Source organism: Rhea pennata, chromosome 3 (genome assembly GCF_028389875.1).
Source record: "Rhea pennata isolate bPtePen1 chromosome 3, bPtePen1.pri, whole genome shotgun sequence".
Taxonomy (NCBI): Eukaryota; Metazoa; Chordata; class Aves; order Rheiformes; family Rheidae; genus Rhea; species Rhea pennata.
The window spans coordinates 119,448,606-119,579,667 of NC_084665.1; the positions used below are offsets into that span (position 1 = coordinate 119,448,606).

At 44.0% G+C, this 131,062-nt stretch overlaps 2 protein-coding genes and 1 non-coding gene across 3 annotated transcripts; 1 reads left to right on the top strand and 2 right to left on the bottom strand.

Annotated features, from left to right (window-relative positions):
- Positions 1-53,085: 53,085 nt before the first annotated feature.
- Positions 53,086-107,027, bottom strand: HS1BP3 (HCLS1 binding protein 3). The gene is made up of 7 exons (XM_062573178.1): positions 106,902-107,027; positions 99,238-99,403; positions 89,602-89,809; positions 87,022-87,235; positions 64,239-64,390; positions 63,607-63,742; positions 53,086-54,858 (listed from the first exon to the last, which is right to left on the bottom strand). Exons 1-7 carry the CDS (start codon positions 106,952-106,954, stop codon positions 54,627-54,629), a joined length of 1,161 nt encoding a protein of 386 aa, XP_062429162.1. The 5' UTR covers positions 106,955-107,027; the 3' UTR covers positions 53,086-54,626.
- A 97-nt stretch (positions 107,028-107,124) lies between these two features.
- TRNAS-AGA (transfer RNA serine (anticodon AGA)) lies at positions 107,125-107,206 on the bottom strand. The gene has a single exon. It is a non-coding gene; the product is annotated as a tRNA-Ser (tRNA).
- Positions 107,207-124,266: 17,060 nt separating this feature from the next.
- On the top strand, positions 124,267-127,854 carry GDF7 (growth differentiation factor 7). Its single transcript, XM_062571182.1, has 2 exons — positions 124,267-124,600; positions 126,918-127,854. Exons 1-2 carry the CDS (start codon positions 124,267-124,269, stop codon positions 127,838-127,840), a joined length of 1,257 nt encoding a protein of 418 aa, XP_062427166.1. The 3' UTR covers positions 127,841-127,854.
- Positions 127,855-131,062: the final 3,208 nt, after the last annotated feature.

The following is a 131,062-nucleotide window of genomic DNA, read 5'->3' on the forward strand; positions in this document are numbered from 1 at the left end:
TGTATGGCCTTCTCACAGCTACCCAGGAGAGAAATGAAGGCAGGCATGGATTGAGTGCATGATTTTTTGGATGTTTGGCTCAGGATTTGAGAAACTTCTTGACTGATCTTGCCAAAGCTGTTGAATTTCTCTGTGTCAGTTTAAGTGGGACAAAAATTCCTGTCTCAAACTGTGCACCATCTACCCAGGCTGCAAGGTAGATCCTTAAAGGTGCCAGGTGTGTAACTGGGGAAACAGAGAGCACCCAAATCTCTTTGAGGACCTGGGCCAAAGCTCTTTTCAGACTGAGTGATTTCTTACTATATATGGATATATAGAACTTCATGGACCATGATCTTGGCTGAGACCTAAGCACTAATAATAGTTATGCAAATTAGGAACCATTTTCCCATAGAAATGTATGAAAAAAATCATCCTATCCATACAGAAACAGCTTCTGTGGATTGCTCCCATGTTCTCCTGGTAGCAAAGGGTTAACAAAACCTTGTATGTTCCAGGCATGCTAATACTAACATCTAACACTTGCTTTTGAATTAAAAAAATATATGAACTGATGAAAATGCTTGGAAATGGTAAAGTACAATGAAATGACCCACTTGGGAAATCTGCATGTTTGAACTCTTAAAAATCATATGACAAAATCTTCCTTGAATCATCAACTATTTCTATCATTTACCTGATGTTTACAGTCTTCCCCAGCTAACTGTAGTCAGCTGGATTTCTGCAGCATGTGCAAACTCGTTCCTAAAGATTAATCTAATAATGCATCGTTTTTGTCAGTGCTTTTATCCCATCCAGGAGAAACAATTTCACATTCAGTTCCAGCAAGGGCCTGTTGTTTCGGAAGAATTTATCCAGACTGTTTGCGCATCACCAGTTTAAAGGCCCCTCAGCAAACATGCCATTTTGTCTGCAATCTGTACTGTGTTTACCCAACCTATTTCTAGTGCTCTCCCAAGAGGAAGCACTAACCATTATCATCAGATGACATGAGTTAACTTTTCTTCTTAATGTATTCCCACAAAAGGTATCACACGCACACACATATCAGCTGATGTTAAGCAGGGAAATGTCTCTGACCCCCCACCGCAAGCCACATCCAGCTGTTATCGTACTTTACTGCAATTGCTACCTTAAGGTCAAAAGTTGAAGAAAGCGTCTTCTTATTATTGTATTTATAATGTTCTTATTGGCAATGAGCTGAGCTGACTGGATCATTGAACTAATCCTTGTATTCACCAAGTGGAAACTCTAAAATGTTGACAAAGTACTGCTATTTAATCTCAAGGAATGCTTTTTGTTCTAAACCAAAAGCATCTAAGATATCACAAATTATACCAAGAGGTTTCTGTTTTATTACAGTATTCTGATATTTGGAAGATGAAAGGTCTAAAATGGAGCCAGCTGAGAATTTTTCAACCCTTGCTTTTTAACTGCTACATATCAGTTTTTCCAAATGGAAGGTTTTCATAGAAATATTTTAGTTTTGACAGAGTTGTAATCAGATAGGTTTGTAACTCCATAACAGACTTAGTCAGTCAGTCGGTCAGAATAACTGCAATGTTCATTCAGAAAATGGGAAACTGGGTTGAAGTCTGTTCTGCTTTTTCAGAGCAAAGATTACTCTGGAAATGTCAGGTCTCAGGCAATGGTTTCACTAATTATCACAGGCCATTTTGATACATCTTTCTCTTTTTGAAATCTGAAAAAATTCACCAGCCTGGAAACGGTCCCTTTCTCCGCATGTTTGCACTCCATTTGGACAGTAGGCAAGCCAATTCACCTGCTTTTCCCTCTTCCTCTGGGATGTTGCTCAAGAGCAAGTTCTCACTACCCAGAGAGGTGTCTCAGCAGACCTGGCCCTGATTTCACAAGGCCCTGTGAAACCTCCCCTTCTCCTCCCTGGTGTGCAGGTAGTGCTGAAGAAGACTGCTGGAGAGAAGGGCCTCTTCAGTGAGGATGACAAGTGAGTACAACCACTATCCTTGTTCTCAGGTTCATGAGGGACAAGCTCCTGGAGCACTGCCTTAACAACACTAGTGGCAAATGATGTCCTTGTTTTTTGGGATCCTCAACAAGAGTGAGGAGGGCAGCTTGGAGCGGTCATGGCATGAAGCTCCCTGTGCACCCAACTGAGTCTTCAAGCATGATGTCAGAAAATGCAAGCTCAGGGATAAGAAGGAAGTTCTGACCACATCCAGGCTCAGCCTCTGGCTTTTGTGAACCCAACTGCTGAAATTCAAGTTTGGGAGTTTTAGGGTCTTTGGAGGCTTCTATTTCTTTCTTATACTCAGTGTCGTGCAAAGCTGAGTATCACTGCTTTGAGACGGCCATAAAACTGCCACTAGGGACCTGGTTGTCCTTGGAAACAGATTGTAATCTCAGCATGCTTCCCAAGTAACAATAAATATTTGGAGATAGAACTGAAGAATTTGTGTGACATAAAACAAAGCTGCTAACCCTGGACTTTCAAGTTGTCAAGGAAGGTTCCATTTCATTAAAGGCTAAAAAAAAAGCTTTTTTGATGAAACAACAATAACAAAACAGCCAGAAACATTTGAAACCTCCCCAACAGAATCTCTGTAATTAAGTCTTTTCGGACACTTAAAGATGTGCAAAGTAGAGCATCCCTGGTATGACAGTAGTGATGTTTTTATTTGGCAAAATACCACTTCAAGCATATCTTAATTCATAAGTGATTATTTTGCTTACCAGCACGCTCAGGCTCTATAGAACAACCTCCAGCAAATGGAGAAAGGAGTGCCCTTCCTCTGAGCAGATTAGCGGCTATTAGTTTAGACAGAAACACAGTGAATTGGTTGAACACATTGTTTTCAGTCGATGGCAGGTTTCTGAAACCTAAACGGTCCTTTAGCAGGGAAGCGCAGCAAGGTTGTCTGTGTTTGCACTCCAGATTTAAAGATACAAACATATAACCAGGCTTGTGGTTATGTAACAGGCGGAGGTCAGAGAAAACTCAAAGCTGAATTGCTTCTGTCAGATCATTTTTGTGCTGAAGTAAGTTCAAATAAATTCCGTAATGCATTTATCTGTAGCTTTCAAAAGACTGACATGCCTCATAGCAAGGCTGCATAGTGCTACTAGTAGCTGGTATAAAGTGGCCAGCATGAGTCAGGACACATCTATCTTATCAAAGCACCAATATCTGAAATGATTATCTTTCTGAGAAAGATTCACATGAAGCAAGAGTGTTGTAATGCTGGTAATATAATTTGACATTTATAACACAGGGCCTGCTGGTATTTCCAGATTATGTCTGAATAAGCCAAAATACGACCATATTTTTATCCTATTCTTAAATTCCCCTCAATCAGCCGTGGTATGGAGGAGCTTTTCCCTTTGCAGATGGCTGACTGACCCTTTCCACCTCACGACGACACTGTGCCCGCTCCTACTGCACCCTCAAAAAGGATGCAGAGCTCTCACTGTGCAGCTCGGGGGGAGATCCAGGCTTCTCATTTAAAAAGTGCAAGGACTCAAGGTGTCAGACCTGCACCCTAATATGGGTGTGCTGTTTTGGTAGGTGCAAATGGGCAGGTGTTCAACTTAGAGGTGTTTGAGCTTTGGCCAGCAACCATCTTGAGACCTTCCTCTCCCCCAAACATGGACACATGCAAGGGGTGCACCAAGGGAATTTGTTAAATCATTGTTCTGCACTACAGATTTTATTAATTGGAACGGCTACTTCCCTGCAGCAAGTTATAACATTCCTTCTCTATCTTTCCTCCTGTTTTTCTCTTTGAACTTGCTTCTCCTTCATCTTCCATCTCCTCACTTGCCTCAAGATCAGCAATATGACCTGGCCCCCTGTGTTGCAGTCCTTTGCAATTTCAGTTTTGTCAGTGTAACCCCATGAAAATCCTTGCAGTGGGATCAAAAGGTGTCAATTATAGCGTGGTTGTATAGTAGGCAGAGAGAAAAAAAAATACTGACTTATGGCTTAAGGAAGATTCTCATCAGGAGGTGGGCAGACCCCACAACCTTTACCTTTTTTTTAAAGGAAGCAATGATAAAGCAGTGGGAGCAAACTAGGGAAAAAGTCTTGCAGGACTTGCACAGCATTTGTCACAGTATGAAGCAATGAGTTGACAGTGATGTTCAGCTTGCTCATTTTAAATTGCTCATCATCTATTTATCAGAATTAATATATACTATCTGTAATCAGGAATAAGCTGTTCCACAATTACATGGCAGGAAAGACTATTCCTCATGGGAACCAAAGGCTGCCTCTACTTGCAGTACAGACCAGCCCTCAGTAAAAATATTTGGGAGTTAGGGTAGAACAGAGGGTGTAATGTCCCCAAGGTCTGCACTTCTGTTGTGACACATATTGCGCCAAACAAAGAGGGAAATAGTCATCTGTTCTGATGATTGACTTAGGTACATAACTCTGATGTCTGTATTTGGTTGCAGTTTCCACTGAGATAAAGAAACCATCTCAGAGTGGTTCCAAAAATTATTTGTCCAATAATTTTTCAAATGTAGATGTAGAAATGTTTTTCTAATGTAGACAAAAAGGCCAGGAAGAACATCCTTCCGAAGGTGAAGTGTCAAACCGATAACCCAAGAAAAAGGCCCTATCACGAGGCTCTTGTGGCTTTTTTTACTGACATATGGCTGCCTTGAAGTCAAGCACATTTTAGTTCATAGTACTATTAACACATAGCATTTATGTTTAAACTATACCACTTGTAATGTTTCCATCATCCCTTGCAGTTAAGTCTTCATCCCACCTTTTCGTGAGCTACCCATAAATACAAAATGATTTATCAAGTACCACCATGTTATAAACTTGGTCACATGGAACTGTTGAAGAGAGACATCCATAAAGTTTAATTATACCATTGATTCTTGCTAAAATATTAACTTGAAGTTGACTGTAGACTACTCCAATCACTTGAAATCAAATGAAGGTATAAAATGTCCTGTACTTTAAAGTGCAGCATGTACTTTTCAAGTGGTAATCTAGGGGGAAAAAATCTTTCATTGCCTGCTATAAAGATAACCTCTGCTATTAGGATTCATTGTGAAGAGTTATAAAAATCATAGCCAGAAAGGATCTATTAATTCACCCCCTGTTTCTCTGCCAGTGCAAGTCTGTTCCAAAAAGCATCTTACTGAGTGTTACTGGTATAGCCAGGCTTTCACAAGGACCAGCTAATGGAGATTCCATTACTCTCTTTGGAAGAACTTCCCCAAGATAATAGACATTGGCTTTGGAAAAAGCAGTTCTGACATTTATTCTACAGCCTCTTTTCCCAGTTTCATCTCATTGCTTCCAGCTATACCTGCTTGAATCAGCTTGAATTTTGGCTCTATCACTGCTGTTGCACAATCTCCAACAGACAACCCTTTTACTATTATCTAACTAGTTCAGACTCTTGGATCAGTTTTTCAAAGCAGACTCAGTGATTCAACCACAGCTGTCATGGAGAATAACAGGAACAGGTCAGAAGATTCAGCCATATAACTCATGTTTATTTTCATGGCAGTCATGTGGTTATCACCCTAAGTTGACTTTGAAAATCTCAACCATTTGGTTCTTCCTGTCCTTCCGTAGAGGACACAACCTCCACTGCCTCAGACTTCATTTTCTTGATGTTTTCTGCATCCCCTCTGGTGTCTAAATATTGCTCCGGCATCACTATCAATTTAATGACAAGGCCAAATTATATAAGGTGATTCTTACTATGTGTGGTGTGCATGGGTACTTGTATGCAGAGACACATGCATATGCCTAAACATTTACCAATACTAACAAGAGTTTTGTCTTATTTGTACATATAAGCGTGATAAACGTTTTAGGATTGAGATTTAGGGAGGGAATCTCTTCATTTCCACAAAACATCTGATTGTTTCTTCTCTTCAGAGAGTAGTAGACATTCAGTAGACTGTAGAGAAATGTCAGAATGTGTAAGCCAACAACTGTAAAATGGCCTTTCTGCCTGTTTGGCTTATTAAAAATCTCTACAAAGCCAGACTGTCTTTTGCTCCTGGGAGCAGACCAGTTTTGCTTCTTGTGCCATTGCTTAATGCCAGGCTTTGAAGTCCCTAAAGAGTAATCTATAGGCTGACTTGGAGAACCATGGTTATCCTAATAGCAAAAAAAGCAAGCTGATCGTAGGAGTCCAGGGAGATGATGATCTGTCCCCAGATGCCAACTCTAGTCTCGTCAGGTCCAGGAAGATGAGCTGTGTCCTTCCACGTGGGTCACCCTCTCACTTTGGAGGATACCAGAACAGTCACAAAGTGCTAATAGGCCTCACATCTCTAACCAATGGCTCTTGAGTTCACTTCCCTGAATAAGAACAGCAATACTCAAAGCTACAGACATCTCTGACTGTTATTCTTCTACCAACTCTGACTGATCCTAAATCTGATGAAATAGGCAGTTTTTAGCTTTGAGAGGGTGAATCAGAATGAGTGAAATAAGCTCCAGAGCCTGAACTCAAAGCTGAGTTTGTTCATCTGAATACAAAATTAGTCTCTGGGGTAGCCATTAAGCGAGCTTATAAACTGTCACTACTGATTCCTCTTTCTTAGCACCATCTGATTTTGGTCACATCTATTCACCAAGGAGCCTGCCGTGTCACACATATATGGACAGTCAGCCAGCTGTGTCTCAGAGATAATAAACACCTCTTCTCTTTGATGTGGCAGCTTGATCAACAGAGGTAAACACTGCTGCAAGCAAAGACAAAAAAATGGGAATCGGGTGCTCCTGAAGATGTATTGGGCGTGACATGTATACGAAGCCCAGTTATATTAATCTTGCAATAGACTGTAACAACATATGCCTGCTTTGGGGAGATTTCAATGCCACAGGAAAACGTCACACAAACAGTTCTGATCCATTTAGGCACATATTCCTGAGTTTCAGCTCAGGGCCTGGGAATTGGATCTGAAATGGTTTACAGCAAACCAGGAAAGATGCTCAGCTGTATGAGTAAGTCCTAAGCAGCTTCGGCTTTAATGACTTATTAATTAGTCATGAAAAAAAATTGGCAGATGACAGGCTCCCACCTCTAGAACAGAAAGGTTGCTACTTTAATTAAACTTTTTAATTGGCACTGCCATCTCCTCCCACCCAAAGCAGAAACTGAATAAACATAGGATGTCACTGCATCCTTTCTCTTAACAGACACAGAGCCATTCCAGAAAATCAATGACAATGATTAAGAGAGCTCTCATTCCTTCTCTTACCTACATTTTACTTTCCACACGGAGTGTATTGACTAAATGTCTCCTTCCAGAAGGTTATATATACAAACTTGCTGCAGGCAGCAATAGCAAAGCTTCTCATTAGAGGCACGTGCTTGCCTCGTTGCACGCATCTTCCTTTGCAGTTTGTATTACAAGCCCTGCGGTCCATGTACTGTACAAGCCCAGCAAGAGATATTTCTATCCTTGGTGATCTTCAAGTGTTCAAGGAGGGAAAAAAAAAAGTGGCTGAAAAAGAAGATGATATGAATTTTTCCAGTAAAAGACATGAAAGGAAAACACAAGTCTTTACTGCTAGGTAGCCCTGTTTCCCAAAATTACCTTTCTCCTGCTGTCCCTGTAGGATTGTTTCTGTCCGAGGAGGCACCATGTGGTCCAGCAGGCCACCACGGAGTGGATCCTCGTCCCAATCCCTCTCCATGGAGGGAGGACCGTGGCATGAGTAGCAAGCACACAGCTATCTTCTGTCCCCACAATCCACACACTGGCCCCAGTTTTGTCCACGCAGCCCACGGGGAAGTGCAGGGCCACTGGGGGGCGAATGGCAGAGCAGAGGGTGGGGACCCGGATGATGGGAGGGAGTGAGGGAGAATACAGCTCTTGGCTGGGAATGGAAACTCTGCAGCCAGGTCCCTCTTCACAATCCTGGGAGTAAGCAGAGATCTTCCTTCTCTGAGAGGTCAGGCCAGCCACCTTCTGCCATCCCACGGCTGAACAGATCTGGGTTGGGAAGTGTTCATTGTGGAATCTGACGGGCTGCCATAAGAAACAGGCTAAAACCTCCACTCCTAAATGTGTAAAATTCTTAAATATTGACAAAGTTTGGTTGACCCAGCCTTCCCCAGCTATTCCAGCTGCTCTGCACGATGCCTGTGATGCTCAGATCTGGGCTGGCGTCACAGCATGATACAAAGAAGATGGAGCATAGTGGTTAGCCTGGCTCCCAATACACAACTACTAAAAAGCAATCTTCCTGAAGTTTTTTTTTTCTTTTAACTTTAAATCACTAGCTGACCCAAATTAGGAGCTTTTATTGTTGGCAACAGTGCTCTGTGAGTTACTGCATTATCACTCCCAGATTTTTTTGTATGAATTTCAAAAAAACATTTTATTTATTCAACAGTTTTATAGTTCCTTTCTCCCATAATGGCCTAAGGAGATGTCACAAGAATTATCAGTGGAATATGCTCTGAGGAGTGATGGAACATGTGTATATCCTGTTTTCTTAATTTTTTTGAATCCATATCAGGTTAAGTTACTTAAACCTTCATCATCTCTCCTAATTGCTTCAATGAACACAAATCACTGTAGTTGAAACTACTTACTTGCAAGGCTCAGAAACTTGTTCAATTTACAACTTCACAAATTACTGTGTGTCAGCTAAGCCATGGTGATTGCCTGATAGTCTAGGTGCACCCTTTCCACTAGTCACAAGAAAGAAGTAATGTATCTGATTTTAAACCCTAGCGAAAGAGGTTAACACTGCATTGTATATGCAGGTGCCTGCAGATGGGTGCATGTGGTCCACTGGCATCACCTGATGGATGATGATTCATTGAGCTTCTGTACCTCAGCTGTGTGTCTGAGCCCTGAGGGCAAATATATATGTGTATAGCACAGAATCACAGAACTGCTGAGGTGGGAATGGACCTCTGGAGATTGTCTAGTCCAACTCCCTATTCAAACCAATCTGGCTGGGTTTAGAGTATCTCCATCAATGGAGACAGCACAGCCTTTCTGGGCAAGCTGTGCCAGTGTCCGACCACTCTTAAAATAAAAAAGTTTTTTCTTATGTTTGAATGGAATTTCCTGCGCTTCAGTTTATGCCCATCACCTCCTGCCCTTTCACGGGGCACCACTGAGATGTCTCTGGCTCCATCTTCTTTACACTCTCCTGTCAGATATTTATACACATCGATAAGATCCCCTGACCTTTCTCTTCTCCAGGCTGAACACTCCCAGCTCTTGCAACCTCTCCTCCTATGTCAGATATGCCAATCTCTTAATCAACTTAGAAGTCGAAAGGCAGTATACTAATGCGGGGGTATAGTGTGGTATATATATATGTGGATGTACATATATACGTGCACATATAAACCACAGGTAAATGCACAGGTACTTAGCCTTGATGGCCTGGGTAAAATTTAATGTGCTGGCAAAACAACACTTAGTCTCCTGCAAGCTACACAGCCACTGCAACTCTTTGCTCCCATGAGGATGCCTCTACCTCTCATAAGGGGCTAAATGAGGGAGTACAATTCCTTCTGCAGTGTAGACACACTGCTAATGCAGCAAAAAAAAAAATGTACTCAACTTATATGCAAGCTGTCACCTCCAGAACTACCAAAGTATTTAGAAGCCTGCATACTTTTGAAACCAATCATATCTAAAAGATCTTTTGTAGATCTGGCACCTGCTTGTATGGCTCCCAGCATTGTAGCCTGAATGTCCATGAATGCATTTTTCCTCACAGTGCCCTTACAAGATGTAAAAAAGCCAGGGTATAAGAAAAAAGGGTTTAATTTATTTATCTCTGTCTAAGACAGAGCAGGGATGTCAGTATGGTTCACTTGTCCCAGACCCAAAACACCAATTCACTCTCCCTCTCTATCCAAGCGTCACCTATAACCAATTTTAAAGAAAGAGAAATTGGCACATACATCTAGCTTTAAATTGCAAATATTAAAAAGAAGTCTAAGGTATTGGATCTAAATAACCTTGGATTTCTATACAAACTTTGCAGCTGATGCATAAAAATCAGGAGGCATTTGCAAACTCAGGAGACATCTCATAACTACTGACATTTCTACAGGAGGACTTGAACAGTGCTGCTGATTTTGACTCTTGGGTCTTTAGGTCATGACTAAATAATGGATAAAAACTAAACTATGCAATGTTATGACTATTGCATATGGGGCTGCATGACTTGGCTAAAAGGCAAGTTCAAAGAATCACTGAAACAGAACAGCTGCTTTATTGCCGTCATTCCTGCTTCTGTGCAACAGTCGGGGCTTTTCAACCGCTCCCCAAATCCCTCTCTGAGAGACATGTCCCACTGTGAGAGTTCAGGAGACACTGCAAGGCACTATCGTTTGGTTTTGCTACCTTTTGACATACAAAGACGCTTCTCTGATTTCTCTCAAGTGGATACGTGTTTCCTACGGGCTGCAGGCTGTGTGTGCTGTATAGATACTGTATATCATGGGAAGATGAAGGACATGCCCTACGCCTCTGAGCTACGTTACAGAGGCGATATGCCTGTGCCTGTGCCCATAGAGGCTGGTCGAGCTGGAGTCTGATTGTGCTGGACACCACATAAACCCCAGCGTGATCACGCACTGCCTGGAGGAGAGCTGAACTATGCTAATCCTGGAGCACAGGATTCTCTTTTAAATCATCATAGATGTACAAGTGCTTTGGCTAATAATATCAGTATAAAATGCCTTTATCACTCTTTTCTTGTATTATCTGGATATCAAGCACCTTTATAGGCTAAAGCTGTATTTTCACTTGGAAACTATACTACTTTAGTGATAAATTTATCCAAATTTCTCATATGGTTAGTCCATGCATCATGGGATGTCCCATCCCAAAATATTTACAGTCAGTCACAGTGCTTTTCTGCTTCTTTTGTTTGCAAGCTGACTGTTTTACAACAGAGTCTTCTGCAGAGCAAATGTAGGGTTCCTGACAATAGGTTTCCTTTTCTTAATTTGTTTCCACCCAACTGCCTAGAAGTAGCTCAGACATCTTCTAGAATCTGTAGATGGAGGTTGAAAAGCACTGGTTCAATACACAAGACACTACTAATAGATAAGACAAGCAAGCAGTGGAGAAAACATATGGAAGTAAAGTGGATGCTGCCATAGCCAGCAATTATCACACTTTCTTATCTTCCAAACAATCTTCAGGTTGCAGTTTATTACATACTCCAAAGAAATTTTTTTCTTTTTTTTTCTTTTTTTTTTCTTTTTGCATTTACATTCTTTTTTCACGTGTTTTCATTTCTAATGGAGTGCGTGAGGCCAAGTCTCTCAGGAAGCAATATGCCCAAGCAGCTACCCAGGGCTGAGCACTGCATTTGGCATTTGTGTATATTGTAAAGCCCTGGCTCATTTAATGTATGCAAGGACTGTGGTCAATGAAAGAGCTGGATGGATGATGAGAACAGTTAGACTCAGTATTGCTTCCTGTGGTCATTACTGGCAGGCTTTCCCATGAACTGTCTAGAAAGAGAGGAAGCTGCATTGAGGTGGCCCTTGTGGGTCAGTGAGGCCAATCTCTGTGGTCATGGGCCACCATGTCATATGTATTCCCATGCATTCAGGCATCAGCTCCTTGACCAAGTTATGTTTCTGCCTCCAGTACTCCTCCCAGAAGGTTGTGGCTGAAGCACATTCCTCCAGTGCTTAGAAAATTCCTTTTAACTTCCAGTTTAAAGTAATTTGTGGCTGGTTAATACACATTTGCGCTGGTGCCAACATTTGTGTTTAGCTTACATAGCTCTTCCCTTTCTCTAGTGTTTATCTCCTCGATGTATTTACAGATGGTGCAAGTGAATTGCTACTCAGCCTCTGTTTTGCTAGACTAAATCAGCCACATTCACTTCATTTCCTCTCCTTGGACATGTTTGCTGCTCCTTCCAGTATCTCAGTGGCCTTCTTTGTGCTCCAGCCTGTTCCAGTTTGAATTAATCTATCTGGGCTAGGGGACACCAGTTTTGCAGAAGAAGCGTGAATATGCCTAATCTCTTTTGGAAGTTTCTCGCCTAACGCGAACTGAGATGTATCCATCTGCTTCGTCATGCAAACACGTTGCATAGGTGCTCGTCGTGATTTTGTGGTTGATTAACACTTTACAGCAAAACAATGTAATTTCTTCAGCCACTTCTACAGTAGATCAGTAAGATGAGCCAGAGCCTGACGGCATGGCATGGCTCACATCCACACAGCTAAACGCTCATAATCTCTAAACCAGAATGATCTCATCCAAACAGTCTGTTGGAAACAGTCCCTGGCCGGCGCTAATCCCCAAACCGTGCCTGGGCATTGTCTAGCAAAGCGCGAGTCGACCTCGGTCAGGCAGTGCCAGGAAGCACATAAACATTTATCAGTGTGGACAGTCACAGGGCAGTTCATAAACCTGCTTTAGTTCTGTTTTATTAATTAGTGTAGAGAAGCCTTAGTGCATGAAGGGCACTTTGAACTTTTGCTGTATGTCCACTGGTCTCGTTCTCAAACTTATCTTATTTTTCCTTTATGATATTCCAAACCTTTATATCCTTGATTCCTCCCAACTGTGTGTTCTCTGCAAATATCATTAGTACTTGCTTTTTTTTGTGTGTTCCGTAAGAACACTAACTAGAACCGGCTCCAAGGAATTTCACCAATTATGTCTCTCCACTCCTATCATTTTCCTTTCAGCAGAACCTATTGTGTTTGTTCTTGGCTATTTCCTGACAGAACTTGCATTTCAAATACTAGTCCCCACTCCTCCCAACATAAACAATAATTTCCCATGTGGCTCTTTTATCAAAAGTCTTGCTGAAGTCCAGACAGATTAGATCTAAAGCATTTCCCATGTCTAAAAAAGCCCATGGACTATTTTGTTTGCTTTTTTTTTAAATTTTCTTATCACAAGAAACTATCAAGCTAGTCTGACTCAAGTGACCTGGTAAAGCCCTGTTTTATTTTTATCCTACTTTTTCCTTTAGCCTCATGTCTTCAGTCCTTCCTTTAGAGCCAGTTTACATATCATCCAAGCTACACCGAATGCATCCAGCCTTTTTCTCTGGGGCTCAGCACTCTTGAGCAAGAATTCAGTCCCTAAACAGCTCACATCATTACTTGCAGAATAGGAATGACATATCCCAGCCTCAGGAGGTCCAAAATCGTCCCTGCTTTTCCAGCACCCTCAAGAAAAAGGGTGGCTTTAGGATGTCTATGGCAGGACAGAAACAAAACCCAGAGCAGGAGCTGGGTCCAGCCCGTTGATCCTGAGGATGTTCATTACCTCTTTGGAAACCCTCCATCTTTTAATGAGAGCAAATTGATTCTCCGGATAACATCCCCTTGTTCGGGATGCTCAGGAAGAAAATAACGGCTGCATATGGTGTTTCCCTGTGTGTGTGCCGGAGGTGGAGGCGAGCTTCCACCTGTGACCGTAAAGGCTCCTACTTGATTTAGTTCAAATGCTCTGTGCTTCAGATTTCACCTCCTTCGCTGGCAAATCGGTCCCTCCGCCTCTACCATTCAACAGCCTCCTTTGCACGCGCGTGTATACTTATTTCATGTCTTTATTTCAAGCAGCCCCTGCCTCTCTTTCGGCTCAGCCTGTTGGCCCCGGGCGCGCACAGCAGCAGCGCAGAAGCCACAGCAGCTGCGGGCGAGCCTCTTCCCCGCGGCCGCCGCCGGGCTTCGCTCCAACAGGCTGTTGGTCTTAATCTGGGACAAAGGAGCCTTTTCCGTGCTGAGCCGGAGGGTAGCTATGGCAACGCCGCACAAAGACGTCTCAACGGCGGGCTGGGGCCGGACCGGCCCCTCTCTGCTGGGCAGACGCCGGTCGCTGGTGCTTGGACGGCTCTTGGCTTTCACAAAGGCCACGCTGTTACCTACTGCTGGGCCCCGTCCAGGGGCTGGAAGCGAAAGCGCCCGCTGACAAACGGAGCGTTTCAGCAGAGCTCCGCGAACGGCCCTGGCGGGCGGTGGAAGCAGCGGCAGAGAGGGGGAGGTGGAAATGGAAGAGCTGAGCTCGCAGCGGAAGGAAAGCGCGCTGCGGCAGACTCACTCTGAGTTATGGCTTGGCTGTCTGGGAAGGCTGCACTCTACAGCTTTCCTTTTTTTTTTTTTTTTTTTTAATCTCAAATGAGCTGCTTTTTGGCCACGCACACCAATTGCCTCGCGTCTGTTCGCTCGTGTGAAAGCCGCGTTTCCCCACTTTGCGCAATGGACACGGGGCCAGGTCTGCGCCGCTCCCACGTGCCGGAAGCTCAGTCCCTGCGGCTCCACATGTGACCGTCACTGCCCGTGGAGCTTATCTGAGGCACGTTTGGGCAGAGGAACTTGGCCGGGGTGGGGGGGGATTTGCACTCGGGGCTCCTGGGCTGTGCCCCCAATGCTGCAATGAGAAAGGATGTGGGGAGCACCAGCATCAGCACAAGGAGCTGGACTGCAGTGTCAAGGCCTGAAGGTCAGCCCCTGTATTAACTGGAGGTGACATTTTCTCTTTTCTCCTCAGTCTAACCTCACACAGCATTCTTTCAGGACACTTCTGGTAAAATTAGACATTGCTTTTGACCTCCGAGCAGTGGTTAATACCAAGAGTTCACCAGAGCCTTCTCTGCTTTTGGCATAGCCCTGGCTGAAGCAATCCCAAAGCACATACTGGTCATAAAGACTGAAAGCAAGGGGTGGTGGAGATACTTGCTTTCCTGGCCATGGTGCATCAGATATGGAAGCCTAAGCCAGCAAGTGTCTCTTTCTTTGCCCTCCATGCTGCTGACAACATTCCTTCCCCCAAAACCCTACTGTGCCCAAGGTCTACGAACCTGTTAGCACTCGTGAGCACAGGCTTGGATGTCTGGTGTGGGTCCCATGACGCGCAGGGCCCTTGGCCCATCCAGCATCTGCCTTGGGCTCAGCGACAACTCTGGGAGCTGCCTCCTGCCCTGAAGCATTTCAGTGCAGTGACAGGGCCAGGACAGGCTGCCTCTTTGACCAGCCTCATCGCCTTAACAAGCTCATTACCGGCAGCACGAGGTGTTGGCTGATGGCATTAGGGGTGGTGGTATTGCCTCAGACACACACAGGCACTTTTCTCAACAATTATTTTCCTTAAAAGCACAGTGGATGCTGCCTTGCAGGCGACTGCAAGGCAAAGGCCATCTGTCTGGTGTCACCAGCCCTGTCACCTCCTGGTGACAAGTGCCCTGAGGGGGGCAAGCCAGCTGGCGCGCCGCAGTCACCATCCGAAAGGCTCACCTCAGCTGAGTGGTCACCCAGCTATGCCAAAACAACGCCGCAGAGAAGGAGTAATAGGAGGGCCAGTCCCCACTGTCACCAGTTTAGCTCAGCATTGCAAGTGCAGGAAGGTGATATACTGCTTGTTCCAGACTTTTAGGGAATCCTGCATGAACGCCAGAAGCACAGACAAAGCCTGAATGCGATGCTAGCAAACACTGCTGTATTGTATATCTGCTGCTGCAGAAGGCTGCTGTAGCAGCAAGCTGTTCACAAGGCAATGGCCGTTCATCATTCAAAAATACGTTCATACATCAGATCGGATAGTTTGTATTTCATCTGTACGGCTCTGCGTTTCCATATGTAACCTCCTGCTACTGAGCCCAAGAGACGATAGTCCGTCTGAAGTAGGAAATCAAATTAACTCTCATTTAAAGTGGAAAGTCAGCTGCTGCAAAAAGCATAAAACTATCTCACAGGATGTTTCTTGCTACTTGGCTAACAGCAGCGATTTTTTAACTGTCAGGAGAAGTCCGCCGGGGGGAGACCAGCGCAGCCGCTTGTTGCACGGATCTGTGCATGTGCTGTCTGAGCTCCCTTCCCACTTCTCGCAGGTCACAGTCCCACCGTGGCCCCCATCAGTTTAATTGCTGGCTCTCAGGGTCCTGCTTCTACCTTACCCCGGTAACTCACCACCATCGTCTCCCTCACTCCAGCCATCACGGCAGCCCCCTGCCGAGCCATTTCACAGTGTTAACACCATGGCTGTGCACTGCTCCTGCTGGATCAGTGCACTGAAAGGCCTGGTGATCTCCAGAGCTAGCGTCAGGGCAGGGAGAGGGGAAGGCATGTCGTGAAGGAAGGGACATCAATGCGACTCGCTCAGGCCGCCGTGAAACGGCAGTCTCGTTCGCAGGAGTATTAGGGGAGCAGAGGATAGGCAGTGAGATTACTTCTCCTGGCTCCTGAATTTGCTGTCTTGCCTCAGGCATGTTCCTTCCTGCCATGCGGCTGAAGGCGTTTTTCCAGGGCAGCAGTGACACAGCTCTGATGTGTTTTTTCTCACTCCCAGTGGGACCAGGAGCCACCTTTCTCTCCAGACCTGGGTGCAGTTCAATTGCTGCAGCTGTCTAGGAGTGAAGGAGAGACAGTGTGTGTGTGTGTGTGTGTGTGTGTGTGTGTGTGTTGGAGGGGTGGTCAGGGTCACCTTTGCTCGAGCAGTTTCTGAAATCTTCGGCCAGCAGCTCCAGCCAAATTTGGCACAGACAGAGGCACCGGATCTAAGCCGCTGGTTTCCAAGTTGCATGAAAGCAGAGCAGCAGAAGAGAGGGAGAGCAATCCCCTAAAAAAAGAGATCATTTGCATTTCAGCTTGACTGGCTGTCAGAGGGCAAGATTCAGCTGGAGACTCCTGACACACTCAGCGTAGGTGTGTATGTGCATATTTGGTGCCCAGGCTCCTACCTCCATCTGTGGAGACCCAGTCAGTGAAGTCAGCGGCACCTAAAGTGAGTCTGCAGAGCTGCCACCAGGGGCAGGATATATTGCCTCAACACATGCATCTGGTGCCAACTCAATTCCCTGGACCATCACACCAGGCACCAGACATCCACAAGTGCCATGTCCTCTCTGTGAGTCCCTGAGGTTGTCCCAGGTGCCCTGTAGGACCCCAGGGGTGGAGGTAACAGGCTTTCACTCAGGCTGATTTTACTCGTACATGCTGCTCTTGGACCGGCTGGATATACTTCCCAGCCCTTCCTGGCCACCAGGACCACTTCTGATCGTTCGCTGCACTGGGAGGGTGCCTTGGTGGGGAGCAGAGGGACAGTGCACACTCACTTTTCAAGCTTTGCACACCCATCACACACTCAATCACTGGGGAAGCACAGATAAACCCATCACACTGTTCCCCAGTTCAGGCATGTTTTGAGTGCTTTTTAAATTTTTTCTGTTGACCAGCAATGAGGAAGGCTGCTCTTATCTAAAGGTCAGTCAGGAAGCAGCATACAAATATCGCCGTCTCTGTCCTGTCATCAGACACATTACACAGATGTTGAAATAAGGCTGATTGGGGGTAGAAGGGGGTGGTTGAGTTTTTTGAAGGAATTATGCTTTCTGCTTGAGCAAGATGTGTTAGTTGTATTAAATGCTGAAGTTGTTGTGTCCATTTCCTCTGCTGGTTAGATGAAAGGGGGAAAAGGAGGTCTGGAACTTGTAGCCTTGAAGAAGTTAATGGTCATGATCTCTACTTTGAAGCAAGATAATAAAAGACATCTTTTTATGCTCTTCATTGCAGGAGCCTTTAGTCTTCATCCAGGATTTTTCTGCCTGCTGGGAACAGCCTGATGAAAAAATTTTAAAACTTTCAGAAATCCTGTCTGAGACTTTGTCTTTGTTCTTTACCTCTGAGGTTTATAAAGCATTTCTATAGCCTTACTCATTAGACAGGACAATAAACATCAAGAACCTCCAAGCCACACAGGGACCAAGTTACAAACCCAAAGCTAAACTGATTTGTCATAAATCACAGATCCTGCACCAGAATCATTTAAGAACAAGAGAGTTTAAGAAAACAGTTGAGAACTTCTCTCAAGTGCTGCCTAAATCCTCCAGATGTCAGAAATCAGTAGAAAAGACAAGAGCGAGCACTTTCAGTAAAACATCCTGGTGATAGGATGCTCAGCACTACTGCAAGATACTGCAACACTTGACATGAAACTCTGGGAGAGATCTAGGGATCTTACAAGTCTGTAGGAAAGTTAAGTGCCTAAACCCCAAGTTCCACTTGAATTCCTATATTTTTTATTCGGGTGTTACCTTATTTTTTCTGCACAGTTGGAGCCTGAATGCAAATCCTCTTAGAGCTCTTTGAGATGTATTGCTGTACTGTCCTGCTCTATTTTTAATGCAGCCAAGATATAGCTTTTCCAAACAGCTGCTGAAAATCAGTGCTACTGTTTCACAGCAAAGGGTCTTTACAACAATAGGTCAGTAAGGAAGAAAAAAATCAAAGCTTTGGGGACAAAGACATTTTTTTACTGGAAGTGCTGTTTTTATATGACCAAACTCAGTAAAAAAGTGAATTTGTGAATATTTTGGAGAATATATCACTACCACATCACATGCTTCAAAGAGCTGTGATATTTCATCTTTAGGGTGATTAAACTGATCATGGGTAGCAATGAATTATTTGAAGATCTGAGGTGTTATAAGAATTTTAGCACAAGAGAATTACTATTCTGAACTTTTATAGAAGTTCATATGTTTGGTTTTGTTTGTTTGTTTGTTTGTTTTGCTATGATTGATAGCCAAAACCAACTCATGAATAAGAATAGCAAGGCATCCTTTAGGTAACCTGTTATTAAACCTAACTGACAATATTCAAACTTGCCATGTGAGAATAAGTATTCATTTTAAAATTCACTGAAAACTTGAAATAACTGAAACTCTCCTGTACATTCTTACTAGTAATAAATGACATTTTTGGTTAGTTCAGGAATGCTTTGTTCGATTGAAAAATCATCAGCTAAATTAACCTGACTCCAATATGAGAAAGCATGTAAAACTCTTCTTGATTTATAACATCTGTCTACTTCCTTTAACTTCAATGAGGCTGAAAGACATGCCCAGGCTTTGTTCTATATTCGAATACTTCTCGTACTGGAATGTCTGTTTGTAAGCAATCATTCATTTTGGCTACCCTCGCTTAGGCACGGGAAGGAAAAGCAAAGAAGAAAAGCATATTCATGCTGTCACAGTTTAGGCATCTCCACTAGAAGGCTATTTCCTGATGTTACCTATGCCATTAACTGAGAGAGATGGGGCTGCTGGTGAGGGTTCAGGAAGGCCTCCAGCATGTAGAGCCCTGGGATCACCGTGTAGTTCCGAGGAGAAACCAACTTGAATGATTACGCTAAATCTACCTTCTCGCACCAACTATCGTCCCCTTCTCCAAACCTCCTAAAGGATTCTTTTCAAACTTTGAGCTTTTTCCCATTGCTGGTATCAAACAAGCTTAGGAGCTGCTGGTGACTTTGTTTCCCTCATGTTTATCTGGCTTGTCCGTTCCTTTAGGGAGTCTCTCCAACAATGCATGACCCTGGAAAAATGTCTGCCTGGACCTCTCCCGTCCTGCCCCCCTTTCGCGTGCACTCACAGACTTGTCGCTTCATGACTTGTCAATACTGAGGGGCTCTAAGCCTTCACAGGCTATTTTGAGATATATCTGCAGGCTTCCTTATTTTCCTGCTTCTTTCTCTACAAATCTTATCACCAGTTTAGGTAAAAGTCTGTCCTTCTCAGCTTTAAAAGCAGATAAACAATGGCCTAATAACTCTGCTATTCCATTATTTTTAGTTTATACTTTCTCCAGCATCATTCCTGCAAGGAAAAAGCACTTCTCTATTAGCTGCATTAACCGCAAGCCTTCAGATCTTTTTTATTAATCTTGCTATCCTGGGATGCTTGGTCTTACTTTTGTCATTTCTCCTTTTTCTGTATTTTGTAACTTCATTCAAGTTTTACTTTCCTTTCATCTTTCTTCAAAGCTTTCAAGTGAAAAGAGGTCTCCCGCATTCATGGTCACCCCTGAAAGGGAAATGACATGGCATGAGAACCTGAAGTGAAGGAGAGCATCAGCGTATGGTGCTTCAGCTTCTCTTCCCACTTGTGGCAGAGCCTCCTCAATGGCCAGGAGCAAATCACTCAACAAATCCACCTTGTTTTACCTGCCTTTGAAATGGGAAAAATATTTGTCAATCTTTTTTTGCTGCTCATTTCAAACATAACACCTTGCACAGCCTTAGGTGAAGAGCACTGATAGCTCTCAGACAAAAACATAGCTGGGCCTAGGAAAAACTGTATGAAGAGAATAAATAGTGAGCTGGATGATGAGAAAGATAACATGATTTGTCAGGACAAGGCCTATTAATAGAGCTCACAGGCATAAATGTGGCAGATGCATTGCTAGTGTTCACGGCAGAATAACGAGGAGAGAAGAGCAAAAGTAAAGTAAATTGAAACTTCTGGCATCTGTTCTTTTTGCCTTTAAATATTTACATCCTTCATTTATGACATTAACGTGGGATTTCTTTAACTGGAAAAAAAGTTTCAGTAACAAAAACTGTTTACAATTCAACAGGTATCTGCATCTACTTCTAGCCCCATACAAGCATTGCTTTCTTTCCAACAGTATCTGGGGTTTTTTCACTGAGCTTGGGATCAGGTTCCCAGGGATAAAATACACACACTGGCTATGAAGCCACATCTGTGACAGGAATTAAGTGCCGCAAGCCTTCCCACAGCAATAAGGCAGGACAGAAAGGGGGAAGATAAAGGATTCTATATCCAAGAGAAATCACATTTATCTCTAAGTGACAAGCAAGTGAGAGAACAATGCTCTTTATTTTATCGAACAGCAATCCTTTCTCATCGCCTTTGCAGAATACTTTCAGTGACCAACTGGGCTGTGTCCTGGAAAACGGCATTAGCAGATTAATTAGTAATGGATTTTTAACAATAGTGCAGGAGATATGCATAGGAGAGAAAGATCAGACAGTTGGACTGAATTATTATACTCGCAGAGGTTTTTAGATTGACTACTTTATGCTTTTGATTAAATTATTATAATTTATGTGCTTTTCAAGTAGCAATCTTCTCTGAGAGATTATTTTCTCTTGACCCATCTCCATATAGAATTATTTCCATGGCAACAGTTTGAGTGGTTTAAGAAAGAAACAAAATTATGAACTTCCATTACATACTAGGTTAAAAAATTAATCTGATTTTAAAGCATAAATACAGCAGATTTTGGATTCATTACAAATAAATAATATCATTTGAAAGAGTCACATCTGTATAACAAGGACATTCAAACTTGATCTTTCATTATTTCTTTGTAGCAAAACTGTTCTTTTCAAAAAGGGGTTATAAGCAGACTATTAACATCAGACATCATAAATCTGTCTTTAACTTAAAAGTATCTTTCAAAGTAATGGGACATAAAAGTTGCATTACTTCTCCTGACTCAGCAGACTGATAAATCAATATATATTAACTATTATTTGGTAGTCTCCTGTAATTTCCTCAGCATTGAAATGTTTAGAGAAGTTAAATGATTTAAATGTAAGGCACAAGTTAGAGGAAGCAGAGAAGCCATCAGGGGCAGATGACATTTCACCCTTGGGCATGTGAGGGACCAGCTGAAGCACTCTTTGAAACATTAGCAATTATCTTTGAGTGCACAACAAAGATGGAAGGGGAGATCCCAGCAGACTAGAAAAGAGCAAACACAGAAGGAAAGGCAGAGAGATGTGGACTGAGAGACTTACAGAGCCGTCAGCCCCACTTTGGTACCTGGAAAGAGTCTGGAGTGAATTATTAACAACTTTATAAGCACCATAAGGATAAAATGAGAATGTATGAAAAGTGGATATTCAAAAACAAGTCATGTAAGTTCAGTCTAATTCCTTTCTTTGACAGGATAACTGGTCTAATGAATATGGAAGGAAGTAGTTGATGTGTTATATCTTGAATAAAGAAAAGTTTTTGACATTGCCATTTGTTGTTCTTATATGCAGACTAAGAGAATGTGAAAAAAGATTAAATCATGACGAGGTAGATGCTGAATTGCTTGACAAATAACATCCAAAGACAAGCTGTCAATCATTTACTTTCTAGCTGGAGATTTTCTTTACAAGAGTTCACAGAGATTTTAGTCAATAGTTCCACTAACACTTCAGACAATGGAATAGAAGATACAGTTTAATTTGCTGATGAGGCCCCTGGGTGGGAAGTTTGCAAGCCGGCTTGAGGATGGACAGGAGTCACCACCATTCTCTAAGTCCAGGGTAAAACACAGTCGATTAAGCAAAATTCAGTAAAACTTAGGAAGGGGGAATCAATTATACAAATACAGAATAGATAAGCAAAAACAGAGGGAAAAGTCATATTATATTAAATTATGGATTAAATGTTATATAAAAGGGAAACTATATTCAGGTTGTAGCAATATGAATATCATAGGCTGTGATTTTGCTCCTCTCTTTGATGATGAGGCTTGAGCTTGTGTGCTAGATCCAGTTTAAGAAAGACCAGCTACAGCCCAGAAAGGGTAATCATGATGAGGGTTTAAGAAATCTCAGAATTAGTAGAAAAGTTACTCCAGAAAAGAAAGGCCTGAGGAGAGATGAAAAGGTATCAATCTCTCTGAAAGTGATAGGGAGGATGGCAATTAGTTTTTATGTCCATCTGGTAGCACTTAGCTAGTGCTTAGCAAAATACATTTGGTTTAGGTTCCTGCAAACAGTATTTGGATTAGATAGGAGGAAAATCTTTCTAACCATAAAGTACTGAAGCAGTGGAACAAGCTGCCCAGATAGCTCCTGAACCTCTTTCACTGGAGCTTTTAAGAGCAGGTTAGGCAAGCCTTCATCAGAGATGGTCTAGATTTGCTTGTTCCTGTCCAGAGACTGGCTGAGAGGAGGCAAATTCCTGATTCCTGCATTGGATGGCACATGGGTGGAAGATCACCTATACGTTACACCTATATGGGAAGATATTGGATGATGAGGTCTCCTCCTGTCTGAAAATTTTCTTCATATTCAGTGGGGGCTTTCTTCTCAGTCAGTGAGGTATCAGGAGAAGAGATCTGGATGCAGGAAGTTGCCAGGGGCATGTTTTAACCACACAGGTAGCAGCTTGCCCTGGTAAAGTCCTCCTGATGCAAACACTCTGGTTGCACTGGTGAAAAGCATCTGGGCTTCCTGTAGCTCTTCAGAGCTCAGCTCCTACATATGTAGGACATCAGGCACAAGCAAGACTGATATCCCCAGAAAGTACAAAAGCATGCAGCTCATTTTAAGGGCTACCATTACGTACCTGCTTTGCATTGGATATTTACTTATGTACTTTGCTTAACAGGGTCCAGAGCAAGGACAGTAGTGTCAGCAGCAGAGCCAAATTTGCCTGATGGTTTCCTGAGACACTATCAGGCTTTACTTGGAGTTTCATTCATCAATCTAAGCACTAATCTGATCCCTTCAATAAATTGCAGATTCATCCGTCATGAATTCTGAATCATGATGTAATTACTTATTATTATGCATTTTTATAAGTGCACCATGGCTCAGCAAAGTGACTGCTGCTGTGCACAGGCTTTCCTGCTGTAAGGTAATCAAGACTTATGCAAAAGGATCTGCTGAGAACATGCATGCTGTGTAACCCCTGCAGTTACACGACTGAAAACAGAACTTCCTGTGGAGTCCATTTAATCCACCCAGATGAAATTCTTTTCGGATGATTTCCATTTCTCAAATCATCATGGATAAAGGAAGAAGCAACTTACCAGGTTGCAGAGAATATAACTCTTCTGTGCAATTTTTAGAAACAGCCGTTGCCCTGTTCACAATGGACCTTTTCTTCTTCTAAGATGTTTCTTCCTTTTTTGTAAATTTGCAGACCTGTCTGGAAACTCCTTTTTAATTCTAATCCTTTAATCTCAGCATGATAAAGTTTCTCTTAAAAGATAGTGTCAGAAGTACCCTTAAAAGTTGCTTGGAATGCACAAAGCCTTTCAGAAGAAACTCAAACTCATGTTTATGTGCTCTTTTCACTAATTTAAATCATGTTGTCCATTGTAAGGAGGTCAGAGCCAGACTGGTTGCAAGTTAACCAGGGAAGCTTGTTCCAAGCAATGTGAAACTTTCCTGTTTGTGGTAACAGCAAGCTGAAGGTTAAATACTCTCAGAAGACAAAAAGCTGGCTGTGTGGGTGAAAGGTGGACAAGATTGCTTGTGTTTATATGACGTTTTTCACTCTTAAAGATCCAGAAATACTGTTAATAGTATTTCTGTATGTAGTATACAGTACATAGTATTTACATCTCCAGCAATATATCATTCTAGCTTGATAGTATTCCCATCAAAGTTTGGTCCTGGTTGAGTTCAATGAAAGCTTAATGGTTTTGAAAATACTAAAGCAGTTTCCTGGAGGGAGATGGGTGCTGGCCTGAGCCAGCCTCGTGGGAGAGATGTCTCCTGGTGCTGCCTGCTCTGCTGTGCTGCCACTTCCCGCAGGGAAAAGGACACCAAACCATACAGCACTGCATCCCAAACCTGGGCTGCTCAGAAACATAACTTGCTACCACATGGTTTTCCCAGTTAGGCATTTTCCTGGTTAAACATTTAAAAAATAAAAGGATTTCTGAGTAGGGGTAGATGAGTATCACTGGAATGCACTAGTTTTGGGTGGTTTCTAGGTATTGTTCAAAGATCACAGCTGGATGTGGTTCCTGGTGCCTGGACACCAGCCACTTCCCAGCTGGTGTTGGGAGAAGCTGGAGAACACGCGCTTGCTCCCTGGCCCACTACTTTAGGTTACTCAGCTCATGAAAAGCTCTTTAATCAGAAGTTTCCTTCTGTTCATTTACCTTTAACAGTCAATAGCTCTGGGTCCTTCTGTGCACCGGGCTCCTGCTGAGTCTCTGAGCTTGCTTACAGCATTGCAGCAAATGCCACAGAAAGCATTTCTCTGCTGGCACAGTCCTTGCTCTCTGCTCTCTTCTGCTCTTGGGAAGGAGCACTATCACAGAGCCGAGCCTTTCAGCAAACTGAAAAAAAAAAAAAAAAAAAAAAAAAAGCCTATCTTCCTCGTCTTCTAATTTTCATTAAATAAAAAGGGCCTGCTTCAGCCTAAGCTAATCTTTTGAATCTCAAGAATGACCTTATCTTCATTCAATTTGCTTTTACAGCTCAAAGCAAACTCCTGGATCCAGGCTGAATCGCCCACTCTTCTTTCAATGGGCAGGAAGGAAAGTCCAGGTTGTATCATCATCTCCTTAGCCAGGAGTGTGGCCTTGGCAGCCCAGTGGCCAGCAGGAAGGTTTAAAGACACACGTGGCCCTGCAGACTGTCTGCTCCACTGCCCAGCGTGGGACCCTGGGGAGGCTGGTGCCCAGCGCAGGCAGTTGTGTCCTGTTGGGATAAGAGAAGAACTCGTGGTTCCTTCGACTCCAGTCAGCGCCGCCTTGTTTTTGTGTGTAACAATCTCATAAATAAGATTAGACTCTTGTGTTTCAGTTTCAGAGGGAAGATTACTTTTTCTGCTGCAACGACTGAAGATTGAAGATGGAATTAGACCACAATCAATCTGCTGATTTGGAAGTGCCTTTACACATCTTCCCTTTGTTTATAACACGTAGTTAGGCACATTAATAACAAAATAGAAATCAAACTGCCTTCATACAAGCCAGGCCATCAGTACAATAAGAACAAAGTATTTCATTAAAAAGAGCTCAGTGGGATGAAAACACTTATTCTAAAACCAGCTTATAAGCAAAGGGCAACAAATTGTTACCCATGCCAAAGGCAAACCAGAAATGAGCAGCGTTTGCAAAGATACCAGTTCAATCGCTAATTGAAAGGTTTCTCGTTCTGCCAAGCTCAAGGCAGGAGCGGTGCTGCCATGGTGGGACCCTGTCCAGCGCCCACAATGCGGGCCACCCAGCAACCCGCCAGCACCGCCACGTCATGCCCCGCGCCCTGCGTGAGCAAGGGGCACAGCAAGGCGCTGTCTTGGCATGACAAGTGTCAGCCCCCCTTGCCGTGCATCTTCCTCCAATGTTTTCCCGAGCCCAGAAAGTAAAATATCTGTGTTCGCTGGCAGTTTAGCAGGGCGAAAGGCAACTCTGCCAGCTGGATTTAGCACTGTGCATCCCTTTTTGGGCAAGAGTGGGTTTCTCCACACTGGGTTGAGGGAGGGTACTTTTAATTTAGTGGTTTTTTTCACAAATAGTCATGGACAATTCAGCCCTTCCAGATTTCTCGTAAATGCGAAGCTGAGTTTCACATACTCTTCTGGGGTAATAAGAGTGACGCTGAGGAAAATACCAGGGATCGATGTGTCTTTGTATCTGAGTCTGACCTCACTTGTGTTGGCTCCAGGAAAGTCGGTCTGGATTTAAATAGGAATCATTCAAAGCTAGAGTTTAAATAAAGCATTTAAGACTGCTTTGTCCAAGAATAGTAAATGTCAAGAACTGTAGGTCCATTACAGCAGTCTGACTCAGCTGATTGATAGATTTTCTCTGTAGGATTTACGTGACCTCATGTCCCAAGATTTTGCACTAGTGGCCAATATTTGTGTGTCCTCTGGGACCACGAAAAGCAACACTGCATCAAATGTGCATGTATGAACATAGTGGCTGGTTCTTCACAGGCTCCGACAGTGAGATTTTGATCACTGATTTTGCTTCTGTGTTATACGAAACTGCCTGATTTCAAAAATGGAAGCATATCCCCTCACAGTCATTATGTAGGCAAGGCTGTACACCCCTGGGACATGTTTCATTTTCACCCTAGATAACTGAGGCGGTATTTTAAATTGTCTCAGCAAGATAGGCTTTCCTGCTATCGGCCACTCCTGTTCTTATCCTCTCAAAGCTCATTAAGGAAAGTAAAATGTGTAAGGTGACAGAGAAAAGGCTTTTACCCCCTTAGTCCTGCTGAGCAAGACATTTTCTCATCTGGTCCTCTTCAAATTCAAGGAGACAGGAATGCCTCTGTCATTCGCAGTCTGAGACCCAAGTCCTGCTTCCTGGCCTCACTGCCTCTGTAGGAGTGAGGGGGAGGTTTTTCACCTGAAATAGCCTCATATCATAGCAGGTTAAAGCACTCTTGAATACAAGAGTTATGGGTTACGATCTGGGTGATGGGAGTAAGGGAAGTCTGGAAAATAGATTTTTACTCTTCAGGGTGAAAACTCTGACCCCAGGACAGTCACGCAGAAGGTAAAGAGCAGCTTTGCTAGTACGCTTCTCAATGAAGATGGTGGCCGCTAACACAACCAAAGACTCTTCATTTGTATTGCCATGCCCAGATAGCAACTATTGATACCTTGGAGGCAGGAATATTTAGTCGTCTTCTTTGGATTATTCTTTGAATTCAGGCTCAAAACTCAGTGCAGACTGCCCTTTAGCTGCATTGATGGCTTTTTTTATGCCACTTCTCCAAGTGAAGCCCCCAAATTGGAAATTATATTCCCAGGCTTTAAAACATCTATTGATATTCTTTCCTCTAGTGTAAATTATCTGTGAAACTATGTTGTTTAGCTTGTGTAGAATAATGGTGGCTGTTTGCTTACATCTCAGCAGAAGACAAGTCTGCAACTGCAAGGATAATAGTGGTTTGTTCATTGGGTGTTGGCACTTCTAAAAATGGTTGGCAGAGTTTGTTCAGAAACTGGGAAGGGATCTAATGACCCAAAACTAATCCAATTTGCATGGATATTTTACCTTAAATGCCACCTTGAACAAAATTTAAATGCTGTTGAAAAGCTTGAGAAGGTAAATAAGATGAGATTGAGTTAATGGAGACAAACAGAAAATGACACAGTTCTCAAGAAGGCTGAATAATCTTCTATAAGTTCCCATCTCTCTCCAAGGCTTATGTACTGCCCGGTTGTTGAGGAGGAATTAGTGAGGGGAATGAGTGAGACTTCTCTGACTTCCCTACATCTGTCCCTGCTGATAAATCCAGCCTACATATTTTCCTTTTTATGGGAAGGAGGGACAGGAATTAAGGGGTTTGGTATCATCAGATTCACACAGGATCAGCCCTCATTGCTGTGGTTCTTTTTTTTTTTTTTTTTTTTTTTGGGGGGGGGGGTGGGGGGGAAAGACTGGGATATCCCCAGTAGCTGGCTAAATTACATCTTCTCCATCACTGCATGGGCTATTTTCATCCCATTTTCCAGGTACTGTGCAGAGTCCCTGGCCTCAGGATCAGGGGAAGCTGAAAGAGAGCAAGAGAGCGAGGAGCAGGGAGTAGAATTAAAATGCTATGAGGCAAACAAAGAAAATTGCAAAAGAAGAGGAAGAATCAAGTTGTTACAGGTGTCATTCTGGGTCCTTGCAGCTCCAACAGTGGTGGCAGAGCATCCCCAGTGTCAGGAGGGGTTGGGATGACCCTCAGTTCATAAAATCTCATCTTTGAGGGATAATAAAAATTAATCCAGGAATATTTGCAGCTCCTATGGTTACTTCTACAGTAGCAAATTAAGCAGAATCAGGCTACTTTCCAGGTCACTGGAGTCCAACCACTCCAACTGCTGAACTGCTAGCATGACCCCCAGCAGAGCTCTGCTGGGTGTTAATTAGCACTCTTCTAAGCAATTCCCAGGCACAGTTCAGAAGTTAACACTGCCTTGGGCCATGTCATTAGACAGTGGCTAACCTGCTTCAGAAGCTGAAGGTTAAACAGACTTTCCACACTAGCAGGCCTCAGGGCCAGAGCACTGATCTGGGCACATGAATTTTACTAGAATAGACATACTCTAAATTGCAAATGTTTATCTACTGAATTTCTTCCTCCAGGGATGGCAGAGGGAAAGAGCAGGCAAATAACCCAGTATCCATGTGAATACATTGAGCTCTGCTGGTGTTTTAGAGGAGCTGTGCCCTCTCCATTGTTCTTCTGAGCTGATGGTCAACAGAAGTCCTTGCTGATGCTCTGAGCAACAGCAACATTGGTGGATTTCTATTTATAAGCTGTTATTCTCCTCAGGCTTTTGCCTCTTTTCCAAACCTACTTCTACTTCTTAGCTGCCAGAACAACTGGAATGAGGTCTGCCTTCTTTTAAGTACAGTAGACAGATGGAACACAAGAGCTTCCTTATTTCTGTGGCTCCCTTCTGTTGATCTTTCCTATAAGATGCAATATCTGAAGGTCATGCTGGGGAGGGATCCCTTCTGCACTGCAGGGACATGACAGCAGGTCTTGGTAAGCCGTAGCTGTATTCAGGCCTGAGTTAGAGAGGGCTCAAAGGGAAGAGAGAAACTCGCATTGCTGTTACGATTCTCCTTCTTCAACCTGTGAAGACTCCATATCTGCAGGAGTATCAAGTCAGCTCATGTCCTACACCCCGAAGACAGAACCTACTTCCAATAGAGCTTCTTCTCAAAAGGGTTGGAGGGAGGGGCAGGTGCAGAGGAGGGCGTAACTGCGAAAGGACAGTGGAGATCTCCAGATGACATAATCTCACTGATCACAGTTCTTCCCTCAGACAGTTCTTCCTTTCCTCTCTTGACTCTACACCTATGTCTGAAGGAGTCATATCAGCAAGCAGGATTTGTACTCCCTATTTTGGATGTTCTGTCTATGGCATTATAAAAGCAATCCAAGATCAAGCTGCCTATAAATCCCAGCTGCCCATGTAGACCCCCTGGGAAACACTTCATGGCCATTTTGTCTGCCCAACATTGATTGCATCACATTGCCGCAAGAACAGAGGGCTGCTGCTTGTGTTGAGAACAGCATAGCCACTCCATCTCAATTGCAGGTGGGGATGTACATGGACCAGTGCTACCAGGTGGTGTGAATTCAGACATTCCCAATTTAGAAAGCACCAAATGTCACCTCAGGCTCACAGCTGAGTCTGGAGCAGTCTCCATGTAATGTAGGCATAGTATTAGGAGCATGAGAGTGTTTAGGCGTGTGTCCAAGCTACAGTGTAGACACTGCTGCTGAAAAATAGCTAGCATTTAAACTGTTTGTCTCAGTATTTCAAGAAAAGTTCACTTTTGTGCTTCTTCCTTTCCCAAACGTAGATAGCTTGAGGGTGCAAACAGCAGTGCATTGGTCTCCCTGCAGCTCACCAGCTCTAGTCTGCCTAACATCCTCAACTATTTAGCTTCAGGCATTGGCATGTGTGCAAGATACATCAATCACTACTGTGGTGCAGAAAACAAAGGAGATCTCAGCACAGCATGAGCCAAAGATGCCTGAAAAACAGTTGCTCTCTGTTCAAACATGCAGGCTGCATCCATGCAAGGAGTTAAGCCAGCCAAATATCAAATCTTGAGAAAGAAAAAGGATCTGCATTAATCTGTATCTGTTAGTGAAAGAACCTGCTTTTTTACAAGCTGAAATTCAATGTTAATCAAATTGCTCACCTTCCTACAGAGGAAATAAGCACATTGATAAACAGGGGATTTGAGTATAAGTTGGCAGGCAAAAAGTGGCAGCTCAACTCAAGAGGCTTGTGATAACAGGCAGCCTCTTCATTTGAAATGAACGTTAGAGTAATGTAAGCAGTGGGGACCCACCATCTCCAAAATCAAGTGGAAACCTCAATCCAGACTCTGAACCCCTTTTCACTGCTAAGCGAGCAGGCAAGGTACTGTAATAACTGCTGTTCTAATGACTCACTGCTCACAGAGGGAGGCCGCTGGGTAAGAGAGACCCCAGGCCACAGTGACATGGTCTTCAAAGGCAAGGAGTGTCTTCACACAGCTAATAGGGGCTAGGTTTTGTGGCAATTCATCACCCTTCCTCTAGCTCAGAAGCTGGGCTGATAAGAGCTTAGTGACCTCCACTGATCTCACAGTGAACACCTTCAACAGAAGCCATCGTACTTTAATGTGACTTTCCTCCTATTGGGGCCATTGGTTCATTATTTCCCTGGGACAAGGCTCCACGTGGGATGGCCTAAGTCTTGACACGCTGGCATTTTCAAGAATCTCTGAACTTCCAGGAATCTCTGAATTTCCAGTAAATCACCCATTTCTGCCTTTCTTCTGTAGTGTCCTTCCTACAAGCATAAAGCAAGCATTTCTTGTTTCAGCTGCAAAGCCTGGTGTCACCTCTTCCTAGGTAGCACGTAGTGATACTTGAAGCAACTGGACAGTTGTAATGTCATATGCTATCCCAACACTCCTTAACCTCTGTCCACATGACAGATACTTTGGACAATTGTCCTTCTTGTAAATAAACCATAAATCAGATTTAATTGTTCCCAGACATAACCAAAGCTTCTCTCACTCACACTTCCACCTTGAAGCTGTCACTGACCGCAGCAACTTCTCATCACTCACTGACTCAGCAGCTGCTGGGGAATTTCTGAGCTGCTTGTTTGGATGCTGTCACATTCCTCGCAGGATCCCATTGCAATTAAGGCTCCTGATGCAGTGCCAGAAGATCTGGATTTGGTCCTTTGCTCCACAGTGAAGGTCTTTCTTTGTGCAGAAGAGATTTACATGTCTGACTGTTTGGTCCCTGCCCTGAGGATGGGTCCTGGCTGGGTGGCAGATGGGGACCTGCTCAGAGCTGTCTCCTCCTCTGTGCCCTGGAGGAGGCTGCATGGACACTGAGGCTAGGACAGCCTCACCTGCACCCATAGCAGGGCTCACAGGAGGGTAGGGAGGCAGCAGATGTGGCCGCTGGGCCCTGAGCCCACATTTTTTTCCCATTTTTAAGATACAAAGGGCAGAATTGGCAGCATCCTCAGGCTCTAGGCCCTAAGCAGGAGCAGGTGGCTGAGTGTGATGCATGATGCTCAGCACCCATGGGGCCTCCTGGAGACTTACTGTACAAGTGTGAAAGTGGCTCGTTCCCACTTCTGCAGCCACCCTCTGTTTGTTATGGACCTGTAAGAGAAGAAAATGTCCTTGAGCATCTGACCCCTCCTATACTGTGTGAAAAAATCCCTGTTCTTGTTAAGTTCTGGTGAAATCAGAACTTCTGGATCACTTCTGAAGAAACTGAGTCGGGCAGAGCTTTTCTGGAGACTGCTTTGCACTCCCAGGACAACCCTCAGCCTGGCCTTGCTGCAGAGATGAGACTTTTATATTTGCAAATACTTGTGAGATAAAAGGTGCCTCAGAAACCGGGAAGAGGATTATTTTGGCTTCAGTTTTCTGTGTTTCGACTCCATCCATGGATTCACAAGCAGCATCTGGTGTGTCTCTGCTCAGGCATTCTCACAGGCTACAAGATGATGTGAGTGCAAAGACAAGGAAAAAAGATACTGAAGTCCCTTTGGGATACCTCTATGGGTATATTTCCTTAACAATTCTCTTCTAATGTGACACTGAGTTTGCAGCAGTTTTGATGGCTGGTCTCTTCACCAGTGTCCAAACTCTGTAATGAAGTATGTTAGCCATTCCCCACTGGACAGAGGAAATGCCTTGATACTCATCCACACAGTAAATAAAGTAAGACCAAACAAAAAGATAATTGAAGAAAGATATCCAATGAAGATGTAAATTAGCCTCCTTGTACAAAGACATTTACAGATCCTGGGATTTTGTGTACTTATTACTTCTATTAAATGTGACACATTCAAAGTTTTTCTGCCAAAAATGCGCTTTCCTTTGCTTTCTCTCTGACCTTGCTGAGCCAGTTCATAAACAAAGGGGCAGATTAAAGGAGAGAGAAAATACAATTTATTAAACACTTGGGAATGTTGGAAAAACTGCCACATATAAAATCTTCCTGAAACATATAGTATTTTAAAATGTTTTATTTTACTGGAGATTTTGAACTGACTGATTGCCACTAACAGTCAAAAGTTTAGCCTTTCTCTCCAACAACTCTCCCCTTGCTTGCAAGGAGCTCTAGCCATTCTTGTCATACCAATCCTTGTTGTTTCCTCCTCTTTTCTCTTTGCATCATAGCTTCCAGGACACACTGCGTGATCCGGATGAAAAGAAGCACTAATTATGCATTTACTATGGGTTACAGAGCAGTACTAAATAACTAAGGGATATCTTAAGGCAGGATGGGGAAGTCATTTTGAACTAAGAAGCCCCTGGCATGTCAGTGTGCAGTTGGTGCAGCTCTGTCCTCTGCAGGCCAGACATATAGTCAGTTAGCAGGCAAGTGGGCTTTACAGGGAGTCCCAGTAGTGGATGGAGACCATGGGTTAGCACAGTACTTCACCAGGTGCTGATTTCTCATCGACCTCATGCAGAAGTACTTTTCTTCTTCTAACCATAAGAGCCATCTGTGACTCTGGTCTTGTTTCCCAAAACTGGTGTTTGCTATTCTAGAGCCCCATTACTAGCAAAGCTACATGGCCATGAGGCCCTCATGAGTGCTCACCACAGTAAGGCTCAAGCCCATATGCCAAGTGATGTGACCATGGCAGGACATGTAGCATGGCTGGATCTGGCCTTTGGAGACAGTATCCTACCTTAGCCAGGAGCAATGTACGGGTGCAGAGAGCACCTCCAGGAACTGGAGGCATATTTTGCCAGGAAGAGGGTCAGACACATTTGTTCTCATGCTCAGAGAGTGTTGAGATGACTGTTTGCATCATCATTTCAAGCCTTCAGGAGATATGAGGCAATCTGGCTTAGCTTTTTCACTGCAAGCTAGATGACATCAAATTTAACCTCTGCCATGAGAGGCTCAGATCACACTTGGGCACTTGCTGCTGCTGAGGTGCTTTGTGATAACTTGCCAATCTGCAACACATGATCATGTATCAAAGTCTCTTAGCTAGCATAAATCAGGGACAACTCCATTAAAGTCAGTTCTACCAGCGCAAAGCACCAGAATCAACCCCTCTGCACACTTATTAGCTAGCCTAGGCCTGTTAATCATCAGTTACTCAAACCATAGAAAAAAACCACCCCTGCCTGGTTGACACATTAAAATAACTGTTTCAAGTTAAGATTTATGGGAAATGGGCCATGTAATGGGAAACAAATCCCATTTTGAGTGACCTTGCCAGTCATCTCTTGTCATATTTTTCATTTACATTCTTTGGGAGGTCATGGGTAGCTTCTGGAATTTTCTTATTTAGGAAATATCTTTCCTTTGGACTGAGTCAACGTAAAGAGCTTGTGCAGTGTAACGAGAAAAAAGACAGTTATGAGAACTGCTGCACTCACATCACTCATGGTGAATTCCAGTAAACATACCAGTAAAGCTGTCGGGATGCTAGCAAGCTTTATAATAAATGCAAAAATATATTCATACGGTCTAGATTGATATCAGCTTCTCAGACAGCAGCCAGGGTCCTGAGTAGTTTAAGAAGCCCCCCATTATCAGGAATATGCTGCCCTTGTCCATATTAATAGACTATAATCAGGTCATTTGCCATTCTCATCCCCTGTTGTTTCCTTTCTTCCCCATGAAATTCTCAGTCCTGAGAACTGCCCTTATTAATGCCCTGGGTTTCAACATTCAAGGTTTTCTTACTGACACTTTGCCCAGGAAAAGGGGCAGAAAAGAGACCCTCACATGGGAAATACTCTGATTGCATTGCAAAGATACAGACGTTGTCCTCTTAACTGAACGCTTTCTAAGCAATGGTGGTGCAGTCTGTTTTCGAAAGATTCACCCTAAAGAAAGTCTGCCCTGGAAAGAAGAGACTGGTCTGCTTTCCGCTAGGAAATATGGACCAACTGAAATTGCTCTACTGCACAGCTTGCTTTTAAGTCAAAAAAGTCCTAGATGATCTCCTTTCATATTGAACTGCAGAGTGAAAGGAGGACTTGCAGCAGCTCTGCTTTGCACGATGCCTGACTGAGCTCTGCCTGAAGAGCTCAGCGAAGGGCTGGTCCTAGCCGTGCGTCAGCTGCAAGCAAAACTGCTGGCTGTTAGGCAAGTTTGGGGCTCCGAAGCAGGACTGGGGCACTTCAGCGCTAACCCCTTTGCCCCTTTAGCAGGAACTGATCCCTGGTTTTTTAAAAGGCCAGTTATGGATGCAGATACCTGAGGTGGGAGGAAAGCACCTCCAGGCTCACTCATATTGTCAGGTCATGCTGGCTGAGACCTGCCAGGATAACTGCCCTGTGCATGTTCCAGACTAGCAGACAAATATCCTTGTGTTGTAGCCTGCAGTGAAAAGAGATCAGGCAGCACTGCTAGAGGCCAAGAGGGAACCCGTGGGTGGTTTGTGCAGCTCACTAGTGGTCCTTTGTTATACCATGTCTGAGCCTTACAACACCTTGTCAAGCTTTCCACTATGGAAACTGAGATTTCACCTTCTCAGGTGGGCATCTTATAGGCTGTATTGTTAAAATGACAATACCCAAGGAAGAGGAATCAGGCCTGTTGAAATACAGAGGTGCAGAATAGTATGTCTGCAAAAGGATGTGACGTTTTCTTTTCTATAATACACACAAATCATTCTTTAGCTAATGACTCTCACTTACGTAGTTCGGAAATCCTTCATGGGACCAGTTGGCACTATAAGCCAGTCGTTACCTTGGCCTTTAGCAGGATGTTTGTTAGAATCCACACACCTTTTCCCACTAGATTACAGTGGTTATGAAGTTAGTGAAATGGGGATTTTAAAACCTGGTACAGCTATGCTAACTGACGTTCTCCATATGAATGTAAATCTGTCACTTGCTTTACAGTCCCCTGCAAGGTCACAAACCACAGATATACAACAGGAGGAATTTGCGACCATCAGCAAAAGAAGGAGAGGAAGCCAGATCTGTGTGTGCTAGCACATTAGTCATTGTTGTTCACGGGGTTATTTTTAACTTCCTTTCTTTCTGTAGAGCAGTTCTTTCATATAACATTTCTAAAAAGGAAAGAGGGCCTTGACATTACAGTCTTGTCATGCTGTGAGAGAACTGAGTGTCTACAAGGAAGAAAAACACCCAGCCCATTGCAAAGAGGGCCTTCAGGCCAAGCAAGCCAGATTTCAAGAGACCAGCAGTATAATCCTCTGCCTTACCTCCCCATTGCCAGCTAATGCACAAAGGAGGCACAGCAACATGGGCCTTAGTGGTTGATCTACCACCTAGGATCCCATTTCAAAACTTCAGTGTTTGAATTTAGAGTCATTTAAGACTGACAGACTAAAGCAATAGTGCTTCAGAAGTCACTCTACCCTGCAGGGGATGAATCAAACCTGCTGAAAAAAGCTCTGAGCATCTCCTGGACTGATCAGCCTGTAACGATACAAAATCTGGCCAGCCCAGGTAGGGATATGAATGTACTCAGACCTGCAAGGATGGTGTTGCCAATGCAGAGAGGCCTTTTCTCACACAAGAGTCAATGACATCCTGTATTTTTTCTGTAGTTTTGTTCTACTGTAAGTGTTCACTGAGGTGGCACAGCCAAATTCAAGGATCAGGCTTGGAAAAGGCTTTTGCCAAATGATCAGAAGTCCTGGAGCTATGAATAAGGAGGCTCTTTATCATTAGCAAAGGGTATCATGACTCCAAGTGTCTTCCTGTAGGTGGAAGAAATGGCAACATGGGGGCAAAAGTACTTTTGCTATAGACACTAGTAATAACACGTAATCTCATGAGAAAAGACTATTTAGTTCCAAACTCTTTCCATCCAGACCTGTGCTCTGAAGCTCACATGTGAGGGTTTTCCCTGCTCCTGTGCTCTAGTGACTTGAGGAGAGGAGGACTTGTGGCCAGCTACCACAGCTCAGAGCAAACTCCCAGGCCATCCTGATAGAAATTCAGCCCCATATTTCTCTGTATATCAAAGTAATGAAGTTGTTACACTTCCAGTGTGCTTACAGACCAACAGACTGTCCTCAGTATGCCCTCACTGAGGAGCCTGCCATTACCAAAACCTGGTTATGCACCAGTAAGGAGCAGAGGCTTGCCAAGAATGAGACACGTGTTTTCAGGAACAAATAATTCCTAGTGACTTTGAGGACAGGGTTGAACTAGTGTGCAGCTCCATGCAAAACGCTATCCAACTCCAACAAGGAGATGGAGAGGTGGGTTACGAAGAAGCAGCCAGAAAAGGTTTTGAAGGGGAAAGCACTTCTGCAATGGTTTCCCCACTGCAGCCTGCTGATTAGGAAGTGTCACCCTTCATGCCAACACCTCGGCTTAGAGAGGTCACAGGTGGACCCCGGTGCATGACAGTGGTAGCATTTGCTGCCACTTGAAGCTGCTGATGGACTCTGCCTCTTCAGTGCTCCCCAACCCTGCTCAGTAATGTGTAGCTGCTAAAAAAGCCTTGAAGCTGTGATTTTTGTTAGCTTCAGGAAAACCATATTAATCTCAACCTGATCCGTTTCTTTTAAACCCTGGTAGAGGAGTTACTCAGATTAGGGACAAAATATACAGAATGTAGCAAATCTTCCTGAAAGGCTTCAGTATCAACAGAAATTTCAGCTTATTGAAGCAATTTTCTGACTCTTTTAATCTAACCTCTAAACCTAGCACTTTTATCCTGAAGGGCAGGGAAACATTTGAAAAGCTATTACATTCTCTACTGTTAGCTCTTTCTATGGGAAAATGGAAGTTGGCTATAGGAGAAAATGAACAATAGTAATATCCAGTAAGTCATTCCATGCCATTTTAATTGCATAACACTAAAAATCACAGAAGTATTGTGTCATGCGGAATACTTGGGGCTGGCTTTCCCCTAGTCTCTGTGAAGCAGAAATATCTCAACAGTGCAACACTGGGGAAAACGTGGGAACAGAGATACAGATCTGTCCCTTTGTTCTTAAATTCACTACCAAATACGTTAATTAAATTGAATATCAATCCCTCCTCTATGACTTAGCAAAGGTGATGCCAAATAATTGCTGGAGACACATAAGCCACATTGTAATCCAATTGTAATGGTTGCAAAAAGAAACATTGTAATTTTGATATTAAGATAACAATCCTGGACTTCAGGATAGCAAATTTTGGCCTCTTCAAAGACCACTTGGAAGAATCCCATGGTTTATATGATGCCAGATTAGAGATCATTTAGGCAAACCTGACACCCACAAATCCATGGGCCTTAATGGGATGCACCCATGAACGCTGAAGGAGCTGGTAGATGTCATTCCTAGACCACTCCATCAACTTTGAAAGATCTTTGCAATCAGGAGAGGTGTCTGAGGACTGGAAGAAAGCTAAGTCTTCAGTCTTCTAAAAGGACAAGAAGAAGAACCCAGGGAACTAAAGGACCAGTGGACTTGTGGATGTCAGGTTTGCACAAATGAACTCTAACTCAATCCTCCTCCATCAGAGGAAAGTCTCCTTTTTTCCAGATTTTCTCCCTGTTCTCCAGAGTCCAGGATTCCTGAGGGCTGGTTTTAGCAGTAAAGACTGAAGCAAAGGAGTCATTCAGTATCTCTGCCTTCTCTGTATTGTTTATCACCACGGTCCCTGCCCCATTCACCAGCAGGTTCACGTTTCCCTAGTCTTCCTTTGTTACTGATGTATTTGAAGAAGCCCTTCTTCTTGTCCCTGACATCTCTTGCCAGTTTTAACTCCAAATGGGCCTTAGCCTCCCTCGTCACATCCTTGCATACTCTGACAATGTTCTTAGATTCCTCCCCAGTGGCCTGTCCCTGCTTCCACCTTCTCTACACTACCCGCTGGTGTTTGAGTTTTGCTGGGAGTTCCTTGTTCATCCATGTAGGTCTCCTTACCCTTTGCTCAAATTCTTTATCATTGGGATGCATCATTCTCGAACTTGGAGGAGGTGATGCTTGAATATTAACCATCTCTCTTGGACCCCTCTTCCTTCTAGGGCTCTACCTAATGAGATGCTTCCAAGAAGCTCCCTGAAAAGTTAAAGGCTGCTCTCCTGAAGTCCAGGGTTGTGCCGGGACTTATTGACCTGCTCCCTCCTCTCAGGATCCTGAACTTCACCATCTCATGGTCACTGCAGCCAATCTTCACATCTCAAACCAGGCCTTCCTTGTTCATTAGTACAAGGTCCACACCTTTCCTCATTGGCTTATCCATCACCTGTGTCAGAAAGTGATCATCAGTGCTCTCCAGGAACCTCCTTGATTGTTTGTGCCTCCCTCCAGCAGATATCAGGGTAACATCCCTCATAAGAACCAGGGCCTCTGATCTTGAGGCTACTTCCAGCTGTAGAAGGCCTCATCTACTTCCTCTTCCTGATGAGATGGCCTGTGGCAAACGCAACAGTGTCACTCATGTTAATCTGCCCTTTTATCCTTACCCATAAACTCTCAACACACTCATCATCCATCCCTAGGCAAACTTTGCCCTGACGAATGCCAAAAAAGAAAACAAGAGAGAATCTTTTTGATATGACCCACAAAAAAGACTTATGAAATATTGGATTTTCCAAAACCACTTGAAGCACCTAACTTCACAATTTGACTCTTGAAAATCTCATCAGCAGTTACTTCACCTTGATGTACCAAACATCTGCAAACCCCTCAGGCACTGATGTTTAAGTCCCCTATGTCCATCCACAGTTCACAGCCACTGTGAGCTGATGTCTACCTCTCGGAATTTCAGCATAGTTACTAAAAAACAAACCAACTGTGAGTAGGCTAATTTTCATTATATAGAGGTGGACATCTACCCTAAGGTCTGCAAACTGGCACAACAAAATATTGCAGCTCTCCAGATGCAAACTTCTGTTTCTGGGCACACCCTTGGAAGGATGTGGCAAACCCCGTGCTTTATGTGCAAGGTCAGCAGTCAGGCAGCTCCCAGGGGAAATGCACACAGCTGTGGTTTCCTTAGGGGATATGAACCCCTATCTCCTTCCTAGTTGGTAGATGTTCTATGTGTCTGGCTGACAGAGACTCTAGAGAGGGAATCAGTAAGTTTGTCTTGCAAAAGGTGTTTTAATTCCCTTTCCCTGGGACAGAGGAAAAGAAAGCGTGAATGCTGAGGTACTCACTGGGGAAAGGGGAGACACATTCTCAATCCCCACTTAAAGGAATAGCTAGTATAAAATACATATTTTTCATTCATTTTAGGGATGAATAAAATGAGATATATGTCCTCAGGTCAATATTATCAAGTCATACTCATTTGCATGCACTCAGTATCCTAATGAATATTTACTTTTTCTGTGCATACAGGAAAATAATATTACTAGGAGAGGCTTACTTTTGTGAAGAACATCAAACTCCAGAATATTTGTTAACACTGTGAATTAGATTAAAAACAGTGCAGTCATTAGAAACAAGTAAATAAATAACAAACAAGTGATTGCTGCAGCAGATGAGCTAACCCCCAAACCAGTATTCATCCCTCCTTAGTCCTAAAGGCCTAAAAGGCAGAGGCACCCAGACAGCGACAGAAGTGCTTGGGGCTGAAAGGATGTTTCAGTTTTTCCATAGCAAACCTGAGTACTGCTGTTTTCTAGCTGTCTCTCTTCCCTGATGGCACTATGTTGGTGTTAGCAGCAACAAGTACTTTCAAACATCAAAATACTATCTTCCTCATCCAGGCTCATGCGAGCCTTCCTGGTGGCATCAGCAAAGGAAACCCAGATGCACTTACTGGGGAGTTTTAACTTGGATTGAGTGTACGCTTCCAGAGAGGCTCTCACTATTCTCCCCACTCACTGCTTCAATTTCAAGGAGCAGTTCTGGAGCAAAAGCTAGAGACTTTTGGATGAAACAGAACTGTGTGTTGCAGGCCTGCAGTGTTCTCCAGCAGAGCTAGGCTGCAGCTAGCTTAACATGACCCCCCAGACACAAGCGATGCCTACGGTGGGGCCTCCACACCAAGTCCTTTACTCTCCAGCCCTGCTCCTATTGCACTACACTGTTTGCTGATAGGCATGTAGCCTCCATAGGGCAGTTAAAACTGCAGTGGGACTTTTCAGAAAGGCAGCAAGTCCTATCGTGGTACATGCCAGCCTAGGTGTAGTCGAGAGGGTCACTTAAGCCCAGGTGGATAGAGTTAAGTAAGTTAACCCTACTGGTAGGGTTAAGATGCACCAGGCTATGTAGCTAACAGCACAGTTTGAGCTTTCCCCAGCCCAAGAGACCAGGTACCCTCTAACAGCTGGACTGGTTAGGAGCAATGCTTGAACACTGGAGCGATGTCAAGCTATACGGTAATGCAGGCGCGTTTCCTTCCTCCCTGCTCTCATCGCTCCTTGCCTCCTTTTTCTCCCACCTATCTCCCCTAAATATTGACTCTTCTTTGCCACAGAGCATAGATTTGCAGGAGAACTTTATTTCCAAATGTATCTCTCTTCTCTTTTGTGGCAGAAGGAGATAATGTAGCTCCAGGGCTGGCTGCGTGACTTACTGTGACGCCCATGGAGGCCCAAGAGAGAGCTGGCAAATGAAGCGAGGCTCTTCGTTAGCTGCTGTCAGAACAAACTCCACTAATTGATTTCCAAATTCCTGTCACTGTTTGCAAAGGCAGGGCTGCAGAGCCTGCTGCCAAGAGCATGTTGCATTTATTTGAGCTGGTTGCTTAAGGCAGTGTTTCAGGATGAGATTGGGTTGGGTTTTTCTGCAAGCACATAAAAGTTGAATAATTGGCCAAGGGCTCCCTCTGCATCCACTGCTTGGCATAACTTCTGCTGTCCCTGCTTGGGGAACAAAACTAGAAAAGCCTGGATTTGGATGCATGCTTGTAATTGGGTTTAGTACCTCAGTCCAGCACTGCTGATAAGATTGTCTCTGGTTACCTTTGGAGGCAACAGATGAAGCACCCAAAAGAGGTTAGGGCACACTGCTACACTCTCTGGCTTTCCTGCATTTCTCTGCTGGACTGAGAGGTTTTATTTTATAAAGAAGAGTATGTCAACATCAAGTTATATTTGTTTTGAAATCATGAAGAGTTATTTGCACCTTCTGCTCCTTTTGACAAACTGAGCTTAAATCCTGCTTGTGGAAAGCCCGGAGTATCTGAAATAGAGCAGGTGAAAGGAAAGTAAGATCTTAATTCTACACATACGAGGTTTTATGTAGCTGTAAGGCCCTCAGAGTTCATAAATGAGATGTTGTTGCATCACTGCAGCTCTTATCTGTAGTTGTAGGAGATGACACCAAACGTACCATCTGCAAAGTCAACAAAAAAGAGCAACCCTTTGGAGGAATGAAAAAGATAAGACTCTTGCCAGCCTGGAGCTTACACAGGGAAGTTAGGAGGATGTTTATTTTTCGGATGCAAATGCTGTACTGCGAATGAGAAAGCTTGTCTGATAAAATCCCCTTTGCAGGTACAATTCCCGTTTAACATTCCTGAAATATTTATCATCCAGGCTTTCCAAAACACACTGCTAATCCAACAGATTGCAAGAGAGAAAAAGACTTTTACTTCTCAAGTGTCCCCCCCCCCCATCCCTGGTGTGGGTTTTAAAACATTTTTTACTTCAGAACTTGGACTGAATACGGACTCTTTGCAAGCACACAGGGAAAACCTTCTGTAAAGATTCTCCCATCACTTTCATGCAAGTGTGAAAAACTGCAGAGTGACAACTTTCCAACATACAACTCAAAAGCGCCTCCCCTTTTAGCTGCCACCTTATCCCCTCTCCATTTCCAGACGTGCAAACACTCTCCCCTTGCCTACACAGCATTTGAAGCAGCATGCCACACACTTCACTAGTATTTCTAGCTCCCCCAACCATGTCATTCTGACACGGAAGTGTGAGTGTGGTTAACAAAACACAATGCAACAAGCCCAGCTTCAGCTTCATTCCTGGCATATCACCTTCATGACGGGAAAATAATCTACCTACGTCACTCCTCAGCCTTGGTCTGCAATCTGAGGCTGTAAATATTTAATGGCTTCAGAGCCAGAGAATGTGCTTTTTTTCAGCTGATAGGAGGTCAGCTGATAGGCTGATAGGAGACTTTTGTTTTTCTGCTTATGGATGCAGCTCTTCACATGAGCTGTCAGTCCAGAGGAGATGACACTCAGCTCCCCTCCTTGCAGTGAAATGGAGTTAGCATTAAATATCCCTCTGAGGAAGCAGTCCCTCAACACAGCTAATGCTGGATCAGCTGGGCTAATCTCTCCCATTCCTGCACTTTCAGAAAATAATCGGTCCTATACTAGTGCCACAGATATGGCATATTTCTGCATTCATTCAGTACCAAAAATGGGTATTGATCTTGCCAAGACATCTGCCAGGTGTGCCTTGCCCACTGCTCTGGGATGCTGTGCATGGCCCTGATCTGCACCACCTTCTGCTTGCGCTGGAGAGCCAAGCGAGTCCTCAAAACCCTGCCCTGCAGCAGCGCTGCAGCCAGGAATGAAAGCAGAACCACAAGAGAGCTTCTGATCCCATGGCAGCTCTGCCTGGGCACAGGGAGCACAGCGTAGCACGGGCCCTGGGACAGGCAGGCTTGCAGAGGGGGGAATTCAGGTATTTTGGAAAACAACAACAACAACAACAAAAAACTTTCACAATTGTTCTCAAGTCACATTTCTGGCTTTTGGTTAGAAATTAAATTTTAATTTTACTGTTTTAGAAAGCAAAGCGAAACCCTGAATGAAAACCTACTTCCATTGTTTCTGGTCAATACTTTGTTCTACGCTTTTGATTAGAAGTTTTTCTCTATTTGAAGTTTTGCCTTTCAGTGGCTCTTTGAAATCAAGATGTTTTCTAATATCTTAGAATTTCCCTAAGAATTGGCCCCACACTTCCAGCAACGGCTCTTGTAGGACTGACCCATATGAATTGATTCCTAAAAGACTCATTGTAAAAATATCCTTCTACCCTGAGGGGAGCAAACAGGAGATAGGGACAGAGCTCTGCTTACGCACAGGAGATGGTTCATTACAGCCCTGCGTCCCAAGAGGCGCCAAGTCCCTAGGACAAACTAATGCCACTCCAATTTCCCTGCGGCTAACTGATAGAGAGGAACCTCCTTGCGTTCCCAGTGCCCACACATTTTTTAGCTGGCTAAGTCTTGCTGGTCCCCGAAAGACTTTCTTGTAGATGTCATATATGACACCTACAATCTCTCAGTTTGCAGGAGCACTGCTCAGCTCCACGACCCTTTTGGAGCTGGACATTGGCAGCTGAGACACATTTGTGGAGCAGTCTTGCTCAGCCTCCTCCTACAGTGAGCTTATGCAAAGGAAATGCTGTGTGCAAGGGCTGGTTGCAAATGAGCACTGTCGGGGGAAAGAGCATTTACAGATGAATTGACAGTATTGTCGATAATATATTAATACTGGCAGTATACATACTTAGAGGTGTGCGCTGTGTGTTTTTTTCTTTGTTTTTTATCATTAAAGTAAATTTGGGAAGGGTTAGGTTCTTGTCTGCTTCTAGCTAATATGGCAAAAAGCATACCTCTGATGATATCCAAGTGATTTCTATGCCAGTTCTCAAAATCTTCCTTCAAGACATGGGATTATAAGGCCTTCTTGTCTATATAGTTTTAAGAAAATGTTGTATGGACTAAACCAGAAAACTTTCTGCAACTTCCTCATCTGACGATTGCTAAACTGTTTGAGCCAAAACTCTTAATATTTCAGCTGGAGCCAAATAACTGAGCATGTCAAATATTAGCCCGAACAATTAAAATCTGGCAAAGTCTAAGGAACTAAAACAATGTCTTATAAAGACAACGACCAGACAACCTTATCTGTAGTATGAATACCTTGTTATTTAATACTAATAGTGATCATGTTCCTATTGGTTTAACCGGGTGCCAAATGGGATTGTTGTCATATTTGCAACCTGTACTCAATAAAAAGTAACAAGATGTCTCAAATGACTAGGAAAAATCTCAGATGGCAACAAACTGAATTTTCTATCTGTTTTCCAAAACCTTGTTTCTTACCCTCCCTCCATCCTACACACACATAACAAGGTTCAGCAATGGCAGAAAGCCCTGCTGCAATCAGGCTGCCACGCTTCAGTGACCCAGATGCTTCTGTGCTAAATCACCGCGTTGCTCTGCCTCGCTCTGAAGTGCGCAGTCACGCTCTTACACAATTGCTTGTTAGTCAGCATTTCGTCACTCTTTAATTATTTTCATAACCACATTTCTAAGAATCAGGACTGCTGTCAGCACACTACTGTCAGGCTGCAAGACGAGAACAGGCAGTGTTCTACACTCTGAGCAGTTTGTAGTGACTCAGGTGTGACCGGTTCACAGACTGGAGACTGGATATGAAAGAAAAAAAAGCGACTTTTAAAGGAATTTGAAGTTTGGGCCTATTTTGTTGTGTTCATGACATAATAATAATAATAATAATAATAAAAAGTATCAGCTTTTTCTCTTTTATTTCTAAAGGTCACTCATTTCCTCTTTATATTTAATTGGAAAAAAATAGCAGGAAACTCAGATTCTCACACCCTTAGTATTGGGTAAGCACATCCTAACAAATACTGCTTTTCTCACAAACTTCATTAGATGCTTTAAAATGAAATAGGAATTGAACTGGAAAAGAAATGAAAAGTTATAACAGCAAAAAATCCTACCCTGTTGCTATTTTTTTCTTACTTTCTTCTCTTGCAACATCACCAGCTCACTGGCTGTCCAGCAGGCACAGTGTCTTCCAGAATTTCTAACAGAAGAGAGAAAGGGCAGGCAAAATGCTTCTAGGGGAGAATATTTCTGATCATTTTTATGTAAAAATAAAAGTAAATCCAAAAATCCCATAACCCACAAGCTTCTTTTGTTTGTATTTTTAGGTTAGCTTTAAGGTTCATGGCCAAGATAGGAAGCTAGCAGAATTTTTTTTGGCTCTGGTACAGAGTCTCTGTTTAACTGCAGGAAGATTAATAAGTCTCTCTATTTTTGCCATGTTCTCATATGTAAAGCTGACATTTTATAAATACATATGTGTGTGTGTATATATATATATACATATATATATATATATATATATATATATATATAATCAGACAGAGAGAGAAATAGAGCTTATAAATGACGCCAGTGTCTTGAGTCGTAGTCCCTGCTACAACGGCTAAAACAAATGCATATTGTTTCCATGAAAGGTCTATCATTAAAATAGCCAGCCGGTGGAAAAGGAAAGGGAAGTCGGCAGGTGAATACCCCACACCAGGGCTGGGGGGGTGCAGTGCTGTGCTCCCTCTGTCTCTCTTGTCCAGCACATTTCTAGGGTCCCTGCCAAACAGCAAGGATTGAGACAGCAGGCAGCAGCCATCTCTGCTGTCCCGAGATGTCTTAGGGGTTTCTCCATGTTACCCTGTGTAACTCCCCCCATGGCTCTCTGATAGCGGCTTAACAGAATTACACAGTCTTACTATTCAAACATGGTTCTCTCTAGGGAAATAGCTTTCTTCTCCCCCCCCCCCCCAAACTCACAATTTTCTCTTTCTCCTCTCATCTCCTTCTTCCTGGATGAGCCTCCCAAAATCCCTGATCTTCTTTCACAACGCTGGTAACTAGGCAGGACTAGAACAGAGCATAAGACAGTGATTAATATACATTAATATACATTTGGTGTGTTAGTTTTCTAAACACCTACGTATTTGCAGGTCAAGCAGGAAAGAAAAGAGCAGAAGGAAAGGGAATAGAGAAAGGAAATATCCAGCTACAGAAATGAATTCAAAGAGCTATGTTAAATGCAGACAGCACAGATTTCATCCACAGTAATTACAGCATAAGCCAATGTAGGCCAGTACCCTGAAGGCAAAGGCAGTCAATCTGGTAAATACAGCACTGGAAGGAAATGGGTCAGTTCATGACTACTCTGCACATCAAGCATGCTGCAAAGACTTGTAAATCTGGGGAAACTGAAGCTGGTAAATCCATCAAGCGCAATCCAGTTCAGAATAGTCTTGCTGCTCATTTATCTTAGCCATGAGTGCTGCTCCCAGCACAGCTAGTGAGTGCGGGGCACAGCCATACAATTACTTCCCACCCCGACCCAGCTTGTGGGTAGCCAGCATGGAAGAGGGAGGAGGCAATGGTCTCTCATGCTGACCCCCAGTCACTATTTCTGGAGCCAGACTTGTGACAGATAGCATCCTATCTCATTGTTTAAGGAAATATTTACTTTGTAGGATGTAAAACATTGATACTGTAGCAAGGCAGAGTCGCACAGAGTGTTTAACTACCCATCCCCTAGGAGTCTGCTGAGTCCACTGTTAAAAAAGCAGAGACTCAAACATATTCTCCATGGGAATTTCCTGCCTCCTATGTGCATTTTGTCCACTCAAAACCAGCCTGGAATCAGCATGGAGCCTGGGTCTATGAATGGGCAAATCTGAACCTGTGCAACACAGGAGTAATGCAAGGTATAATACTAGGGGCACAGGAGGAACCATAACTCCTGGTGCCAACTCTGCAGGTCCTGGGTCACCAAAGGAGTGAGGTCAAGGCAGGACGTAAGTAAACACTGCAGAGCAAACCTTCAGCCCTTTCCTTAACTCCACAGGCAAATAAATACCCACTGGCTCCTGGAAATGTGGGCCTTTTGCCTTTCTCTGCCTAGGGGACTTTTGAACCTCAATCTCCCATTTCTCCAGCATGCAGAAAGCAAGGCGGTGCTGAAATCACTTTATTTTCCCTGCTAAAACCGGGAAGAAAGCAGGATTCCTGGAAGAAGAAAAAGAGACTTTTTAGTCAGTAATGAGGACATTTCCTTAGGAGAAGGAGATGCAGAGCTTATTTTCTCCCTCTGCCTCTCCCACACAATACGACAATGTTCCTTTAGTCTAGCCAATGTTTGCTTAACGCAAAATTCATTAACATCTTGGAGAACACACAGCAGCACCACCAAGCTGTTATACTGATAGTACCAAGCTGGGTATTGTGAAATCCACTCCAGCACCCGGATGCTGGGGGCACCCGAACCTTTTTGCTCCTTCCTCCCTGTGCTCTCCCACTACAACACCTTACTGCAAGGGTGGAAATGACATGCTGAGGTCAACTGAAACTTGGTCTTTATTTTCTACCAAAGAGACACTGACTACATCAGCAAGCACAGCAGCACAGCAGAAAAGGATTTATAAAGTGAAACAGCTGGCAGCAAGTGTCCAGGACCCACTTGCACACATTTTGAGTAAGTTATTCCCACTTTTCATCTAGTCCTTTGGACTGGATGGCCATTAGCACCTGGGCACTTTGGATGTGCTCCTGGAGCATAGCTGCCAGTTGAGTTTCATGTGAAAGATGTCCAGTTCTCTCCAAGCTGCCAGTTGAGTTTCATGTGAAAGATGTCCAGTTCTCTCCACAGAGGGTCTGCGATGCAAACCAACACGTGGTCAGAGGAGCCATCAGGAGATCAGTTACGAAAGTGCTCCCCTGATCTAAACTCAATCATTGATGAAGATCAGCTCCAGATTTGTTTTTCTTTCCTCATGAAAAAGATAATTCCACGTAAAATTTGGTTTTGTTTTTAGGTTGGGCATTACAGCTCTAACTAGTCAGCAATTCCAAACAAGAAATTCCTTTCAGGGACTGCACACAAGATTAAATATGTAAACTATTAAAGGTCAAGATACAGGAAAGCAAAAGTAGGAAAATCAATCACAGCAGCTAGCAGATTTGATTGCTTAAGGGGGTAAAGCACTGGGTAGCTGTGATTCTCATCATTCAAGGTAAAGAAATTATATTTGTTCATAGTAAGAGCTTGTTAACATGCTCAGACATTATTAAGCTGAATCATTTTTATAAGCTCCTCTGAGGTGAAATTAGTGGTCTTTAATTATTATTACAAACAAAATAACCTGAGAAGTTCATGATCATTTGCACCAATTCCCTGAAGAAACTTAAAAAGCACACAGAAATCAGCAGAGAAATAAGAAAAGTACTTAGTAAATATACCGGACTTTTTGCATTTTTTTTTTCGCTTTTATGTTTTATGTTGAAACACCATGGAGCTCATCTTGCCAAAAGAACCATTAAATGAATTGTTTGTTTCAGCTCTGCAGTCCTGATCTTTCAAGAGAAGTAAAAGACACTGAAGCACTGTGCATAAATCAGGCAGACGCCGTCTTTCATTCTGTCCCCATTTTCTTGCATTCCTAGTGCTGCCCTGCAAGGCAATCAGGCTTGGACAATGGTGTCACATCCTATTCCTTTCCAGCCTGCACCAAGCATCAGCATCACTAGACTTGTGGTGATCTGCAGTGGGGTTTTGACAGATCAGATCAACTGTGTACAACTCCCATAGAAGGCAGAGAAAACAACTCTTTGGGGACATGAACAGCACAGAACCAGTGGCTTTGACAGAGAATGACTGAATCACATTAGGTGAGTATTTAATGAGCTCAAAAAGAGACTGGCTTGATTTTTTTTAACTGAAAAATTATAAAATGATGGTTTTCATCTGTTCCTGATTTGGCTAGATGACTGAAAGTACCACATCAAGATGGTACAATGACCATGTATTTCCCCATGGCTTTAACAGCTCCAAACCTCAAAATCTGATACTATGATTCCCATGTACTTGATGATAAAAACAATATACTCTAGAACAGCAACTATAGTGGCTGTTAATGAAGCAGGGGATAGTGGGCTGTTAAGAAAAAGAGCATCACAGACCATCAGATGCACTATTCAAGAGATATTCCACTGAATTTCACTGAGTGTCATGATGGTGTTGTTTGCTGCCAAGTCATCCTTGATAAATCTTTTATATTTGTCTTCCTAGATAAATCAAGCTATCTACTAATCTTATCATTAAAGGTGGGATTTGGAGGAGCACTCAGGAGTGTCTGAAGTCTTCCTCTGGTATCAGTAAGACTTTTACTGTTGACTGCAGAATAGCACATACAGGTCAAAAGCAGCTTTTGAAAAAAACAAAACTGCAAATCAAGATTGTCAGTGACTTCAGGAATCTCTTCTGAGCAAATATGAGGAATGGATTTGTTGTTACACAGCCAATGGATAATCTTATTTATGGTGCTGGGAAGTAAGCTGATAATGTGCTGAGGATGTTTAGTTCTTTCAGTCTCCACATCCTCACTGGGCGACTTATTCAGTGCAAGTTTTGAATGCATACAACCCCCCCGATTTCCATCCAGCCCAGTATGGTACTCATCACAATGGCCAAAAGCAGATGACTACAGGGAAGTATGAGAATTTTGCTTGCTATATTCTCCCAGCTTCCAGCAACTTGCAGATTAAGAACTTCTCAAACATTAAGTGGGCACCTTTAATAACCCTTGATAGATTCCTCTTCCATGAACCTAGACAATGTCTCCTTGACCTCATATAAAGCAGCCATAGCATCATGGTACAAAAACAACTTAGTTCCTAACTATCTGAGACTAATCAATCCTTTAAGCAGCTTCATTGACTTCTGCAGTCCCACAGCACAACTTAATTTGATTATTAATTTATCATCATAACATTTCATTGCTACTACTTTTACTCAAAGCAGTGAGCCCTACAGATAACTCTCTAGACACAAAAGCACATGATTTCCCTTCATTTGTGCTTTGAATTCCTCATTTGCTTCAATATATGGCATTCCATTTTAGATAGGTATGATATGTGGAAGATTATAAAGAAAGATTAAAAATATGGTGAGGGATGAATAACTTGGACCAGAAGGGTTTAAAGATGAATGAAGGAAAGAATTGGTGCAATACAGAAAGCAATCAAATGACTTTATTCAGTCCTGTTGTTACTGTTGAGATGAAATGTAAAAATACAGACAAAATGCCACAGTAAAATCACAATAAAAACATTCTCTCTTCTTGTTAACTGTCACAAATAGGTGCATGCTCTCATCCATAAGAAACATGGTTGATTCACATGTGCACACATACACAAATGGAGAATGAGCCAAGAATCCTTGATGAAATTAGTGACAGTCTAGATTTTTAAATCACTTATCAGTGCATTTTTGTGTTCTACATTGAATCTAATAACCAGAGGGCATTGGTCCTTTACAGTGTCCTCTTATTAGCTAATGCTTATATACCCCAGAACTGTGCTGGATTTTCACTGCTCTAAATCACAGGCTGACCTGTGTATTCTGTTGTAGCAAGCTAAGCTAAGATGCAAAAATATCAGTTTTGATTAACACATTTTTAGACCCGATCGAAGTGTCACAGGCTGAACTATGCTGTAACTGCTGTGGGAATTAGTTTTCCTTAAAATTTTGCATATGCATCCTGAACAGATGACCCACAGGGCAAAGAACTTTTATACTTGCTTTGTGGAATCAGCGTTTTAAACTATGGCCTGGAAAATGAAGTATATAGCATTATTCATTAATTAGTCTTTTACCACACAACAAACAGAAGGTTATGCAGAACAAGAAGCAGCTTGTAAAGCAGCAGATACTTATTGTGGGTTCTAACCACTAAAGAAAACATTTGTTGTAAGAGTTTAGATTTAACTCTATTGCTTTTCAAATCTTTTGATGAGCCAGCTATTACTGATGCTGAAAGGTGATGCCTGTCAGCCAAGAACTACCTTAGAGTCCATAATTGAATTTCAAGAGCTGTCAAGAGCAGGCTAATAAAATAGTTACAACTAGGAGTGATGTATGTATAAAAAACCCCTCTGGTCTAGTGAGATTCAAAGTATGTTGTGTGGTTTCCTGACGTCATTTCAGATAATATGTTCAATTTTTCTGGGTTACATTTGCCTGACATTCTCCTCTTGTATAATAATGATTCATTATATATAATTTATTCAAGGACTGTAACTCACCTCTAAGTGGCTATAAATATTACTGGAGCTAGAAATTTGCATTGTAAAACAAATGTGCAATGCTGTGATTTAGGAAGGGTCTTCTTGTATTAGTTACTTGACAGGGAAAATAGATTCTTCTGACACAGAACACTGATCTTAAAATCATCTTAAAAATCTACCTCAGGCAACAGTCAATGATTCTTTCTTCCCTGTGTTGTTTAACTAATTTGTCAATTCTGGGGAGAGCCAGGGGCAAAGTATTCCCTGACCATTCAAAATGGATACAGCTTTACTGTTGCTACATCAGCAGAACTGGGAATACTCCCATGGTTAAGATGGTAACACACAGTGCCTGTCTTCTTCCTGCTATGTGAAAGCATGAACAATTTTTGAGTGGAGCACTTAAGAGACAGTGGAAGGCAGACAGATGTCATGGTTATGAGGAATGGGGAAACAAAAACATAGGCTTAGCTGGTATCGTGTCAATGTACCACGTTAATGAAAGGTGTTAATGAAGGGATGGGGATGTTGACATCCTTTATTCCCCCAGGTAAATTGGTAAGTAGGTGGGTAGTAATTCTTTTAAAAACAGAGAAGATCTATGCAAGGTGATAATAACTAACAAGGAGACACCAAGCTATGAGAAGCTGATACCCCAGTGATGTCCTGACCTGTCTTGCTGCATGTCTCACTGCAGGGAGTTGTTTGCTCTAGAAAAGAGTCTGAAAGGAACATACCAAGGATCTTCAGAGGTCTCAGTCTAATGTGAAGAAGAGGGGGTTACTTTTGTTCTCTGTGTACAGTTGTGAGGACAAGAAGTAATGAGCTTAAGATGCAGTATGGAACTATTACATCAGACATCAGAAAAACATTTCTAATCATCAAGGTAGCAAAGTACTGTAATAATACACCCAGAGAAGCTGTGACATCCCCAGCACTGCTCCCCAGCATGCCAAACTTCTAAGGAGAGCTTAGAAAAACATCTATGAGAAATAATGCAGGGATAACTACAGTCACTGCAAAATGAATTTGATTTCCATGTTCACAGTAAGAGTGACTGCCTTCAGCCACCACATAGTCCGCTGGCACTAGCCAACTCTTCCAGCTGACACCAGTGACACCTCATCCTTGACAGCTGCCACCAGCAGGACATGGACTAGGTGTCCCTGCTTAGGGCAGGACCATGGACAAACAGGTCTTCCCAGGTCCCTTCCAGCTCTGTCCTATTCCTTCTCTAATTTATTTCAAGGAACTGTAATCATTTTCCCTTGCTGTTTAAAGGTGAGGATCTGCAGTCAGTCTATTAATCATTAAATAAAAGTTGACCCTTTGAATGGTAGTTTTAGTAGTGTTCAGGCAATGTGCTGGGCTGCAGGCCAAAAATACCAAAACACAGTCTCCCAAGCAGTGCTGAAGAAAGGGGAGATTAAGATTCCAAACACACTGTGGCTGCTCGTGACAACAGGTAGTGTAATAGGAAGGCTGGATTTGACTGCCTGTCTGCTGTTCTCTGTGTGGTCTCTGATCAGTTATTTATTTTCCCTTCAGTATCTTTGTTCCCCTTCCACAGAATGGATATAAACAAACCTCCTAACTGCACCAAGACATGCTGAGAACAGAGAGAAGGTCAGGTATCACCTTTGCCCAAATATAGTTTTACCTTTAGCTGCTCTCAGAGGAAATATGACCTCAGCTACATTCCTGGTGTGATATGTATTTACACAGGGTTTCAGCTGAGCCTCTGTTTTAACATCATGTAATGCTCCTCAAGTCTTAAATGGGATCCATCCTTTAACTCCAATCTGCTGCTACTGTACAACCTAGAAACCAATAACAACAACAATATCTGCAGGCTATCAAAATGTTTTATTATACTAAACCTATTTTACATAAAACAGAACCAATAGTTTTATTTTACTTGTCCCATCAACCCAAAATACCTTCACCATATTTTCCATTGGCTTAAAGCAAAAATACTAACAGAGAGAATTTCATTATTAAAAATACAGGCATATATATAAGGCTTTCTATTCATTCTGTTCTATATTAAAAAGGCAGATTTAGGAATAGTGATATGGCTTACATATATTACTATTTTCCCTCTGGGGAGCTTTTCTCCACACTTGTGGCACAGGTGGCAGGAGTTCAGGAGTCTCTTTCTATATAACAGCTGTTATCAACCCATATTACATGTAAATTCAGCATGTTGAGACAGTGAGTCTGAGCTCTGGAAGGAAGATGAGTAGTCCAGGATGCCTGTTCTACCATGTATTTCCTACATCTCCTGCATATTAAAACTTCTCCAGTATATTTCCTTCCTTTTTCTTTATTCCTTCTGGGGCTAATCCCCAAGTTTTTCCTGTCTTGTTATAAAGATTACTACAGTAATGAAGAGACTGTTTTTGTTACAAAAGACTCATTTTGGCTTAGCGGAATTAGTCGCTATGGCTCCTTCTTTAATTTAAATTATAGAAGTGAGGGAGTGATGGAGAGGGTCTCCAGAGAGCGATTCAGACTTCCTCAGATTGGATGTCTGCACTGACATCCTTCTGGAGAACTCTGGCTCTCTACTGACTACAGAAGAAGCCCAGGAAAGCTTGCCTGGCAAAAAAATTAACCCTTGTGAATCTTGAGTACATTCACAAGAGTCCCTCAGCATCCAAATCACCCACTTAGGGCAATCTCCATGCATGTCTGGAGCTGCACTCTTAGCCATCTTCAGCCATATGCTACTCTCCCCAAGAGCTAAAGATGCATAGCGCTTAGTGTTTGCAGTCCTACTACCTAAGATACAAGTTGGCAGTTGTGCAGCTACAAAGTCAGCAGAACAGTCAGGCTTATGTGGGATTCCAGTATTTCTCTGAACTACAAAGGAACTATTACCTACACTATACCTGAACTTAACTATGGATTATAAATTACTGAAATACCAGTCAGGGAGGAAGGGGTTGCTATAATAATGCATAGCAGAAAAAGAAAATAACTGTTTCAGAGAGCTGAAATATATTGTGTAAAATGGCAGAAACGGCATTCTGTCTTGTTTCAGACCATTTGTTGGACGCTATGCATACTTGCCACGTGTGCTGCAGGCTTGCCATTTTCAGTTAGAACTAAACTGGCCAAAATTGTGCTGTTGATACTAAAATGATTTGCCATGTGACTGTAATTGATAGTGCCATGTCCTTATCCACATCCTCTGTAAAGCCCTGAAAATTTTGAAAGCATTAGGTTGTTCTTGCACAAGTCAAACTTGCTAGTGACTGAAGCACGATACCTAAATGGACACTGTGACAATCAAATGATCTGGCCAATTCTTACCACCCTCACTTGAGCTCAATGGGAGTTTGGACCAAGAAGGCATCACTACATTAAAAAAATATATTTATGTTCAAAAGAGGCTTGCATCTTCATTGTCAATAGATTCATTTTCCTGGATATACTGGAGAATGTCCACTTCACTCATTGTTTGAATCTTGTCTTTCTTTGGCTTTGCCAGTTGAGATGAATTAGTGTTGTTCCTGGGGGCAACTACTGGCTTCTCAGGTAATGGTGGTTTTGATGGTACTTTAGGTTTTGGTTTGGAGGTTACTTTCAAGAGTTTCTCGAAATCATCTTCAACTCTGGAATGAAAGGAAAACATCAGTAACTCCTCAGTGACACTGCTTGGGATTTTTTCTGCATTGCTTTTCATTTTGTAAGAAAATGCAATTCAGCAAAAAGAAACTTTCTGCAGAAAAAGATCAACTTCAATGAATTTCTTTTAGGAAGAGTTTTCCAAAAAAGTCGCAATGTTACCAAAATAAGAGCTGCTTTTTTACTGTATTTTTCAATTTACCATTTAGTGCATGTATTTTACAGCATGTTTTAAAATGTCTAAATTAAAAACAATTTGCAATTATCAAAATAAAAAGGCTTTGATTTTAGTCTGGGAAAAAAATGCTTTTGATTTGTGATGGGATGCTTTGTTTTTCCAAGAACTCAGAAAATTTCACAGAATGATAAAATCTTCTCACACTCACCTTTGCCTCCCCTCCCATAGCAGACATGCTCAATCATAAGAAACTGGAAAATGTCATGGCTTTAAAAATATTATGTTCACATTTGCTTCCAAGAAACTGAAGGTGCTTTGCAATCTGTGAGCGTATTCACAACTCTTTCTTTGGCAACCGTTTTTCCCCAACTTCCCAGTGAAAGAACCCAAAAGATCCAGAAAAGTAAAGGATTTTTTTTACCTGGATTGTCTGACCTTGTTATGGGACACAGCACGCTGTGTGTGTCCTACTCTGCACTCACTGGAGCTATTAGAGATTTTGGGAATGCTCTTTTAGTAGATTGCCCAGTGACTCCAAGAGGCGGCTGCCTTTGGGAAGTTAGTATGTGAAGGAAAGGGAATGAAGCTTGTGACACATCACATCTCTTGAAGATAAGGCAGAGATGACAGAATAAAAATTAGCATAGCTGGGAAAGTGCTTATAGGCTAAAGTAATTTTTGTTCTGAATCAAACAGCCTTTTGTTTTGGTCCCCTAAGCACAGTGATCAAACAAAATACCATAAGGATTAAACACCATTGTTAACTTGCCAAAGGCTTGATTGATCAATCCTTGTTAAGTAGTCAAAACTCAAAGAGCAACACATGCAGAGAATCAGCCACGTAATGACTACCTATAAAAGTTGAGAATTTGATAAAATGCATACCTCATATACCCTTACAAAATATATGACTTGCAAAAGCCATGTCCCTTATTGTAGCATATAAAAATTAAGAAAGTTTAAGCATAAGAAGAATAAACAATTTTTTTTACATTGAGGACTACGAACCAAAGATCAAGATGAACCGTAGTTTCATAACTAGGGGTTATCTCCTTGACAGACCTTAGCTCTACTGGGATACACGTGCTCTATGACTGTGGCATCTTAATCACTGAAGTCACTGAACAGTTTAATTGTTTACAAGCAGTGACCTAAGACTGGTTTTAATAAACTTCAGTATCAGCTGATCTGAGAAGGGCTGAATGCTTGGATTTAGCATATTAGACTGTAACAGTGCCAGCAGTAAAACTCCCTTTGCCTCAGGCAAAGGGCAGCCTGGCAGAAAAGCTACCAATGAACTAGGACATGAAATTAAGGAGCAGTAGTTATTCCAAGGGGACTGGAATTATCTTCTGTGCTAAATAGCCCTTCTAACAGTTTTACTTAATTCATTTCTAGAAGACTTGGAATGATAAAACAGTCTGGTCAAGTGATTCTTAAACAAGAAAGTAGTTGGCTGCCCACATGCAACTCATCCTCTCCCTGTGTCCTCTGTTCGAATGCTACAGCCAGAGGTGGCACAGTTCCTCCACCCAGGTGGATGAGCTGGATGCCCTCTGTCAGTTAGAGCAGCAGCAACCATCTCGTGTCAAAGGCAAGGACCAAATGGAGACACAACTCAGAGAACAGACAATGGCTGTTTTGCTGAAGGTCCTCCCATTTCAGCCTCTGGTGACTGCAAGAAACTTGGGGAACAGCTTTTCAGTAACTCCATTCGGTAGAACAGAAAAGTATGCAGGGAGTCTAAGGAAGGTGCTTTTGTAGTCTGTCCTGCTATAAGCCCTGTGGGTCAGCAGTCCTTGGAACATGAGTGAATATCATCTCATTTACATCACGTATTTTTTGACCCTTCCTCTCATTTGCCTTTTGTAATTCATATCGTCTTCATTGACACATCAGCTTATTTTGTGCCAGCCAATGAGGCCATCTTGGCAGTTCATCCGGGTCTCAGTGAAGTCACTGGAATAACTTCTGTAGACTAAAAGAGACTGTGATTTCTCCCCTCCTTTCTTTGACTACTGGTACCCTTAAAAGAGAGATTGTAACTGCTTCTAGCACATGGCAGAGCAGCTGGAGGATCCTTCTACAGACAGCTCAAGTAAAGCAGACAGTTAAAGCAAAGCTTAGCTGTTCCATGGTTTGGCAAGCAGATGATAGGGTTAACAGGCCATGACCATGGTGGACATGATCAACAAGGGAAGAATCAATGTTTTCAATGTTTTCTGAGAAATTCTGTTACTCTATCTCTGGTGTATACTCTATCAGTATTAAAACAGCAGGTGCTTGAAAAGCTCAAGGCTCCTCAGTTAAGGACCTCATTACTATTAAGAGAAACTGTATGATTTCAGGGTTTTCTTTTTATGTTTGCCCTTATTAAAATACATGAAGAACTTAAGATGGCACTGCTCAGGCTGAGACAAACTACACTCACCCTGAATTGACCTTAAAGTGAACAGCCAAGGATCAACCTGAATTGTCTGCAATACAGGAGGTCAGAACACTTTAAGGTAAAACCACGTTTGAAGTCAGATCTTTCTGTGAGGAAATGTAGAAGGGGTCAGTTATAACTAAGACTGATCTTTTGAAATCAAGTGCCTAAACACCAATATCTAAAACTAGGAAATACCTAAACAGTTCAACTGATGGACAGAGCAGGGACAATGTCCCAGAACTCTGCACCTTGAACTCTATGCTGTGGACTTTGTGCTCCAACAGACAACTCCTGCTGTTACCTCAAATTTTATTTGTCCAGCTAACTCTGGAGACCATATTTTCTTTTATTTAGATAGTAAGATTTCTGCTGTCTTCTGGTTCCATGATTTCCTGTGGGTGTTATATCCCACCGAACACATTGTTAGTGTGCTCCTTCTTTCTGAGTACTCTGTCTATGGATAAGAAATTAAAAGTTGGCATTTTTGTTTGCTGCAGTGAGCTCCAAATCAGAGATATCACACCTGTGATTGCATTGCCAGGACATGTTCCTTATTCTCTTTGCTGTGTAATAAACAAGACATGCTAGGGCCAGTATTTCTGAAGCCTAGCTTTCCTTATCTAATGCCTCCATTTCTTGGCATAAACAAATACTGAATGAGTCAGTAGCCATGTAGTAAAGTTCTAGTCATAAACAACAAAAAATATTCACCAGATGAACAAGGCATACGTATACACACAGATCTTATGGAGGAGTACGATTTTGAATTAGGTTCAGTGCCTGAGGCGGCAGCTGATCTGCCCAGCAGGGGCAATAGGAAACACAGCCCATTAACCTGATCAGACACTGCAGCTTCCTGAACTCTCTGTATTTGTCCAGCTCTCCATTGATTTCTGTGCTAACCCCAGCAATAAGAGCTTTCAGCACAGTTATAAAAAAGATGCAGTCCAGTAGTTGCTTTTTGTTGGTGGTGGGTATTCCAGGCAAATATTCAACAGGAGATCTGATTTTTTGAAGTCTAGAAACTGATCATGTGAAGCTCCTTTTTTTGTCCTAGATTTCTGAAAGACATTGGCTAGAGAAAGGTATTTTACAGAGAACACAGCAGATAACACTTGGTCTTTGTCTCAAAACTTGCTCTTCCTGCTGTAGTGCAAGGCAAACTGTTTGATCCACTGATATTTGATCATGTGAGACACAACTGCCTTTGAGAAACTGAAGAAGTGAATGCAAAACACCTCAGGCAGAGATAGAAACAAATACTTCTATTTCTTGAGAAGCAAATGAATTGTTACAATGCATAACTAGCACCATATTTAACTCTAGCCCAGGAGGAGGAAAAAAAAATTAGCAACTGCTCTGAAATAACAAGGAGATTAAAGCAAGAACCTTCTCTTCCCCATCCCCCATCTTGTTAAAGACAATCAGGCACAGAATCCATTTAATTAATCATTCTCTAATTAGTCTCTTTCTTTTTCTGAAATGCAAAAGCAGCAGCAGCACCACCACCACCACCATGCTGCTTAAAATTCCTGTCATACTATTGTGCTGATTAGACTCTCAATATTGGTGGAAAAGACTCTCAATATTGGTTGAGCCAATATTGACTCTCAGTATTGGTGGAAAATCTCATTGTTTCCAGATGTAGAAAGCAACCAAAAAATCTATTTACTATGAAAGAAAGCCTGTCACAAAGCTCTACGATAGGACTGCCAGGATGTGGACTTTAAGAGAATGAAAGGTTTCTTATTCAGAGAAAAAGACTCAGCTACCATCAGAATATCAAATTTTAGATGTCAGTTCTTGACTTCTGCCTTGTCTACTTGGACAAGGTCTTTGGGACATGAATGAATATATGTCTGTACAACACCTAGCACAAAAGGGAAAATCACCCCTTCAGCTTGGGGACCCATAATTCATTAAAATATGCAGAAGAATTGTGTTTGAAGCAAGGTTTTGTAACTTCCACAGCCTGAGTACATTCAAACCACTGTCTCCTTCTTCTATCTGCCTATTCACCAGGTAGTAGTATAGTTGGAGCATGGGGGAGCAGGCAGAAGGTGGAGGGAGTATCAGCTGTCCAAAATGCCAGAAATTGGGATAAGGAGGCTGAAATGTGGCAATGCTCAAGCCTAGCAAAAGGAACCCTTGTTAGACCAGGAGCAATCAGGACTCTAGGTAACCTCCCTTCATTATTCCATACAATCCACATATGTTCCTAAGACTAGCACAAGAATTCATGTTTCCCATCTTCCTAGCAAAAGCCAAGTTTATTTCGTAGCTCCTCGAGTGTTTGTAACAGAATCCCTATACACCACAGGAAAAATTAAATGAACAAAATAAATGCTTGAAGAACAGCCCAGAAAGTCCTCTCGCGCAGCAAAAAAACCCAAGAAAAATCCAAAAAACGGATAAAAAGAGGAATAACAGCTAGTCACTTACTTAAAGCTACTGCAGCCAAGTCAAGGCTCCTTCCCTACAGTCAGGTCACAACAAGCAAGAGAAACTGCCTAGGAGCGGTTAGGAAATTTCTGACTTAGTTTTTCCAAGTCTCTCTGCAGTCCACCTGCACACCATCCAAACAACCTCTGGAGTTTCTCCTCCCCTACCATTAGCGCTGCTCTGGTGCCCTCAGGACAGTGAGAAAGCACTTCCCAGCATGTAGTGCTGGAGGTGCCGTCCCATACGACTCCAACTAGTCTGAAAATAGAAGTGTTATTCTCCGAATTCAGCAGCTGCTAGCGGCCTGCTGAACGAACAACATACGAACTTTCTCCACTTTAAGGGCAGCAGTGGTCTCTTGGCACATCTGAAGCTAGCAAACCCCTCAGGAAGCTACCTGAACTGAACAGTGCTTACAAATGGCCATTGTTCGGATGTAGCTTCACAAACAGTTCAGGCTCTCTAACAAAATAATGCTGCGGAAACAGTCATCACTAGCATCATCGATGGCACAATTTGCAGCTGTAAATACATACTAGCTTGTAAATACAGGCAGAATTCATCTTTTAATGAGATGGATAGGAGAAAGCAGCAGAGAGGTAAAAGCTGGACTGTCCAGCTTTTATCAACAAGAGGAAACTTATATCAGAGTAAGTCTTAGTAAGAAAATACCAGGTCTATCATCATAGCTTAGCACAAACGAGACCCTGCTGCTGAGACTTTCCTCAGCACTGGAAAAAGACAAATCTTATGCTCCCAGCCAATTCCTTCTATCTCAACTCTCTATTCATTATCAAAGGTGAAACTAATTAAATCTCTCCTGAAAGGCTGCTCACACAACCATGGTAATTATTTCAGCCTAGGATGTGTGGTAATTTCTCTAATTCTGTGGGCTCACAGACCCGCTGCGACAATCACAGGATCAAATCTAGCATTAGTTTTCCACAAAAACTTGATCCATCACACCAGGCAGACACCATTTACATTAATGAGGCAGAAGAGGTTGACTGCAGTCCAGCAGTATGAAAACTTAATTTACAAATCTGTGGCCATTGGGTGGATGGAGACAAAGAAGTAGGATGACAGGAGAGTCCATGATGGGACAGTTTGCAGGGCACTGATTCAGCAGCGTTGACTTCTATCACTAACCTAAAATCGATCTCAGAGCTGAGGAGGAGTTACAAGAATAAAGGTAAAAGGCTGAATGGGTCCAGAATGAACCAACACACAGCAAAATGACAAGGCTTATTCTCTTAAACTCTAGGAAAGATTTGATTGGTTGCCTTTTTAAATTTCACCTCAGTGAGCCACTGCAGTACCTCTGAAGAGTAGAATGCAACGGGACCCAGAATTTCTAGGAGAAGCCTAGATTCTTCCTAGGTGTCCCTATGGTGAAGAGAGTAGCCAAAAGACCAGCCCACCTATCACACTTGTTCTCAGAGCACAACTCATCGAAGGGAGATGCTCCTTTTTCCTGAAGGCAACATGAGGGGACTTGACCTGTCTGGCTCCTACCAGAGCATATGTCTATGTTCCACACATTCTGTAGGGACATGCAAGTACCATCCTCTACAGGCACCTTACTGAAGTATTTTCACAGAACAAGGGGTAGGAAAGAGCGCCTGAAGCTACAATGCCAGAGGCCAGAGTGAGGTAGTTCACCAGTTTCTCCATGACTCCCACTAGATTTTGGCCATAGGACAAGAAATTAGGAACCGGTAAGAGGTTGGTCAGTGGACTGGCAGAGGAAAGATACTTGTTTGAGAGGACATGGGTGTTTTGCCATAAAAAGAAACATTGTGTTACCCTGCTAAAGTGTTTGGTCCTTCTCAAAGTTCAACACTTGTATTAGCAAGTGAAGAGTATTAAAATAGTAATTCTCATTTCATTTGAGCAGGTATCCAGAGAGAGCACAGTTTTCACAGTCTGCAATGAGAGCATTTATCATATTCTCTTCTCCCTCATGTTGTGACACGCACAGCCCACGCACATTTTGCAGACTCATTTGTCTCCATAACAGTCTCTTCCCCAAGAGTTACAAGTCACTGCAGGGGATTCACTGCTGTGCCAACAGTGCTGTGGTGCTACTGCTGCTACAACTGCTTGCTTACCACAAAGATCATGAAGGTCTTGGTTGCTCATGCACTCTGCTTCCATCTCCCCTTTGGATGGAGAAGGTGCTGCCCTTCTCTGTCTTATACAGTGCTCTTTTATTACTGCTTATGATTCACTAGAAAGAGTATCTGCGGGAATACTGTGCAGTACTGTTTCCAGCAAGTCACGCACTTCTTGGATCTACCACATATATGTACATGTGAGCATACTGTGTAACAGTGCAGTAGCACTGATGTATGCTACACAGGTCAAGAGTTACCGTATCTGCATTATTCACCTGATCTATCTACATACAGTGAACATTTAAGATTTTTGGACATATCACAGCAGTGTTAGCACATAATAGTTCAGGCTGGTCTTAAGTCTTGACAGCATGTCTCCAGGCAAAATTTCTGTGTGGTAAAACATGGACCAAGGCATTTGCTAGCCTTCTTTAGTGCCCCACCCTGCTCCAGCCTACTGAAGAGTGCTTGTGAATCAGTCTATCTGCTCTCAGTGATGTGCATGTAACACAGTGTGCTAGATTTATCACAGAGATTTCAGAGAGTCTTAGGCATTTAAACAAGTGGACAGATCCTGACCTATCTGCCTATACCTCTGGCCTAGCCATGAGTTGGCTCTAGATTGCCACAGCAACTTTCCCATTGGACCAGAGGTATGATTCTCCTGAATTGCTGAAAGTACTGGAATGAGTCAAGTACAAATGAAAATGACTGCAATTTAAAAGAACTGGAATCTTTTTCCAAGGTTTTCCATTACCATCTGGATGTGCTGCTAACACTGATGACCCCAAACTGATCAGAAGGCATGGCCTGTTGCTCTCAGAGCAGACTCCAGAGACTTTTCTCTGCAATGAAGGAAGGGCAACCCTATAATCCAAAGGACATTAACATGACAGACAGAAAACTCTCTCCACTGATGAATAGTATTACAAGGACTCTATTAAAAGAGGCACTTCTCTTCTAGCCATATAAAAAAATCTGGGTCAAGTACTTTATGCTGAGATTGCTAGCACAGGAGAAAGTGAACGTGAAAATATTGTCCTTTATGACTGTGGAGGTGTGCACAGACATTCTCCTGGAAGTGGGCATGGACTTCTGTGAGCCAGCTGTAGAAAATCATTCCTCTAGTGGCAAGAGAGAAAAGCTCCTGATCTCAGAGTACTGAAGTAGAATTCATCCTTGTTTCTGGACTTTGTCAGTCCTCTGCCTGAGTTTCTCATTTTTCATAAGGCAGGTCATCTCTGCTTCCCTCTGGATCGTTTCCAGAAAGCAGAAGCGCCATGTTAGAAATCTGAGACTGGATGGTATGTCTTGGGCCTACAAGACCCTCCATTTGGAGTCATCGGATAATACCCTGCACCCTACCCTTTGCAAAGGGTCCCACTATTTTTGCCTTTTAATGCACTTGATTTCCAAGCTTCATGACGTAGATATTCCCTTTGCTTTGTTAATTACTGATCCATAGTTAGTATTCAACAGTGCTTAAGCTTTGTCCTCAAGTTTTCAGATCTAAACAACACTCTATTCAAGGGACCTTCATCCTACAGGATAGATTTGAGATGAGTACCTCAGCAGTTCCTCAGTGTCTTCCTCAGGACTCCTGTTTAGCACAAACTCCCTGGTATCAACGGCAGCTGGTAGCAGTAGTGAGTCACCCAGTCTTACCACTCCACCAAGGTCTGGGTCTTCAAATAACTTCAGATCTAGAAAGGGGAAACAGAAAAAGCCAGTCAAACAATGTGACATAATATAGTACCTGCATTAACACTAGCTAGGGAATCTCATGATGGGGCTGAAAAAAAAGGTCATAAAGAAAATTATTTTTACACAAGCACTTCCAATCCACAAACACATTAAACTCATCAGTGACACACTATGCTCTCAGGACTTGGTATATCTGCTTCCTTCCCACACTCAGAAGTAGGTCACGTTATTTTTGTTAAAGTGTTATGAGCAAGTGTGGGACAGTCAGCTTCTACAGATATAGAATACCTAAGCCCAAAATTTCAATAGTGAACAACTATAGGTACTGTAGGTCATATTTATTCCCTCTAGATGATTCTGCTCCAGTGAAAGATTTGTCTTAACATTCACAAGTCATCATCCAACCTGGATCATTACATTTTAAAAGCTCAATTACCCAAACGCTTTAGAATGCTTTACAATCTATGCATATAAACAAATGGAGAACATATTTACTCTCTTTCATCTTCTTCCTGGGACCAAGTGATGAGAAATCTTTTTCTGGGCCAAACAGTCCTTCCTCTTGATCAACTTCCTCTTCGAAAATGGTTAATTTGGGCTTCTCTTTCTTGGCTGGTGAAAAAGATGTTTTCTTTGTTTTTTTAGTTCTGAAATTGTAAGAGGCAAGAAAGTCAGCTGCAATTCTACATTTAACAAGAAAGATTTATGGCTCACAAAGTTCCATGAACTGAAAATAGATGGAGGCTGGGAAAGCATCAGAGAAAGGTACGTAGGCATCTGTTACACTCACTGACAGGATATTGAGCTGGATGAACTTTTGGTCTGATGTACTCTAACTGTACCCACATTTTGTACTCTTAAGAACTATAAAGGAACCCAATGGGAACTGGAAGAGCAGAGCTAACAATACTGTACTGTGAAAACTACCTATCACATTTGTTTTCAACAGTTTTACTCTTCCCCCGCAGAAAGCTTAAAATAAGAAAGAACAGTCATTCCAGCAGCACTGTTACAGACAGACAGAAAAAGAATGGCTTGAAAAACAAAGTGCAGGCTGAACCATTGCACTGATCCCTTTGGATGGGTTCTGAAAGGTTTCTTCAGTTCCACTCCCTCGCCAGTGACTGCTGCAGTTTTTGACTGCTGCATAAAGGTGCTAGTCAGAACACCCTCACATGCCCTGAAGGAGACATGGTATGAAGTCTACAGCACCCTTAAGGTGAAGTGAGCAATGGACTGCTAGATACTATGTTGGACAGACTGCATACAGAATTTACAAAAGTCAGCCAGTACTTTCTGGTACCAAGAGCAGGATTAATTTGCTCTAAATTTAGCCTTCTAAAAGCTTGACAGCGAAACAAGGGTAATTTTTAGACTTCTGTAGTCAATGGAAAGAGACATATCTCCATAGGACGATTAATCTCATCTATTTTGAACACTGGCATTTGGATGCAATAAATCTCTGCAAATTTCTCTGTAAGTCTCTCCACTGACTAGAGAGGAGGTTAAAAACTGCTTTGGATTAGAGGCCATTTGCAGTTGGCTTAAACTAGGAGAGATTAATCTCCTTCCAAGAACAGAGGGAAAAAGTTCATGTCTCATGCTCTCACAGTTAAAAGTCATGTTCCATGAGACGAGGCTACAAGGCAGCTTTCACAGTAGGGTAGCTTGAGTTATGAGGCAGAAAGTGGCATAAAAATATGAGAACTTAGAGCACAGCACAAAAGCCTTTGGATGAAAAGTCCAATTTAAGCCAAGTAGAGAAAAACTAATTCCTTAGGATAGCATGTCCTTTCTAAGAAATCTCCAGATTTTAGAGATTTTTACTCTTATGAGGCACAGTTTGGCAATTACTAAGGAAACCTCTTTGAGCACCTCTTACAATAGATCTGATCTCCTTTGCAGAGAGGAGGTCAGGTTTCAGCCTAGGGCAAACCCAATTATCACCACTTAACATGCCATAGTCATCAAAAACTAAAAACTAAGGTCAAAAGATTACATATACAATCCAAATACATTGAAGAACCTTTTCCAATTACAGCTGCACACAGAGAGTACCAACCTGTTAGCTCCATTTTCATATATTTATTATCAACAAAATAGAACTGCTGGATGATAAGACCTTCATCTCTTTGCAACAGGAAATGCTGCACTTCAGAGGACTAAAAGCCTCATGCAAAACTTACAATACAGTCTTATTCAGAAACATATCCTATTCAGTACACTAATGATAACTGCAGTTTTCACTGACTAGTTTGCTGAACTACTTATAATACAACTTCCTTTCTAAAACAGGAGGAACTTCCAAGGCTTTGTTTTTCTTGCATTTGTACTCATTATGGATACGCCTGGAGTGACTTCTGCATTTGTGCTAGTTTTGTGTGGTCAGCTTTGAGGAGTGATCTCAAACTGAGACATTTCTAAAAGAGGCTTCTTCCACAAACTGACAAAATCTAAAGTAACACTAAATACAAACTAGACAACTTTCACCAAGAATTTCTACACAAACTCAAAAGTATTGCTTTCTTAGCTGCAGTAAGTAATCTAACACTCAAATGAGCCTAAGTATTAAAGGAACAGGTAACAAATGGTAATAAATGAGAGCCATTATTTAAAAGACAGGAACAAAAGAACAGTAAGGCTGAGTCTTACAGAGTTGGCAAATTTTTTAAAAAATAGAATTAGCAGACACAAATCAATAAGATCTATTGGAAAAGAACAACTTTTATTTGCAGAATTCATGCCTTTCAATACCCTAGTATTCTCTGGAGAACTACATTAGCATGTAGATTATCTACTGCCAATCCACACAGTGCCCAAAGCCTTTGACAAAATCCCTGTCCATCCAGAGAGTTACAACAGCTCTCCTGACACACAAGGGCTTATTATGCCATAGGAACTTATTCACAAGCCAATACATCTCCAAGCAATAGCTCTCCACCCCAGTGAAGTTAACAAGAGGTTTACTATTAATATTGTTAGCTATTAGTATTATTAGCTAACGTATCTGCTGCGAAGAGTAAGAGAAAGGTGGGAAATATCAAGTAAAGAGCAGAGAACCATAAAAACAATGTTGTAACAAACAGTACATAAAACAAAATGAACTGAACTGAAAGGTCTCGGTATTAAACCTCTGTTTAGTCTAGCAATCAAACCAGCCCACTTACACTGACTTGCTTTCTGTTTTGCCAGGGGACTCCATTGGCAGTTCCAGGGCACAGGGCCAAACCCACAGAATTTGACTACCACCAGTAGGAAAGTGGAGCAGTTGATTTTCTGCCTTCAAATTGGTTCCCCTCACTGCCCTTCTAAGGAAGCCACTGCTGAACTGCCAAGTAATTTCAGCATATCCATACAGGGACTCTGCTGAGGTCAGTCTCTAACTGGGAAACAGGATTCCCACGGTTCTGTATTTAGCTGTGCTGGTTCAGCCTGTGCACTGCTGAGCAGAGGTTAAGAGGTGAGAAAGGGTGTGTAAGAAATTCTGGAGTCTGTCTGAGGTTCTGGCTTCACAACCAGCTTCAGCTGCCCTGAGACTGTGTTGAAAGAGGTAGCTCTGTCTGCCCCTTCAACCCCTCTCTGTACGTTCCTGCCCCCACTCCATGAGCTAGGAACCAATCTGTCTGGCCAGGAGGTCCCAAAAGAACTAGATCCAGCAGAGAGGAAAAAGCACAGGGACAAAAGAAGGAAGGACAACTACTTTCAGTAGCACCAAGGACTTAGCTTGGAATAAGCTTGTCATGAAACCATTAGTATCTTCTCCAAACATCACATTCACAATGTTGGCATCTTGCATCCTCAAACTACCTGCATCCAGCTGGCATAAGACGACCCATGCCATTGCTATTTCTCTGGCCCTGAAACAAGTGGACTTTTCAGGCACTATTCTAGTGAATTTTAAAAATCTTACCAAAAAATATACTGACCTTAAAACTGATATATCCTTTGTTCAGCTGAAGAGATTTCTGGAAACTCATATATTTACCCAGTTGCATCTGGTTTCTATACATGAAGCACTGTGAGAATGACTCCAATAACACTACAGTTTTCTGCTCTGAGTCATTCTAAAAGAGCCATCAGTGACTGTAAATGAAGACTAGCCCCCCAACTGACAGGAATCAAAACTAGATGTCCAAAAATTAGGGAACATTAATTTGCCTAGTCAGACTGCTGGCTCACTTGAAAATCCAGCAGAAATGCTTGGCTCCCACAAGACTCTCAATCACCTGTGAAAATGTCCATAAAACCCTGTATGCAAAAGCAACCATTTTCAAAACTATCCCGTTCGGCAAAACATTTCTCCTGTTACTGCTTGCAGACACAACGTAGGTCACTTGTATGGAAGCCTCCTTGATGTGCCTCAGTAGTTCATCAATAATGTAGAAAAACCTTTTGGTCTGGTGTAGAAAACTGCAATGGGGATTGCTAAGACACTCCAAAGTGAGAGGATAAGATTTCCCCATCTGCATGTGTGATAGCTAAGTTTTGAACCACTGGACCTCTAGACCTAACACATGGTGACACATAGCTTAAAGCAAAGAGCCCTGGCTCTGTAACGGTACTCATCTATCATACTCAGTAAGACAGGAGTCCCTAAACCATACTCTCAACTGAGTTAAAAGACATGTAAAAAATATCCTCTTTTGTTTACGTAATTATTCAGAGTAAGTGCAATCTCAGTGCACAGAAAGGCAAATATTTTAGCATTCATTATTCTGAAAATATGACTATCTCTTTTTTTCTAAGAAATAATCCAGGAAAAGAATGTTCTGGTAATACAGAAAAGAATTACTCAAAATATACATACATACACATATTTTTAGGAATGTCAAAAGTTTGACAGGGAAAAGAGCTCACTAATATAAACAGGCATCCCAGCTCCCACAACACTTCTGTGTTTTGGCTTGAACAAAAGAACTGCTACTAATATAGCAATAATATTAGCACATCTTCTTGTAAACCATTTCTGAAAAACAAAGATCGTATACACCAGTTCAGGCAGAAAACAAAATGTCATCCGCTGCTTTCTTTTTATTCAGCAGTGTCCATTTTCCAAAGCTGTCTGATAACAACAGGCAGAACAAAAGGGGTCATTCTCATCGGCTTTGGGCAAAGGATGCAGAACAGAAAAATCTAAGCCAGTCAGCTCAACACAGCCTGACTGCTAAGCATTAAGAGACAAGTGCTGGCTGCAGGGATACCTTACCTCACACAGTCACTTTTTCTTATTAGACATCACAGTAGCTTGCAGTGTTTTAGATGGCCCTGGTATACTCCAAAATAAGAGATAAAATTAATCTATTAGAGATCATTTAAAATAAGAACATTACATTGTGGGGAAATTTTCTTCTGCTGCAGTCTCCAGATTATTTGTTTCAATAGAACAGATGGAAAGAAAGCATGAAGAACCAGATATTCAAGAGTTCATTTCCCACCCAGGGACCTGCTTTAGTGGAAGAACTTTTTTCTAAAGGGCTCAGAACTCAGGAGTACCTCTTGTTCCTAAAAGAAGCTAAAACAGTTTTAAAATCAGACCTTACACTTTCTGACGATATCTTTCTTCAATCTAATTTAAAAACAGACAAGACCACAGACTGACAACTTTTGTTTCGTATACAGCTTGTTAGCAATAATCACAATATAGGAACATTTCCTGAAAAGTATTCATTTAAATGTCTCATAAAGCACACAGGCACTAATATGCCCAGTAAGGGCAAGACTTTCACAGTAGATTGCAAAGGAAGAACATTATCATTTTCCTTTGATTTTCTAGATTAAGCCAGAATGTGAGATTTGCTGAAACAAGGTAAGGCCAGAAAGAAAAGTTTCAAAATATAATCATGACTAAGTTAAACCACAGCAAAGACACTGATCCAGAACAAGACAAGCATAATAAAGTAGCTGGTAATGACGTGAAAAAGCCAGAAATATCCTTACTATATTGAGGGTGGTATAGTGGTACATCAATAACATAGAAAAACTTTTTGGTCTGGTGTAGAAAACTGCAATGGGGATCGCTAAGACACTCCAAAGTGAGAGGATAAGATTTCCCCATCTGCATGTGTGATAGCTAAGTTTTGAACCACTGGACCTCTAGACCTAACACATGGTGACACATAGCTTAAAGCAAAGAGCCCTGGTACTACTATACTTGCAAAGGAGTAGAATAGCACTTTCTGGGCTTCTGATGGCAGCAAAATAGTCTTATCCCAACACATTAATAATATATGTTTTCAAATATGCAAAACCATGTAACACACATTAGTATGTTTCAGAAAAAAAATGGCCAAGTATCTTTCTGCACCCTGAATGTCCCTATTCAACACATTTTAGAATTTCAAGGTTTCTTTCCAAACAGCTAAAAATAAAGCTAGTGTTAGAGAAGTACAATACAAAGGACCATGTGCTGGTAAGCATTGCCCTGATGCTGGATAAAGTCAAAGAAAAGCAGACAATGGATGTAATCAGTAAGTAATTAAAAGAGAGATTATTACTAAAGTATTGCCAGAATCATGCTGTTGTTTTCTGCAATTACAGGTTTGGTTATGGTAGCTTACCCAAAGGTTGACATAACAGACCTGAAACAACTTCTTATAAACAGGACCAGGAAAATGGAAGCTCCTATACCCTGTCTCCTGCTAAAAGGGATTTCCCTGTAGCATTGGTAATATTTGGTTGTCTGCAGAGAGAGAGAGAACCAGACGTATCTGTACTTCTACCTTAGGCAGCTTAGAGGTCTCAAGCAAGGAGGCGCCTGTCTTTTTGGTTCTCCTCTGCTGCAGTGGCAGGACCAGAAGAAGAGAATCTCATGTCTTGCTGTAAAGGCTATGGATTAGCAAAACAGCAACAGGGCAGGAACGATAACAGTAAGATCTGTTTTTTGTGTATATCATCTCTAATTACTCTCTTTCTTTATTTGTATGCTTGGTAGGACTGGATTTTAAATTGATAAGAGAAGTGAAACGTTGATTTTTGCTCTGCTTCCCTCTTCTGAAGCATCTTCTCTTCTCCTTGTGCCTAGTGCTTGCTTCGCCCATACCATTTCTTTTCCATTCTTATGCCTCCTTAATCCATTTCCCCAAATTTCTGGCCAATATCATGTTGCTTTATCTCCAGGATCTGCAGTACTGCCTTCTTCCCAGACTCTTGCTTAAGTCTCTTGGTCATCTTCAGCCCTCTTCTCCCCCGCAGCAGCATCATGCATCTTTCACTCTCCCAAACTTTATTCTGGACTCTTTTTAAATTTTCTGCTTTAAGTCTAAAGGTTATTATTGTTTCTGTGCTTCTGAAAAAGACCACAAGCTGCCATTGAAGGAGAAACTGGAAGCTGCAATAGGAAAGTGGGGAAAAAAAAAAAAAAAAAAAAAAAAAAAGAGGAGAGGAAGAAAAAAAAAGAGAAGAAGAAAAAAAAGAGGATAAAACTGAGCTGAAATAATAATAGGTAAGTTAGAGAAGGGAAAGAAAGGGAAGCGGTTGTACTTAATCAGAAACGATAGCCAGCTATCATAGAATCAGTAAGGTTGGAAGAGACCTCTGGAGATCATCTAGTCCAAATCCCCTGCTCAGCAGGGTCACCTAGAGCATGTTAGACAGGGTTGCATCCAGGCAGGCCTTGAAGATCTCCACAGAAGGAGACTCCTCAACCTCTCTGGGCAACCTGTTCCAGTGCTCTGTCACTCTCACAGTGAAGAAATTCCAGCTATAACTGCTGACCACCAAAAATAGATTTGGATTTTTAACAGTTTTTGATAAAAAATAAAATACATGTTAAATGTCAAATAAATGTAAAATTTTTCTGAGCAAAGTATGCTTTATCAGGAAAGAATTAGGAAGAACAGTTGAGACTTAATTCTACCAGACGTTAATCCTTGATCTACTTGCTTTCAGGCCACCATCCACGTGAATGGAATTACTTCCAGGAGTAGGCCAGAGTTTTCTGTTTTGTCCCTACAAAAATAACACCCAAGAAAAAAAAAATCATCCTCTTACACTGATTAATGATTGCTACAAGTCTGTCGCTCCTAAGACAGGGAAGTCTTGGACAAGGATTGTTGCATATCTGTAAAATGATGTCTTTATGCAGAATAACTCAGCAATAAACCATGGAAGATGATAAGAATATAAATATGACAACTATAATGGAGACAACCTACCAACATTGTCCCTTTATGAGACATCCTTCGTGAAATGTCTGAACAGCTTTACAAAGTCGATCAAGCAGAAATAAAGACTGCATGGAAAGCTATCATCTACTGAACATGTTGCCTGCCATATGCTCAAAAGACTAAGGAAGAAACACAAAAAAGAAGGCTTCACAAATCAGAAGTTTATACTAATGAAAAGTGTCTAAAATTTCAATGATAACCAGGGGTCATAACGGAAATCTACCAATCCCCCATGGAACCCATTCCATTCTACAGCACATGTCGGAAAAGCTCCCATATACACTGGCTATAGAAGGGCATACCACTGTGACATCCCTTAAGTCACAGCTAACAAGTCTTCCATTCATCTTTATATTCAGACTCTTCCATTTGACCTTCCATAGACATAACATTCTGGAAAAAAGACAGGTGGGTCATTTAAAGGTCTCCAAATGCATACACTTAGTGAAACAATTACATTAAATGTTGTAGTAAGAATTCTTACAACTAGAACTTACAAGTGACAAATGCAAACAGCAGCTATTTTGGAGAGAAATGTCTGATTCCTACAACACTGGAAGAGTGAAAAAAGCCAAACATATACAGTGAACATAAAACTTAGTTCTGTGTTAGACATGTTTGAGCAATTTTTGGAAAAACACTGCATTGATAAATACATTTGACTATGTGATTAGTTGATGCCACATTTCCAGAAGTGGTGGACACTCACAGCTCTTAAGTCAAATCAACAGGATCTGCAACTACTTAGTGCTTCCTCCCAAGGAAGGGCAGCCTGTGACTGTTCTACAGCTACTTTGTGAAGGTTTAATTTCACTCTACCTAATCTTCATCTCCTCACAGTCAGAATGTCATCACACTCATTGATGTTTCCTGCCCTCATGTTGTGTTCCTCGGCAGGAGATGACTCCCATGGTGCTGCTGTCTCAAATTAATTCTATCCTCACTGCATCCAAAAGTGGAACAAGAACAAGAGCTCTGGGCACAGCTCTGACTTTTAGCTGCCTGTGAACAGAGAAGCCTCTAAAACATAAAATAACTACAGAGGATGTTTGCTTCTAAAAGCCTCTGGTCTAGGGGCTCTGTGGAAAACATGGTTTCAAGAGCACTCTTCCATTTTTGCCTGGTACCTACATAGGCTGAGAAAACCTCTAGCAAAATACAAATCATGTTCCAGTCTAAAATATTGCCTGTCATATCTGTCACACTACATCTAGAGAGCTTGTTAAAAGCCAGAGGGCTGGTCACCAAGCTGGTGAGCAGATTCCTGCAGTAGCCAAGCAGAATTTGTGCTCAGACACAGACTGTTTTAAAAGTGCAGCGTCTTGACTGGTTGATGGTACAGCCTGAGGAAGGGAGACATGGTTGAGCCTGTTTTTCCATCATCTTCCTCAGCTAGGGTCCCTCCCCCACAACTTGCTGTGCAGAAGTCACTTTTTCCTCTTTGCTGTTCTGCCTGCTGTGCCAGGGGTAAAATAAACCTATCGCCACAAAACAGAGATGGCTCCTCAGGAAGTAAAACAGAGAAGGAAACAGTGAGACATTGTTAGAACTAAATGATTCTGCTGTTGCTCATAGCACCTCCTGCTCTGGCTGCTGTCTCCTCCCACTGATCACAAGATCAAACCCGCTCCCATAAAAATAAAAATTCAACTTTCCTGCCTCGAGGTATTTATTTTTACAGAGGGAAGTTAAAATTGCTCTGGGTGAAATATTCCCCAAGCCATGGATACAACTACTGCATGAAGCAAATTCTACTTCTGATGTTGCAGATGCTGCTGGAGTTCAGACCGTAGGCACAGTCACAGGAAGTAGCAAGGGACAGAAAAACCCTCCCTCCTGTGTGAAACGCGGAGGCTCTGCGGAGGCAGCTGCCAAGAATCTTCTTTCTGCTGCAAGTAGAAAAATAGCTGACATAGCTCTCTGGGTTTTTGGGTTTTTTTTGTTTTAATTGGATTCCTATTTACATTTTATCACTAGCTGGTCTGACTTCCTAGCTCATAAGCTTCTGCAACGCAAGTAACTTCAGGGGCTGGACACTAAGCTCAATACCCCTAGCAGCTGGGTGCTACGTGGAATGAAAAGGGTCAGCTTTGGAAGTGCTGAGAGCTCAGTGAGGGCAAGTGCTGAATGAAGAGAACTAAATCGCAGAAATCTAATGAAATAAAAGAAATCTATGAACACGGCAAAAATAATAAGAAGAAGTAGGTTTTAGAAGTGTCCTGGTTCACACATGAGATCCAAACAGGTAGTTTTATTTAACAACCACGGAGGCATTCTGAAATCATAACCAAAACAATTCCCCTTCTGTTGACAAAAATCCTTCGAAGTGCAGCTCATTCAGAGTAACGCCTGTATTCCCACAGCCCTCTTCAGAGACTGCAGACAGATGATCTCAGCCAGGCCTCCAACTATCGCATCATACCCCTGAGAATTATTATTTTACTCAAGTCTGCAGATCCACCTAGGCGATTCATTACAGACCCTGCTCCGTGCTCCCACTTAGCTACCTGATGATGTGCACTGCAGTGTTACCGCTGGCTGCCCCCCTTGGGGCTGCATGGATTAGATGTGCTGAGGATTCACGCATCACAAGAAAATGTACACACAGAGTGTTTCAGGATCCAAGTCCAAAAGGAGAAACGCTGTAGCAGACCATGCCATGCAGGGCAGGAGCCATGCCGTGCCATGCAGACATGCCGTGTGAGTAGGAGAGAGAACTGACACCGCTGGATCAGTGTGGCTGTAAATATGTAACACATCAACACTGCCAAAATGCCAAGCACTGATTCTTATCACTCATGCCACAACTTCATACCACTCTCTGTGCTTCTCTGAACTGCCCACCCAGCCCCTATGTACAACTCCTGGCCTCACTCCTGTCTCCGCTTCTCCTCCACAGCCCCTCAGAGTGAGAACTCTGCTACCTGCCTGTTGTCTCGCCAAGGAAGGGAAGGGTTTGGAGGCTGCCTACCTTCTCATGGCTGGCAAAATCCAACAGCAGAGGTACCACGAAAACAGGAGGCAGCACATACAGCTACACTGCTCAGTGAAAGAGGGCTGGAGCAGAGCTGTATTCGCACTAAACAGCTTCTGGCCTCAGGTTTTCCCTGGCTCCTTGTGGTGTTCCTGGAATTATTATTCTGCAGCTGATTTTCACTTAAAAGACTGAAAGAATGTGAGGGGTTTGCTGGAGCCCAGCGGAGTGACGGCCCTGAAAGGACGATGCTTATGACATGCCTTGGGCATGGAAAGAAGGCATGTGGTGGTTTCAAAAGCTGCAAAGCCTGATGAGATTCTGCAAAGGACTGTATACAGAGACAAGCTTGATGCAGTCCCTCCTTGCTGCCTTTTGGGCAAGGCCCCTGCGTGGTGTTATGAGTCTCAGTGCCTCCCAGGAGGAACAGATAAGCAGATAGCAGAAGGGTTAATGATGAAGGAAAGGAGACTGTGTCTTTTAGCCATATTGTCCATTTGTCCAAAGGGTTTAAGATTATGTTGACATCCATCGGTAACACTCACAGCCCATCTTATAGCACACGGCAGCACAATGGTGCCTTTGCTCCCCTGTACGACAGTGCTGTGCTGCCAACAGCTGGCAGAGGACTGGCACACTGAGCAAGTTCCTCAGGGAGAGCAAGGAACATGACAGGCCTGGTTACATCTCCCACCACCTCCAAAGTGCAACAAAAATGATGCTTGTGACAACAGACTGCAGCATTTATATGGTTCCTGAATGCCTCATAACCCTTCCAAGTTCACTCTCGCTGCACCCCTACAAGGCAGGGAATACCAATACCCTCCTTTCACGGGGAACTAAATTAGGTCCTGAAAAACAGAAGTGATTTGCCAACAAGCCTGAACAGGAAGTCTTTGGAACAGGGAACTGAAACTAATTCCCCAGAGATCTTGGCCAGCAACTTGGTACCATGGTCTTCTTCCTGTCTGAGCATCCTGAATGGTGTGGCACTGCCCTTGTGTCCTGGCACCATCACTGAACAAATAAAAATAACCCTAATGAGTTGAGCATTTGCTGGAACAGCCCCTGAGAGAGAAAGGGAGGGTTAGCCCTCAAGAGCCTCTTAGGAACATATTTATCGTATTACAGGAACTGCAGGGCAATGGCTCTGTTGCTCATAGCCAAGACAAGAAACAAGGATGACTCAGGAATGAGAGCTTCCCTGACAAGAGGTGCAGCCTATGCTTGCAGATAACCCATTTTCACCCATAGGTGAAAAACAAGACATATTTACAAATGGGTCTAGATAATGCTGTAAGGTGGTTTTCAGGCCAAGAATCTGTGTTGTGTGTTTAACGATGCCTTCAAGAATGCCTAAGATGCTATTATAGGCAAAAAGCAAAAATATAAGCCAGAGAAGAGTCTTGGAAATCTTCCATTCCAGCCACTCTGACCACTTTGTATGTTGTGCCAAGTTAGTAGCAGTCATTACAGAAAATCATGGTTCAGAGAACAGACCTCAGAGCAATAGCCTATACTAGTAAATAATCCAAGCCAAGATCTTTCCCTAGCCCTAATGCCAAATGACATGGATTGGCTCACACCCATTCAGCAGAACTCACGTTATGCTCTAAAACAGGCTGTCCGAGTCTGTCCAGTTCCAGGCCAATTCCCAAACTTTGCCCATCACTGTCTAAAAGATTGCTGGCTGGAACAAGCCACTGTAACCAGGCTACTTATTTAACTATATGGATGACAGTGCTTGGCCCTTGTCCTGGCTGTGTTCTGTTTTCTTGTGTAGAAACATCCTCCAAGAACTGGACAGTTGTTCTAAGTAGCCTTTTAATTGTGCTGATTTATTTGGCAGTGTTCAGCAAACATACCTGACTGAGGAAGGTTAAGGTGAAAGGAACCCAGTTCTTTCAGCCTCACACTTCCCCGGCCAACACTTAAGTTGAACGATGATAAAAGCTGCAAAATATCCCTGGTGTTTTATGCTCACAGAGCATCCTAACTGTGCCAGACACACACTCAGCACAGGCTGCAATGAGAAAAGCCTTGTTACAGAGCCCAATCCTGACTCCTAAATGTGCTCCTTCTTCAGGCTGTTTGTTCACAATGGAAAGCTATCATCTCTACTTGGAAATAAGCAGGGCCAGGGCCTCAACTTAGGTGCTTGCCCACAATAACCTTCTTGTGAGCTGTTAGAATGCTTCCTGGCATGTATTTGGCCCAGGCTAATTACTGCTTTCCCATACAGTGCCTGAACATAGTTCGGGCATCAGTTCAAGCTCAGGTTCTTTTCCACTTTGGACATGGTCAGCTTGCCCTGGGGAGCAAAAGAGTTTAGCTGTATGGCCACGAGCTACGTCATCTTCGTTGGCACAGAGCAAGACTACACAGTTTTATTTCCTGGTTAAGGAACAGTTAAATCATCTCCCACAGCTGCACAGTTCACTGTGATGATAAATCTTATCCCTTCTGACCCGGACAGAACATGTTGATGTCAGGTATCTCAGGCAATATGAAAAGAAAGTTTTGGAGCATTGTCCAAAACCTAAGGAAGGTAATAGAAAGCATTTCTTTAACTCATTAACCATGCTCTCAATGTCACATTCTTAATAGATCTTAGAATCATAGAATCAGTAAGGTTGGAAGGGACCTCTGGAGATCATCTAGTCCAACCTCCCTGCTCAGCACGGTCACCTACAGCATGGTAGACAGGGTTGCATCCAGGCGGGCCTTGAAGATCTCCAGAGAAGGAGACTCCACAACCTCTCTGGGCAGCCTGTGCCAGTGCTCTGTCACTCTCACAGTGAAGAAATTCCCCCTCACGCTCAGGCGGAACTTCCCGTGCTTCAATTTCTGCCCATTGCCTCTTGTCCTGTCACATGGGACAACTGAGAAGAGTTTGTCCCCCTCCCCTTGACACCCTCCCTTCAGGTACTTGTACACATTGATCAGATCCCCCCTCAGTCTTTTCTTCCCCAGTCTAAGCAGGCCCAGCTCTTGCAGCCGTTCCTCACAGGGCATATGCTCCAGCCCTCCGATCATCTTTGTAGCCCTGCACTGGACTCTCTCCAGTAGCTCCATGTCTCTCTTGGACTGGGGAGCCCAGAACTGGACACAGGACTTAACCCATGAGGTTCTACCAAGTAGGTCTCTGAAGAGCCCAAAGTCCGCTCTCCTGAAGTCCAGGGTTGCAATCCTGCTTGTTGCCTTACTTCTTTCCTGCAGGATCCTGAACTCCACCATTTCATGGTCACTGCAGCCAAGGCTGCCCTCAACCTTCACATCTCTAACCAGTCCGTCTCTGTTGGTAAGGACAAGATCCAGCAGGACACCCTTCCTCGTAGGCTCCTCCACCATTTGTGACAAGAAGTTATCATCAATGCATTGCAGGAGCCTCCTGGACTGCTTGTGGCTTGCTGTGTTGTCCCTCCAGCAGACGCCAGGCTGGTTGAAGTCCCCCAGGAGAACCAGGGCCTGTGATCTTGAGGCTACTTCTAGCTGTCTGTAGAAGCCTCCTCAACTTTCTCTTCCTGGTCAGGTGGCCTGTAGTAGACACCCACAACAGTGTCCCGCATGTTAGCCTTCCCCTACAAGACCTCAGATATCTAGGCAAAAGTGAGTTTTTCCACAGACAGACTTATGAAATCAGTTTTATTTCTATTACCAAAGGGTTAGTGGAGAGATCTAGCTGCTAAATATTGTACCCAAGATGTGACCTTTGTGATAATTCAAGAGCAGCATCAAGATCTGCTGAGTCCCAGCTGTATGTCTGTCCTTCAGAACAATCCTCCTACTGACACTTTAGATGTTCCCAGATCCAGCTATTTGCTGCAGTGGGTGGTGGAAATGGGATCTGATCCCCTAGGTGTGTTAATTAGTACTAGCCCACAGTTACAATGGCTAATTCATGCATTTTTGGCAATGTTATATAATTCGTTTCCAAAAAGTTTTCTAAAAGCTAATTCTTTGAACCTCCGAAACCAAGACAGAAACTTCTGCAGCATGTCCATGGGGAAAAGGCAACAATGGCTTTAATAAGTCTGCTACATTTGGAACTTGACAGCATTAGATGAAAGGAAAAAGTAAGTCTCCCATCTTGACTTAAACAGAGCACACAATCACCCCCCCCACACACACACACAGCTTCTTCTAGAGCAAACAATCTTTTAAATATAGTGAACAGGAAAAAAAACGGGCAGCTCTGAATCCATCCCTCATTAGCAGTCTGTCTCATCTACAAACAGTTCTCTGAGTTTACTGACTACAGATTTCCTGCCTTGGTGAAAGGAGCAGGCTAATCGATGAGGTAATGCTTTTTTATTCTAATTAAGCACTTGAGTCATCCTATTATTCTAAAGTCCATGAAACAAAGCATGTTTAAATCTGCCCAGTTACCTCATGCTCAACCCTCTTCCGAAGCAGGAATAAAAAGAAACAAAACTTTTGATATTGTGTAATTGTAAATTTATCCTGCACCCTTTAAGAATCAGTTGCTTCCTACATATCTGTCTCTGTTAGCTAAGGACTTACTTAATGTGCCTGAAGAATGCCTCATGGCAGCTTCTGTATGCCTTCAACACTGTTTAGCTCTATACTGCTACAAATGACTGCACACTGCTTTTGAACAGGATGGGAAAATCAAAAGCACAGAGTTCACTTAAAGGACTATGGGAATTATTTGAAAACCAGTGCCAGCTAGTGGCAACATTATTTCATTCCACTTCCCTGATATTACTTGGCTTTAAAATTCTTCTATATACAGAAAATTGTGTGGCAAGTTTTATTGCTTTAGTATATTGCAGACATTTAACCAGGTCCATTAAAAATCCCATGACATTTCTCTTAAAAGCAGAGTCTACTCACTGAGCTGGTCAAGTTACAAACTGTGTATTTAAATTTACATTGGTGCAATTACCCCTGTGTTACCAACTGAATTATACATTCTTCACTTATTACCTCATGCTGCAATAAGGTCTTGCATTAAGCTATGAAGTCCTTCCTGCGTTTTACCCTAGGTGTGGTTATGTTCGAGTTCTGCATGAAAACACTGCTGTATGGTACATATAGCTATAGCACTACACAAAGTTATTCACGCTCCTTTGGGTTTAAGATGATGGTATAAACACAAAATCACTATCCATAAACCCCACTAAAATATATTCAGTGTTCTAATCAGAAAGAAAATGAAGCACATTAAAATAATTACTTAAATTCCTTCCCAGAGGATCCTCAGGTTGCAGCTGTGTACGTACTGAAATCACTCAAGCCAGGCATGAAAGAAACTCAGAACTGAAGTTTAAGCAAGGGAATTGGTTCAAAGTAAATAATAGGGGAAATAATGACTGCATAATCTTTTGGGACCAGAAATCCAATATTAGATCAGGAAATAGGAAAGCAGATAAGGACAATGCTGGCACAAGGCAGAAAGTGACTCTCACAAGTTCTCCTTGGTTTAGGAAAGTGATTACGTTCAAAATGAAAGAAAACAAGAAAGCAGCGAATTTCAGATCTCTAAGTTATCACAGGGCATCCGCTCCTCTCCAAACTGGTCTGAGTGCCCTAGCTGATTCACCAGTTACAGCTCTTTGTGATTGCTGAAAGTGGATATAGTTACAGACAGGGTTCGTTTGTATTCACCTGTCAAATAAGGTCTTTTGAAGAAACATTTATGTATGTAACCTGGAGACTTCAGCCAGAAACCCAGGAGTTCCAGAAAATCCCAAGTTTTTTTGAGTGCATGTACATTAAGTTAGCAACTTATAAAGGATAGGAATGAGAGAAGAGTCCTTCTCACAATCATCTCAACACCCCTCTTTGGAAAGTACAGCTAGAAAAGGTTTTCAGTTCCACCAACTTGAGCCACCCAGGCCTCAGAAGAGCCCTCCCTTCCTCTGGCAGGAAAATATCCTGCCAGACCCCAGAGCAATCACTCACAAGAGACAACGCCAGACAGCTATGGATGATACTGAGAGATTCCTTAGCTCAACATGCTTTCATTCTCCACTGTTCACTTTCAATTACCTTCAACCTTCCATTTGTGGAGGGACAGTAAAGAAACATGTAGGAAACTGTGTTAATGTGATGGGACTGCAGAGAGAAGGAAAAGGAAAGCCAGTATCTCTATGCGGGAAATGAACACTCACAAGGCACTCATAAATATAAACACAGTTCAGGACAGACAAACTAGAGGGACAAAATTCCTGAAGTGAGTGTATCCCTGCTATTCTTCTTTCTTCTCTTTCTATTAAGTTTGAATATCTCCAAGGAAAGGCTAGAAGGTTGCCCCTATAAAGAGCTGAGAGCAGACATTTCTGTGGAAAGAAAACAAGGCTCATCCTTTAATTGGATGGGTAATACAGACTTATTTGTATTATCTTCTTTTTCCTCTCTTTGATGGAGAAGAACGCTACAAGAGGCTATGCCCTTGGTTTTTAGGGAAAGTTTCAACTACCAGAAATGTTTCAGTAGAAGACCAACATGCTTGTTTACTGGGATTTCACAAGCTGCCAATCTGACAGCAGCTGGACTGGAATTGCGACAAATATTTGTGTCACTTGGCAGAAGTGACAGTCGAACATGCCTTGCAACCTAAAATTGTGTCTCAACAACTGACAGAAAATAAAGCTCTGCCTGTTTAAACCTCTGAAGGCCTCACAGCTGTGAGCAAAGATGCACAGAGTGCCCTAAAACAGCATGTTAGGAAAACAAGGCTCTTTCTTTTTTTAAACTTGTTCATTGTTTTAAGTATTGAAATTCATTAAAGAAAACATAACTTAAGATCTTCTTTCTTCTTTGCCATTTCAGCACCTCCATCCTCTCTCATCTGATCAAGACTCATAGGCAAGTGTTTCTGCTGCTGTACATGAATTTTACCAGATTCAGAGCAGAAGCCATGTGCCAGACCAAGAGCTGTGAATTTATGAGTGACTGAGGAGCAGGAGGATGCCTGAGGAGCAGAAGTGACAGCTCAGGAAGACAATTCTGATGACCAAAGACCAGAAGGTGCAGCAGCTGAACACATATTTTGACAAGTTTTCTCCAGACCATTTGTCCAGTGGATAGCTACCCAGAATTAATGTCTGGCTCATGTCCCGATGTACCTTCTCCTGCCGCCTGCCTGGCTCTGCAGGGCTCTGCAAGGCCAGGACTGGCTGGCTGCTTCCTCCCCACCGCTCTGTTGCACACAGCAATCACCTGCTTTGCAGCCAGAACAGGCCCAGAGTCCTTTATTCATCTCCTCAACAATTAAACCCAGTGATGGCAAACCTCTGGCACCAAGAACAGTTGAGCCTGACCTCTGCAACAACTATCTAGACAGCTTTTAAAAATACTTCTGGCAGCAGGCTCCCAAGAGGTCTGCTCTCACTGGCCTCATCCTGTCCTAACCGTTACTAGGAGTTAGCTGCATTTGTGTTTATACACAATAGATGCAAAGCTTCAACCTACCCATGTGCACAAAATTGGATGGGGATAAGCCATGAGGGGAAATCCGCAGGAACAATAGCAAAGGTACAGAGCGGAGGCAAGAACCATCAAGCATCCATGAGGAGACAGAAGAGCTCTTGCCTGGGGAATATCAACCTCTTTGCTCTGTACAGTTTTCCAGAAAGGGGGGGGGGGGAAGGGGAGGATATGCAGTCACTGAGAAGATTTAAGGCAGCAAAGAAAAAAGTATGGAAGGGAGGGAACCATGTGTGTAGAGAAGCTGCTATGATGGGTGCTAAGAACTGATGGATGCAGGGAAGCATAGGAAAAGGTGGGTTCTCTCAAGCCACTGAATGCAAATTACCTCAAAATTTAATCACAGCTAAAGAAATGCATGCAGAGGGATGCTGCATTTTTTAACCCATTAGGTACTCATCTTTCTTCTGCAAAATCAGTGCTGCTTTGTTGAGGGAGGCTGGTGCCTCAGCTTTATTGGAGTGAACTGATCATAAGTACTAAATCCAGCGGGTTTAACATATCAAGAGAGAGAGCAGAGATGCTGAAGAGCCTGGCTTCAGCCTACAAACAAGAAAACTGCACAGTTCATCCATAGAGGAAAGAGATGAAATCCAGCTCATTCAGTTACTATGATATCTTTTTCAATTAAGTTGTTATAAGTTTCAGAGCTAGAAATTTATACTTGGTCATGCTCAAACATTCTTCCTACCACCAGCAAAAACAAGGAAGAAAATCTGCAACTGTTGTCTGAATTCCTGACAGAAAGCAAAACTGTAGAGACCTCTGAGGACAGATAGAGAGCAAACATGGTGGAAGGGAGAAAGCATGCCCCTGTGGACAGAAGGGCTCCAGCTATACGATTTATTTTAGCAATTATTTCACACTCTGGGCGTGAGCACAGGAGCTCAGTTCTACACATCAAGTGTTAGAACAGCTGCTGGTGCTCTCCTGGGGCAGGCCAGCCAGTCTTCTCCTAAACCATCCTAACTACCACCCAGCAGCCAGCACAGGCCAGCAGCCACTTCCAGTGGGCAGTCTGGATGCAGCAAACCTAATCTGGAGGACAAGGGAACGTACCAGTCTAGACATAGCCACATAGTGCCTGGTTGGCCTCAGAGAACGGGCCCTGGCACTGGTTAGTGTGCTAGCACTGATATCGCTCAGGAATCTTGTTCATCTTGCTGATAAGTGGCAGTATTTTATTCACTTTAAGGAATATAATAGGGAGAAAAAATGAGTCAATATGCCTTATGTTTTTCCTGTGTTCTGGGGTGAAATGTGAAATATGTAATGGGTTTCCCACCAAAAAGGAATTAAAACTTTTTAGCAAAGGAACATTCAAAGGGGGAAAGGGGGAAAGGGGGAAAGGGGGAAAGGGGGAAAGAAGAGATGACAACTGTTAAAGAAAAAAAGAACACAGGAAAAAGCTTTAAGTGAGCCTTGTGATTTACAATTAACTATACACTTACATTGCAAGGAAAAATGAAACAGAGCTAAAAAATGTGCCACCGCTACAATGAGAAGTTTTATACATTCATTCTCTGTTGCATAGCTGATGTCAAACGAACAGGTTAGTTAGTATGGAATGGTATAGGAATGGTTGTTCTCACAGGGCCTCACTCCGTCCAAAGCTGAAAGGATTTCTACACGTGTCCAGAAATACTTGCAGAGCAACTCTTGACAATACATCAGAATAACAATTCTTCAAACTATCAAGATGGGGAGCGAGAGACGATGACAAAGCTCAGCCCCAGAAATCATATTTTAACTGAATTACATCACTGCACCATACAGACCTAATTTTGAGCACCTTCCATTCTGGGTGGGACCATGTCTTAGAGAAGCAAAAAACAAAGCAAACAAAAAAACACTTAGGGGAGCATAGAGGTTCCTCACAAATATGTAGCGTGATCTTGGAAGTGTCCCTGATTCGGGCAAGAGACAAACAAGCAAACAAACAAAAAAATACTGTCTGTTGCTAAGAATCTCAGACATGGCTCAAGATCACTCTGCAAATATAGAAAGCAAGTTTCTGAGCATGAGAATCATGTAGAAGAGAAAGAGTCGGTTTGCAGACCTTCATTTATATCCACAAAAGCACAGAATTGGCAAGCGAGTCACCCACCGGACATACAAAAGCAACTCAGACATAGCCTTGAATGTGACAAAGGGAATCAGAAAAACTGGGATATCTCCTCCGGGCAGAAGGCCATTGTGAGCTTCCACCTGGATGATCACCAGCAATACAAAAAGACCCTAGTTTAGCATTTTACCCCTAAAGCCAATACATTTGACTGTATATCTGGTCCTTCAACAGGACCATGACACTGCCGGGCCAAATCCAAGTCAGGGCCTTTTGGCCCAGAAAAAAAAGTTGTTTAAATGAGGCATGCTGACAACATATGGAAGCTTCTGTTACTGGAGCAGTTTTCATCCTCATCCAAAAGGACAAAAGTTCTGTAAGATTCTGCCAGACACATAATTCAATTTAGGTCAGAGTTCTGCTGCTCCAAACACCTTAGACACTGACGCTGCTTGGAATGGAATGGCTTGTTTCAGTGCTGACTTCACATCTTTTCAAATGTTTTTCACAGAAGAAAAGGGTCATGGAAGGGTTTTTGTTTGTTTTTTGTTCTTCTCCAGCTGAATGATCTTTTTAAAATGATGCTACGCTACTAACCCTTGGAACACCTGGTCCTGTGCATTAGAGAGGAGTTTACTACTAAATGTCCTTATTTACCTGCATCAACTCCTTTTTATTCATCCCCTTCCCAAACCACCTTCAAGTATGTCTGAAGCACTGAATCTATCAGTCCTCTAAACTCCCTCTTTAGAATATGTCAGATTTTGATGTCAGATTATAGTGGGCATGGAAGACACCCTAAGATGGTCACTCCAGAGATGCCCATCCACTAACAGCCAGGCTCCTGTCTTTGGCCTCTCACCTGAACACCTATTACACCTATGCTGAATAGCATAAAGCTGGCATACAATGTTTAAATCCTATTCAGTCTCCATTGATGGGAATTGGAAATATCTTCCATGAAAGCAGGGTGAATTAGATGAGCATAGAGACAATGTAAAATCAGATGCAGGACTCTCATTTCCACTTTCACATTTCTGCCTCAACACTGCACGTGAGATTTACAAAAATATTATAAATATATAGTATTTTTTAAATACATAACCAAATATGAGTTTAGAATGAAAAAAAAATCTGATTGTGTGACATCATACTTCAACTCTGTATCAGTAAAGACTATTTCTTCTTATTTAAACCAGGTTATTCTGATTCAGTATGAATTCTGTTCTCGGAAGGAATGGAAGCAGTAAACTAAATGAGAATTAAATTCCAGATCTTTTCATTCTTCAGTGCATTAAAAGACCAAAATAATCAGGCTTTCAAGTGCTATGTCAAACTATGCAGAGCAGAAAAGCAAACTTCTTGCTTGTTTTGGCATGACAAATTCTTTACAGCTTATACTTGTTGTAAGTGGGAAAATACAACATTGCATTTTCTAACCTAATAGATTATTTTCCTATCCAAAAAAGGACAGCTTCTCTTGTATGCTTACCAACTAAGGACCACTTTGCGGGAAGCACTGGTTTATCTGTCTTCTCATTGTAAATAGTTATTTAACTTTTTTAAACTCTTCTTCAACAAAGGAATAATTTTGATGTGAGTAATTAAGCACATGCTTTGTCAAAAGAATAATATTTAAAGTCTTTTGGTGACATGGAAAGGATGAAATACCTTAAGAAAAAAAGATGGTATCTGGAAGTCAACAATTATATGCATTTATAATAGTATAAACAAAGTCCAAATGGTGCTTCCAGTATTAATCAGTATTAATCAGTAGTGGCTGGTGACTAACCCAATTCAGCTGAGTCAGTCAGTGCTTGCTGAAGATCAGGAACAGTGAAGTCTTTTTTATTTGTTCATTTAAGCCCTAGAATACCCTAAAAAAAAGTAGTCACTACTCATGATCCCAGCCACTGAGAAACTAAGTTTGTTTCCAGGCTTCTGTACTTACAAGTGGTTTGGGGGAACTGACAAATTCTGGCAGGAAGTGAAGAAAGTAATTGTCTGAGAACTATTGGACAGGTAAGCAAAGCCAGATACCAACTTCACCAAGGCTTGATTCAATTTTTTTGGTTCTCAAGCTACCATTCCTTATGCCTTAGAGGCATCTGGCATGTCATCTCTTCAGATACAGGAAGAAGAAAAGGAAAGGCTACATGTGGATGTCATAATTGAAATGTTGCTCATCTGCTCTTTATGCTGCTTTAACTTCACCTCTTTCTAGATGTAAGCCTCAGAAGCAGTTTCAGACACTGCGCACACACCGGTGTGTTCCAGATCCAATGAAGCCTAGTGGCTTTGCATTTTGTGATTGGACCCTTCAGTGTCTTGCAAAGCACATACTGCAGCTGAGACTACTGAGACACTCTCAGCGCTTCTCTTTGGATTTCCTGATGAATGCACTGAAGAGTCACTATAAAGTCTCTTTTCTCTACCAAGATACCTCCTTCATGAACTGCACAGGAATATAGTACTGGAGGTCCTTCTTCCTTTGTGAAATTCAGCTGAAATTGGTTGTTGTTTGAAAGTGTCAGGATAAGGGGACAGTAGCAGGAAATAGCCCTATTTATTTAGAATAACAGGCTAAAAACTAAATAACAAAGGCACTGTCGGCAATACCTGATTAAACCAAGAGGGTCTAAAATTTCTTCCTCTTCTTCCTCTTCTTTTTTCTGCCCCTTTTTGGCATCTTCCACTGATGCAAGCTGTGAGATTAAGTCAGGTGTCTTCTCCTCTTTGAAGAAATCAAATGCCTCATTTTCTTCATTTTCTTTCTCCTTATCATCAGGAATGTTTTTACTCTTGAAGTCAATGACACTAGTAGATTTCGTTCCTGCAAAACACAATCCATGGATGCAAAATTGAGCACACAGGGTAAAAATCATGTTTTGCTTAATATCTTGCACCTGTTGCTGATCACATAATGTATTCCCCCTGCCCCCTGCCCCCCAAAAAAACCCCAGCTTTTGTGAAATTCATTCAGTGTTCCTGACTGTCCCTTCCATCCACTGATGCATCATTATTTGTCTGATTTTTTTGCTAATTTGAAGTATTTTAAGTAGAGAAAGGAAATGAACTTTATCTAAAACAGAGTAGCATATGTCTGAACTGCTTATTTGCATTCCTTCTATAGTCAATGTAATCAACAGAATTTCCAGATGGTTTCACATCCAAAGATGAGAATGAGTTTCCCTTTGGAAGTGTCTGTTTCTCTCCTCTGGCTACAGGCAGGGCCTAAATACTATGCTTAGATGTAGGCAGCAAACTTTTATATAGGTAGCTGAGATAAAGCCCACCTTTCATTACTGATTTAATTCATTTGGACTAGAAGTATAGCTCTGCACAGCATGAAAAGTAGTTTCCATGGCAGCTCTTCAATATGTACTCACAAATGAAGCCTGAAGTTTTAACCTTCTTCAGTATGCAAGATCCATCAGCTTCAGAGCAGCTGAAAAGATTTACTTTGACTAAGTCTTCTTACCATACCTGTTATATGTAAAGCCCAGAAGAATAAGGAACACAGAACCATTCCTTGCCTTCTTGTGGAATAAGGTCCACAGAACCTCTGGATGTTTAGGAAAGCAATTTAAAATGATAAAACTAGCTAAAGATAGGCTAGTGAAAACCATGACGGATAAAATTCATGGCTTCATCTTAAGGTATCACTGTTTCGGCATTCATCTCACACAGCTTTACATGTCTGCATCTGTGTAGTCATCCAGGGTGGAATTCACTGACTAAATGTGGGCATCTAGAGTGAGCAAGTGAGTCCATGTTCCCTTATAGGCCTGGAGTGCTGATTAGGTTATGCAGTGGAGATTAGGACACTGCATATCTTAGTCTCATATAGACACCCACATTTTACAATATAGATTCTCCCTAAACACCCCTGAATACATTGACTACATCTCCAGTGTCTGTAAAGAAAGTCTATACAACTAGCTTGAGATCTACAGTGTATGCATCTTCACAGGTAATTAGGTTAGATGACTCTCACCTGGTTTACAGGATGAGATTCGTATTACTCTATGACAGATTTTCATGAACAGTCACATTATTTTTATCCAGTCTCTCCACTAACTATGCAGACAGTCCAGACTAATTCAGCTGTAGACATCTATACCACATACAGCAAAAGTTAAACAGAAAATTCAAAATTTATCTTGCTTAATTGGTCCATTTTCAAGAGAATGCAATCAGGGGAAAACAAACAAACAAACAAAAACTCCCCACCTCTCCAGCTTTATTTGGCAAAATCTTTTTGCTTGTGTTATGCAATTCTGCCCAGCCCTGGACTTCAGGAAGCTGCTCTAAACCGTGAGCCTCATGTCTGACAGTGCTTTGGTCACAGGGGTGTGCCCTTGCCAGTCTCACAAAATTTTTAGTCTTGTTGCACCTGACACTTTTTGCAATTTGGCGGTTCACACACGGTAACTTGCTAGCATCTTGCAACTCCACCTCCTTAAAGTTAACATTGTGCTGAGAATCCCACACACTGCCAGGCTGGAGTACTCCCTGCTTGGCAGTTCTCAGCTGAATTAAGAGACGAGAGCCCATCTGTTCCACTCATTCAGCAAGTCCCTGCAAAGCTCAAGCAACACAAAGAAAGAAACTACTGCAATCATTAGAATATGCAACAAGAGTCGGACATGAGGCCAAGGGGAAAAAAAAAAGAGGATAAGAGACCGAAGAATAGGTTTAAATAATCAAGCATCAATCTGCAATTCACATCTTTTTCTAGGTCACAAATTTGTTTCAGGACCCTCTTCAGCAAGGCCTAGTAGGATTATTAAGAATAAAAAAAACCCAAGCAAACACAGAACAGTTGTTCAGTAAGGGAGCTCCTGCTGTCCCTTTAGGGTTCATCTCTCCAGTGACGATAGATGATTATTAAGACTTCTATAGTTGGGTGTTCCAAATCACAGTAGAGGTATATTCCTAACAGAAATTAGAGATGGTGAGGTGGATATCTTCAAAGTGAGCATCATGGCATTGATGCTTCTGAATGAGGCATGTGCCCTCTGAGTAGAAGGGGAAAATACCGGCAACTATGACTGTGCAGATGTGCAAGCGATTGTTTCTAATGACAGCCTTTATTTTATCATTGTCTAGTTTTTGACTACCTACATCACGGACTTTATTAATAAGTTTTCATTAAGCATGCTTAAGGGAGAGGGTACACTCACATCTTTTAGTTACCTAAGAATTCCAGTAACTCAGGACTTGTTGCTAGATCCTCATCTTTTGAGATGGATTTCATGATATCATTGAACATTGCTCTTCGTTCACAAATGTCAGATTCCCCCACAAAGAGAACTTTTCTAGGTAAGAGTGGAAGAGAAGCCTGTGGATATCGTGCTGCCAGCCTGTGGTAGAGCTCTTCTATCTCACTGTACTTCTTGGAAACCTGCAATGAAACACACTGCCTGGGTAAGTTTCTTTACAGGTAAGGAGAAGACACAGGCATCAAGCAGCAGTTTAAGCACTGTGAAACATTAACCCTGGACACTGAACTGTAAAAACATATATTACTCTTTGGTAATTTTTAGCTTTACATATGGACTGGTAAAAGTCTGTTATCTATACAGTGCATCTCCAAGTATTGTTGCTTGTTTTATAATTCAGTTATTAAGATTTGCTCTTCTAATAAATAGAATTTCCTTGCCAGATAACTATAGTCCATTTGTCCAAGTCATCAGCTAAAATACAGGGAAGATCAGAGCTCCAGATACTTCTCTCTAACAGCAAAAATTCTTGTCCAATAAAAATGAGCTATTTGATGCCTAGTTCCAGAAGACCTGAGGGGAAGAGAAGCCTAGCCAAGTAGCTATATGACTGAGAAAGCAGCAGGTATCTTTTCATCACTGTGCCAGAAGACAGATTTCTCAGCCCTGATGGGCTGCTGTGCACTTCTGGCTCTTAAGGCCTGAACAGAACAGACACATTTGCTGCCCTGCACAGCACCCAATACAGAAACTAGGACACAGACCTCAACTAATCCCCAACTCTTTAGTTTACCCCTGAAGGGGTGAAAAAAACCGACAAAAATAATAATAAACAATCAACAACTTGGCCAAGGTCTACAGATACTTATGCAGGGAGATGCCAACAGTGAATAGAGCCATTCCTTTTGCAGACAAATATGAGAAGTCTGAAAAGAAATGAGACTCAAGATACTACAGAGAAAGCAATAACCATGGGAACATTGGCTAGGAACAGGGTAGAATCTATGCCACATTAAGTTTTGAATTCCAGGCTAGATGCCTTAAAAAAAAAAAAAAAAAAAAAAAAAAAAAAAAAAAAAAAAACCTATCTCTAATTGACATTACAGTCATAATGGAGATTGACTGTCATGCTCTGTGACCATGGTATTATACACAGGCTGTCTTCATAATGGCCCCTTATGGCCCCCAAATCTATTAATGTGCTAAAATAAATACAGAGTGAGATCAAAAGAAAACTAAAAAATAGTGTTTTAGCGTGCTTATGAGAGAGATCTTTTACTACAGTCCAACCCTTCTTCTGTAACATGTTAGTGAACTTCAGTTCACTAATTAACACTAATTAACACTACAATACACGAGATAGACACAGGCATCACATCTTGGGATGAAAGAAGGCAAAGTACTTCCACCAACACAGTGATAAAAGAAAGTCAGTTGAACCAAAAGCACAGAAACAGAGGAGGAAACGAATTAATCTAGAATGCATACACTACATCTATACCAGCAAGCTGAACAGTGTCAGAATATATTTCCAAGCATTAGAACTTGAAAGTACCTGCTGAATCTGATCATCCCTGGCACAGTTTTGCCTCTAGGCAACCAGCACTTTTCCAAGTAACTTTCCAGTCCAGGATTAGCCTCCCTGCCCCTCACGCTCAGGCAGAACTTCCTGTGCTTCAATTTCTGCCCATTGCCTCTTGTCCTGTCACATGGGACAACTGAAAAGAGTTTGTCCCCATCCCCTTGACACCCTCCCTTCAGGTACTTGTACACATTGATAAGATCCCCCCTCAGGCTTCTCTTCCCCAGTCTAAGCAGGCCCAGCTCTCGCAGCCGTTCCTCCTAGGGCAGATGCTCCAGCCCTCTGATCATCTTTGTAGCCCTACGCTGGACTCTTTCCAGGAGCTCCATGTCTCTCTTGTACTGGGGAGCTCAGAACTGGACATAATACTCCAGATGAGTCCTCCCCAGGGCTGAGGAGAGGGACAGGATCACCTCCCTCCACCTGCTGGCAACACTCTTCCTAATGCACCCCAGGAGACCATTGGCCTTCTTGGCCACAAGGGCACATTGCTGGCTCATGGTCAGCTTGTCATCCACAAGCACTCCCAGGTCCTTCTGTGCAGAGCTGCTTTCCAGCAGGTCAGCCCACAGCTTGTACTGGTGCCTAGGGTTATTTTTCCCTAGGTGCAGGACTCTGCACTTGCCCTTGTTGAACCTCAGGAGGTTCCTCTCTGCCCAGCTCCCCAGCCTGGCCAGGTCTCTCTGAATGGCAGCACAGCCCTCAGGTGTATCAGCCACTCCTCCCAGCTTGGGATCATCCGCAAACTTGCTGAGGAGGCACTCTGTCCCCTCATCCAGGTCATTGACGAAGAAGTTGAACAGGATGGGACCCAGAACTGAGCCCTGGGGGACTCCACTAGCCACAGGCCTCCAACTGGACTCCACACCACTGATGACGACCCTCTGAGCTCTGCCTTTCAGCCACTTCTCAATCCACCTCACTGTCCACTCATCTAACCCACACTTCCTGAGTTCATCTGGGAGGATGTTACGGGAGACAGTGGCAATGATCTGAAGCATAGAAACAAATCTGAATTGACAGGGGAATGAACAAGAATTTTAGACTTGAGTCCTGTGAGCAATACAGGCAAATGTAAGCAACACTGTGCTCTGCACACAGGATCTGAAATGCAATTCAACAGCCAAGACATGTTGAACAAGCAAAGTCACAGAAAGAAAGAGATATTCCCAGAATAAGACAATCTTCCTTTCTAAAAAACCCATAAGACAGAGGAAAGCAATCCTGTAATTTCTGAACTGTTATACTGCCTGGTCCCAACGGCTCCATGAACCATGATACCAAAGCCCCTTCCAAGTACACTGAGTGAGCACAACTGTAAGGGCAGTGAGGAATTTACTTGCTGTTTTTCAAAAGAATAAGCAATATTATCCTCTGCCCAGAAAAATATTTAAGTCTGATTTGCAAAAAAAAGTTTAATGTGTAACTAATTGCAATAATAAATAACAAGCTAATTTCTGAAAGCATTACAAATCAGCAGCCAATCAACAAGACTATGCCAAAACACCTTTAAAATAGTCAAAAAGAAATGCTGAACTGAGACATACAAACATTTCTTTTGCCTCTTAATTTTTATTCCTCCTCTATCAAATGCTGCGAATATTCTTAAGTCTCAATTTACATCTAATTACGCCACTGAATCTAAAGTAAATGCGCACCCTCACATCCTATCACTAATTGAGCCATTGTGAATCTGCGTGGGCTTTGAACAACAACCACCAACCGTAACACGCTATACAGCATACAAAGTGTGCTAGTACTATATCCCAAGCATACTAATACGCTACCCAAAAGCCTGCATCACACCATGCAAACTAATTTCCAACAGTGCAGGGATGCCCCCTGCTGGGATAACCTGCCACTAAAGATATTAATCCTTCAGATCAGACCATGCCCCACTAACCTAAACCCCAAGCTGGCCGGAGCAAACCCTTGCTGGGTCCAGCTCCTTGCCTGCTGTCCCTCTGCCTCAGCCCTCAGCCGCCTCTGGCTCCTCTTCACCTTTGCTCCACAACACTACTGCCATTTTTGCTGCATTACCAGTACCAAAACCAAGCTAATAGGGCTGGCTGAATCCCAGCGCCTCATCCGGATGCGCTGAGCTCTTCTCATTTCAAGGGAGCAACACAGACACCCCACAGAGCCCGAGGGGTCCCAGAGAGCGCATTTTCTTGGGTCCTGCCCCACTCCTTTTCCAGAGCATTCTCATATCTTCCCAGGCATGATACTGGATCATTGCTCTACTGGGACAATTTCAACACTTGCAATTTGATACTCTAACAATTTTCCAGGAGAAAGGTAGTTCAGCACAGAGCAAATTAAACCTTATTTTTCCTGGTTACCATTCACAACCCTTTGAAAACAATCTATGGATTCTATGGCTCAAGGTTAAAAAAAATAAATAAAAAAATAAAAAAAATAAAAACTTGCTCTAGAAAACACTTTACCACTCTTATTAAGTATCCCATTTTATTAATATTCATTTTTTTCTTATGCTGCCTGTAATTCCTTTAGGTCTTGATCCTGCAATTATTCACGCCCTTTCATGCCTCTAACTGAACTTTCATGAATACTGTTGAGTTAAATCCTCACCTGCTGCAAGTCAGCCTGAGCATAGTGACTTCAAGGGAGTTCTGTCAAGTCACAATATCAAAGGCCCCATCTACTTAACTTCAAAAGAATTAATCATGCAAATATAGCAAAGCATGTGCGTATTTGTCAGGTCAAGACTTTATTTGCCTTTAAAAATTAACATTCAACATGGAATTGAAAGAGAGTCAGGGATGAGTTGATGTTTTTTTGTACTAGGAACAGATAAGTAAGTTGAGTATGATCAAAAATAGCTGAAAGGTTAAGAAAACCACCAGGAAGTTCAAAGTGAAAGCTTGAAGTTTGCTGTTAATTCCTCAAATCTCATGCATGGGCCTTGCATTCTTTTTCACGAAAGCCCCATGCATAAAGTACACACACCAAAATGCCTGTAGGATATCAACCTGGGACTCTCAAATGTGCGTAAGAGAATTTGATCCCACTCAGTATTAATGGGATTTAATGTCTCTGTTCAGTGCCCCAATTCTGACCTCAAACTTGTCTTCATATGCTTTTTATTTACAGCAAGGAGTTCAATTAAGCGGTGGCCTCAAATAAAGCTAACTCAATCACTTTGGCCAGCCAATGCACAGTAGTGAGGAGTGCTCTTTGTTTTATAGTATTTCATGAAATGCAGATGGTTACTGTGTTTTTCTTAATTTTTTAATATTGTCAGAAAATAGAGTTACAGTAGCATTATCCTTTAAAACAGATATCAGCTTTGGACACAAGAATAAAAAGCATCACACACAAGGCAAACCAAGCTTTCATTTGTACACTCCCCAGTTAAATCCTACCAGAATTAATGTTCCTTGGTGACCTTGTGTGGATGTATTATGGTAGACTTTAATTACGTGACCCATGCTGTTCACCCCACCTGTTTTGCTCAGAAGAGGAAACACTCTAACATTTCTTTTTAATTAACATGAATTCTTAGTGGCTCCTGAACCAAAAGCTACACTGAGCAGTGATTTTTTTCCCCTTTCACATCACAGACTATTCTTCCTGTATAGGACATGGTTGGCATGAGAAGGGATTTATCTTCACCTGTACAGTCAGTAAATAGCAATCCCAATTCACAGGCAGATTTTGAGGCTCAAAGAAAGAAAGTGAACATATGCAAACACGCAATGATCAACACTTAGATGTATACATAGCCACATACATACACTCCTTCATCTGTTGAGAGGAAGAAAGGTTCGTAGTAAAACCCTCCTAAAATTTGCTGAGTCTGTCAAACAACAGTTGCCATCCAGTTTTGAAAAAGAAAAAGCTTGATTAACAAATGTAACTTTTAAAAAAGCAAGTAATTATATTAGGCACACAGAGAAAGAGAAGGCACTAAAGGATGGGTGGATTGTTAATAAGGCTGGGAAGAGAGAAAAGTTGATTACTAAAAATGTGTGGTGTGGCTAGAAGAAATGCATTTACAATAAACAAAGAGAAAATGGTAGACATACAGGCAACAATTAAATGTTACCTTGTAGCGGTACCTCCAATGCAATATAAAAGAGAAAACCAATTCCACTGTTTCAATAGGGCAAGAAGACACTGACCTCTGAAAAAAATTCAGCTGAGTTTTCTTTTAATTAAACAAAATTAACCTCAAGGTTAAACAGTCGTACAACCCCCTGCTGCATTTTAAAAATGACATTTTTAATTTAAAAATCCCTTCAGTTTCTAAGCATTTAGATCTCAAGGTCATCGTGGTGCTTTTCTTCCTCTGTCAATGTCTCAAATACTTCAGTTGTAAATGTTGTGATACTGATTTTGCACAGTCCCATTATGGCTAGTAATTCCACAAGTCAGATGTGAAATCTCTTTTTGCTGTTCATCTAGTTTTGGTCAGAGGCCCTTAAATATCTTGTTCCAGTGTGGTCTAAAAGGAAGCCCAGAGGTCAGAGCTAGCTTAGAGGATACCCGTTTCACTCATCATCGTTTTCCAGGGGACACAGACAAGCTGCTGTGCAATAAATACTGCGTGCAGCTGCCCACAGCCGAGCTTGCAGAAAGCCACCCAGGGCATGAGAATGTAGAGGGCAGTGACTTCAACTGGTAACAGGGAAACAAGCAGCTACTTCTGGAAAATGAGTTTAGCTAATGTTTCTGGTAGAGAAAGAGGGAAATCAGGAGGAGGAAGAAGAAAAGCAGAGCCTCCCAAAAGACATAAATCTGGTTTCTGAAGCCACCAAAATTGGATTCTCCTACGCAGAGCCAATGAAAATCCTATTCTACCTACCAGTCACTTCTAACATACCTATTATCTCAGCAGCGTGACACTGGCTTCCTCCTCTGACCTCTCAGATTTTATAGTTTCAACAGTAGCAAAAACTGTGCCCTCTCCCATTCTGCTCATATGCTTGGGAAACCAGAACATCCATAGCACTGCTTCTTTTTCCTTCTTCCGATGTCTCACTTCACTCATGTGCCTTTGCAATACAATTTTCACATTTTAGATCTGCTGCCTCATCTCCCTCTGTATTTCCATGGTTGCCTTGTTCCCTTACACTTACCCAGCAAACTCTTTGGGAAGGATCTCACTGCTTGTTTGGGCTGCTAACACACGCAGTACAGTGGGGCACTAGGCAAAGTCAGATACTAAGCGCAACGGGTGAAATTCACCTCACCTGGCTACAGGGTGGGATTTATCTCCAGATTAAGACAGTTGCCTCAATGTACATGTCTACATGCACATTAGGTATCTCAGCTCTCACCACAGTCAATCTAGTCAGTACGTTTTGGTGAGATGTGAGAGCAACTCAGCTCACCCAAAAACAAGCACGTGGGGAATTCAGTCAGCTGCCTAAAAGCGTGCACCTAGGGGTATCTCAGACGGCAGAGGGTACCTCACCCAGTTCCCTTCTAGAACATACATCTTTATGGGCTGTGCTGTATCTGCCAGGCCTGTGTAGGCATCTGGGATAACTTACGGTTTCTCAAATGCTAGCAGGCATTTAGTAAACTGAATTTCTTCACACTGTAGTTGCTCAAGTACCTCCTTCTCAACAGTACTGCACTGACTAGGATGGGAGCTTAGACATCCACAGCAGATAGAAGCATCTAATTTCAGAGACAAGACTGATCTGCCTGGACACAGGCATCTGATTCCATCTGAGATGCCCTGGGGTACCCAAGGCACTTGTGTGGGGCAGGCAGATATCATACAGGACCTGTAGGACACCCATGACCTTCTGAAAGTTAGGTGAAAAACTCCAGGGCACCTCAAATAGCCTAGACAGTTAGCTCTGCACAGCTCAGTTGAGCCTTACTCATTTTAGCCTGGAGTTGAAGCCCATCCCCAGCTGTCTAAAATTTAGACTGCTGCTCCCTTTACTGTCAATGGGGAGAGGCATTTTCGAAGGATGAGTCACCTCATTCCCTTTCTTCCCATTGACCATAAAAGTAGTGACAGACTCAGATTATAATATCTATCTTACAGAGAGATAAATTAGGACAGGTGAACCTCTCCATTCCTCCCAGTAATACATACAGAAAAGATTCAATGGAATGAACTGATGCAAAGCATCTATCCTCTAACCTCTGAGTTCAGAGTTTTAAATTACTCTCATATACTAAAACTATTTAGCATATCAGACTTAGTCAGCTGAACAAAACATATCTGATGAGACAAATGTTATTCCTGTCAGACTGCAGCACAATTTGCTTCTTCAGGAAGAGTAAAATGTCAGGAGGTCTGACCAGAAAAGAAACCACGAAAGTTCATTTCACTTGAGAAGAGCAACTAAATGCAGAAAATCTCCTTCCACAGATAAAATAGACCTGGGAATGGACAGCCTCAGCAAGCAGGCAGGTCACAGTAGGAGGTCTCTTTCCTCTCTTTATAGAGGACATGATTTAACCTACTTTTTCTGTTAGCTGACAAAAGGTCAGTTCAGTACCTGTTTAGTTGGGTTTTCTCTTCCACAGGGCTGCATGGAAATATTGCATAATATAAGTAAATAGGGATTCAAAAGAAAATGATTCCATATTCCCTACTCAGCTGCCCATCTCTGGTCTATCCCCTGTGCCAGCAGAACTAATGTAGCTGCACAACATTCAGACTCAAACAGGTATAAATTAGAACCAAGCAGCAAATACCAAAATGCCCTTTTTAGCCAGGACCAGTTCCTCAGCTCACTTTACAGAATGGCCACATGACAACTAGCACAGCACAAAGAAGGAAGTACCACAAGAGTGAGCGCAAGTAGGCTGGAACGAGGGGATGAACAAGACAGCCTCTTACGCCAGCACTGCTGCCCTTACGATAAAGCTATAGCCCAAGAAGCACAGAAAATGCCAGAATCATAGAATGGCTGAGGCTGGAAGGGACCTCTGGAGATATCTAGTCCAACGCCTCTGCTGAAGCCAGGTCACATAGAGCATGTTGCCCAGGATTGTGCCCAGACGGCTTCTGAATATCGCCAAAGATGGAGACTCTCTTCACAAGAGTGACAGATGTTGCTTTATTGGCAAATCATGATGTTTACATATGCACTTACAAACTACATCTTAGTGACTGGGAGTTACACTAGGACAAGCAGCCTGTGGCCTACCAGGTAACCACACTCATGACTCCAACATAACAGTTATCATCAAAACATCTGACAAGCGTAGAAGTTCACAGCATACAGGATAGTCCAGCACCTTAGAGTCCCTTTACAGTCAGCGGCAGAGAAAGGCACTTCTAGGGAACAATTCAGCTCTAGCCTACAGCACATATCTTAAGCAGACCAATAAAATGCTCTCTGAGTGCACCTCTTCCCATCAACACAACAGACAGCCCAGGGTGAGATAGCTCAAACAGACACATACATGCTATAGATGACTTAAACCAGGTGAGATGAATCTCATGCACCACATTTTCAAACATTTAATTTGCAGGTATCAAGAAAAAGATAATCCAATTCACTAATGTTTTACAGGAACACTTACTTGTAGAATATTCTTATTAATGAGTTTAAAAATCATGTCAAGCCTCACACATGAGTTTACTGCAAGGTTAATTCTTTTCATTACCCCACGTGACTCTCTTTCCATTCAAGTAAGCTACTACACATTTATTTCACATTTCATGTTTATGTACCAAGTCCTACTACTTATACATATATTAGAGAAACTAATTTTCTCGCAGGACTTCTAAAAACCTTAATTAGTTTCTATTTGTTGCACTCATAATGCAGAAAGCCTTAAAGTCTGTATTGAACAGTCAATGCTGCTTTGAGCTCCTGGAAGGAAAAGTTCAATTAATAGATGAATAATATTGCCACTGCAGGAATGGTACAAATTGCCTTGTCCTTGAAATAGGGAGGCTGATGACAAATTATCTGTTATATCAGGACCAAACAATCAAAGCTGATTAAGAAAGAAAGAAAGAAGGAAAGGAAGGAAGAAAGGAAGAAAAATAAAATATCTCTAACACAGCACTGATTAAACATTTACCATAAACTGAACCACATCCTCAGGCTTGTGCTTTGCTGATTTGAAGGCAGGCAGACGGGTAACGACGACAATGTGATACTCTACGTGGCCAGACATCATCTTCCCACGGATTTCCTGGTATTCTGGCACTGATAAATCCAGCCCCGTGTGAGTATTCTGAATTTGCCTAGGGAGGAAAGGACATGCAGAGCTCAGGCATGACACAAAGACTTTTAACTGACCATCTCAGAGCATCCAGTTCAAAGCTCCAGAAAGTCAATGCAAATACTCTTATTTCAATAGAATGCAGGATAGATCCAACCCCTGCTACTGTTCCTGTTCTGTGAGGATACAAGTTCGCACACACAATGATACACATTAGTTCTGTGCATTTATAGTCCCGACGAACATGCTCAGTTTAAGCATGTGTTTTACAAGTCTTATCTACTTCAGCATCAAGACTGAAAAACAGACTTAATTCACTTTTAATCAAGGGCTTAAAAACAGCTGCTCCAAAATCAAGTTTGCTCCGAGACTTTTGCTGGTGATGATGTTTTCAAAGGTACCAAGGCACTGAAAGCGGAACTAAGGGCTGGCAGTCAGTAAGATAAAACAAGGGAAAGGACCTGGCCTGGTTTTTTATATTCTATTCCAAAGCATCTGCCACTGTGGACAAAACTGTGTCTATGGTGGACAGAATGCCATGAACCCACTGTCTCTGGAAGCAGAAAATGGGATGGTTTTCGTGAAAAAAGGGATGAATTCATTTGCAGGAGTTCAGGATTCTGTAGTACCCAGCAGGGCAGACTAGACCACAATAATCCCTCTTAAGAGCTTCCTGTGAAGCAAAACTCTGCTCACTACAATTTACACCACTGACCTCTCCTTCGTCCTAAAAAATGTGCAGGAACTGCAGAGAGAACAGTGAGGAAAGGAGAAAGCAGCCAGCCTGGATGCAGGGACAACTTGAGATTTTTAAGAACCAACAAGGGAACTAGACAAAACTTCAAACGCAAAGAGCATAAGATACCGCTGCAGACTGCTAGGCTGACCAGACAGTTTCAATCTGCAGAGAGAGGCCCTTAGGGATAATGAGACTAACATTTATCAGGATGGCCACTTGAGCAGGTTCATGGAACATATGATCTCTTTGAGCTGCCTTCCAGCCTTTACTGTACAACTTCATCTTGCTTCTAAAAAAGGTATGCTAACTGGAACGTATCAACTTCCCCACTGAAAATACCCCTGAAGGCAATACTACCTGTGGTTTCTTAAAGTAAACAAAGAATCGCATTAACTTCAGAGAGTTGTCAACAGTTAGAACCATCCATGTCTTATCTCAGAGGATAATTCAACAAGGTAACTGTTACTAAACTTTACTTCACTCCTGGAAAACAGCCCTAACTTTGGGGAAAAGAAGATAAAAGCTCAGTTGCCAGGTGGCAAAGTTATTCTATCACCCTTGGGAACTCCGAGAGTTTAGGCTTGCAGAAGAACTGGATACTACTCCCCTTAGCATGATTCAAGCAAGCAATTGCACTCTGCCTTTATTTCAACCAATAGAAGTGAGATTCTTGTTCTTCCAAAGGATTTCCTTTTCCAACATCAAATATCCAAATATTCAAAGGCTCCCAGTGATCTCTGGAGTAGTACTGGATGGAGGTTGGAAGTGAACTGGATAGGCAAGATGAAAAAAATAAGACTAAAGACTTCCTCAAAGCTTAATTAGGATGATTTTTGATACCCTCAATATTCAGTTGAAACAATATTTAAGTGAAGTTCAAATAATCTACTGAAATCTAATCAAAATTACTGCTACTTCAAAAGGAAATAGGAACAGTGACAGTTCCAGACAGAAAAGATGCTCCATTTGACACCAGCATTTCACCCTGCATCAAAGAATATCTGCAGTGTCTCCAGTCCTGTGCATGGAGGAAAAAAAGACTGACAATGCTGAGGCAAATCTATTCTTCTCATTCTTGCTGAAGCCACAATACACATTGGTGGCTTGATACAGGACCTTCCTGTCCATAAGGAAAGAGAATATAATACTTTAAACAATTGTCCGCTGCCTGATCTACATACCATAAGCACTGACCACAATTCCAAGCACCTCACAGACCTTAGTGTATTTATCTGAGCATTCGTAGTGTTACTTCTGCTTTACAGGTGGGAACTGAGGGTACAGTCATGATGCCTACTCCATGCAATGGACATTGTACAGACTCTCAAGCTAAAAAAAAAAAAAACAAAAAACCAAAAAACCAAAAAAAACACACAAAGCACAATCCTGCACAGAGATATTGTCTTAGTCCCAAAAGCAAGACAAATGCTGCAACTCCAGGCTGCACCTTTTTCTGAGGCTATCAGTTCAGGAAGGGCACCAACGCTAACAAAACTATACTGCCTCTGGTTGTGTCTGTCTTTCAGCTTGCCCGCAGTCACACGCAATATCCAGAAGGAGCGGGAGACTGAACTTGACTGTCCCGCTTCCCACCGCAGTGGGAAGCCATCCTCGTGTGAGCAACGCGACACTATCTGTGTATCGCTTTGCTATTCTTCTGGGGTGCTCACTGATAACAAGGGGCGAAGATCTGAAAAACAAAGTACCTTAAACAGCATGCAATACTTTCCAGTCTTCACATCAAACTTTGCAATCCCTCTTTTCTACCTCATATGCAAGAGATTCACAGAAGACTGGCTCCTACACACAGCCCAGCATGTAACTATTTTGAGAGCTGTAAAACAGTGTCACTTGGGTTGCAGCAGGGGAACAGAAGCAAGAAGGAAAAAAAGAGCGCTTAGGAGTGCATTTGCTTTATCAGTAAAGACAAGCACTCTGTTAAACATAGATAGGCCAAAACCTAAAATGGTACAAACTGGTGTAGCTCACCGTATTCCTGTGAAGTTTCACCGACTTGTACCTGCTTTGAGTTGGGTCCTGTACTGAAAGCTGGCTTTCAAGAACCAGACCTTCCAAAATGCGGCTACCTGCACCAACACAGCATAGGTAGCCAAAGCCTGAGTTAAAAATAGGATTCCCCCCCCCCAAAGGAATTTCAGCATTGAGAGTAAAAGGATTAGACAGAGAGCAACATCTCCAAGTAAACATAAAAGTGGCAAAGTGATCTCTCAGAACTCAAATTCAGCAGCACACTTCTACCTACCATACTAAAATGTTACTAAAAAAGTATCACGTATCACAGGTACAAGAAAGCCAAATAAATGATACTATTAAATAAAGACTGTATTTCTAGTGCAAAGTTCCCATATCTTTTAATTTAGAAACCTTAATCAGCATAATAACATTCCTGTATGGCACCTGTATGGTTACCACTTCAATTTTCTAGAGTAGTAAGAGAATCCAGCTATAAACCTGCCTCTGAAAGAGCCAGAAGAGTAAAACTTCACACAGCAGAAAGTTATAAGGAAACGCTCACAGTTTTGGACCGTTTCTGAGCAGACCACTATACCTCATTCGCTAGCTTCCCAAGGACTGCCTGCAGAAAGCTAAAATACACACTTTCTCCCTCTTTCACATGCCTACACTTTTTCAGCCTGCTTTAAGAGGCTGGCAAGACACACAAAGAGCAGGCTCGTTGAGATACTCTCAGCGCACTTCTTTCTCTTGCCATCTTTAGATTCACCGAGCTGTGGTATCACCTTCTCCCTGGATTCCCATCCAAAGAATTATTGATGACATTTTCGAAAGAGGAATGCAAAGATCATTATCCTATTCACGCATCAAAAGTATGAATGATCAGTTGTTTTTGTGGCAGAAGAGAACAATATGTTTAATGAAATAAACTGTTCCAGTGCACTGGAAACCAAAATTGATTAGCATGTTTTCCCCAGAGTCATGCCAACGCCAAACCACAGCACATTTACTAGTGCTATTAGCGAGGCCAAATATTTTACCAGAAGTAGAAAGAAGTTTATCATCCAGAGCATTAAATACATCTCTGAATACATCTCTGAGTGCTTCCTTCCTATGTGTGAGTGAACAGTTTTTAATGAAATCAGAGGGGACTGCTGAAAAATCAATTTCCTTTTCATTAAATATTTCTTTTCTGCCTACTTTTTTAACCTTTGAGTCTTTGGGAATGTCAAATCCCATCTTCCCTGGACACTCTGGATCACAGAGGTACTTTTTGAAATTCTTTTATCTTCCTTAGGAAGTTTACAATCATTAACAAAGGTATCCTTTCACCTTAGGAATTTAGGATTAGGTATTTGGCTTCAAATACGCTTTAAAGGGGTTTAAAAAAATTTAGTTTCAAACGAAGTTCCAAAAGACATTTCCCATCATGTCAAAACTTGAGAAGTTCTTTTGAATTTAAGTTTTCCCAAGAAGGCAGCCGCTGAATCTTCAATGCAAAACTAAGTTAAAAGTGTCATTTTAACAGAGTATCTAGAGATTTCTCTATAAATCAAATAGCAACAATCAAGGGCAAAGGCCCAATTTTTTACTCAATCCTCTGTGCAAGCCATGTTTAAAACATTAGGGCTCTAATAATAGCTTCACTGTCGCCAAGATTTTATACTAGGTACCTAAATGTCATTCTGTCTTTCTCAAATTCAGTTCTCATTTTCTGGACAAAGACTTATCTTCGCACTAACAGACCAAATTTTGCTCCCAGTTACACACTGCCAGGATAGAAAAGTAGATGCAGCAGTGCATATGTAAAAATGTATAGGTATCTTTAGAATATATAGGTGATATTGCCTGGATTTCGCTCAAGAGCCTGTTGAACCCCTAAGTAAGGTACAATCATGTCCTTCAGCAGCCGCAAAATGCAGACTAAAAGAACAGCTGCCAGTAAGACAGCTGGATCTGTGGTTATTTAGAATATATCTATAGCAATTAAAATGCTCTCCAGATGTTTAGTCACTCAAAAGTTGTGACTGCAGCTATGACAGTCAGTCTGTCAGCTGGTAGTCAGGAATGACTGTCATTCAGAGTATAAATGACAAATTCATCTGCTTTTCACCTCTGAGACAAATAAAAGGAAAAAATACCAGTAAAACAAACTTTCTAGCATCTCAATTCCACAAAATGATTATTTGCTTTAGAGGAAATGAAGCAACTTAGCTTACAACATCACCAAGTGCAAATGTACTGAGACCACATAACTTTATTTTAAGTGCTGCCGTCATCAATATTCTAAAAATGGCATGAAGTTAAGTACCTTACGTATGCCTGGGCTTCTTATTTTAAAGTTGTTAAGTCTCAGCTAAAATGTCTGTACTGGGAAGAGAGTAGAGGGAGGAGGAATAGCCACTTTTTTTGTTTGTTTGTTTTTGTTTTCTGTTTTGTAATGGGTTTCACTATCATTTCCTTCACACCAAGTCTACCATTCCTATCCCACAGCAATAGGACTATGATTTTTTTTAATATGAAATTATGATTCTAAACCAACAGAAATCAGCAAGGAAGCTCAGACAGATACAGCGTAATATTCAAAGCACACTCTAGTTCTTGTAATGCTTTAGTTACAAAATAAGCAACTCCTAGAGTTTTAATTCTTTCTATACTATTATTTTTACTTAAACGGAAGCAGCAGCTATAAATGCTAAGATAGAATATTGTTTTGCTGCACTTTTCACACTATGCACAATTATTTTACATTTGTAGCTTCAAAGAAAGAGAGAAAGCTGGCTACTGACACTGAACAGTTTTATTGCTCCCACTCCTCATTTCAAACCAGTTTGTACTATCTCTAAGTTACACTTCAATCTACAGCACAGACAGTTTAAGGGAAACTGAAGAACATGGTAACTCTCCTCTTTCAGTCTCTGCACCTGAATACAAGGAGGCCATTCGTAGTAGCTATACTGAAGAACAAGTATGCTTGCACAAGCAGATCATGCAGGATCAGCACGGGAAAGAGGAAGGGGATTATGCACAGGCCAGTTGAACCGAGCAATTTCCACACTTCATGGGAGACTCATAGTTTTTCATCCTGCCTTTTGACTTGTATATAATGTGAAGTCTTTGTATTTTAATCACGTTGCTTTCTGTGCTGACGGGTCAAGATGGGAGCGAATGGAAGGCAGCCACTGCTAAGAGGGAAAACAAAGTAATGGATGTAAGCGCAGTGAGCACAGAAACTTTATTTCACTGTTGTGTGTACAGGGAAAACAGTCCCTGTACTCTCTGTCTTGATAAAGACAGTCCCATCAGCAGGATCCACTTCCTAACAAGTTCTCCTCCTACTTTGGATAACCCAAAGCCAACCAAACTCTGACCACTTAGGTCATAGTAAAAGGAGAAAAGAGTTGTATGCCTAGCGTCTAGCTGTATACCTAGAAGAGGTATACAGTATACAATATATATAAACTACAAGTATATAGATTATTATTTATTTGCATTACCATGATATCCGGGAATCCATTCCCAAACCAAAATCTATATACACAACGTAAAAGGTCACAACTATGCAGTTATCTTGTCTCAAAAACTTAAAAAAAAAATACGTTCACTTGCTAAAGCCTTAAACCTGCAGACACACACACACACATCTAATTTTATCACTGAAAGCATTCTAGTATTGATGGGACAACTTTCTAGCAGTGAAGTTTACAGCAAAATAAAGCTCAGATTTCCATTTCCAGGGCAAGAACCTAATAGAAAGCCCTGCAAAGCACATACAGGAGCTACGTCAGGCACGTTTGAGGGTTCAGGGCCATTCTTCCAGAGACCCTGATACAGCGATGTATTTAAGGATGAAAGTAATTGCTTTGAAGTTAATGAAATGTGATTGAAACAGCTTTTGCTCCACTTATGCCCTAGGAGTTAGGTATGTGACTCAAGACCCTGGTGAATTAACATTACAGTTTCTCACGTTACATCTGATAGGGATCATGTGTCCTCAAACATCTTGAGAAAAAAAAAATCTATCATTTCCTTCTCTATAAAAACACAAGCGCTCTCCTCTAGAGGCATGGAGTTCATCTGCCGCATCTAGGAAAATGCAGGTTTCAAAAGTCTAAAAGCAACTGAAACTAGTGTTTCTGCGCACATCCAGGATGCAGCTGGTACCACTGGCCACGGTTTGAGGGACGCATGGAATCAGAAGCAGCTCATTTTGCCCATCCCTCTTTGATTTTAAGGCTCTTCCGCATCCTGTCAAGTTGCACCTGCCTTTGAGCCAGCTCCTCTCGCGGGGTGCAGGAAGGGGCAGCAGGCAGCGGTGGCACCTAACCACAACGCACGCCAGCCACGGGCACTTACAACACTATGCCTTAAAAATCCTTTTTCACTCTTAAGGCAGACTTTCATTAATTCTGAGCCACCTAGAAATATTTACAAGGAGGAGATGAAAGGAAAAAAAATAAGAAAATAAGGAAAAAAAATTCAAAGCTTGAGAGAACATGTCTGTCCCCAACAAAGTTAAAATAAAACAAAACATGCAGGGAAAGGTCGTGTCCGATATATTTTTCTCCCGCCGGGCCCCCAAAGCCGCTGCTTTCGGCGGGGGACCGCGGCGCCGGCGCTGCGGGGAGCCGCGACACCGCCCGCGGCGCGGCCGGACTGCACCAGCCCGGACCGGACCGGACCGGACCAGCCGGCCCCGCCCGCGCTCGCCGCCGCCGCGGCCTCCCCTCAGCCTTCCCGCCCCGGGCTCCCGACAGCGGCCCGAGAAGCCGGGGCGGGCGGCGGCGCTGCCCCTCCGCCGCGTTACCTGGTGGTGACCAGCACGGCGGGCGCCGGGCTGTGCTGCATGGCGCGGTCCATGCAGCCGCTCCCGCCACCGCGGCGGCCTTCATGGCGTCCCGCCGCCGCTGCCTCCTCCTCCTCCCTCCCCCGGGCTGGCAGCCGCCCGCCGCCGGATGTTTGCCTGTGGGGCGGATCGGGCTGAAAAGGATGGCGGGGAAGCGAAGCGGAGGGAAAATGGAAAGCCCAGCCGTAGTCGGCAGGATTCGAACCTGCGCGGGGAGACCCCAATGGATTTCTAGTCCATCGCCTTAACCACTCGGCCACGACTACACCGCTGGGCTAACAAGCTGGCAAGGAGGCTCCAGAATTTTTTTCTTTCCATTTTTTTTCTTTATTATTAACAGATAAAAGCATTTCCCCCAAGTCTCTGTAGAAACTATATGCTCTCCCCCTATGCGGAAACAGGCTGTACGGATTCCCCTGCTGCATTGGCCCTAAACAATCAGTGCAAGACTGCTGTAGAGCATTTACTTCAGTGAAAATAACCCAGTACCATTCTGGCTGCTGGGTGCCTTGTTCACAGTAGCGGTAGGATCGTTCCAGGAAAGCACAGGGCAGACCTTTGTCCCCTGCACTGCTTAGGCAGTAGCTGCCACTAGACACAGCTGCGCCAGAGCCTGCCCTTGCTTCTGGACTGGCTGCGCTTGCACTCAGAAATAACACAATCTGCCCTATTCTTGCAAATCAGGTTATTCAGAAGTGTGGATGAGTGCTCCGACCTTTATTTTGAAAGGAGAGCACCATCTGCACACAGCTACTCCCTCTGCTGCCCTGAATAGCACCCAAAACCGCTGTGGGGAGATTGTCACGTTTTTGCACTCGTGGGTACAAGTTCTTCTACACTAAAGAAAAAAGCTTCACTCTGGGCACAGCTTCCTGCTATCTACTCCTCACAGCTCAATATCAAAGCAAAAATCTAAGTAAATGCTGAGGAATAGTGGAAATGGAATAGAAAACAAACCAGCACCTATCGCTGTATGTGTGTGTACCAAGGGCCAGTGAGTGCTGTGCCCGCACCGTGACTACCAGCGATGCCCCAGCATTGGGGCAGCTGCCAGAGGAGGACTCAGTAACTAGATTAGGACGTTTCCTGTCAGAAGGAAACAACTGAATGGGTTGGGGGTGTGCTGGAAGTCTATAAAATCATGGGAGGCATGACGGTAGGGAATACAGACCAATTATTCACGTTTCTCATGAAACAGGAAGCGAGGAGCTTCAAATTCTGGTGACTTCTCAGGGTCAGAACACAAAGGGGAAACTTTGTACAACACAGTGCAGTTCTTTCCTAAATCCTCCTTGCTTCCTCTCACTTGCTACTGCTGATGGACACCTTTAGTTAGGCCGAGTGTAAATACCACAACCCAGCTGCCTCTCTAGCTACAACCTTCCTAGCGTAGAAATTACAGTTGCCGCTCAGCTTTTGAAAAGTGAATTGTTCTCACGTAGCTACTGCTCTGCGTGGTGAGGGTTAAAAAGCCCTGGAGTGGAGTTACCGAAAGCATATCTTAAACAGATATATGTCTAGACAAATTACTTTTCTAATGGCATTTTTATCCTTGATTGACTTCCTGAAAAATCCAAACTATTCAGATGGTAACAAAGAAAAAGTAGCTGGCAGTTTGACACCTGAGACAGCAAAAAGAGAGCAAGCTGAATCCCTGAACTGCAAACATCTGCCAAGGCAGTTCTTGTGGTGATCGTGAAGCTCTACCACTCTGGCCTTCGTTCAGGCGTGTGTGAAGACCACTGGTTAAATACTTCAAAACCTGGGACTCGTCTCCCCACACCATCTCTGTTTATCTCTAGCACTGCTGGCCTTTGACCTCGCAAGACTATGCACTGTGTTAGTATACATGTGAAGAAGTCCCAGCTTTGCCCATTTTTGTGATTTGCTCACAAATCACATCTGTCAAATCACAAAATCACATTTGTCTCATCATACATAGTATTTTTTTTTATAAACCCATAGCCCCCATCATAAAATTATTTCAAAATCATCACTTATGTGGAAAATAAAATGAATCTCTCTTGCTAACTTCTGAAGCTCATAAAATAATGAATTGACTAATCTGTGTGGTAAAAGCAGGGTGTTTGATCAGGTGGTAATTGTGAAGTGAGTGTTTCTGATTGAATCTCAACATAAAAAGTGCATGAAAATCAAATTGTCAGAAGCAAACTGTGATAACTGTGATATGCAGTTAGAGCTGCCTGGTGGACCCAGCAACCGCTGTGTAACAGCCTTGCCTTTCCAAAAGCAACACCCCAGAATATTTGGAATAACATTTCTGTGTTGTTTTGGATGCTACCTGGAAAATTTCCTCTGCTGGACCCCCCCCCCCCCCCCTTTTTTTTTTTTTTTTTTTTTTTTTTTGATAGAAAAGAAGAACCTCTGTGAGTGTTGCTGAGACACCCTGTGCCCAGGCCGCCAGGTATGGTGGCAGTGGGACTCCTTCACAAATCTGATTGTCTTTTGGAGATATGCAGGAGAAGGTACATGGGAAGATGCAAAGCAAGTCTAAGAACCAATAGTAATAACAGTGTAACATCATTAATAAAATTTTGATTTTCTGCCAATATCTGGATTAACTTAGCTGCTTCTTTCACCCGTGTAGATCTTTCTTGGCTCAACCCAATTCTATATGAGCTGAAGAGAGAGAGAAGGACTCTCTAAACCCCCCAGGGCTCTTTTCTTTGAGACTTATGACCTTCTTTCTGCCTCTTAATTCTCAAATGTTGGGTAAGAAGTTGTTTACTTTGGTCCATTCCTTTTTTTTTCCTGCTTTCTCTTCCTTTCTGGAACCTTAACAAATGGAAACAAATTCATGCAGTCAACATTCAGTGGGCTAAACTATGCATAGCTGCTGCATCTCTGTCAGAAAACTTTTAATAACTGGGAATAAGTGTCCAGACACAGTTCTGTAATTTTTAATGCCAAAATGCATGGTACTTAGTAGAGTATCAGTGATTTCTGACTAGGTGAGGTCAGACCAGATGCTTGCTAAGATGGGTCAGAGATAATGTGACAAGTTGAAGAAGATATTTAAAGAAAAGGAGGCCTGTAAGATTTCAGTCAAATATTTCTATAAAGTGACAGAGAAGAGTGAATGCATGACAAGTAAATTAAGCTCAGTAGATGGTTCGTTTGTGCTTCATTCCTGGAAATTGCAAGATGTCTTAGCATTAGAAAATATCCATATAAAAGGGGCTCTTGCTGACAGACAGGCTCAGCCTGAAAAACTAAAAGAGCAGCTTCTCAGAACAGGAGTATAAGAGAAGCTAGGTTTTAAACAAGGAATCTAAGGAGAGATTCATGTAACCTCTGTACCTGATGTAGCACTTTTCAGCAGTCAAGTGACTGTTTCAGCTGTTGTTGTCGTCATCATCATCATAAATCTTGTAGCTGTCATTATTGCATAGAAATAAATGGAAAATGTGATGAGTTATTCTTAGAACTCAAAACTCAGATCTCCAGTGTAGACATATCCCAGTTACAAAACAATAATTTTATAAATTCAGTGATTACGGGACACTTCTTGAACATTTGAATTTAGTAATACAGTTGTGAAGATCTCGATGCACCCTCAAGGAAACTGCATGGTGACCTGCATCCTGAGCTGACTTGCATGTGATAAAAACTTTCTCATCACATTGAAGTAATTTAAGTTCCCGGTATATGTAGTGCGTTACCACGCTGTGAAACAAGCTCTTCTTGGCTCAGAGCAACAGCATCTGACTCTGGCCACGCTGTCTCAGAGCAGAGGGGTCCCAGAAGCTCAGCAGCGACTGGCAAAAGAATTGTTATCCTCATTCTTCCCCACCTCTTTATTAAATCCCTCCTAGGGACTAAAATATTGTTTGTACTCTCCTTCCCTAGCACCCATCTGCTTTTCTGCCCCTCCTGACTTTAGGAGCAGGGCTTGGACATGTTTTCCTTCAGCGCCAAGCGAAGCACTGCTGCAGGCTGTGTGATGAGTAAGGGGCCAGGCTGTTAGGCTGCACTTTGTTCCTTTCTCAGAGGCATCTGATGAGGTGTACATCCCCCATGACCCCGTGCCGCTCGTGTATCGAAGTCCTGAAATGCAGGCTCACACATCAGGGAGACCCTGCTTTAAACCACTTCACAAAATCCCACTCCTAGATACACAGCACAGGACCATGGTATGTAGCTACTGCAGATCCAAATGCCTTAGACATCCAGCTAAGGGCATTTGGCTCAGGGGGAGTGAGGATTAGCTGTTCTTGCCTCTGGATTAATTTTTCTGTCCACTAGAGAGCACTCAAATACAACCTATGAACCAGGGACAGACTACTGGTGCTAGCAGCCGCTATTGCAATCCCCTCGCTGTGGCTAACCCTTTGGGATCCAACTGTTCATCCTGAGCTCATGTCCAAGAGCAGTCTACTTGCATGGACAATCCCACAGACTCCAGTCTAGCCCTCAGCTCATGTTCAAAACTTTGCTCTTGTTTCAGTTATGCTGAGATTTTCTACAAAGCTGATGCCAGGCAATGATACAACTGTGTTTGCTGTTAGAGCTGACATTTGTATTTACTTTTCATACACAGGTTTACTCCCAATAGCTGAACTAAGAGCATTTCAACAAAACATAAGCCAGAGGAGATCTCTCAGCATTCTGCCTCAATGAGAAAAAGGTTGATGGGCACCAAATGGGAGTGGGGTGGAAAAAGGTGAGAGGAAAGACGTGCTGAAGTTTGTAAATCAGCAGCCTGCAGCTTCTGTTCCCTGTAGTAGTTCCCTGTACTAGCATAGGGTATTTCTGCCAGCGAATAGGTCATGCTCCACCACCAGGCCGGGACAGGAAAGAGAAGAAAATACAGAAGGAAATGATGGAGACACAACTGTCCTCCCTCCCCTGTGCTGAGAAAGGGACACAGATACATTTGCTTTCTCTTGCTAGACAGGACTCTGAAGCTTTCAGCTTGGCCCTTGCTGCACCAACTTAAAAATAAGTTACAGAGTTTTGCAAGGATTTGAGGAAGCTCCGATGGCTTAGGGGATGGTGGTATGCTGCAGAGCTTATGGTCATAGGCCTCTGAGATAGCTGAAAACTGGAGCATGGCCTCCTTGGCAACTACTTGGTGCCAAATCAGATGCCCATTGAGTGAGCAGGCAACGGGAGACCGAGGTAGCATGAGGAGTGCATTGGGGGCAGCAGTAGCACAAGGCTACAGACCTTCCCACAAATCCTTCCCACAAAGGGTTAAAGCAGGGAAGAGAAGACTCCCAAAGCCAGTTGAAATCTTGAGTGATTGGTGGCCGGGCCTGTTCGTTCAGCACAATGTTAATGGTCTACAGCCCAACAGCTTTCTCCATGGCCAATGTGGGGGCATGTGGAGATGGAGGCTCCCTGTCAGGACAGGGATTTGACCTCAGGATCACATCCCACGGGTTGTGTTTATCTCTCTCCATAGTGTAGGGATCGGTTCTCGCAGCAGGCGAGATGCTGGCATCCGGTACGGGCTGCATATGATTCTTGGCAGCTCTTGGATTTACTTTTTATCTGTCCCAAGCTAGCAGGCAAGCCATAGTGAATTCACAAGCCCAGGAGGAATTGTCCACCAATTTTTGAACCCCTGGTAAAGGGCTCTGCTCATAATCATGGTGGCATGTGGAGAAATCAGAGCCCTACTTAGGGTATAGTAAATAAAATGGAAAAAAACACAAGGACATAGCAACATGTTCAAAAACAAAATAAACTGGCTATAAAAACGCAGTTTAAAAGCTGAACATGAAACTTTTTTAGACCTAGATCATATTGGGAGAAATACAATATTATTTAATTACTGGAAAAAGCTGCAGTAGGGTAATAGGATTCCAGTGAGAAGACTAGTCACTTTATCGTTTATACCCCTATTTGTTTTCAGATGACAACTACAGAACCCAGATGTGAGCCACTAGGAGATTTCATATTAGAACTGGGGTTCTCTTATGAGTTTCAAAGGTAGCTGAATTGGGACGTTTAAAGTTCACTCTTGTTATATGATGTGGTAAGGCCGTTGATAGCCTGTCAAGGCTGCCTTTTAATCTAAACACCTCCTAAACTCAGGGTAGATTTATTCTGGGAGAAGGGAGGAGAGTTATATTGCTGCTCTTCATTATGCTGCATACTTTCCCCCCCTTTAAACAATTAGCCTGTAATATCAGGAGCCACATATCAAGATTAATCTAGTAGAAACTATAGGTAATCCCTGTTGAAAGATAGACCTGCCTCTTTCCCTGCTGTAGTCCTGGAATTAAAATTCTACATCTTTTTTAAGTTTGGGGATCCTATGTAAATCATGGATAAATGTCGCAGTAGCCAGTGAAGAATAAAAAATGAGATTCTATGTTTTTCCCCAGTTTAATAAAACCAACCCTTACAATACTGCAAATTATTTATATTACTCACAAACACACCTACAACAGATGGAATTTATTTCCAAAGACAAAGGATAGTCTGGAGCAATTGGATCTTTATATGGGTACAGTGAAAGGAGAATTTCCCCAGGTCAAGGAAAAGTGAAGGGACAGTCAACAACCACAGAAGTTTCCAAGTAGACTCCCAAATATGTCACCAAATTTTTCAGGTACACAGCACACACCTGACCTAGACTGTTCCCCAGGGCTTTACCTTGGTTTTCCTCTCTCTCACTGAATAAGCTCTGGAGGTGTTTATACCCATGATACTTTATTTGGCAGGAGATAAGCAAGAGCCCAAGGTCAATTTAAACTGGGAATGGACCCCACCAGCTTCACAGCAGAATGGACAACCTGGATACAGAGAGCCTCCTAGCACCTTTCCCTTGGTCATTCTCAATGGGCCAGTAAGTTCAATGGACCAATAAGCAGCTGGCAGAGCTTGGGAAAGACTCCTCACACATCCCACAAGAGCAATAGGGAGCTAAGCTGCCAGGCACGTGGAGAGAAATGCCTCACCAGTGAGGACTGATCAACACGAGTATGGTGTTGCTGGAGGAAAGCTCCTGTCCTGGGCTTGCTGGCTTTGGTGCTAGTCCTAGATGTTCATCACCTATGTGAAGTGTGGAGATGAACCTCCTTACAGAGATCCTGCCTGCATGAGAGAGAGTGGGAAACGGTCCAGACTCATGGAGGCCGGGGCTCCACTCCTGAACTTGCCTGTCCCAATGCAGTTCGAGCTGGGGCTAGAGCTAGCCCCAGATTTTGTTCTTGAATTTCTTCTTTAAATTAAGTTACTTTTCAGGGACATTGCTGGAACAGTTCCTTCATTTTGTGAGTGATTCTGGACTTGCTTGAAATACTCCCAAATGGAACAATTTCAACATTTTGAATTAACAAGAAAAATAGGAAAGGAATGAGAGGCAGGAGGCATATTTGTATGTTATTCTTCAGCATCTCTTCCTAACAAAAGGTCTGTGCAATTGCTCTGTCTGCCTGTCATTCCATGCATCTGTCAGTCTCTCTGTCCACTCTGCAGCTAATAATGTTGAAATAACTTGTTTGCCAAGTTTAACCAAGTACAACAGAAGGGGAGAAGGCTGAACGACTTGCAGTTCCTCCAATAATTGTAAAAATCGGCAGCTGGATAGATGAGAGTCAGGCATTTGTGTCCCACTAATGGGAAGACTGAAGTATAAACTCAGCAGATACCTCTTTGGCCGATAGGCCAAGTAGCTTGTTGTGACTCCTCCGTGCAGACACAGCTTCTGCTGCCTGTTGTCCAGCTCATCGGAGGTGGATGCAGAGGTGGAGGCATTGCTGCAGGGGGAGGAAGCAGGGAACATGGGCAGGACTTGAGGCATTTTTGGAGCAGGGTGCAAAGATGGGGCTGGGGTTAGTGTTGTGGGAAGTATATGGGGTGTAAATCACAGATTTTTGATAAACTAGGTTACATTAGCTGTGCTGCTCTTTTGTTGAATTTGAGATTACTAAATTAGTAGATGCTGTGGGGAGGGAGATTACAATCACCCAACTGTTTCTTGGTGACAGAGAGGCAGGATGGAGTTACCTAGCTGTCCATGGAGATCTGTAGATATGACTCTATCTCACAGAGCATGCAGTGCAGCCCCCCTTATCAACCAGTCTCCTACACAGCAGTGATAGGTAAGTGTATGTCTCTCCACATCAACAGTATTTGATCCAGGGGCTGAGTTTTGCCCACTGATTTTTTACAGCAGATATTTTTAGATTCGTCTACTCCCACTTTCCGGCTCTCACTTAGAAGATGGCTGGCAATGACTCTTGGTTTTATCAGGGACAGAGGCTCGCACTTGTGGGCTTCTGTTATCAATGTTCTCAGTGAAGATATTTCTGATTAAAATAGTACAGGTGTTATAAACCAATAATGGTTTCCTGTCTAGTTTCAGAGGGTGTGATTAATCTGCCATAACATTAGATATTCAGCCCTCAGCATCTTCCTCTGTGCTGATCACGTAGACTTGCTTTATAGCCAATGGAAAAAAAGAGGGTTTCTGGGACACAATTATTCTGATCTGTTTCAGATGCTCACTTTAAGATGAAATGAGTTGTTCCCTAAAAGTGCTTGTTTTCCTCCAGTATCTATAGGTGGAATCTAGCATCTAGCTCAGGTATTCAGATCTCGGTTCAGCTGTTTGCCTATGGTCTAGTGCCATTGGGGATACCTTGGTGTATCCCACCTGCTGCTGCCCCAGAGAGCTATGGGTCTCCAGTTGGTCCTGTGCCATGCCTGCCATCTCCAGGCTGGTTTCTTGGATCCCTAGTACATCTCAATTTACAATGTCTGTGTGTAGTCAACTAAGTAAAGCCAAAAGGACTGCAATTCCTGTCTGGAGACGTAGGTGTCACCATGTTGGTGCCCATGTGTACATTAGATATATAAGCACCTATTACAGTAGTTGAAAATTAAGTCAGCACAGTCACTGGAGCTAAGAGTGTTAAAACTGATGATGTCTACCAGATCTCACACTTACACTGTAGACATGAATCCACCCTAACTGCTTCCTTATCACACTAACTACAAAACACTAACAACTAAAGGATACAGTATGGGCGTTAGAGGTTCTGTAGAAAGGGATGGTTGTCCTTCAGAAAGAGAAAAATACAGCTGTAGAAATAGATGTAACCATTTATGATAAAATGTCATACTTTGGATATTTATCTCATGAGCCAAGTGTTCAGATTTCCCTAGTGCAAAGACAAGCAACTGCCATCTGATGAGAGAAACAAACTAAAAAGAATGGAAAAGAAGTTTCCTTGAGAGACCGTATTACTCTGGCTGATCCTACAACCAGCTGTATCCATCTCCCTTCGTATGTCTAGAGCCTCTGCTGAAAGCAGGCAGCTGGATAATCGAAGCAGCAATTACAAAACCAGAATGATGAGTGCTACCCAAGCATTACACACTAAGGCGAACTGGGCTGTGATTAGCTGGGAAGTTCAAAGGGAGATCCAGGAATCATGGAAAACTGATCACTTGGAAGGTGCTTTCCCTTCCCCAAGTACCAGGAACCACTGGATGTTCCCATACAACAGTGGAAATTAACCTACAGTGAGGACCCAGGATCTCTCAGGTGACACCAGATACCCTTGTTTAAGCCACTGAGTTGTCTCAGGTATCTGAAACTGTAAGTGACTGCTCAAGGTAAGTAGGAGCAGGCATGCTGGAAAAGCAAAGCGAGCATTTTGCCTGTGTCAAATGTGAGAGGTAGAAATGAGTGTTACCTCAATACTGATGTTGACGTCAGCAGCCCACACCAATTGACAATCTCTGCAAAGAGCTGTAGATCTGCAGTTGTGTATATATGCTGCTATATATTTTGGGGCTAGGTCAGTCACTGCTAAAAGGCATTTGACCTTGCATCTAGTAATGGATATCTGTCCGGAGACCTGCCTTTAACTCACAAATGGGTGCACTGAATGTGCAGAGTTATGAGGATTCAATACATTGCATGTATCTCTGCATAATATTCATTACATCTATCTAGAGAGAAAAATAGGGTCCAGAAAACTTATTCTGACTTACATGGTAAAACTGACTGTGCAAAGAAGCTTTAAGAGGGATATAAGTTGCTCTTTTTATTAACTCGAGTGCTCTTTGAGGCAGATAGAGGAATGCAAAAGAATATGGACACCCATTTGGTATAGCTCTGGAGAAAGCTATGTAATGGTTTATCCTGAAGTCCTTACACATTCAAAACTTCCTCTAACAGTATGCCACAAAAAGATATGTGACCACATAACATATGAGCATCTTCCAGCCTGCTAGTGCCTTCCACATTTCGTCAGTGCACCAAAGGAAGACACCTTTTACCGGAGGCTGGCTGCCATAAAGCCCTTCACCAGGAGGTGGTGCTCCTGCCCTGGGAGTTAGCTGGAGTTAGCCCTGCCTGCGAGCCCAGGCACTGCGTGATGCTCCAGAGGTTCCTGCTGGTTCTGGGTCCCACAGAGCAACACAGCAAGTTTGCTGAGGTGGAGAAGGATGGCCCTGTGGAAGAGAGGTTTTCTCCTCACCTAATCTTCTCATGCTACTCAGCAGCTGAAGGAGAAAGAGGCCCAGGGCATGACATGCCTACAAAATAAAAAGATAGAAAATAGGAGATGGAAAAAGAAAGCAGAAGTCATGAGGTTAAAGGACAAAACTGGACAGGAGGACAGAAGATGCCATAGCAGCAAAAAGTAGTTCACTGAGCTGCTCTGGCAAGAAGGTCAGTGAGTCATCATCTTTGATAGAAGCAGTCCAGTTCATGGAAAGCTCCAGGTAAGCAGGACATTGGACCACATCCTTTCCCCGTCCAGACCCCCACCTTCCTCCACATCTCCTTTTCCTCATCGGAGCCCAGCACAGCTGCAGATAGGGAGGAATGGAGAGGGTGGCCAGTGGCAGAGAGGTTGGCAGGTCTGCTCTGGCTCTTTGTGCTCCTTAACTTACCCTCACATCTCCTTAACATCTCTGGAGTAACTATTGAGGAAACCAAAGTCAATACCTTTGACTAGGTATCTTGTTTCATTATCTGTACTTAGATAGGGTGGATCCACCTACCAGTTCCTTCCCAAGATGTTATTACCAAAAAGGAGGGAAATCAGTTCTCAGGGATAAAGCTTTCTTTGCCAGACCCCTGTCATTGTGCATAATTACTGGGCTGACCTTGAGGACTTTAGGGTTTAGCCAATGTAACTCCGCTCAGCTGGTCTTTAGCTGAAAATAGAGCATGGGATTAAGAGAATTGGAGTGAATGAAAGAGAAAAAGAAGCTGTCTGACAAGGAATAAACAATGCCAAAGGATGGGAAAATATACTTAAAGCAAAAACTCACCTTCCTCCCATGTTCATAGCTATGCATACCTATATCTGGAATGTTAGAAGTGAGACAGAACTGGGCTTATTGGTCAGACTTTGAATTGGGACAGAGGGCAAAAAGCTTGATTTTGATAGGGAGAAATTCACTGACTCCAGCAACAAAGAACTGAGACTCACAGGATAGCTGTGAACACTGCTAGCTTGGGAAGGCTAAGGAAAGGGAACAGCAGAGATCTGGTGTGAATGGTTGGGAACTGGGAAAGATAGGGGGGAAGTACTGTGTATAATGTCTCTTTCTTACCCTTCCTTTGGTACCCAGTTGAACTGTTCCAGCCAGGTCTGCTCTTTGGGACTGGCTGATACCCCCTCAACAAGCTTGAGGAGCCTCCACAAAGGGCAAGGGGCTGCAGAAAAAAAAATCAGAGAGAAATGCAAGGGAGCCAGCAAACAGAAGGGGGACTGGGTGGAAGTCAAATATGAAATAGGTTAAAATAAGGAACCACTGAGTAGAGGGAGCTCAACAGCATACATACTCCTGACAGCATCCTGGGAGCTGGGTCATGCTGCCCAGTGGTGCCCTGCCTGGACACATAACAGGAGCAGGCAACAGGAATAGGTCTGCTGTTGCCAGGTCTTTGCCATCGAGCTCCCTCTTCCCAGTGCAATGGTTTGGCCAAGTTGGACCAGGCTGTTACTGGGCTAGGGGGGCTGGTCTGAACCGCTATGGCCTGAGACTCCTGTGCTCATACTGGAGTGGTAGGAGAGCACTTCCCCCATGCCAGGAGGCATGTCTCATCTGGGACAGGTGGAGGTCGGAGGCACTTGAGGTGCTTTCTGTGTGGGAAGACCAAATTTGCTGTAACAGCTCTCTGGGCTGTGCTATCTGGTTAACACTGTAGGAATCACTTTCTGAGGTGTTGCCCTCTCTCCATTAACTATAAGTAGGAGAAAGATGATTAGATAGAAGAAGCCAAAATGAAATAATTTGAATCCCACCCTGCTCCAACCTGATTCTAGCCTAGTTTACCACCATGACAACACTTCACCCTGATTTGACATCTCTGGTTTGGTGCATTGACAACTTGTCTGCTGGCCCTGCACTTTCCAAAAAGAAGATAGGCTTTTAAAAATTGTCTGAGCGTTCAACTGTGTTTTGACTTGTTATCTGGCTCATGCCAGACCTTGTAGACCAGCTGCTGAATAGGACACCTACCCCTGAAGGGGTTGGAAAGTCTAATCTAAGAAGCTCACATGTTTTCAGGAGGGTTGAACTATCTCAGCAAAGCATTTCCGTAAGTCTCCTGTCCTTTAGCATCATTCAGATAGAAAGTGATGTGAGACAAGCATAGCTTTAGATGTCCAGACTGCAGTGATGTAAGGTCTCCAGGCCTGAGGGAAGGCAGCCCTATAGTTTTTGAATGCCTCTGATGTTATACACTTTGCCTTTGTACCTTGATTTGTCTTATCTTCCCTGACTATCTCCATGCAGACAATCAGAAAGAATTCAGCTTGGCTTCAGTTTAAGTAAGTGTTGGAAGGAGCTGCTGGAAGATTTGGAAAGAAAATTATGCTGTTGCTTGGTTACTAGCTGAACTGGCCTTGCCATCACTTGTAGCCATCTAGCTAGAAGACTTTTTTTGAGTGAAGCCACAAGAGGCTTCCTGTGTGGTCACTATATGAAAACAGATTCTTCCAAATAACTACTAGCATCAAACTTTCACTGCTGTAAACTTTCTGGAGACTTGCAAATTTTCTTGAGCCCCACTGATAGAAACAGCCAAAAACACCTCACTTTCTGAAGCACGGAGGAGGTTTTTTCTTTGTAGTTGGGTTTTTTTTGTTGTTGTTGTTATTCCACCAAAATGTTACCCACAGTTGTACAAGGAGATGCAACCATGGTAGGAGAGCTCACCCTGCCTGAGACTCAGCTCATGGAGCCCTAGAAGTGAAAGAGAAAACTGCTCCACTCTCCATGACCTGCCACGAGCGATGGAGGACAGGGCAATTAAGCAGGGCAGTTCAGGGGAATTCAGGGGAGCAGGAGAGGTAGCAGAGGAGAGGGGTGTTGCAATGGAAGGGACATCAGCCATGCGGAGATAATTCCTTCCTGATGAAAGAATCAACATCCCAAAATGTTCCCACTAAAAATAGAGGCTTAGTGAGCTGACTGCCCCCTCCTTCCCAAAGCCTGGCCAGAGCACCTCTTGATGAAGGGAGTGATCATGGTTAAACACAGAGTCATCTGTCAAGGTTGTTACATGGACTAAATCATGGAGTCAGAATCCATCCCTAGCATGTGACCATTGTCTTCATGTTATTAGGGACAGGTTCTTGGGGAAAAAATAAAGGCAAATACAGTGACCCTGTATCTTCACCTTAGGTTCTGGTAGACTTTCAGTTCATTAAATACATTGGGAAAGGGGCAATGGGAGAGTCTCAACAGTGTGTTTTTCAGTCTCGCAAATGTAAGAGAAAGGAGAGAGGGGGGCCAGAACCAGCGTCACCACATTGGCAGGGGGCCACAACGACAGGAGCACATCCCTGCACCAGTGGCAATGGGGAGTGCCCCCAAGTGGAACAAGTCTCTTTGCTGGTGAAGTCAAACGGACATAAAATCTCCCTTGCTTAAATGGGTGTTTTTTCTGTATAAACTCGCTAATTGAGTTGTAAAATAAAACTGTAGCCTTTCCTCTCCAATTTCTGCTGCTGCAGCAGCATGCTAATTTGGTTTTGGAAGGGGGCTGGTAGAAGGTGGCATTTTGCCAATATGAAATTATGTGCAAAAGGTTTGCACTTGGAGAGAAGGGAGCCCGTCCTTGAAGCAGGGAAGGGCTCCGGGGGCAGGAGGTGTTGCTCCGGGCTCCTCAGGTTTATGGCAGCTTGGGAAGGTCCTGCAGCTGGACTAGGCTGGGCTGAAGGAAATCTAAGAAAGCCCAAAAGGGTTTAGACGAAGCTGCAACGCAGAACAGATGGGAAACGCTGCACTCATGTACCTCAATAGCCTGTGAGGGAGAGGATGGGCGGAGGATTTCATGGCTCCCTTTGGCGCAGAGGGGCAGGATTTGTTTCTTGGGTTTGCGTGCCCGTGTGTGTGTGTGCCAGCGCAGAGGTGTGCTGGCGTGGGCATGTGTGCCCGGTGAGACACGGGTGTGCAAGTTGCTTGAGGGATGTGTGTGTGCACACGTGCATGCATGTGTGCCTCCGTTTGCGTCTTCACAGAAACTGTTTGGACGTGGATCTGGCTCTCATTACGTGGCAGCGGACACCTCCAGCGCGAGGGTGGCTGCGCAGGGAAGAGGATGGTGTGGTGCAGACCACCATGGAGGAACGTATTGCTCAGCTCTGTCAGTTTGCAGTACATGGGCCAGGGGGTTTGGCCCTGATGCCTGATGCCCGCTGCTGAAACTGGGACCTTTCAGAGAAAGTTGGGGTTGGGGGGGGAAGGGAAGAGAAAACTAGTGCAGCCAGGCTGCCTGTTGTTTCCATATCACTTTAATTTTTTTAAAAATATGTAAGGAATAAACTCAGTGACTGATTTGTATTCCCCTTAAATGTGGAGGAGCCTGGGGGTCCCTCGTGTGCAACAGTTACACACACACAATCAGTGTGAGCGAGGATGTACTTGCATGGAGACCCAGGTGGCAGCAGCATAGGGCAGGCAGTGACTTCTTTGACTCTGAAGTTTGCAGCTTTGACTGTTCTCCCTGAAAGGGGCTGTGCCAGAGGCATCCAAAGCAGGAAGAACCTCTACAAGAAGCCCAGGGGCTTAGGGATGAGCTTATCTGCCCGTTTTCTAAAGCCCAGCATCCTTCCCATCCCACCAGTCCTTCCCAGCATGGACCCTTCTGCTCCCTGCCATGGGGAGCGATGGGAAGGAAGCGTTGCAGTAGCTCATAGTGGAGCACGAAGGGAGCAGGGAGCCTGGTGCCACCTGCCCTGGTGCTGCAGAGCACCCAGCATGGGTCCCAGCACCCTGCCCTGAGGGGGGATGGGGACACCAGGGGGTGGGAGGTCTTGACAAGTGCTTTTCTAGGTGACCTTTAGCTTCTTAAGAGCATCAGCCTGGATTTAATAAGGGGCTGACAGAAAGAAAACAGTTAATGAAGCTTTCCATTGCCTGCCCTTCCTCTGCCTCCTGCCCGAGCCAGGCGATGGCTCCCGGCAGTCATGAATTACCGGACGGGCAGTGCAAACAGCCTCGTGCAAGACCCCGTGCAAACAACGTGCAAACGCTGGGCAAACGCTGTACAAACCACACAAGGCATGCAAATGCCATGCAAATACCGTGCAAGGCGCTGTGCAAGGTGTGCAAAGGGCCCAGGGCAAGGCGATCCCGCGCGACGCGAGGCACAGAGCGTGATTTCCCCTGGACGTTGTCACGGAGCTGTCTCCATTGCTTTGGGCTATGCGTAAGGAGAGAGCAAATCTGCTGGCTTGGATTAAAAACCTGCTCGCGATACTGTGACAAAGCACCTGTAAAATTACAGCAGAAAGAAACCCGCGCGGCTGCGGTGACAAATGCTCGTGAGAAGCGATTGTTTGGGGGGAGAGGGAAAAAAGCGATGTTTGTTTTGGCGAAACACCTACATTCCTTCAAATAAATCATCGCAGCACTTGTTTTTGTATTTGCGGAGAAATCGCAACAGACATAACCAGGGACTTAAGAGACTTGAAATAACATCCTAGTAAATACCGCACTTTGTTATTTTAATCGAGACCCAAGGAAACATCTGAATTTTACCAAGGAAACCCTCCGTGCAAGGGAAAACATGAGCCCGCAGCCCGGCCGCGGCTTTGTTTTCCTTCGGGTTTAGGCTCCCGAGGAGGAATCGCCGGGGCAGAGCGCGGCGCGGGGCTGCGCGGGGCGGCGCGGAGCCTCCCCCCGGCCCGGCCCGGCCCCGGCCGCCCCGCTGCGCGGCTCGCTCCGCCCGGGCGCTGCGGACCGCGGCTGCCGCTGCCGCTGCCGGCGGAAGGGCGCTGCGCCCTCCGACGACACGGGGCCCCCTCGACGAAACGGCGGTGGGTGAGGAGGAGCCCCTCAAAAATAAAGGCTTGGGGTCCCACGCTGCGGGATGGAGGTGTCCCCTCCAAATTAGCCGGGGGGGCTCCCCCGCTTTCCAATAGGCTCTGTGTGTGTGTGGGGGGGTCCCCTCTCCAAAATATGGGGTGGGGGTTCCTCCTCCGATATGGGGTGGAAAGCTTCCCTCCCCAGACTATGGGGTGGGGGTCTTCCCTGCCAGTCCCCTCTCCAGCTAGATGTGGGGGTGTCCCCTCTCCAAAAAGGGGTAGCACTCCCTCCCCTCCAACACCGGGGTGCCGGTGCCCCCCTCCAAAATAAGGACGGGGGGGGGGGTCTCTCCCCCTTCCAAAATGCGAAGGAGGTGCCCCCTCCCCAGCTAGGAGTGGGGGTCCCCCCCCCGCTTCCGAGGGCGTCGCTTCCCGCTTCCCAGCGTGGGTCTCCCCTCCAACACGGGACGGAGCTCCGCCTGCCTCCCGATAGGGCTGGGGTGACCCCAGGGGGCGGAGGTGCCCCCCGAAACACCCCTCTGGCGACAGAGATGTCCCCTCGAAACGTGCCCCTGGGGACGGAGGTGTCCCCCCAGAATAGGGCTGGGGTAGCCCCCGCCCCCCCCCCCCCGAAAGGGCACGGAGGTATCCCTCGAAGCAGGGCTCGGAAGCCCTCGGGGGGCAGAGGTGTCCCCCCGGGACGGAGCGTCCCCCATAGCAGGGCTGGGGCGGCCCCCCAAAGGGGACGGAGGTGTCCCCCGAATCAAGCCCGGGGTGCCCCCCCCCGGGGAGCGGAGGTCTCTCCCCCTCCCCTGGACCCCCCGGGGGACGGAGCCCCCGGAGGCGGGCGCGGGGGGGGGGGGGGGAGGTTGAGGGGGCGCGGCGGGGTCCCACCCGGGAACAAAGGCCGCGGGTGGGTGTGGGGGGCGCGGCGGCCGGCAGGGGGCGCTGCGCGGCGCTGCGCGGCGGCGGGCGGCGGCGGCGGCGGCGGCGGCGGGCGAAGACGATGTTCAAAAGCGGGCGGGGAGCGGGCGGCGCAGCACAGCGCCGAGCACCGCGCCGCCGCCATGCGCCTCCGCGCCGCCGCCGCCGCCCTCTGCCTCTGCCTGCTCGGCGCCTGCCGCCTCCGCCGCGGGCTGGAGGCCGCCGCCGTGCGCGGCCCGCCGGCGGCCGCTCCCCAGCGACCCTCCGCAGCCGCGCCTTCCTCCTCCTCCGCCTCCTCCTCCTCCTCCTCCGCCGCCTCCCCCTTCTCCTCCCCGCCGCGGAGGGACGGGGCTCTCCGCAACGGCACCCTGGTGCCGCACCACTACATGGTGGCCCTCTACCAGCGCCTGGCCGGCCGCCGCGGCGCCGGCCGCCGCGCCGACACGGTGACGGGCTTCGCGGAGCGGGCGCGCAGCGGTGAGTGCGGACCGCGCCGTGCGCAGCGCCGGGCACCGCCCGCCGCCCGCGGCCGCGGCGGCCAGGGGAGCCGCCGTGCGCTGCCCCGCCGGGCATGCGTCGGGGCGCCGGCGTCGGGGCTGCGCCTGGAGATGGACGGGCTTGTGCGTGGAGGTGGGCACGGAGATGGGCATGGGGCTGTGCACGGGCATGGGCATGGGGCCGTGCACGGGCATGGGCATGAGCATGGGGCTGTGAATGAGTCTGGGCAAGGGGCTGTGCATGGAGATAGACGCGGGGTTGTTGCTTGGCGTGGATGGGGTTGTGCATGGACGTGAGTGAGGGTAGAGACGTGGGCATGAGCGTGGGGCTGGGCATGGACATGGGGCTGGGCAAGGGGCTAGGCAGGGGTTTGGAGAGAGGGGCAGTGATGGGGATGAGAGTGAGGTCGGGGCTGTTCACGAGGATGGGGCTGAGGCTGGGATGGTGCGCGGAGGTCGGGAGGGCGATGGGGCTGTGCATGGAGTTGGAGCCGGGCTTGGGGCAGGGGCTGCCCGTGAGCATGAGGCTGAGCGTGAGCACGGGCTTGGGGCAGGCGCTGGGAAGGGGGCTGCCCGCGGAGCCGGCCTTGGGGACTGGGACAGAGGTCGGGGCAGGGCTGCGAGGTGCAGCCGGCCCGGCGGGACGGGACGGGACGGGACGGGAAGGCTGCGGGCCGCGCTGGAGGCGGCGAGGGATCGCGGCAAGCGCTGCGAGCGCCTTCGCCGCCCGGCGAGCGGCCGCGGGGAAGCGCGGCGCGGCCCGGCGCGGCGCGGCCCGGCGCGGCCCGGCCCGGCGCAGCGGGGCGCGGGCGCGCCTGGCTCCGCCGCGGCAGCAGAGCGGCTCCGCGGCTGCATCTTCCCCCCCCGCCCCCCATATCCGCGGATCTAATTAATAAACATATATACACATATATGTACGTAACGATAAAATGCACACACAACATCGATTTGCGCGTTGCATCCTCCCGACGGAGCTCCCTCGGCTGCGGGGAAGGAGGAGGGAAAAAGGAAAAAAAAAGAAAAACTCTGTAGAATAAAATGAAGAAGCAGAGGGAAAGGAGGCTCCTGCCCCCCGCGGGCTGCCGCGGAGCCCCCGCGGCTCCCGGCCCCTCCGCGGGAGCTCCGGGCTGCAGCTGGTGGGAAACGGCCCGGGACGGCGGGGCGATGCCCCGACGGGAAGCTGGGCACTGCCCGGCTTGGGAGCGCTGGGAAAAACTGCGCCCGGGCTCTGGGCGTTTGAGAGCAAAACGAAACCAGATGAGCTCTTCAAAGGCATCTCCTTATCTGTCCCTCGCAGGAACTTTATGTCTGCTTTAAAAATAAAAATATTAATAAATGTCAGGGAGAAAAATACTGGCCAGCAGGAAGGCGGTGAGGGCTCTGTGACCGAAGGCGATGCCCGCGGAAAGCGCTCGCCCAGGGAAGGGGCTGCGGCTCGAGGGCATCGGGAATGACTGTTGCAGTTTGCACGTCGTCAGGGTGAATGCCATGCCCGGGCGCAAATACTGCAAAACTTGCAATATTCCCAGATCAGATTTCTTGTTAAGGGAAAATAAAGAATAACCCTGCCAGAACTCATTCATCTTCTGGTCCCCCTTTTCTGTGTTTTAATTCACAGCTAGTATATTTAATTAGTACCAGAAACTGCTTGTGTTTCTATTTGGGCTTTGGATCCACCAAAAATAGTGGATCCATTCTTGGAAGAGCTTCTGTGCCAGATACCCCTCGGGCAGCGTGTGCGTCCCTGACGTGTGTGCCCACATCTGCCTGCAAAGGAGTGCAAGATTTTTTTGCAGCAGTTTACTTAGTGGAAGGGGAGGAGGGGGGGAGAGAAAAGTGGAGGGCAGAACGCTCGGTGACAACGTGCTCGGTGGGAATGGGAGAGCAGAGTGCAGTTTCAGCTGTGGCTTTCTGTGCCGGAACAGCAATGCAGCGTAGCGACGTGCCCGGTGGCTGGGGGCACAGAGACACCCGGGAGGAGGCAGAAAAACCACCTTCGGGACACGGGGCTGAACACAAACAAGTCACTTGCTTGGAGCGATTCCCCCTGGACTCTGTCCCCCCCACACCTTATCCTCCTTGTATTTTTTCTGTGTCTCCAGCTGGGGTGACACTACCTGGGCGCAGGGCAAGCATCTGCCTGTCCCTGCAGCAATGCTCAACGTGCCCGGCTCCAAGGCGATGATCTCCCCGACTAACTCCGCGTCTTTGTTTGAGAGCTCAGCTTCAGCCTGATGGGTTTTTATTCTTTGTTTTCCTTTTTTTTTCCCCCGTTGTTTTCGTTTTATCTCTGCCAGATGCCTCCCCCTCTGCGCCCGAGCAGAGGTACCTCTTCGACATCTCCAGCCTGCCGGAGGTAGAGGAGGTGACCGGCGCGGAGCTGCGGGTCCTGCGCGCCCTCCCCGAGAACAGGAGCTTGGCCCTGTCCCCCGAAGGCACCTTCCACCACCTCCTGCTCTCCACCTGCCCCAGCCGGGACGGTGAGGAGCCCCGGCTGCTGGACTCCCGCGCTGTGGACCTTTTGGATGCCGGCTCCTCCAGATGGGAGGTGTTTGATGTGTGGGAAGCCCTGCGGGATCGGAGGGAGAAATCACCCTCGGGCAAGCTGCTGTGCTTCCTGCTGCGGATCGTGTCGGATCAGTCGGGGCGGCTCCTGCCCCCCCGGCAGCTGGGGTTCAGCAAGCCCCGGCCACAGCCCCACGAGAGAGCCCTGCTTGTCGCCTTCTCCCGCACCCAGAGGAAGGAGAACCTCTTCAAGGAGATCCGGGATAAGATCAAGGCCCTGGGCAGCCCCCCGTTCCTGGAGCCCCCCGACCCCGGCCGGGAGACGTATCCCAAGCGGAGGAGGAGACGGACCACCATCGCCGCCCGCTCCGGGGGCAGAGGGCACGGGAAGAAGGCGAAGACCCGCTGCAGCAGGAAGCCCCTGCACGTGAACTTCAAGGAGCTGGGCTGGGACGACTGGATAATCGCCCCCCTGGATTACGAGGCGTATCACTGCGAGGGGGTGTGCGACTTCCCCCTGCGCTCCCACCTGGAGCCCACCAACCACGCCATCATCCAGACGCTGATGAACTCCATGGACCCCGAGTCCACCCCCCCCAGCTGCTGCGTGCCCTCCAAGCTCAGCCCTATCAGCATCCTCTACATAGACTCCGGCAACAACGTGGTTTACAAACAGTATGAGGACATGGTCGTGGAGACTTGTGGCTGCAGGTAGCAATTTCTGTGGCTTCTCCCCTCCCCCCAAACCCTCTCTAACAGCCCAGCTCCATTATATGTATATATATATATATATATAAAAATATATATATATATTTTATATATATATGTATATTTTATATATGTATACACACACACACACACACACACACACACACACACACACACACACACACAATGTACACGTTTTGGTGGTGCCTTTCCCAAAGCCAAGCCAAGCGCAGGTGTCCCCCACCTCCCTGGGGCTGCCCTGGCCACGCGCCCAAGCCCGGGAGGGACGGGAGAGCCCCACGCCGCCCTGTCTACACAGCGCGTCCGAGCAAAAAAGCAGTGGCGGCGGCCACCGGGCGCTGCGGACCCTTCCCACGGGCAGCAAAGCCGCAGGCTGCTGGTGGGACTAAGGACTCTGAGTAACTCGGGAGCCGAGCGTGAATTTAAACCGCCTTTAAATTAAGAGAGCTTCACCCTGGTGCAATGGTGCGTTCCAGCCTCTGCGCATCGCCGGTGGGGTTTTCTCGCTCCTGCCCTTTCCGTTTTTACCGCCGTGGGGTTTCCCGTGGCACCCGGCTCCCCGTGGCCGGCCGAGGGACGGGGCGGCCGCGGCGCTCCCGGCCGCCTTCCCCTTTGCGGAGGAAAGCGTGAGCAGGCTTCAGTGCGAAGGGACGTTGGCTTGGGCAGCTCTGGAGCAATTTGTTCTGCAAACACTGGGTCGTTTACAATATTGCAGAGCTGTTCGAGGACCTAATTTTTCAGTCGCTGTTGGTTGCTTGATAATTTTTCTCACTGCTTGAAAAATTTTTTTTCTCCATGTTTTCTTTTCCCTCGCCCGCTCTGCCGGGATTTGCAGCCCCAGCGGGCCGGGCCGGGTCACGGGCGGGTTTCGCTCGTGGCTTTCCCGTGGCTGCGTCCGCAGCGCCGTGCATCTCACGTCGCGGATGCCGAGCGGGGGACGGACGGGCTAGCGCTGCGCCCTGGCCCCGCTGCCTGCCGGCACGGCCGCCCCAGAAGGTGTTTCTGACCGGCTGCCTCTTGCTCAGGCCGATTCTTGGGCACCTTTAAGCATTATAAATAGGAGAGTAGAAATTGGACGCGGACAAACGTGAATTCAGTAGATTCAGAGTGATTTTACCAGATAATTATAGGTTCTCAATCTGCAGTATTTATACAACCTTTCCAGTAAAAAAAAAACACAGTTTCCATGCGGAGAATATTCTCCTGGAGGATTTGTTTGACCTTCAGCACCATTTTTATCTGCAGGATATAATTACAGTGAAGCTGGGGAACGTGAAGCATTTGAAAAGGTCTGTGTATTTGTGCTTAGCTTTCTCTGTCCTCTCTTCCGTGGGAATGTGATTGCTTAGGAGCCGGGAAGCTCGCAGTGAGCCCGCGTGATTCGGAGGGGTTAGGGCTGTGATTCGGCGAGGCCCGTGCCACCGGGACCTGGCCAAAGCGCATGCTGAAGCCACCGCCTGTGCTGTGTCCCGGAGGGCCCCTGTGTCCCAGGCATCCCAAAGCAGTGGCAAAAGCAAAACAGGGTTTGGCCCAGTTTGGGCCAAGCGGCCTCTGCGGCTGTTCGATGATGCCTGGTGTACCCGTAAGGAAAAGTCGGGAAACGTAGCGTTTTAAGTGAAGAGCAAACCCAGCAAAGCCTCCCGCTCAACTCTGCGTGCCAAACAGCTCTAGGTACATTTGCACCCTAAGAATTTTAACTCACATCTTGATTGCACAAGAAAGATTACACAAAAAGTTACCCCAAAAAATCGTGCAGGTCTGCATTGACGTGTTGGTCGCGCTCCCCGTGCAAAACAAGCAGCTGCTGACAATCTCAGGCCCTTACGGCACGACCCCCAGAGTTCAGTGATACCCGTCGGTGTGGGCTCCTCCCTAAGGGCAGACGGCTGCAGAGCTGTTTGCAGCGCAGGGATCGTGCAGGGAGCCGCTGAAAGAGGCTGAGGCACCGCGGGATTACAGCGGGAGCACCCCGGAGCACCGAGGGCACGCGCGCGGCCTCGCTTCCCAAACTCGGCGAGAGTTTTATCGCCTGCTTCAGACTGACCTGCTTGTTGTGTGCAACAGCAACAGCTACGGTTAGTCATATCGTTGCAAAATATACGTGTATGTCAGAAAATACCAATGCACTGACAAGCTTACTAATATAGCCTTCTGTTGGAGCGGACCCCGCGGGAAACGTGCTGGCTTCCTGCCGAGCACGTCGGCAGCCCTGCAATAACAGGGCTCATTCTTTTATCTGCGCTGGGGCAGCATGGCCACGTGTTGAGAAAAAAAAAAAAGACTGTGTGTAGGGGTGACAGTGGCAGTCTGACGACGCTCGCACAGCACCGACCTCGGAGCGTTACAGCGTGTGCTGCCGAACGCCTCCTAAAGGCTTGAAAGCCTGCCGGACACCAAGGGTTATTGCATGGGCCTCGGACAGGCAATTCCACCAAATTCCTCGCTATCCCCACGCGCCGTCACGAGTGTCCCCGTTGCAGTGTGAATGTCTCCCTTTGCCGAAAGGCGTGCGGCATCAAAAATGTGCGTGGGCGAAACGCAACTTCACGCCCTGAGAGCGGTGCTGTTTTTCTTTAGCTCAGCAAGAAGGAAATGGTGAAGAGGCCACAGATGTCTCATGAGGGTCAGGCAGAGCAGCTCCCCAGGAAGGCGCTTGCAGCATCGTCCTTACTGCCTAGGGCTGTGTCTTTGGGCAAACCGACAGGGAGGAGAGTTGGGGACAAAATCTCCCACGGATGGGGTGTTACTGATGGGTGGGAGCCAGTGAGCAAGGGTGGTGGGGGCATGTTTTGCTGGTCTTCCTGTCTTTACATTAGTCACCGTAAAAGAATAAGGTATTTTAACAGACTGGTGTATGTGACACTTCAGAATTTGTCATGAGCTGCTTTCTGTCTTCCCTGACAAACCAGCTGCATTTAGTCTTTTAATGCTCTTTATTCATAATACAGCGTGTTGTTAGGTACACAGAACTGCACAGATCTCTCTGATATTCAGTTATGATGTTTCAGCAAGTGTCCTGGACTTTACAAAAAAGACCAAAAGCTGGAACTTCTGCTGGTGTAAATCACCAACCAAGGACCCAACCCTACATCTCTAAGGATATTTTGCAGCCTTGCACCTCAAGACATGTGTAGGTTGTGAGACAGCTTTTTCCTTTTACTGGCACCAGTGTTATGGCAGTCCTCCTTAATTTATTGTATTGGAGAGG

Bases quoted from the DNA above. Each gene is read 5' to 3' on its own strand.
- HS1BP3 (XM_062573178.1), bottom strand. From the start codon at position 106,954: ATGGACCGCGCCATGCAGCACAGCCCGGCGCCCGCCGTGCTGGTCACC. The intron at 99,404-106,901 runs GTAACGCGGCGG...TTTCCTCCCTAG, and splicing joins GCCGTGCTGGTCACCACCAG to GCAAATTCAGAATACTCACA. The intron at 89,810-99,237 runs GTAAATGTTTAA...GTTTCATTGCAG, and splicing joins AGGATGTGGTTCAGTTTATG to GTTTCCAAGAAGTACAGTGA.
- GDF7 (XM_062571182.1), top strand. From the start codon at position 124,267: ATGCGCCTCCGCGCCGCCGCCGCCGCCCTCTGCCTCTGCCTGCTCGGC. The intron at 124,601-126,917 runs GTGAGTGCGGAC...TATCTCTGCCAG, and splicing joins CGCGGAGCGGGCGCGCAGCG to ATGCCTCCCCCTCTGCGCCC.